The sequence below is a fragment of the Bubalus kerabau genome, chromosome X (assembly GCF_029407905.1).
Source record: "Bubalus kerabau isolate K-KA32 ecotype Philippines breed swamp buffalo chromosome X, PCC_UOA_SB_1v2, whole genome shotgun sequence".
NCBI classification, from domain to species: domain Eukaryota; kingdom Metazoa; phylum Chordata; class Mammalia; order Artiodactyla; family Bovidae; genus Bubalus; species Bubalus kerabau.
Window position 1 is genome coordinate 147,575,418 of NC_073647.1, and position 144,179 is coordinate 147,719,596.

At 43.4% G+C, this 144,179-nt stretch overlaps 4 protein-coding genes and 1 long non-coding RNA gene across 15 annotated transcripts in view; all 5 read left to right on the top strand.

Moving 5' to 3' along the window:
* The window catches only part of PRPS2 (phosphoribosyl pyrophosphate synthetase 2), a 24,220-nt gene extending 5,560 nt beyond the window's left edge, over positions 1 to 18,660 (top strand). For 3 of the 5 annotated variants that reach the window (XM_055563107.1, XM_055563105.1, XM_055563106.1), the window contains exons 2-7: positions 1 to 77; positions 6,161 to 6,259; positions 7,283 to 7,407; positions 13,024 to 13,197; positions 14,105 to 14,264; positions 16,101 to 18,660. The exon at positions 1 to 77 is cut by the window's left edge and continues 107 nt beyond it. In XM_055563107.1, the coding sequence (XP_055419082.1) occupies positions 1 to 77; positions 6,161 to 6,259; positions 7,283 to 7,407; positions 13,024 to 13,197; positions 14,105 to 14,264; positions 16,101 to 16,193 (728 nt within the window). In that variant the 3' untranslated portion in view covers positions 16,194 to 18,660. Of the gene's footprint in view, positions 78 to 6,160; positions 6,260 to 7,282; positions 7,408 to 13,023; positions 13,198 to 14,104; positions 14,265 to 15,087; positions 15,364 to 15,753; positions 16,037 to 16,100 lie in introns of those variants that run through there. The other 2 variants (XM_055563104.1, XM_055563103.1) reach the window with 2 other exon arrangements.
* Positions 18,661 to 23,977: 5,317 nt separating this feature from the next.
* LOC129639657 (uncharacterized) lies at positions 23,978 to 25,406 on the top strand. Its single transcript, XR_008708532.1, has 3 exons — positions 23,978 to 24,148; positions 24,229 to 24,382; positions 24,620 to 25,406. It is a non-coding gene; the product is annotated as an uncharacterized LOC129639657 (long non-coding RNA).
* Positions 25,407 to 45,080: 19,674 nt separating this feature from the next.
* Positions 45,081 to 63,237, top strand: TLR7 (toll like receptor 7). Of its 3 annotated transcripts, XM_055563264.1 has the most exons (3): positions 45,081 to 45,275; positions 45,656 to 45,756; positions 58,724 to 63,237. In XM_055563264.1, the coding sequence occupies exons 2-3, from the start codon at positions 45,754 to 45,756 to the stop codon at positions 61,871 to 61,873; spliced, it is 3,153 nt and encodes a 1,050-aa protein (XP_055419239.1). In that variant the 5' UTR covers positions 45,081 to 45,275; positions 45,656 to 45,753; the 3' UTR covers positions 61,874 to 63,237. The 3 variants fall into 3 exon arrangements, with proteins under 3 accessions (XP_055419239.1, XP_055419240.1, XP_055419237.1); XM_055563265.1 differs by lacking the exons at positions 45,081 to 45,275; positions 45,656 to 45,756 and adding an exon at positions 45,352 to 45,625; XM_055563262.1 differs by lacking the exons at positions 45,081 to 45,275; positions 45,656 to 45,756 and adding an exon at positions 58,436 to 58,526.
* Positions 63,238 to 75,626: 12,389 nt separating this feature from the next.
* TLR8 (toll like receptor 8) lies at positions 75,627 to 101,743 on the top strand. 5 transcript variants are annotated; one of them, XR_008707966.1, is made up of 3 exons: positions 75,627 to 76,285; positions 94,790 to 100,863; positions 101,659 to 101,743. XR_008707966.1 is itself a non-coding variant. In XM_055563257.1 (3 exons), the coding sequence occupies exon 3, from the start codon at positions 94,796 to 94,798 to the stop codon at positions 97,895 to 97,897; it is 3,102 nt and encodes a 1,033-aa protein (XP_055419232.1). In that variant the 5' UTR covers positions 75,627 to 76,285; positions 90,538 to 90,604; positions 94,790 to 94,795; the 3' UTR covers positions 97,898 to 101,743. The 5 variants fall into 5 exon arrangements, 4 of the variants coding, with proteins under 4 accessions (XP_055419232.1, XP_055419231.1, XP_055419233.1 ...); XM_055563257.1 differs by adding an exon at positions 90,538 to 90,604 and having other exon boundaries at positions 94,790 to 101,743; XM_055563258.1 differs by lacking the exon at positions 75,627 to 76,285 and adding exons at positions 76,313 to 76,701; positions 90,538 to 90,604 and having other exon boundaries at positions 94,790 to 101,743.
* Positions 101,744 to 125,994: 24,251 nt separating this feature from the next.
* On the top strand, positions 125,995 to 128,167 carry TMSB4X (thymosin beta 4 X-linked). Its single transcript, XM_055564247.1, has 3 exons — positions 125,995 to 126,151; positions 127,191 to 127,304; positions 127,726 to 128,167. Exons 2-3 carry the CDS (start codon positions 127,205 to 127,207, stop codon positions 127,758 to 127,760), a joined length of 135 nt encoding a protein of 44 aa, XP_055420222.1. The 5' UTR covers positions 125,995 to 126,151; positions 127,191 to 127,204; the 3' UTR covers positions 127,761 to 128,167.
* Positions 128,168 to 144,179: the final 16,012 nt, after the last annotated feature.

The following is a 144,179-nucleotide window of genomic DNA, read 5'->3' on the forward strand; positions in this document are numbered from 1 at the left end:
GCAAGATTGCGTCGTCCTCCAGGGTGACCGCTGTGATCCCGTGCTTCCCTTACGCCCGGCAAGACAAGAAGGACAAGGTATGCGTGCAGGGCAGCTGCTGGAGGAACTGGCTCTGGCTTGATGGCTGCGTTTATTTTCTCACTTTATACCTCCGACTCCTTGGGAAATGTTGGCCTTCTACTGTCGTGATGGAGTAAACATGCTTTCTTGCCCTTATCTAAGGTTTATCTTTGAATCAGCCGTCATGTTTGTAGATACAGAAACAGGTAAAGAGTATTTTTGCAGGTCTGAAAATACTCTTACTATAGTCCTTGTGATGAAACTGGTGTGTGTCTTTGTGGTGGGGAGTAGAACTAAACACATACACACACACACACTGTTGAGTGTAAAACGCTGATGAAGTCCCAGGCAGACCCCTGGATTGTATCCATGTCAGCATCCTGGTTGTGATTTCCTCCTTAGGGCTGCAAAATGTCACCATGAAAAACTGGGGTAAGGATGCACCATCTCAGCTGTGTGTGAGTCTACAGTTCTCTCAGGATACCAAGTTAACTTTACACCAGTATCCCTTTTTTAACCCCCCCACAGGAATGAAGTTGGTATTGTTGAATTATCCTTTTTGCAACACTGGCATTGTAGGAGGCCCTGTGAGGTTGTAGAAGAAACTGAAGAAGATATGGTCTCTGCCCTCAAGAAAAATCAGGGAAGGTGGAGGGGAACTTGCAAAGGGATCGTATTACTCTGCTCGGGCTGCGGAAGCAAATGACCATAAACTGGAAGGCTTAGAATGACGGAAATGTGCACCCTCGTTGTCCTAGAGGCCAGATGTCAGGGGTCAAGGTGCCAGCAGGCTGCACTCCCTCTGGAGACGCCAGGGGGAGCCTTCTTTGCCTCTTCCGTTTCTGCGGGCTCCTGACCTTCCTAGGCCTCTGGTAGCGTCATTGCCATCTCGACTCGTCTTCACATGGCTACCTTCCTGTGTCTGTGTGTCCTTTCCCCTTTTATAAAAGGGTAGTCGTTGGATTTAGGGAGCCCCCTGATCTAGAATGATCTCATCTTGATCACCGTCTTGCTTTGAAATCAAATTGCAAAGACTTGATTTCCCAATGGGGTCACAGTCTGAGCTTCTGGGTGAACATGAGTTTTGGGGTTACCATTCAACCCTCTATGGGAGCAACACTTAAGCTGTTGCCCTCTTTGTGTTTTATGAATAGATGGTCAGTTCCAAGTGAATCCTTTTAGTTCAGCAGCCACACTGTTGCCCTGTGATTGGATAACTAGTTACGAGAGAAACTTTCTCCAGTGCACCTCCATTTGTTTCCAGAATTGATTTTCTGAAACAATGCAAATCTCTCAACAGTACATAAGATTCCCCTCATGTGAAAAAAGTTGTTTATAAATATGGATTCCTGTAGCAAGGTCCCCGTAAATTTTAATGTCAACTCCTTCAGGTGTGGTTTCCAGACTCTGCTAAAGACACCTAGTCAGTGAATTGCCCACTAAAAATTTGATCTCCAGAACTCCATTCTGCACTTGAAATGTGACTCATTATATATGTTAGAAAGGGTCAGCAAGGTTTTCCTGTGAAGGTCTGCATGGTCTCTGTGGTAACTACCAAGCTCTAATTGTATGACAGAGACAAATGTAAATGAATGGGCATGGCTATATGTCCATAAAACATTTGTTTATGGATATTGAATAGCAGGTAATTGCCATTGCCATGAAATATTGGAGTGTGTGTAGTATGTGGGGAGGTGTGTGTGTGTCTTTCACTTTGTAACTTGGCTTTAGTTTATGTGTAGGTCCCATCTGCTCCGGTGAGGCATATGACCTCCCACGTATCATTTGTCAAGCTGCTTTTATTCCAGACTTGATTTGCAAGTTTTATGTGCGTTTTTAGCTGCTAAATTTAAATTTATTTCTTTTGTTCCCTCAGTGTAATCTGTCGTCCTAGCTCTTCCTCCCATTTGTGCGTTTCCATGGGATTATTCAGCATCTTCATTCTTGTCTATGTACTAGAGAAGCTAATATTCTGCTACCATCTCTCTTCTACATAACAGGAGGTTTAGTAAATTCTGTATTCTGCCATTTGTCATCAGATTTTCCTTTTATTTCTAGTAGCCTTTGCACTTGGCACTAAGACATTTGATACATTACTGCTTTCTCAGTAAATTACTACTTTTATTATTACTTGGCCATCTCCCACTGTGTTAACAGTTTGGAACCCTAGCTGGTTTTTTGGGTTTTGGTTGTCTTTTTTTATCCTAACTTTCTTTTTAACTGATACAAATACTGAGACACCTGCATTTTTTTGTTTGCAAGTATCTGATTGGAACTTACCTGTTGTTCCAAGATTGTATTTTCAAACTTTGTTTCTTCCATTTGATCATCATGATATAGAGACACCAGCCGGGTCTATGTGGCTGATCTCCTGCTCCCACAGGGGATGTGAGGTCACTCCTGGCCTCTGGCCTCTACTTGCCATCTTGCTGGCAAAGAGCCCTCCAGAGCCCCCAGTGGGCTTAACTATCCCCTGAATCTGCTTTGTCCGACTATCTCTTTATCCAGCTTCCATTATTGGACATTTAGATAGGTTTTCTTGTGGAGACCATTTTGAACACCAGTTTCTTTCCTTTGTTTCACTGTTACTTAGTCACTTTGCTGTCGGAACATTTCTTGGAAACAATACGGTGGGCACTTTTCTCTTTTACCTCAATCAGACAATCCCACGACTTTCTGAACTTAACCACTGGTAGAAGAGACAAGGTGAGCACTGTCAGCAACACAGAAGCAAGGCCACGATAGCAGTTGAGAGTTGGCACCAGTAGTAGTAGAAGGAACCCAGAATTCAGAAATGGTACGCCGTATTGTTGGAGAATAACTGATAGCAAAAAAGGAATCACAGAGGGCTGTTTTTCAAAATTTTCAAAGTTAAGACCTATTTTCAATGATCACATTGTTTCTTTTGATTTCTTAACTGGAAAAATTGAGGACAGTTGTGCTGACACAAATTTCTATAATCTCCATTTTTAAAGCTTGTGAAGTTTACGCTTTTTTTTTAAAATTTTATTTTATTTTTAAACTTTACATAATTGTATTAGTTTTGCCAAATATCAAAATGAATCCGCCACAGGTATACATGTGTTCCCCATCCTGAACCCTCCTCCCTCCTCCCTCCCCATTCCATCCCTCTGGGTCGTCCCAGTGCACCAGCCCCAAGCATCCAGTATCGTGCATCGAACCTGGACTGGCAACTCGTTTCATACATGATATTTTACATGTTTCAATGCCATTCTCCCAAATCTTCCCACCCTCTCCCTCTCTCACAGAGTCCATAAGACTGTTCTATACATGTGTCTCTTTTGCTGTCTCGTACACAGGGTTATTGTTACCATCTTTCTAAATTCCATATATATGCGTTAGTATACTGTATTGGTGTTTTTCTTTCTGGCTTACTTCACTCTGTATAATAGGCTCCAGTTTCATCCACCTCATTAGAACTGATTCAAAGTTTACGGTTTTTATCAGGGCAGCAGCTAATATGCTGAATGAAATCTGGACTCTCTGGAGAATCTTTGTCCAGACTGGTCTGGCTCACAAAATATTTGATTTTTAACCATTTTTCATTAGGGGAGTCAACCGTTTTATTTGCAGTTGCTGTACCTTGACTACCTTTGTTGAAATGCCATACTAATTTTTTCTCTTTCTTAACCATAAAGTCAGTTAAAACCTGTAAATCATTTTTCTTGCAAGATGCAGTTGGGTGTTAAGGCAAATCATGAAAGATGGTCTGAAAATTAACTTCTAAAACAGAGTTTGAAGGAGAGAAGAAAGTATGGATTTAGAAATTGCTCCTGTGCTCTAGCTCTCAGAAGTAAGAATGGCTTGATGCCGTGGAGAGACAGAGGAATCTTTTTGCAGGTTATCAACTTAGAGGAAGTTGATCAGCATAGTGAATCACATTCCCAGCGATGGATTTGTTCTTTTAATTACCCTGGAATTTTGTTAGACTAAGTAACTCTCCCAGTCAGTGGGGTGAATGACTAAGCCTTGGAAACTCAGTGTTCTAGAAATCCTGTTATGAAATATTCACTGAAGAACTGTCATATGCAAGGTACAGAGCTGGGGTTGCAGGTGATGCAGACATCTCCAAAACCAGTCCTTTGCGCTTGAGGGACACACAGTCTAGTTGTGAAGTATGCATTCTACGCAAACGATCTTCTGATGTCCATCTTTAAGCAGGTGGCTTACGGTGGTCCCTCATGGTGGGGGCCAAATGCTGTGTCCCTTTATAACGGACAGATCATTCCCCTCTGGAATTCTCCAAGTGCCTAAAGTTTGGAGATTGGAACCAGATCTGGAGGATCAGACATACAGGGTCTGCAGAGGTAGGGGCAGATTAAGGGTAAGGTGGGAGTGTGGGTGTAGACGGCAAGGCTTACAGTGTTCTCCAGAAGAGGGAGAGAGGGGGCCCAGAGCCCGCTCTGGGGAGGACTCCTCCTTGAAGCTGAGGGTGCAGGGCAGACCACTTCTAAGTAGCTAGAGCCACACTGGCAGGAGGGCTTTTTATCTCAAGGACAACATGGAACAGAGCAGGGGAGTTACATGATGAAAAAACCTGAGTTAGTTGAGCAGGTCGAATGATTCACAAAAAATTAGAAAACTATTTCCCCATCATCTCACTTTCTGGAAACATTTATTGTTAACATTTGGGATATTTCCTCTCATTCTTTGTGTGTGAAAAAAAAAAGTGTGTGTGTGGGGGGGTGTGAATTATCGTAAAATATAATTTCTTTTTTTTAGAAAAGAATGATACTAGAGAAAATAAAAATAATCGGTTCACATTTTGATTTAATTCCTGTGTGTGTCTTTACAGGAATATACTGTATGCGTGTCTGTGTATTTAACAGAGATCATTTATTACTATTTTGAATGAAATCTTTGTTTTCCGCTTTGAGATATAATTGAAACTTACATAACATTGTAAGTTTGAATAAAATCTTCTATTAAGCTTACATTTTCTTTTTTGTTGTATGTAAGAATGCTTGGTTTATAGCAAAGTGCTGAACTCTTTCCATAGGCCCAATCATGCCTGTATAGTCCCTTGGATTGTTTTGACGTGGGCAGAGTTCATGTCCACTTATGGTGTAGAAGCTAAAGCTATGAAGAACTTAGGTACCTTCAAGAAGATACAGTGTCACACTGCGGTCTGTTTCTCTAAATATCAGCTGATCCATCACCTTAAGCTGTTCTTTCTTCCTTCTGGTTGTTGTTGAATTCGTAACAGCCTTTGCTTCTAGCTGTAGTGCAGAAACTCAGCTTTAAGGACTGGCCTTTGGGGCTCTGAAGATGTAGCCCTGCCTCCCTTCAGATATCCCCTTGTGCTGCATCCTGGACCACCAGGTAGCCACACTAGGCTCTGTCCGTCCTTGGATGTGAGTGACCTCCCAGCCTCCATGATGTCACATGGGCTCTTTCTGCACCACTAGTCTCTGCCTCTGCTGGCCTCGCCTTAAGAAGCACTTTCCTGTACACCTGTGGCAGATTCATGTTGATGTATGGCAAAACCAATACAACATTGTAAAGTAATTAGCCTCCAATTAAAATAAATAAATTTATATTAAAAAAAATTTTTTTTAAATTGCTCAGTTGTGAACTTAAAAAAAAAAAGAAGAAGCACTTTCCTTAGAGGGGCCTCTGACAACTAATGTCTTTTAACTTCTTGTCTTTCATGCTGTTGTCTATCTGTGTCTCTCTCTGTCTCCCTCTCACTTTCTCTCTCAGTACCTTTTATTCTACCTAGTTGTCACAATTGGAATTACATAAATTGTGATATTATGTGTATTTATCTTTAATTTTTGCTTCTTTGATATTTGTTTTCTGTATCCAGTGTCAGGCACACTGTCTCCCAATAATAAATAATTAGTATTTGGTGAATAAAACTGGGATGAGTCTCTTTTGCTGTTATAACCTATAGCTTTCTTTATTAATTAATTTAAATTACTAAATTCAAATTATTGAGGGATTAAATTATTAATGTTACTTCTTTTTACATGTAATAACACATCTGTGATTCATCTTTCTCCTGTAGATCTCAGTGGGAGAAATCTGGATGTCGCCATCTCTCCCTTATTATAAAAGTTGTGCCTTTGTATTTTAGAGTCGTGCTCCGATTTCAGCAAAGCTTGTGGCCAATATGCTGTCTGTCGCTGGAGCGGATCACATCATCACCATGGACCTGCATGCCTCTCAGATACAGGTTCCAGCATTTGCTTTATTGTTCTTGGTTATAATGAGGGCTTAATGCAAGTGGTTAAATCCTAACTCTCTGTTAGGTTAGTTTTCAAAGGAGGTAACACTACTTGTGTTTTTAAGTTTGTATATGGTGACTCTCTGGGATTTTCGTCTTTTTTACCAAACTTAGATAATTTAACATTGATATCGCCCATCTCCACCACCACCTTGCCTCCACTCAATTTTGGAGGAGCAGGAATGGCTTCTTGGTAGTAAACTCTGTAATTCTACCTCAACTTCTGCCAATAATTAGAATGGGAGAGTTAAGTTTTTAAATACTCTTCATAACTTAGTTCCTTCATCTATAAAACAGGCCGAATTACAGTATGCCTGCCCTGCAGTACAGTAAACTGTGAATTATTTGGCTTACAATAAGATGCTTAAGATTAGCTTTAAGCAAATCTTTCCCCCACTTATCTACAAAGCCAGTCTCCTTTTCTTAGAATAGCGGTGATCATAAGGTAATAGACCATGTCCCCAAAGATACCAGCTAAACCAAAATCTGCTTCTGGAACATATCTGTCTTTTGATTTAATTCCGTTTGAATTAAGAAAAGGGAGTCTGTACAGACATAGAAAAGAAACTTATAGTTACCAAAGGGAAAATGTGGGGGGAAGGATAAAATATAAAATAAATATACAACAAGAACCCACTGTATAGCACAGGGAACTATATTCAGCATCTTGTAGTAAGGTATAACAGAAGAGAATCTTAAAAAGAATATATATATATATATATATCTGAATCACTTGGCTGTATACCTGAAACTAACATAGCATTGTCAATCAACTATACTTCAGTTACAAAAACATTTTTTAAAAAAGAAATACAATGTATACTTTAATTGAAAAAATATTTTTAAAAAGAAGTAAAAGGGGAATCTGTTTAAAAGGCTTCTTTTGACTAAAAAATTCTAATTTTATTTCATTGCAGAGAAGATCTTTTTTAAAAAGCCCTGTTATAACATGACACCCACTTCTCCCCTTAGGGCTTCTTTGATATCCCCGTGGATAACTTGTATGCAGAGCCTGCGGTCCTGCAGTGGATTCGGGAGAACATCACTGACTGGAAAAATTGTATCATTGTTTCACCTGATGCTGGGGGCGCCAAAAGGTATTGCGCAGGCTCAGGTGACACGAGACAGGTTTCTGGGTTTGCTAACTGCTTTTTCCTTGCTGTATGTGTTAGGTAAGGAAGCATGTCTTAAATGACTTACCAGTTTATTTTGCAGATGACCAAGTAAGTAGCCAACAGGCTTCACCTCCAGAGCAGAGAGCTGTCATCTTTAATATTTCATCACTCACGAAAGAAAAAAAAAAATACACATAGACATTTATTTTCAGCAAAGAATGTTCTGAGTTTTTAAAAAGCTTTTATTTCTGGTGATAGAAGCCATGAGCCTAATTGGAAAATAAGGCTTTCACTTCACAACACAACTGACCAAGCTTGGCCTTCTTACTACAAACACTTAGCAATGGAAGCCAAAATAGAACAGTTTTAAAATCCCTGTCGACAGAGCACCCCAAGAGAAAGGGAGATGAGTGAGTGTGTGAGTGAGTGAAAGTCGCTCAGTCGTGTCTGACTGTTTGCAACCCCATGGACTATACAGTCCATGGAATTCTCCAGTCTAGAATACTGGAGTGGGTAGCCCTTCCCTTCTTAACTCAGGGATCAAACCCAGGTCTCCAACATGGCAGGCAGATTCTTTACCAGCTGAGCCACAAGGGAAGCCCAAGAATACTGGAGTGGGTAGCCTATCCCTTCTCTAGCGGATCTTCCTGACCCAGGATTCAAACCGGTGTCTCCTGCATTGCAGGTGGATTCTTTACCAACTGAACTGCCAGGGAAAGGGAGATAACTGTGGCCAAGAAATAAAAAAGGCTGAGAGCTGCGCTCAGGGTGACCTGGGTGATGGGTCGGATCCAGGAAGAGACGAGTGGCTTGGCAGAGGCTAGTGCCCACAGGGGAGCCTCCGGAGAGAAGGGAGAGGGCAGGGAGAAAGGCGCCACCTGTGAGAGCGCCAGCTCAGGGTCTATGCTACGGCTGGATGTGTGGTGGGATTTGCACTTGCACCCTGATGTGGCGGTCCCAGTGCTGGGAAAATGGACCCCAGGCTGCAGAACGGCAGAGGGAGAATTCCACAAGCCCAGCTGTTCAGGAAATACTCCCCGCCGAAGACCACCTCATGCGATGAAGACCACCTGATGATCCAAGTTAGGAAAGCGAGAGGGTGCAGCCCCCGGAGAGCCCCCGCTTGCAGATGACTGGGCGGCGGGCAGCCCACCTCGTGGGGCCACAGAACAGTGCTAGGCTGGAAAAGGAGGATGCTGGCCAGAAACTGGCTTGGCACTAAAAGCAACAGAGCGCAGGCACACTGAATGGCCTCAGGAAGTGTACTGAGCAGTCAGTAGAGACAGTTGAGGATCAGGGTGAAGGCGGTGGAACGCCGATTCGATAGAGTGCTGTACTGCACGCCGAGACTCCGGACTCGGTCCCTGGGTAGAAGCGCACAGCTGCTTCTCTGGTGGGGAGAGGGCTCTCCGTTAGGAAGGGCGACGTGAAGAGAGCTCCGTCCACAAACTTGTGTGGCCTTGTCTTTTCCCATCCCAGCCCCCTCCCGTTTTTTTTTGTTGTTTTTTTTTTTTGTTTTTTTTGGATGAGGTGATGTGTCCCACCTCTTTCTTGAGAGGCCTCTATTCTTTCCAGTCTTTCCAATAGCATTTGGAAATGCTATTGAAACATGTATCTCCCTTTTTATTTCACACAGATGATAATATGCTGCACATACTTCTCTGTGTTTTTTAAAAGTGTGTTCCACCTTAGCAAGCGTTCCACAGCTGTGCAGGAGCGCGGCTTTCTTGGTTTTGGCGGCTGGGTAATAGGCCCTTGTGTGTAGGCGTAGGGATTCCTTTAGCCAGTCTCTCATTCCTCTTGAGTTGGTCCTGTTGTTGGTGTTCTTAGGCATGTTCCTGCAGCAGGACACTCACTTTCACGTTTCCTATACATGTGCAAGTAGTGGAAGTACAAGTGTTCCTAGAACTACTGTCACCAAGTCCAAGAGCATGAGCTATTTCGGTTTTGATGGACGGGGGCAAAATTGGGTCTTTCAAAGAAGATAAAACATTGGGATCAGCAGATAAAACTACTGTGTATAAAATAGACAAGCGAGAACCTACTGTATAGCATAGGGAAGTATATGCAATATCTTAAACCATAATAGAAAAGAATCTGAAAAGTATACACACACACACACACACACACACACACATATGTATAACTGAATCACTTTGCTATACACCTGAAACTAACACACCATTGTAAATCAAGTATACTTCAGTTAAGAAGGAAAAGACCAGTTGACATTCCCGACTGTGCATGCCAGTGACTTCATACACAGGCTCATTTGCTCAGCACTTGATCAAACTTCTTTTTACTTTACAGATCAGCTGAGTGGTACAGGGCATGTCTTCCTGTTAATTCCAGTTGCTGTGCATAAGGTTGAGCGCTCTTTCCAGCATGTTTATTTTTTGTTCCTACCTTTTGCTTCTTCTATCAGCTGGACGCCTCTTCCTCTGGTTTGTTAGAAGTTCTATGCAGGCAGGAAGTGACATCTTTGCTTCTCTGTGTAGCAAATAATTCTCCAAGTTTTTCACTTCTTGTTGTGTTTTTCTTCTCTGCAAGACTCTTAAAACATTCTTATGTAGTCATATTTATCTCTTTTTCAAATTATGGCTTCTGGGTTTATGAAAGATTCACCCTTAACATTTTTCCTCTCCTCTGATTTTAAGTATTTTAAGGGTTGCTTTTTTCCTTTTTAATATTTTGATTTTTCTTCAATCTGAAACTTGTTTTGGAATAAACAGTGAATGAAGAATCCAAGTTCCACTGTCCCCAGCTATCTAGATTGTCCCCAAACTGTTAAGTAATCAATTCTTTTCCCTTTGACTTGAAGTACCATCTTTTATTATATGCCAAGTTCCCTCATGCACTTGCTAACCCCTGCTAAAAAATAATAATAATAATAACAGAATCAGCTAGCTCGGCCAGCAGCAAGATGTTGTTTTTGTTCAGAGCCCCTTCAGATAAGTTCCACTCAGACTACCCTGCTGCTCCCTCTCTGCTGGGAAAGGCAAACTTTTTAAGGGTGTGCATTTCAGAATTCTTGTCACCTCTGTTTCTTTTCCCTTAAATTTTTGCTACACATCTCGCATATCCTAGAGTAAGCTATTCCCCAACCAACAAAATAGCCTCGCAAGTAACACATGGTACATGCAGTTGACATTATCTGTGACTTCTTTGCTTGATGTGATAAGTTGTTTTTCACACACACAGACAAAAATAGGTGTCTGAGAAATTGGGACTTGTTGCTGTAGAAAAAACTTTGAAGCTTAATTTGTTCCAGGTAAAACTTAATATCACCACAAGAGGTCACTCGTGGGTAGTCTTTGAAGCTGAGAAAAAAGTAGACCTTAGGAAGGAAGCACGCCACTGTTGAGATGGTCAATATTCACATAAAACTGGTTCGGGAAGTTGGTGCAACTATTTCAGATTTTCCTTTTCTTTTTCTTCTGTAAAGACTGTAATGGTGTATCCAGAAGAAATAGAAGTTGAACTATGTATTTTTGTTGTTGTTCTAGCTTTTTCCGCCTGAGATTTCTGTATAATACCCTGTATCAACAACTGTATGTTAGGAATAGGCAGTAAGTCACAGTTGTACACCTGGAAGAGAAGCGTTGGAACCTGTGGAGAAATAGGGATATTGTCGCAACCCTGGAGCTTTTTTGCAGGAATAGTTTCCCTGATTTTTTGCTTCTGACGTTGCCATTGGGTACCTGAAGTGCCTGGGGCTCCCCACTCATGTTCCATGCCTTCCTCTATCCCCCTGACCCCCACCCTACCCACCAAACTGCATAGCTCAGCTTCCTTCCCACTCGGGCCGCTGCGCCCCCTGCTGGTGTGTTTATTCGCAGACTCAGGAGAGCAGATCACCTGGCAGACATGTGAACACAGGCGATGCCACCTTCACCCCACGTGGTGGTGCGTCCCTGTGTGAGGCTGTGGACCTTGGCCCTGCCCTACCGAGGTCTTCCTGATCCTTACATAGAAACAAAATTTTTATATGCTCATATGAAAGGTGTTCAAGAGGCTTTTCTTGGCAAAATCTGTCTTATGTTCTGAGAAACTAGCTTTCCTTAATTGGAGTTTAAAGAGCATATCTTTTATGAAATTGGCATAAATAGAGTAGTATATGTTTTAAGGCGATTATGGGGCAAAATTTTTGTCAGTGTTCAAATTCTATTAGGTATACATACATACCTCTATGTATATAATATGTATAACTTTGTCTACCACAGTTACAAATGATACCAGTTGTTGAATGTTCTCAGAAACAAGCAGGAGTAACCCATGGTACACAGTCCCCTTCCTGCTGCCCTCTTGGCCCCAGAAAGTGGGTTCTCCTCAATGATTGGGCCGGGCTCTACTTGATCACCATTTGAGGAGGACACAGTGAGTGGTGCCAGGACTTAAGCATCCAGAGGTTGTATCCTCTAGTGACTGCATACAAAATTGGGTTGTGTCTGAGTCTGTGTTTTGGTCCTTCAAAAATTTTTTTCAGCTGCATTGCATAATAAGAGGCTGTCATTTTAAGAAGTGAAACAGGATATTTCATGTTCCCTTATGTCAGTGGGATTATTTTATTGCTAAGTTTCATCATTGAAGTCTGTTCTTCACAGGAAAAATGTAGAATGCCCTGGGCTCAGCAGCAAGCCTAGCCTGCCAACTTCTCCTTTAGCCAGTTCAGGCCTTTCAGGGCTGATAACTTTGAGCATTTGCTGTAGATGGGCAGAGGCCTGGACTGTGATTACAATCTCAGAGGCCTCAAGTGCAGTCAAACCCTTTGTCATAAGCCTGCAGCTTACATGGCTTCGCTAAACAGGACTTTGTCCCTCATGGCTGCTCCCCAAACTGAGCAGTTAGTACTTTCTAAATCATTTACTTTCATTTGGGCCTCTGACTTTACAAGATGCCCGTAAACACCAGCCTGTTGACTGTCAGGAGTTTTAGACCATGGTCAAGGCGCCCTGGCTTTCTTCCCCAGCTGCCCCAGGCGCAAAGCCATGTCCTGGCACATTCCTCCGTGTTGGTTGCTTAGCACATACCCCACACCAGGCCCAGCTTTTCAGGCGAGGCCTGATTCCTGCATTATCTTGAGTGGGGCTGGTTACAATAGTCCTAAAATACAGCTGTGAGGAGCACAGTCTTTTTTTGTTTTGACAATATTTGACACATCTGTCTATTTTTTTTTTTTCTTATTTTGTAAACCGAGAGTTTTCTAATGTAATTTTGGGAATATGTTTTCAGACTTCAGCTGTAATTCTTTTCCTTCTTTTCCCTATGTATCTTTTTAACTTTTAATTTTATATTGGAGTATAGTTGGCTAACAGTGTTGTGTTAGTTTCAGGTGTACAGGAAAGTGATTCAGTTATTTATTTACATGTTTCTATTCTTTCTCAAATTCTCTTCCCATTTAGTTTGTTGCATAATATTGAGCAGAGTTCCCTATGCTATACAGTAGATCCTTGTTGGTTATTCATTTTAAATACACCAGTGTATACACGTCCACCCCAAACTTCCTAACTATCCCTTCTTCCCAGCCTCCTCCCCACCCCCTGCAATAACCAGAAGTCTGTGTTCACTAAATCTGTGTTTGTATATGTCTTTGAGCAGGGTCACGTCAATCGCGGACAGGTTGAACGTGGAGTTTGCACTGATTCACAAGGAGAGGAAGAAGGCGAATGAAGTGGACCGGATGGTCCTGGTGGGCGACGTGAAGGACCGCGTGGCTATCCTTGTGGATGACATGGCCGACACCTGTGGCACCATCTGCCATGCTGCAGACAAGTATGAGGGTGCTTCCGGACCCTTCAGGAAAGTGCTAGGCCATCTCATGAAGAAAGGAGAAGCGTCAGCTGCTAAAAACCGAGCTCCATCCTCCTAATTATTACTGATTGCTTAGTAGTGGATTTTCAGACCAAAGTCAGTTTCTACACCCATTTCTTTTTGTCTTGGTAGGGAAAAAACCGTGGTCCTTTATGGCGTGGTGTTCGTTTTCAAGGTTTTACTTGCAGTGTATTTTTTTAAAAGTTCAGAGAAGAAGCTTCTGAAACTGAGCACAGAGGGGAAAAGACAGTCTTTCGGCCTCTTCAGGCCCTCCCTTCCTTTGCTCGCTTTCACTCCAGCTTTCTCAGCTGTGGCCTTCCAGGGGCTTAGAGCTGGGCTATCCTGCCTAGGAGCCACTGCCCACCTGTGCATGGCTGCAGCATGCATGTACTGAGATGTGCTGGGAGGGTCCAGTGCACAGAAGGTTTCAAAGACAGAGCAAAACTAAGAGTGTAGAATAGCTCACCTTTTTGTATTGATTGTATGTCAACATGGGACGTTTTGGCTTTGCTCTTTTAAACCTGGGCAGTTTTGTTTCCTGGGAGACATTTGACAATGTCGGGAGACATTTTTGGTTGTGACAACTGAGGGGAGGGGTGTTGCTATTGGGTAGAGGCCAGGGATGTGTGCTGCACAACAAAGAAGTGTCCGGGCCCAAAGCCAAGGGTGATACTCCCTGATGTAAGGAAATACAAAGTGTTTGGTCAGCACATAGCTTAAAAGATCATGTTTTAGACTAATAAATGTGAGTGAAATTGGTTTCATGTTTTCCTGTATGGAGCACACTATTGCTTCTAAATTCACACAAAGGGGAGAATGTTTCAAGAATATTTGTGCGCACTTAACTTTTTTGTCTTTTGTTTTATAGACTACTCTCGGCTGGAGCCACCAAAGTGTATGCTATCCTTACCCATGGGATCTTCTCTGGGCCAGCTATTTCCAGAATAAATAATGCTGCCTTTGAGGCTGTTGTTGTGACAAATACTATTCCCCAAGAGGACAAGATGAAGCACTGCTCCAAGATTCAGGTACTGGCTACACTGCTGGCAGAGCCATGCAGTGAGACACTTAGCTCACATCCCAAAAAATAGCATTGCATCTTGCATGTGTGACCCCTTGCTAAGGCAGATGTTGGCAGAGGTTGTAGCTTCCTGTAATGGGAAGGTCTGATACATGTTAGTATCTGGGAAAAGCTGGGGTCAACAGAGGTCAAAGTTATAAAGAGTAAGTGAATAAAGCCACAGTAAAGACCATTAAGAAACAGACTGTGCTAAAGCTAAACAGAATTACCGTATGATCCACCAGGTCCACCTCTAGGATTATTCCCCTGAATCTGATAACGGGTGTTCAACAAAACCTTGTACACAAACATTCATAGTAGGCCCTAGTCGCAATAAAAAGGTGGAAATGACCAAACTGTCCACCGCCAGTTGAATGGGTAACCAAAGTGTGGTCTCTTCATACAGTGAAATATTCCTTGGTCTTAAAAAGGAAGGAAATTCTGACACATCCAGTAACATGGATGAATCTTGAAAATGGTATGCTAAATGAAAGAAGCCAATCACAAAAGGACAAATGCTGTGTGATATTTAAACTAGATTCCACTTAACCTGAGGGCCCTAGAGTAGTCAGACGCATAGAAAGGGGAAGTAGAGTGGTGGTTGCCAGGAGCGGCGTTAGGGAGTTAGTGTTTAATGGGTGCAAGGTTTCTGTTTGAAATGATAAGGCTATACCAAGGGTTTACTCCTATCCCTCCTGACTTGGGGGCCCCCAGAGAGGTGGCAATGATTGCTGTACACCAGTTGACCTGAAATAAGTCAAACGGTTTGAATTCTTGTTTGGCCTCTGTAGCTTGGTGAACCTTGGCAAGTCCTTTCATTGCTGGAAGCCTCCGTTCCCATCATTAGAGCATGAAGATGGATCAGAGTGATCCGCCTTGTGATTTCTCATCTATCAGGGAGCAACGCAGTTCATTTGGCCCCAGGAGATTTGTTTGAAAATGGTCAAAATAGCTTTGCCTTAGATTTTCATGTCTGATTCTCAGTAGTTGAGAGTCAGTAAATTAAGGCCTGCAGGCCCAATCCAGCCCACCATCTGCTTTTGTAAATAAAGTTTTATTGTAACACAGCCATGCCTATGCATTTATGCATTGTCTGCTGCTGCTGCTGCTGCTAAGTCTCTTCAGTCATGTCTGGCTCTGTGCGACCCCATAGACAGCAGCCCACCAGGCTCCCCAGTCCCTGGGATTCTCCAGGCAAGAACACTGGAGTGGGTTGCCATTTCCTTCTCTAATGCATGAAAGTGAAAAGTGAAAGTGAATTCGTTCAGTCATGTCCGACTCTTAGCAACCCCATGGACTGCAGCCTACCAGGCTCCTCCGTCCATGGGATTTTCCAGGCAAGAGTACTGGAGTCGGGTGCCATTGCCTTCTCCATTGTGTATGGCTGTTCTAATGCTGACCTTGGAGTTAGGTGATTACAGCTGTATCGTTAGATGCTATGGTATCTGTGTTTTCAGAAACCGAGAGACAAAAATCCTCTATGCAATGATTGAGTAAAAATAATTTAAAAACAACAAACACCCGAAGAAAAGGATGTCTCTGGTTAACAGCAGCCCTGAACAGCCTTTGAAGTATCTACACTGAAAAATCTCACTTCCAGGATCCCTCACCCAGGATTGTACTCTGAAGACAGGCACAAACTGTCCTCTCAGAAGAAGTGGATGTGGGCTGGGGGTTTACTAGTAGCATATCTTATGTGCTGGAGAAAGCTTTTCTAGGCTTTCTGGCTTCTACGTTTCTAATTAAACATCACTGAGATGTCCCACTTTCCTCTCCCCTTTTCTGTCTTTTCATTGGTGTTTAGGTTATTGACATTTCGATGATCTTGGCTGAGGCGATCCGAAGGACCCACAACGGTGAATCTGTGTCTTACCTGTTCAGCCACGTCCCACTGTAAAGATGTGAGGTGTGGAGCAAGCCTGGTCTGGCTTCTAACTTGCGTGCATTTGTCTGATTTTTTTAGCTTTGGGACTGAGCAGTTATGTTAATGTGAAAGCATCAGGTCTATGTATACTCCAAGGCCACTGTTTTCCCCCTCTTAAAGATCTCAACCATTTATTTTCACTTTAGTGAGGAGGGCAGTGGTTATTTGATCTTTTAAGTGAACAGTCTTAAAGGAGAAATGTTTTTGTTACCTTGACTTGTTCTGATAAGTGACCTTTCCCCCCGCCCTTTGTTCTGTCAGTACTTTGAGGCCACAACTTTCAAGTTTATAATTTCTTTGTGGAAGTTCATAGTTTAAGAATTTCGGGGCTACCAAAGGTCACTTCAGATTAAAGCCTTTTTGTAAATATAAAATGATAATGTCTATGGACATTTGGGTGAAACCCTGTAGAGAATTAGTCTTTCACTTTTGAGTGAACCTTAGAGAATTAATAATACCCTGAATTTTGAATATTTGTTTTTAGTGGTCAGGTTTCCAGGATACCATTTTTATCATTATGCTTAATTAGGATGAAATGCATCAATAGCTGAAGATGGCCACTGGCACGTTTATTTTTGGTAAACAATAGACACCCCAGAAGCAGTGTATTTTTTATTGCCCCTTCTGAAAAGCATAACTGTCACTTTTCGTGAAATACACTGTTTTAAAATTCCAAAAGTTTGTTCAGCAATAGATCTGATTGAGAAACTCTTTTGAGATAATCTCCAGGTTCGGGGTCACGTTCAAGCTCTGTCCATCCAGATGCACCTCATGTCCTGCCATCTTGTTTTTTTAACATCCTGTTTTTAGCTCTAGCTTTTACTCTGCCTTTTTCCTCAAGAGTTTTATGTTGTGGCTCTCCACTGCAACAAGGACTTCTTCCCTAAGTCCTCTTAGTTTTACTAGTCCCATCTCTATTTTGCTTTTGACATGATAAAAGGGTACATTTTTGGTGGGTGCCTCCAAATACACGTTTAAACGTTATCTCCTTAGTGGTGGGTGACCTCGTGGTTTTTGGTCTTTTGTAATCACAAGTAGCAGACCTTCTAGGCAATAGATTATTTTAGCTAAAGCTGTTACATAGGTGAGAAGGGCCTACCAAATAAAGGACAAATAGGTAAGCATTAGTTGCTCCATGAAGTGAATGTTCAGTGGTGGCCCAAGGAGTGATGGTGGAGGGAAGAGAGCTTTATTCACAGGTGACCTTTGACGGCTCCTGAGTGAGGTGCCCCCTCCTCGGTGGCAGGCAGCAAGCAGCAACTCTGAATTGTACTAAGGGCACGTTGGTGGACAACCAGCTGAGTGCTTCCACCCACAAAAAAGAAAACGTGCCTCCATAGACAAAGCCCAGGAAAAAGAAAGAAAAGTCTCCTCCTCCTGCTGGATCTCAAAACTCAGAGCAAAGTCTCGGATCTAAATTCAGTGGGTGGAAAAATGAGGTCTCTTTAAATTATTAACAAACCTGAATAGCAATCTTTAAGATTTCAAACTTCATCACAGCAGAGGTTAAATCAAAGTTTAAAGGATTGTTTTAATCATTGCAGAAACTAGCATTTTGCTGTACCTTAAAATGGCTAAAGTCACCTATGCAATACAATGGACTCTATCTAGACAGAGTTGATTTGAGATATATAGTCTATTGAGATGTATGTAATTATTCTTTTTGAAAAATGAGTGATAATCTGTATTTCTTCAATTTCTGTGGAGTGAAAATGTAGTTATGAATGCACGCAGCTAGACATCTTGGCATCCCAGCATAGACACATTAACAGTGACTAAAACCAGTTGATTTAAAGCAGTGATTTCATTGAAGATTTAGTCCAACACATAGATCTAAATGTGTTACAGAGCTGACATATAATTTTAAAATTCATTTTCAAAAATGATATTCAGATAAAGATATTAAGAAAGTGATATTGTCATTCTCTGAATTAAGAGCTGATTGTTTCCACGGTTATTTAGCTTCATTTTGTATTTTAAAGTACTTCTGGTACATCTGTCAACTAACTAGACTTGACTTAGCCCTACGCAGTGGCATTTGATGGTCCAGTTCAAAGAAAGATGATGAAGATGGCCTTGAGAGCTGCTTAATTTGAGCTCATGCAATCCCTTGCTGCTCGTGCGGAAACATTTCAATGACCATCAAACATACTGGTTCTATCCAACTCTGCTGAATGGCAATTGACTTGGTGTACATCTAGCCAAAAAGGGGATCCAGAGAAATACAAATATACCAAAGTTGCTCCATTTTCAACTTAAATTACATCCATCAACTTCAAGAGATTTGTATGATAACTTTCCTGTGGTAGAGATGATGTCAACTAGATTCAGGAACTACATCATTTGCAGTGCTTGTATTGCTTTAGAATATAGGATTCGAAGATCTTCCAACACTGTACTAAAAGATTTCAATAAAATCATGCTCCTTCTTTCTTTCCTACCTTGTATAATCATTATGGAGTAATATGTTTTGATGGAGTGACTTTTTTTATGGGGTACCTTGAAGTGTTTGCTATAGCATGGCTAGAGCCCAGCATATAAAATTATAGAAAAAGCAGAAGTTCATTGAAGTCAGCTCTTCTCCATTTTGAAGGTGTTTCTGAAGAACTGGTGAGCAGTTTCCTTGCCCCAAAGCATAGTATCTGGGCCACTTAAGAATTCTAGATGTCTCCTATAAAATTGAAGACTGCACTGTGTGTTTTCATATCAGAGTAGTTGTGTTCATAGTTGGAACTGATCAAACCTAAATGTCAGCCCCTTAAAAGTTTTTCACATGCTTTGATTTCAGAAGCACCAGGAAGAGTTTTGTTCTCCCATAAAACAACTACCTGTTCTGTGATGCTCTAAGTTACTCTTGTGGGGACAAAGTAAGTTTCTAATTATGGTTCTCCCAGGAGAGTTCAGCTTTAATGTGTGGCTAATGTTGAGAGTGGCACCATTCTGTCTTAAATGGTGCCAGTGAAATACATTCCCAGTTAAATATAAAGAACTAAAACTAAGCCGACTGCAGAAGATCACAGTTTAAGACAGAACAGGATAGAATGTACTAGAAGGGAGGAAGAAAATTGAGAGATGGAAATATCAAAATCACTTCAACTTGCCAGTTTCATTAATGCTGTCACACTTCTTCAGAAGTGTTTGATTTCATGTGGTAGGTCCTATCCAACCCACTGGCTGAGTTCCTGGGTGCACGGGCTAAAAGTCAAAGGGGAAGATGCGATACTAAGGGGTTCAGAGGATCGAGTGAGGCTGGGGAGCTGAGAAGGAACTTTGTGAAGGGACTGTTACCAATGGTACATCATGGTGGGATTCTCCAGAACCAGTGGCTGTACTCCAGCATGGACTGATGCAGGACAGCATAAGGTGTTTGGTACTTACTATGGTTAAGTGAGGATAGCCAATGAAGATGGAGGTCGGGCCGAAGCACTACGTTATCCTTTGTGTGTGCTGCACGCAGAAGTCGACAGTTGCTCCTTTTCACTGCAGATCATCACCATATTGGTTTATCTCCTGCACCCCAGGAACACAGCCCTCCACCTTTCCCCTTGCGTTCCAGAGTCCACGTTCTGGATTGGTTTGCTCTCCTGAGCTCTTGTTTTCTCCTCTGAAAGAGCGTGAGGCTCAGAACCCTCCACTGCTTACTAGAGTTAAAACAACGACAACAACAGAACCTTTCAGGGCTGGCTAATTACCCTTTTATGCCTCAGTTCCCTTGTATTTGAAACAGGATAATGGTAACTCAGAGGAAGTGATGAGGATTAAATAAGTTGATACCTGTAAAGTACTTAAAACTGATTGTTTTCTACATTAACCTCAACTTTTTAGAACAGGCATCTTATGTCTTCCCCCTGAAAGAATCTAAGGTATGAAGAAGCAAGATTTTCATGCACTTTGTAGATGCTAATCTGTGTGCCCGTGAGCTAGTCACAAACCAGCTGGTCACCCAGGGGTACATCGTCCTGGCATGTGACCATCTCCACCAAGGGTGGCATCTTGTGATGACTAGTGGTTGCGTGCTGAAGATTTTTCACTGGGCTGTAAAATGACAGGAATGGATGCCATGTAGTAATGTGAATGGCCAGTTGAGGCCAGTTATAGCCTCCTGATGCCATTCACTATCCCAACATGAAAAAAAAAAAAAAAAGTGTTGCCCAATATAAACAGCAATTTTCACTATTTTAAAAGCCAAGTCCTAAAGAAAACTCAGATGAACTCATTCTACAAGAGTGATAAGAGCAAAGCAAAAAATGTGATGCAGTGGAAAGTGCCCTAAATTGGGAGTGTTGCGTTCCAGGATCTGGTTCCTGATATACCAGCAAGCTGTGTGACCCGGGGAAAAGGTCGACAACCACTCTGAGTCTGGTATCTTTGTCAAAATGAGGAGATAGATGATTGGTCAAGTCCCAGCAGTTTTAATAGGCTGTGACTTCATGCTAGGTTTAGCTGGACTGTTTCTACTAATTGAAGCCTGTGGTTCTAATGTGGCAAAGATGGTTCCTTCCCCATCAGGTGAATATCATGTTTGGGCTTTCAGGGGACTTGCTCAGTGTTAGCTCTGGAAGTCCTACATCCCAGGAAATCCTGCAGTCCTGGGCATGCCAGGTTGGTCACTCGAATTCTCTTTCTTCTAACATGGATGGTTCTGGATTACCAGCATCAGCTTGGCTAAAGGATCCCATGCTCGTGGCTCTGAACTGGCTTTGTGCCATTTGCAACAAAAAGGAGGCTATATGACAAGCCTAACAACGTGCCAGTGACCTGTGGCATCACAGTTTTTTAAAAAATCCATTGTCAATTACCTGTAGAAGCTGAAGGCTTTAGTTAGAAGTAAAAGAGGGAAAAAGGGGTACTCTTAGGAAAAATATTCAAGGTCTGACTTGACTGCCAGTCCTTTGGTAGAGCTGCCTTTAAAGCTGTAAGTGACCTTTAGAGACCCCAGGGAACAGTCCAGGTAGAAGGCAGAGAATCCCAAATGTTCACTGACGGACATTACCCTCCTCTGCTTTGAAGGGAGTATTCAATGTAGTATCTTCCTGCCTCAACACCAAGACTGACCATGAATTACAGAAAAATTGTGAGGCCTTACACTGAATTTCGGAGAAGGCAATGGCACCCCACTCCAGTACTCTTGCCTGGAAAATCCCATGAACGGAGGAGCCTGGTGGGCTGTAGTCCATGGGGTCGCTAAGAGTCGGACATGACTGAGCAACTTCACTTTCACTTTTCACTTTCCTGCATTGGAGAAGGAAATGGCAACCCACTCCAGTGTTCTTGCCTGGAGAATCCCAGGGATGGGGGAGCCTGGTGGGCTGCCATCTATGGGGTCGCACAGTCAGACACGACTGAAGTGACTTAGCAGCAACATTGAATTTGTGTCAGATCATCAGAGTGATCCTTTGGGGGCACATTTTCACTTATGTTTGCTATAGAATGAACTCATGGGAACTTCCCTGGTGATCCAGTGGTCAAGACTTCACCTTCCAATGCAGGGGGTGCAGGTCTGATCCCTGCTTGGGGAGTTAAGATCCCACGTGCCTTGTGGCGAAAAAAACAACATCAACAACAGAAGCAATATTGTAACAAATTCAATAAACGCTGTAAAAAAAAAATGGTCCGCACTAAACAAAAAAGAACTCAGAAAGTGCCACTGAAACTCATCCAAGGAACCAAGGAAGGGTCCCAAATTTCTTGAAGTCTCAGAATATCCTGTTTTTAGGACCAGGTCTGTGGAGCAGCCTCCTAAAGTACTGAAAGGGACAGACCCCACTCTGCAGTAACTGTGCACTCATTTCCCCACTGATGGTTTTCATAGCCTACAAAGAGCAGCGCGTCCATGAAGACACAATTCATGGACAATGTCCTGTGGATAAAAGAGCACATGGGGGACAACCAGTTAGCAAAGAAGGCTGGTGTTTTCAGTCAGTAATTCCTTACTGGTTTGCGTTGGTGCAGCCATAAATGGAGTCTCAACCTTTGTCACTGGAGATGGTGCAAGTTATAGGAACTATAATCCATTAGAAGTATGTCTTCTCTGTATTTTGACTCTTAGGAACATTTTGTTTCAGACAGATGTCAAATGGAAGATTTGTATCTGGAGTCTTCCGGCCTGCCTTGATGGTTTCTTCCACCGGCAAAGTGAAGAAGGGGGTCTCACACTTACTCACCCATTCATTCTTGGTGGAGCAATTGCTAGAAGATCACTGTGTTAGGATGGGCTTCTGATGAAAAGTACCAGATAAATGGAACACGTCATGGATTGTTTCATACGTAGGTGTGTGATGTGGGCAACATGGAAGGATGATCGCCCCACCCTGGTAGACACAATCCTTCATTTGGAGCAAGGGCAGTGCTGTGGGGTGTTTTTGTGTTTGTTTTTAATATTGTTGGTGTATTTTTCTTTCAGTATTGTAAAAAAACAAATCTGCAATCAGAATTGTTTATGTTGAGCCTACCAAGACGCTCATACCCAGCATTACATGTAAATAGAACAAAGGCAAGCTTGTTTCAAAGGTGCATGACTACATCTCTACCAGGTTAAATACCTGCTTTAAGATACTCTGTTGTTTTCATAGCCATTTCTGGTGTGCTTCGGCTGCTAATCATTTTTTCCCTGTGTTTATTAGCTTCTTATGTTTAGTACGTATTTTCCTCAGAACCAATTTTACCTTCAATCAATGTCCCTGATGGAAGCATTTCAAGATGGGGTGGGGGAAGGAAGCCAGATGTACAAAGGAGCACAGCCTTTCTCTGGGGTCAGACACCTCCCCTCAGGGACAGAGTCCCTCTGCTCCTGCCCCTCTTCATCCCTCTGGCCATTTCCTTTTGCCTCCAGAAAATCTATTTCTTCTCTTTTTTTGAGGGGGGGTGGGTGAATTGCACATATTTATTAATTTAAAATTATTTTTACTGGAGTATGGTTGATTTACAATGTGTTAGTTTCAGGTGTACAGCAAAGTGAATCAGCTGTACATATATACATACATGTACATATATATATACACTGTACATATATATATATACACACACACACATATGTGCTTCTCTGGTGGCTCAGTGGTGAAGAATCTGCCTGCCAATGTAGGAGAGATGAGTTCGATCCTTGGGTTGGGAAGATCCCCTGTAGCAGGAAATAGCAACCCACTCCAGTATTCTTGCCTGGGAAATCCCATGAGAAGAGCCTGGTGGGCTATAGTGCATGAAATTACAGAGTTGGACACGACTAAGCAGCTGAGCATGCACATCTATGTACATATATATATATATATATATATATATATATCCACACACACACATATACACACACACACACACATATACCCACTCTTTCTCATATAGTCCATTACAGAGTATTGAGTAGAATTCCCTGTGCTGTTTATTTAAGGGTTTCTCAACCTCAGTGCTATTGCCATTTTGGACTAAAGAATTCCTTGTTGCAGTGCTGTCCTTCCCATCATGGGATGTTCAGCAGCATCCCTGGGCTTCTACTGTCTAGAAGCCGGTGGCAGCCTGCCTCCTTCCTTTGGGGCCAAGACACACATTTTTGACAACCCAAAAAATGTCACCAGATATTGCCATGTATTCCCTGGGGGCAAAATTGCTCCTTACTGAGAACCATAGATTTATTTTAACCAGGACCTTCTTTGTTAATCCTCTGTCCTGACATTAAGGTCAGAATTCCAGAGGAGCTCCATCCTTCTGCTGGTTCAGTCTCAAGTAGAAAAGCATTTTAAAACAAAGTGGATAAGACAATGGTAGTCATAAGTCACACTTTTGAAATGTCTTTATGAATTTGTTATAATATTGCTTCGGTTTTGGTTTTTGGCCACAAGGCATATGGATCCTAGCTCCCCAACCAGAGATTGAATACACGCCCCCTGCATGGCAAAGTTAAGTCTTCACCACTGGACCACCAGGGAAGTCCCCATAAGGTACTTTAAATATATTAACACCAGTACTTGCTACAATGTGAAATTTACACCAAAATAATTGCATTATCCTTTTGACACAGGGCTTCAAACAGTGATCCCTACGTCGACCATGAATTATGGTGAGATTTTAATAAATCATGAAGTGCTTTCTTGCTCCCTCCACTTCCTCTCAGAATGGTTTCAGCTTTAGAATGGATCACAAGATGTGTTTTTTGAGTCAAGAAACTGATTAAGGTAAGCTTTAAAGAGGTGGCTGGATTTTAGTCTGACTTCAGTGACATCCAGAAAGCAGAGATCCCTCTGCACTGCCCAGGTGATGGGAGTCCTGGGCCTTCAGTGACTGAACTCTTATGTGACAGGTGGCCAGAGTCTTCCATGGTCACGTCCTAGAGCCCATCACCTCTTTTGTCAAATGTCATGGAATTGATAAGATTTCGGAATTAGATAAAACATTCTAGACTCATTTTTCAGATGAAGAAACTAAGGCCCAAGGATGAAGTGACCAGCTCAGTTAAGGCCACTGTTCTTAGAAGAAATGCTGTAGTTGGTCAATGGGCCTCGTGCTCTTCCACTGGAGGCCCTTCCTCTCATCCAGGTGTTTCCTCCAACATTCCCTTCACAAAGTGACAGGTAAGAAGTGCATTGATTTATTTGGAAAGAAACACACTCCACAGACAGTGTGGGCCGTCTCAGAAAGCGAGTGTGTGTCAGTTGCTGGAAATATGTGGGCTGGGTGATGAGTGGGAGGATTATTCCTGCTGTTTTGGGGAAGGGGTGGAGATTTCCAAGTATTGGGCCACTGCTTACTATTGGGTCTTTGATGGTCCTTAAAGGAGTTTATCATTAAGTCTCAGGGCAGTAAAAAAAGAAAAGCACAAAATAGGGTGTGGTACTTCCATCAGCCTGGGATTCTTGCTTCTGCAGAGTTGGTTGTTCACTTTCCTTCCAAAAAAAAAAAAAAAAGTCTTCGTTGCACACATGGCATTTGCCTGGTCCTTTCTCAGAGTCATGCTAATGTGGGGAGATTTGAAATAACCACCCTGGGGCACGGATGTTTTTAACATAACCATAATTCTGTAGGGAGTGGGTCTCAAAGTGTGGCCCTGGACTAGTGACATCTGTATTGCCAGGGAGCTTAGGAGAAATGCAGATTCTTGGGTCCCTCCCCAGACCTATTGGATCAGAAACAGGTGTGGCAGGCATGGGGTTCCATACAATAAAGTTTGAGAGCTATACTGCAAGGCTAAGTCCTGTAGTTTAGTAGTTGGCAACTTGGTTGCATATGGGGCCCCCAAGGAGCTTAAAACACCAATACAGTATACTAACGCATATATATGGAATTTAGAAAGATGGTAACAGTAACCTTGTATACGAGACAGCAAAAGAGACACTGATGTATAGAACAGTCTTTTGGACTCTGTGGGAGAGGGAGAGGGTGGGATGATTTGGGAGAATGGCATTGAAATATGTATAATATCATATATGAAATGAGTCGCCAGTCCAGGTTCAATGCACGATACTGGATGCTTGGGGCTGGTGCACTGGGACGACCCAGAGGGATGGTACCGGGAGGGAGGAGGGAGGAGGGCTCAGGATGGGGAACATGTGTATACCTGTGGCGGATTCATGTTGATATATGGCAAAACCAATACAATATTGTAAAGTTAAATAAAATAAAATTAAAATAGTCCTGCTGGGTGATACTATTGTTTTGTACATAAAAGCAGATGAAGGAAATGTGGGCAATTATATAAATAGAGATGATGCTGGCAATAAATTCAAAAATGTACTCACAAAAGTTATTTTCCCTTGTTGAAAGTAAAGAAAAAAAATAAATAAAATATTGTTTAAAATGAAATTAGGGGGGAGGAGCCAAGATGGCAGAGGAGTAGGACGGGGAGAACACTTTCTCCCCCACAAATTCATCAAAAGAGCATCTAAACGTTGAGTAAATTCCACAAAACAACTTCTGAATGCCGGCAGAGGACATCAGGCACCCAGAAAAGCAACCCAACTCTTCGAAAGGAGGTAGGAAAAAATATAAAAGACAAAAAAAGAGACAAAAGAGGGAGGGACGGAGTTCCGTCCCAGGAAGGGAGTCTTAAAAAGAGAGAAGTTTCCGAACACCAGGAAACCTTCTCACTGCTGAATCTGTGCCGAGCTTTGGAAGAACAGAGGGCAACATAAAAGGGAGAAAAAAGAATAAATAAACAATTAAAAATCGCAGATTGTGAGCCCTACGGTAACTCCCCCAGCGGAGAAGCAGCGCAGACGCCTGCACACGGCACTAGCAAGCGGGGGCTGGGCAGGGAAGCACGGCGCGGGCTGTGTCCCTTAGAGTAAGAATCGGGCCCGAATGTCCTGAGCGCTATCTGAGCGAAATAATTTGGGCTAGCAAACCAGACTGTGGGATATCTACCACGCGAAAAGCCAGCCCTAACCTAAGACACGGCCAGGCCCGCGCACAGAACAAAGGACTGAACAGAGATAGCCGGCTGCAGACCTTCCCCCTCCGGTGACAGGCAGCCAGAGCTGTAAGGGGGCAATCGCAGCCCAAGAGAGACACTATCTATAAAACTGTAAGCAGGCTTCTTTGCTAACTAAGACTTCTTGGGGGTCTGGACGGTCAACATCTGCCTGAGAAGGTGCGCCGGTTTTACACCCAGATAACCGAGTGGCGGGGAGGCGATAAGTCGCAGCATTGGCGCCCGCCAAACACCTCATCACCTGAGCTGCTCGGATCTGGGAAGAGCACAAAACGCAGGCCCAACCAAGTCTGCGCCTCTGAGGACTACCCGAGTGCCTGAACCTGAGCGGCTTGGACCTGGGAGCTCAGCCCAGGGCCGGCCTCTGATTGTTCCCGGCGGAACAACCTAGAGCCCGAGCAGTGTGGGCAGGGAGGCTACACGCGCCGTGAGCGGGGGCAGACCCAGTGTGGCTGAGGCACTGCGAGTGCACGCCAGTGTTTTCTGTTTGCAGCATCCCTCCCTCCCTCCCCACAGCGCGGCTGAACAAGTGAGCCTAAATAAAATAAAAAAAAATAGTGTCCTCCACCGTCCCCTTTGTGTCAGGGCGGGAACCAGACACTGAAGAGACCAGCAAACAGAAGAAGCTAGACAGAGGGAAACGCCTTGGAAGCTACAGGCCATAGATTAAAACCCTGTGGTTACTACAGACTACATAGGAAGGGGCCTATAGATCTTGAGAAATATAAGTCAGACCAAGGAACTAGCCAAAAATGAACTGAACCCACAATACTCACAACAAAACCAGAGAAAGACCTAGATATATTTTTACTATTTTTACGATCAATCTTTCTTTCTTTTTTTTTCTTTTTTTAATTAAAAAAAAAATTTAAGTCCTCTATTGTCCTTTAATTTTCACTTTTATAACTATTACTTTGCAAAAAAAAAAGACCCTTTTTTTTTCTTCTTCAGCAAACTTCATATATATATTTTATAATTTTTTGACCGTGTTTTGTTTTGTTTTGCTTTTTTCTTTTTCTTCTTTTCTTTAACATTGTATTTTTGAAATTCCAAACTCTACTCTAGATTTTTAATTTTAGCCTTTTGGTATATGTTATCAATTTTGTACCTATAGTTTTTTTCATAATTTCTGTGACTTTTTTTTTTCCTCTGTTTCTTTCTCTTCTTCTTTTGTATAACATCGTATATCTGCAATTCCAAACTCTACTCAAGATTTTTAATTTATGCTTTTTGGTATTTGATATCAATTTTGTACCTGTATTTTCTTTATAATTTTTGCGACATTGTTTTTGTTGGTTTGTTTGTTTTCTCTCTTTATTTTTCTTCTTCTTTTTTTTAACATTGTATTTTTGAATTTCCAAACTACTCTAGATTTTTAACTTTTGCTTTTTGGTATTAGTTATCAATTTTGTACCTGTAGTTTCTTTATAATTTTCGCAACCTTGTTTGTTTTTCTTTGTTCGTTTTTTCTCTCTTTCTTTTCCTTCTTCTTTTCATTAACATCACATTTTTGAAATCCCAAACTCTACTCTAGATTTTTAATTTTTGCTTTTATGTATTTGTTACCAATTTTGTACCTTTAAGAACCCAATCTTCAGGACCCATTTTTTCACTAGGGAACAAGATTACTGGCTTGACTGCTCTCTCTCCCTTTGGACTCTCCATTTTCTCCACCAGGTCGCCTGTATCTCCTCCCTAACCCCTCTCTACTCGACCCAACTCTGTGAATTTCTGTGTGTTCCAGACGGTGGAGAACACTTAGGGAACTGATTACTGGCTGGATCTGTCTCCCTCCTTTTCATTTCCCCCTTTTATCCTTCTGGCCACCTCTGTCTCCTGCCTCCTTCTTCTCTTCTCTGTATAACTCCCTGAACATCTCTGAGCAGTCCAGTTGTGGAGTGCACATAAGGAAGTGACTACTGGCTAGCCCACTCTCTCCACTATTGATTCCACCTCATCTCATTTGGGTCACCTCTATCTCCCTCCTCCCACTTCTCTTCTCCATGTAACGCTGTGAACCTCTCTGAGTGACCCTCACAGTAGAGAAACTTTTCATCTTTAATGTAGATGTTTTATCAATGGTGCTGTATAGAAGGAGAAGTTTTGAAACTACTGTAAAAATAAGACTGATAACTGGAAGTAGGAGGCTTAAGTCCAAACCCTGACTCCAGGGAACTCCTGACTCCAAGGAACATTAATTGACAGGAGCTCATCAAATGCCTCCATACCAACACTGAAACCAAGCACCACACAAGGGCCAACAAGTTCCAGGGCAAGACATACCAAGCAAATTCTCCAGCAACAAAGGAACACAGCCCTGAGCTTCAAGATACAGGCTGCCAAAAGTCACCCCAAAACCATAGACATCTCATAACTCATTACTGGGCATTTCATTACACACCAGAGAGAAGAAATACAGCTCCATCCACCAGAACATCGACACAAGCTTCCCTAACCAGGAAACCTTGACAAGCCATCTGTACAAACCCACACACAGTGAGGAAACGCCACAATAAAGAGAACTCCACAAACTGCCAGAATACAGAAAGGACACCCCAAACTCAGCAATTTAAACAAGATGAAGAGACAGAGGAATAGCCAGCAGATAAAGGAACAGGATAAATGCCCACCAAACCAAACAAAAGAGGAAGAGATAGGGAATCTACTGATAAAGAATTCCGAATAATGATAGTGAAATTGATCCAAAATCTTGAAATTAAAATGGAATCACAGATAAATAGCCTGGAGGCAAGGATTGAGAAGATGCAAGAAAGGTTTAACAAGGACTTAGAAGAAATAAAAAAGAGTCAATATATAATGAATAATGCAATAAGTGAAATTAAAAACACTCTGGAGGCAACAAATAGTAGAATAACAGAGGCAGAAGATAGGATTAGTGAATTAGAAGATAGAATGGTAGAAATAAATGAATCAGAGAGGATAAAAGAAAAACAAATTAAAAGAAATGAGGACAATCTCAGAGACCTCCAGGACAATATTAAATGCTACAACATTCGAATCATAGGGGTCCCAGAAGAAGAAGACAAAAAGAAAGACCATGAGAAAATACTTGAGGAGATAATAGTTGAAAACTTCCCTAAAATGGGGAAGGAAATAATCACCCAAGTCCAAGAAACCCAGAGAGTCCCAAACAGGATAAACCCAAGGCAAAACACCCCAAGACACATATTAATCAAATTAACAAAGATCAAACACAAAGAACAAATATTAAAAGCAGCAAGGGAAAAACAACAAATAACATACAAGGGAATACCCATAAGGATAACAGCTGATCTTTCAATAGAAACTCTTCAAGCCAGGAGGGAATGGCAAGACATACTTAAAATGATGAAAGAAAATAACCTACAGCCCAGATTATTGTACCCAGCAAGGATCTCATTCAAGTATGAAGGAGAAATCAAAAGCTTTTCAGACAAGCAAAAGCTGAGAGAATTCTGCACCACCAAACCAGCTCTCCAACAAATACTAAAGGATATTCTCTAGACAGGAAACACAAAAATGGTGTATAAATTCGAACCCAAAACAATAAAGTAAATGGCAACGGGATCATACTTATCAGTAATCACCTTAAACGTAAATGGGTTGAATGCCCCAACCAAAAGACAAAGACTGGCTGAATGGATACAAAAACAAGACCCCTACATATGTTGTCTACAAGAGACCCACCTCAAAACAGGGGACACATACAGACTGAAAGTGAAGGGCTGGAAAAAGATTTTCCATGCAAATAGGGACCAAAAGAAAGCAGGAGTAACAATACTCATATCAGATAAAATAGACTTTAAAACAAAGACTGTGAAAAGAGACAAAGATGGTCACTACATAATGATCAAAGGATCAATCCAAGAAGAAGCTATAACAATTATATATGCACCCAACACGGGAGCACCGCAGTATGTAAGACAAATGCTAATAAGTATGAAAGGAGAAATTAACAACAACACAATAATAGTGGGAGACTTTAATACCCCACTCACACCTATGGATAGATCAACTAAACAGAAAATTAACAAGGAAACACAAACTTTAAACAATACAATAGACCAGTTAGACCTAATTGATATCTATAGGACATTTCATCCCAAAACAATGAATTTCACCTTTTTCTCAAGCGCACATGGAACCTTCTCCAGGATAGATCACATCCTGGGCCATAAAGCTAGCCTTGGTAAATTCAAAAAAGTAGAAATCATTCCAAGCATCTTTTCTGACCACAATGCAGTAAGATTAGATCTCAATTACAAGAGAAAAACTATTAAAAATTCCAACATATGGAGGCTGAACAACACACTGCTGAATAACCAACAAATCACAGAAGAAATCAAAAAAGAAATCAAAATTTGCATAGAAACGAATGAAAATGAAAACACAACAACCCAAAACCTGTGGGACACGGTAAAAGCAGTCCTAAGGGGAAAGTTCATAGTAATACAGGCACACCTCAAGAAACAAGAAAAAAGTCAAATAAATAACCTAAATCTACACCTAAAGCAACTAGAAAAGGAAGAAATGAAGAACCCCAGGGTTAGTAGAAGGAAAGAAATCTTAAAACTTAGAGCAGAAATAAATGCAAAAGAAACAAAAGAGATCATAGCAAAAATCAACAAAACCAAAAGCTGGTTTTTTGAAAGGATAAATAAAATTGACAGACCATTAGCCAGACTCATCAAGAAACAAAGGGAGAAAAATCAAATCAATAAAATTAGAAATGAAAATGGAGAGATCACAACAGACAACACAGAAATACAAAGGATCATAAGAGAGTACTATCAACAATTATATGCCAATAAAATGGACAACGTGGAAGAAATGGACAAATTCTTAGAAAAGTACAACTTTCCAAAACTCGATCAGGAAGAAATAGAAAATCTTAACAGACCCATCACAAGCACTGAAATTGAAACTGTAATCAAAAATCTTCCAGCAAACAAAAGCCCAGGTCCAGACGGCTTCACAGCTGAATTCTACCAAAAATTTAGAGAAGAGCTAACACCTATCCTGCTGAAACTCTTCCAGAAAATTGCAGAGGATGGTAAACTTCCAAACTCATTCTATGAGGCCACCATCACCCTAATACCAAAACCTGACAAAGATCCCACAAAAAAAGAAAACTACAGGCCAATATCACTGATGAACATAGATGCAAAAATCCTTAACAAAATTCTAGCAATCAGAATCCAACAACACATTAAAAAGATCATACACCATGACCAAGTGGGCTTTATCCCAGGGATGCAAGGATTCTTCAATATCCACAAATCAATCAATGTAATACACCACATTAACAAATTGAAAAAGAAAAACCATATGATTATCTCAATAGATGCGGAGAAAGCCTTTGACAAAATTCAACATCCATTTATGATAAAAACTCTCCAGAAAGCAGGAATAGAAGGAACATACCTCAACATAATAAAAGCTATATATGACAAACCCACAGCAAACATTATCCTCAATGGTGAAAAATTGAAAGCATTTCCTCTAAAGTCAGGAACAAGACAAGGGTGCCCACTTTCACCATTACTATTCAACATAGTTTTGGAAGTTTTGGCCACAGCAATCAGAGCAGAAAAAGAAATAAAAGGAATCCAAATTGGAAAAGAAGAAGTAAAGCTCTCACTGTTTGCAGATGACATGATCCTCTACATAGAAAACCCTAAAGACTCCACCAGAAAATTACTAGAACTAATCAATGACTATAGTAAAGTTGCAGGATATAAAATCAACACACAGAAATCCCTTGCATTCCTATACACTAATAATGAGAAAACAGAAAGAGAAATTAAGGAAACAATTCCATTTACCATTGCAACGGAAAGAATAAAATACTTAGGAATATATCTACCTAAAGAAACTAAAGACCTATATATAGAAAACTATAAAACACTGGTGAAAGAAGTCAAAGAGGACACTAACAGATGGAGAAATATACCATGTTCATGGATTGGAAGAATCAATGTAGTGAAAATGAGTATACTACCCAAAGCAATCTATAGATTCAATGCAATCCCTATCAAGCTACCAACAGCATTCTTCACAGAGCTAGAACAAATAATTTCACAATTTGTATGGAAATACAAAAAACCTCGAATAGCCAAAGCGATCTTGAGAAAGAAGAATGGAACTGGAGGAATCAACCTACCTGACTTCAGGCTCTACTACAAAGCCACAGTTATCAAGACAGTATGGTACTGGCACAAAGACAGAAATATAGATCAATGGAACAAAATAGAAAGCCCAGAGATAAATCCATGCACATATGGACACCTTATCTTTGACAAAGGAGGCAAAAATAAACAGTGGAGAAAAGACAATCTCTTTAACAAGTGGTGCTGGGAAAACTGGTCAACCACTTGTAAAAGAATGAAACTAGAACACTTTCTAACACCATACACAAAAATAAACTCAAAATGGATTAAAGATCTAAACGTAAGACCAGAAACTCTAAAACTCCTAGAGGAGAACATAGGCAAAACACTCTCTGACATACATCACAGCAGGATCCTCTATGACCCACCTCCCAGAATATTGGAAATAAAAGCAAAAATAAACAAATGGGACCTAATTAACCTTAAAAGCTTCTGCACGTCAAAGGAAACTATTAGCAAGGTGAAAAGACAGCCTTCAGAATGGGAGAAGATAATAGCAAATGAAGCAACTGACAAACAACTAATCTCGAGAATATACAAGCAACTCCTGCAGCTCAACTCCAGAAAAATAAATGACCCAATCAAAAAATGGGCCAAAGAACTAAATAGACATTTCTCCCAAGAAGACATACAGATGGCTAACAAACACATGAAAAGATGCTCAACATCACTCATTATCAGAGAAATGCAAATCAAAACCACTATGAGGTACCATTTCACACCAGTCAGAATGGCTGCTATCCAAATGTGTACAAGTAATAAATGCTGGAGAGGGTGTGGAGAAAAGGGAACCCTCTTACACTGTTGGTGGGAATGCAAACTAGTACAGCCACTATGGAGAGCAGTGTGGAGATTCCTTAAAAAACTGGAAATAGAACTGCCTTATGATCCAGCAATCCCTCTGCTGGGCATACACACTGAGGAAACCAGAAGGGAAAGAGACACGTGTACCCCAATGTTCATCGCAGCACTGTTTATAATAGCCAGGACATGGAAGCAAGCTAGATGTCCATCAGCAGATGAATGGATAAGAAAGCAGTGGTACATATACACAATGGAGTATTACTCAGCCATTAAAAAGAATACATTTGAATCAGTTCCAATGAGGTGGATGAAACTGGAGCCTATTATACAGAGTGAAGTAAGCCAGAAAGAAAAACACCAATACAATATACGAACGCATATATATGGAATTTAGAAAGATGGTAACAATAACCCTGTGTACGAGACAGCAAAAGAGACACTGATGTATAGAACAGTCTTATGGACTCTGTGAGAGAGGGAGAGGGTGGGAAGATTTGGGAGAATGGCATTGAAACATGTAAAATATCATGCATGAAATGAGTTGCCAGTCCAGGTTCGATGCACGATACTGGATGCTCGGGGCTGGTGCACTGGGACGACCCAGAGGGATGGAATGGGGAGGGAGGAGGGAGGAGGGTTCAGGATGGGGAACACATGTATACCTGTGGTGGATTCATTTTGATATTTGGCAAAACTAATACAATTATGTAAAGTTTAAAAATAAAATAAAATTAAAAAAAAACCAACTGTAAACAACTACAAAAAAAATAAAATGAAATTAATTTTAAAAATGTGTAGCTCTGTGTGGTGATGGATGTTGACTACACTTACAGTGGTGATCATTTGACAACATATACAAGTATTGAATCATCAGATTGTATAGCCAAAACTGATAATTCTGTATGTCAGTTACACCTCAGTAAAAAAAAAAAAAAAAGAAAGAAAGAAATTGATGCCTGGGCCTTGCCCCTGGAGAGTCTGACTTAACTGACCCATGAAGCATCCAGATATTAGGATTATTAAAGACCTCCAGTGACTCGATTCCACTATGCAGCCAAGCTTGAATCATCCCTGATGACTGAGTTCACGCATTGCGTAGAAGATCCTTTCCTTCTTAAAGAAGACTCTAGTAAGTTACAATCAATTTAATTATACTTAATCATAATTCATATATTCAGCTGAAAAGTTATGCCTACTCTGGACATTTATGCCTACTTATGGACATTTGGAAAGAATAGAAGCTTTCAATTTATCTGAAGATTCACATGTACCTAGATTAGAAGTTTTTGATACTTGTTTCCACTTACCTCCAAACTATAATTGTCAGGTACTTAGTAGCTTGGAATATTTGAATTATTGTTAATACTTTGGTTTTATGGATGGAAAACAGCAAAGCTTATTTTCTAGAAACACAAAGTACAAGATTCCATTTGCAAAAATAGTTATTACCAAAAAATGTTAAAAAATTAGCAGTACTTAATCATTTGTAATAATGGGTTCAACACACACTTCTTAATGTCTAAGGAATTTCCAATGGTTTTATTAATATGGGAATCTCTTTTACAGGAGTATCTTTAGAAAGGAAGCTGGAACCAAGAGAAAAATAATAGAAGCAGTTTTATTTAATACTATTTTTTTCAATACTGTTAGTCAGTTAAACAACAACAACCAAAAGTCAATTAACTCAAGGATTATTTATTTTTTTATTGAAATGTAGTTGTTTTGCAGTGTGTTGTGTTAGTTTCTGGTATAGGGCAAAGTGGTTCAGTTTTATAGATTTGTGTGTATATACATATATTTTCAGATTCTATTCTATTATAGCTTATTATAATGATATTGAATATAGTTCCTGTCCTCTACAGTAGATAAAGTAGTGTGTATCTGTTAGCCCCAAACTCTTAATTTATCCCTCCCCCACCATTTCCCTTTGGTAACCATAAGTTTGTTTTCTATGTCTGTGAGTTTCTTTCTGTTTTATAAGTTCATTTGCAGCATTTTTTTAGATCCCACATATAAGTGATATCATGTGATATTTCTCTTTGTCTGTCTGACTGACTTCACTTAGTATGATAATCTAGGTCCATCCATGTTGCTGTAAATAGCACTATTTCATTCTTTTTTATTGCTGAGTAGTATTCCTTTGTATATATGCACCACATCTTCTTTATCCATTCAGCTGTTGATGGACTTTTAGGTTGCTTCCATGTCTTTGTGATTGTAAATACTGCTGCAGTGAACACTGGGGTGCATACATCTTTTCAAATTATAGTTTTGTCTGGATATATGCCCAGGAGTGGGATTGCAGGATCATACGGCAACTCTTGCTTTTAAAGGAACCTCCCTACTATTCTCCATAGGGGCTGCAATTTACATTCCCACCAACAGTGTAGGAGGGTTCCCTTTTCTCCACACCCAAGGCAAGGACTCTTATTTTTTTTTTATGTTATTTTTAACTTTACAATATTGTATTGGTTTTGCCATGTATCAAAATGAATCCGCCACTGGTATACATGTGTTCCCCATCCTGAACCCTCCTCCCTCCTCCCTCCCCAAGGACTCTTATTAAAAAAGGATTCATGTCAATGTATGGCAAAACCAATACAATATTATAAAGTAATTAACCTCCAATTAAAATAAATAAATTTATATTTAAAAAAAGGATCTATATATGACTTAAATATTGTGTTTTAACTTGAATTATATAAATGGACTTATTTGGGGATACAGTTCTCCAGAGGTCTCTTGCAGTTCTCTACATCTCATTAGCAGAGGCATTGAGAGCATTGGTTCGGATCATCTTGTCAAGGATGTTTGTATAGCAAGCAGAAGATAGTGGCTAGTTTTGGAAGACAGACATAGCCTCCCTTTCTGAGGCAGATGGCAGGTTTGTTTGCTGTCTGGTCTAATAAAGACAGCATTTCCCCCTGGGCAAAGTTCAGCTAGGTTTGCTTGCAGCCCATCATGAATGTTAGGGTTCTCTATACTCAGGGTCCCTCAGCTGTGTTGCAAACCCACTTCGTGTATAGCATACACCCGGGGCCAGTCTGTGGCATTGGTGGGATAAAGGGAATCAGTGCCTGCTGTGCTCTGAGTACTAAAGTCCTTGTGCCTGACCTCGAGTCTCTTTTATTCCCTCAGCATCCAGGAACCTGTGGCAGATGAACTTGTTAGCTGGCAAGTACAGCACTACCTGCAAGCTTTCAGAGTGCCTGGCGGTTATATTCACCAGTTGTCTTCAGGTACAGCCAAGACCCCTTGAGTACAGGTCCGTGATTACCTGTCTTCCACAAACTGCCTGGAATACCTTTATTTTTTAAAATTTTGCCTGGAGTGAGAACTTAAATACATGTGTACAACAGTCTGAGTACAGAATCTTTTCAGATACTTTCCCCTTTTCATTTATCTCACCCACATCTCACCGGACAGCTTTTAGTCAGGATTCTTTGGAGACTGAACCAATAAGATAAATAGATACAGATATGAATTTGCTGTAAGGTGTTGGGTCAGATGATTGTGGGGGCTTGCGAATCTGAAATTTTCCGGGCAGGTGGCAGGCTGGAAACTCAGGCAGGATTTCTGTGTGACAGTCTTAATGCAAAATTCCTTCTCCTCTGGAAACATTCGATTTTTGCTCTGAAGCCAATTCAGATTATCTGGGGTAATCTCTTACTTCAAATCAACTGATTGTAAAGCTTAATTGCACCTACAGAGTACCTTCACAGCAAGATATAGACTAATGTTTGACCAAACAATGGATCACTGAAGCCTGGCCAACCTGACACAGAAAATGATCCATCATGAAAATAAGTTTTTAAGAAGAGAAGAAAAAATGAACCATTGTGGTTTTCTTTTCTAAGCAGCTTGCTTTGGCTGCCGGTCAAAAACATTTAACTCTGTCTCTGCTTATACTCATATTTATTTAAAAACATGTAACTGGCATAAAAAGATTTAGAAACCAATACAATTGAATCTTGGAAATCAACTCAACTGGTGGACACAGAAGGGCATACATACTAGTAGCCGACTGACTTGAAATGTTAAATAGGTCCTGGAGATGAGTCAACATTTTTTTTAATAGAAGGGAGAATGCAAGTCAACCAATCATATGTTAAACAAAGGTCAATCAAGAGAATTACTATGCCTGTTGGTCTCAACCTTGTCTGTCAATTGGAAATGAATCGGGCAGCTTGGAAAACTCTGGGTAACCTAAGCCTCACCCAGGAGTAGTGAAATCCGAATCTTTGGGTGCCAGACATCAGTCACTTTGTACTGATCCCTTTCCAGTGTGTAGCTGAGGTTAAGAACCTCAGCTGGTTTAATGTCACAGCCACAAAGAAACTCTCAAGTTTGGCTGGCTCTTCCTAACATGTGAGTGTATCAGCATTTATACATTTAGAAAATATAAAGAGCAGCAGAGAGTATATAAAAGAACAAAGCACCACCATTAATGCCACAAATCAGTACAAGCTAGCTCGTACATTTTGGAGAATTTAAAAATATTTTATCCTTGTTATAATTCCTATGAATAGAATTGCTCCATCAAACCAATTCCTGTTCTAAATTATAATATATTTTATGCATTTGTAGTAATAAGTCAAATTTTTTCCTAAGTCCTACAAAGTTAGCTTAGATACCCAACTGCTTAGATACCCAACTAACACAATTGGCTATATAGTACTGTACTGTTATAAGTTTATAATACTTTTCACACAAATAATACATAAAAAAACAGAAACACAATAAAACATTTTTAATCTTAAAGTATAGCACCTTGAAAAGTACAGTAGTACAGTACAACAGCTGGCATACAGGAGCTGGCATCAAGTGAACAGGCAAGAAGAAGTACTGACTGGGGGAGGAAGAGGAGGTGGGAGATGGTAGAGCTGCAGTGTCACTTACACTTGATGTTGATGGCACAGGTTCTGACTCTACTGGATTCAATTCTATCTACCCTCTTGAAAAAACTGATCCAGTGATTTCTGGGTGGTGGTGGTGGTGGTGTCTAGTCACTAAGTCATAAGACCCCGTGGACTATAGACTGCCAGGCTCCTCTGTCCGTGGGATTCTCCAGGCAAGAAGACTGGAGTGGGTAGCTATTTCCTTCTCCAGGGGATCTTCCAGGCCCAGGAATCGAACCAGGGTCTCCTACATTGCAGGCAGATTCTTTACCGACAGCTATGAGGGAAGTAACTCCTTTTCTCTAGTCATAGATGACACAGTAGCACTGGACTGCGTTCTAAACAGCTGCTGTAGCCTTTGTGTACTGTTCTACATTTGGCTCCTGTGCCTCAAAAACTAACAGTGCCTCTTCAAGTAAAGAAACTCCCCTAGTTGTGAATCTCTTTGGTTCTTCAGTTACTCCTTCCTCTAGTCTGTCTTCGTCCTTGGATGTTTAGGCATCCAATCCCATCAAGTCTTCATTAGTAAGCTCCATGTTTTGCATTTTTGAAAGTTCGCAACTTGAAGGTTTGTATCTAGGGGACTTACTGTAAATAAAATATTAGGAAGGATGATGCAAACAAGGCTCAGTGCTTGCGTATTAGGGCTTATGTATATTGAAATGCTTATTCTTAGGACCTAATACTTTAGCCACCTGATGGGAAGAGCTGACTCATTGGAAAAGACCCTGATGCTAGGAAAGATTGAAGGGAAAAGGAGAAGAGGGTGGCAGAGGATGAGATGGTTAGATAGCATCACTGACTCAATGGACATGAACTTGAGCAAACTCTGGAAGATGGTGGAGGGAAGCCTGGTGTGCTACAGTCCATGGGATCATAAAAAGTTGGACACGACTTAGCAGCTGAACAACAGCAACAGGACCCAAACACCATGAGAAGAAGCCCAAGCTAGCCACATAGAAAGTAAAAGAGCAAAAGGTCACAGCCTCCCAACTGTCCCCACTGGGGCACCAAACTTGTGAACAAAGCCATCTGACTGCATCTGCATGAGAGACCTCAATTGAGACAAACAGAAGAACAGCCCAGCAGAGCCCCAGCCAAACGACAGAAGGGTAAACAAATATAATGGTCGCTGTTTTAAGCTGAACATTTTGGAGTGGTGTGTTACACAGCAATAGATCATTGAAAGATGACCACTTATATGAATAGTTACATCACATATGGAAAATAAACTCAAAAATCATACTTTTTGTTCTTATCTGGTTAAATTGCTGAGGTCTTCACTGTTTAGATGACTTTCAGAAAGAACATGGGCAATGGAGTCGGGAAAACATGAATTACAACTGGTTTTGCATATTAGATATATGATTTCTTGGAGTATCAACTTCCTTATGGGCAAACCAGGTTTTAACAATAGCTGTCTCTCAGGTGTTTTATTCTTAGACTTTTCGAGTGATGGTGCTTCTGACTCAAACATGAAGAAATGTATAGGTGTGAGGTCACATATTTACTACAAAGCTATGTCTCTCGAATCCCAAGCAAGTGTTCTTGTCACTATACCTCACTACTAATGAATCCACTTATGAATCTACGCAAACCAGATGGTGAGAGGGATTATCTGTGATGCCCACCTGGCAAAACTGCTTCTGATTTTCCAAGGCAGCAGGCAGAACTGCTTAGCGACCACTACCTCCATAAATAGCCTTTCTCTTTCTAAGTCTTGCCCTCCAGTATCTGCATCAGGGCCTTCTTTCAAAGCACCTGACCCTTTGGACTCATCTGGTAAACTAATATTTACATGGGACCAGTCCTCAACATGAAAGAAGGTTTTTGTTGTATGAATTTGCATATCCTGTCAAGGACTTTTTCAGAACACTTTCATTTCAAGATAAAATGAAACTTACAGGACTAAGCAGAGAACTGCCTCACATTTCAGTTTAAAGGAGGAGGGGGGATGAAACAAAAGACAAGTTTAATTATGACACTGGGACTTTACAGTGCTAAAAATATACTATATACGAAGGAACTATGGAGGCTGTGTTCTGTTTCCATGTGTCCTTTATAAAGAGCACATTCATGGCATCTGCAAATTCCTAATAAAGTTTTTTATTTGAAAGACATTCATGGCTGTATCTAACTGAAAGGGTTAAAATTTTAGCCTTGTTATAAAAGTACTATGACGCTTGTCGTTAAAGTTCTTTCTCTTTTTGCTCAAGCGAGCCCTGGCTTTAAGTATGCAAGAGTGGAAACAGGCAACAGAAATTGGGGAAGCACTGGGGTCTATCACTCCCATCCTCGCCCAAATAAAGAAATGTTAAGACGTTCTACTTCTCCATGCTAGGACCACAGCCTTAGGTGGACTAGAGCAATTGATTTAGGGATTTATTTAGGTTCTCATCAGCTTTAGGAAAGTATGCATGTTGTTAAGTTTCCACCCAACCTCTTTGATGTCTACGTCTATCAAATGGCAGTGCTGGGGCTCAAACCTTGGGTTTCTGTCCCCAGCTGTATACCTGTTCACTGAGCACTCTGGATCCTGCAGAAGTCTGGCCTGCCTTTTCATTTCAGAAACTTAATCATCAGTGTTTAATTCTCTAGATGAAAGTATGACACAAAGCTTGGACTGCCAAGTAAGATACAGGACACCCAATTAAAGTTGAACTTCAGACAAACAACAAACACTCTTTTAATACCACATGTTGCAGTTTGCTACATTTACCAACCTTTTGTGGCTCAGCTGGTAAAGAATCTGCCTGCAATGCAGGAGACCTGGGATCCATCCCTGGGTTGGGAAGCTCCCTGGAGAAGGGAAAGGCTACCCACTCTAGTATTCTTTGGCTTCCCTTGTGGCTCAGCTAGTAAAGAATCTGCCTGCAATGTGGGAGACTTTGGAATGATCCCTGGGTTGGGAAGATCCCCTGGAGAAGGGAAAGGCTACCCACTCCAGTATTCTGGCCTGGAGAATTCCATGGACTGTATAGTCCATGGGTCACAAAGAGTTGGACACAACTGAACAACTTTCACTTTACCCTAAACCTTAACTACCCACCAAGGGCAGTTCCATCTTCTTTTATTTTCATCTGAAAGGAAAAAGTAGATTTTTTCCTTTCAGATGTAAAAGGGGCTTCCCAGATGATGCAGTGGTAAAGAATCCACCTGCCAATGTAGGAGACGCAAGAGAAGTGGGTTCAGTCCTTGGGTAGGAAGATCCCTTGGAGGAGGAAATGGCAGCCCACTCCAGTATTCTTGCCTGGGAAATCCCATGGACAGAGGAGCCTGGTGGGCTACAGTCCATAGGGTTACAAAGAGTCAGACACGACTGAGCATCCAAAAGGAAAAAACAAATGTGTTGAGACTTAGAAAACCAAGTAAGCAGTGTCCCAGCCAACGAGAAGCCTGTTCTTGCAAGATAAATAGAAGCACTCTATCCTCTTCATCCACAAAGAATCAGACACGATTGGAGTGACTTAGCATGCACAGCACATCCTCGTCATCCAATCGTTTCTCTTGAGCCAACTAACCTGCGGCAGCCTGGGCCCACGATGTCACCCAAATGTGGGTAGCTCATGGGGGCCACCCTGACTCCTCTCAAAATTGACTTAAGAGATTGAATTATGTGGGTTTTCATGATCACTTTCATTTTATCATCATGAAAATGATTTGTAAGTACCAATTATGGATAAGATGCTGGGGACAACACTTTCTTGACTCAAGGGGTCTGCAATATCACTGGGGACCTAGCAGACAGAATCAAAGATGAATAACAATACAAGAACACAGAATTGTATCATAATCTCTCAAGATCTTAGAGTATAAAACATGAATGCATGCCCTTACTGATCACATGGCCTCATCCCTCACTTTATAGATTAGTAAGCAGATATATTTTTTGTAGCTAAATTTTTTGATGTTTTCTTTCAGACTCTGGTGTTGTTGCTGTTGAGTTTTTGTTTGTTCTTGTTGTGCTTAGAATGGCTTTACCATATCAAGATTATATAAACATTTATCCATGGTTTCTTCTAGTATTTTTAATATTCAGTGTCTTGTTCAGTCACTTAGTCATGTCTGACCTTTGCGACCCCATGGACTGCAGCACACCAGGCTTCCCTGTCCATCGCCAACTCTCGGAGTTTGCTCAAACTTATGTCCATTAAGTCAGTGATGCCATCCAACCGTCTCGTCCTCTGTCATCCCCTTCTCCTGCCCTCAATCTTTCCCAGCATTAGGGTCTTAACATTTAAATTTTTGAGCCATATGCAATTAATTTTGATGTAAGATACAAGGTAAGACTACAGCTTAATTTTTTTCCAAACTTTAAGCCAGTTGCCCAATGTTATCTTAATATTTCCTTTTGCCATTGATGTGACTTTAATACCCCAGATGTGCATTTAAACATTTTTTTATTTATCTATTTGGCCACATGGGGTCTTAGCTGCAGCATGCGGGATATTTTGTTCTGGTGTGTTGGCTTAGATGTCCCGTGGCGTGTGGGATCTTAGTTCCTTGATCAGGGATTGAACCCATGTCCCTGGCTTTGGACGGTGGATTCTTTACCTCTGGACCACCAGGGTTGTCTCCCCATATATGCTTTTACTAAAATTTGCTGTCTCATCCCTTTCACTGATGTGCCGACACTATGCCACTGAAGCATTTAGAGATCAAGAAAAAAAATCCTCCCCTTGTTACTTTTTCTTTCTGGCTGTTCTCACTGGGGATCTTAACCCAGTCAGATCCAGTGGCTCATTTTTATAAGAGCTATCTGGTCATGTACCCTTTACTATCCAGAGGAGATAACATTTATGGATAGCATAACCCTAATCTTTGTGATAAACCAAAAATGCCTTGCTGTGACCTCTAGCCCTAATAACGATCTATTTCTCTTTATCTTTTTACATCTTCTCTGTGTCTTCCAGGTTCCTGACAAGAAAAACATGTGGCACACTCAGAATAAGAAACTGATGAATTGGGAAAAGTCACTATTCTTGATAGTGTGCACAGAATATAGGGAAATCAGAAACAAGGGTTCAGCATTTCAAGGGTTGAATCTTTACAACCCCAGGCCTAAAATGGTGAGGTGAGGAAACAGTAGAATTCACAAAGAGTGGCCCTGGAGCATCACCTGATGAGAGCCTCATTGGAGGGTTGTAGCCAACCCACAGCCTTAGAGAGGAAGGGAGCCCAGGGGTGCTCTGACCTCTCTCTGCCTTGGCCGAACTCAACCAGAAGTGTGCCAGCTAGTGATGAAGTTCATACAACTCAGCCTGCCCAGACACATAGCTGGGTAGGAAGGCATGGAGAGCGGATTCGGAGGGGCAAATAAATGGATAGGAAGCAGCCTGCGAGGTAAGGCGTCATTGACCTCTGCCCATCTACCACCCTCTTCGTTCCCAAGCGTTTCATGACAATTTTCTTCCCAAATATTTCATATTTTTTTGTTGCTCTTTTACATGGAAGTTCTATTATGCATCTGGATTAGTTACTGTCTATATGTGAGAAGGAAATGTTTATTTGGAGAAGGAAATGGCAACCCACTCCAGTATTCTTGCCTGGGAAATCCCATGGACAGAGGAGCCTGGCAGGCTACAGTCCATGGGGTCTCAAAGAGTCAGACACATCTTAGCAACCAAACAACAAAATATGTGAGAAAGCTATTAATTTTTATGTATTATTTGCATGGCAAAATGGTTTGATAAGAAGGCATTTAATTTTTGCTTGTGTGAATATCATTTACATGGTATGTGACCTGAGGAGAGTCCAGTATCTTTTCTGCATTAATTCCATTATTTGTAAAAAAAAAAAAAAAAATTTTTTTTAAGGTTAAGAAGATATTTCTTCATTCTTTTTAGTAGTCAATGAAATAATACATATTAGGCAGTTAGAACAGTCCGGTTCAAAATAAACTCCCAGTAAAGATCATTTATTATTGTATCTAGTAGTTTTTCAGCTGATCTAGGGCACTGCTCGCTTTTCAATCCAGTAGATATCACTGATGGTTAGCAACTGGTTTTCCTGTGGCACTCTTGGCAATTTTCAAATTCTCTCTGGATCGACTAGGTGGACTTTTAAACATAACCACCGATATTTTGACTCTACCCCCTAAAAGGCCCAGTAATCACTTCAGAAGGGAATGAGTCTACCAGAAACCCCACTTTGAGAAACGGTTTTACCTGACTCTGGACTGCGAGTATAGCTGCCCTCATTTCACTCAAGTGAGAGAACCAAGTCTGCCCCTGCTCAGAAACCAGAGTCCCTTTCAGCTGAGCCTAAGAGAGAACAAGGGAAATGTAGACATGTCTCAAAGATACCTGTAGAATGACGGTTCTCAGTCAGGGGCAGGGGCTATGTTACAATGTCTAGAGACATCTGTGATTGTCGAGGGGCAGTGTGGCTGGCATCTCGTGGGCTGAGGTCAGGGTTGCTGCTCTGCATCTTAAAATGCCACAAAGATGTAGCTCACCAGAAATGGCAGGAGTGCGCCAGTTGAGAAACTTCTAGAAAAAAACATCAGCCAGCCAAGTTGCTTGAATTTAGACATGAGGTTGCCCTGACTGTGGTGGTAGAAATAAAAGGAACCTGCTGCTTCTGCAAACCTCATGTCTGTGATGGCATAAATAGTCACACTCCTCCCCCTACCCCTTAACCAGTCTTTGCACTTAGAAGGTTCACGACTGGCAGCCTGGAGTCTCCATGACTTAGGTAGGTTTTCCACAGCTCATCTCTTCACCTCAGAAGACTCCAGACCTGGACTCACTCCATGCAGCAAAGAAAGGTATTTTAAACATTGGGAAAAACTCAGATCATTTAAGCACCTAGATCTGTGAGCCATTCTCAGAGAGAAGGGGAGAGAGGGGAAGGGACCCAAATAATATGCAAAAAAATTTTTTTTTAGAATCTGAAGAAGAGTTTTGGTAGTCTCAAATGTCACTTCTTTGAAGATAAAGTCAGATTTTTACAATAATGCTGGAAATGGTTTTATGGAGTGTGTCTCTCGTCTGTATATTTGGGCTTGATACTTGGACTTGAGGAAGTAAATACTATTAATAGGTGTTTTCAACAGCGTATATTAAAGCAGCCTTTCCAGCACGTTTTGAAGCATCAATCCTTTGCTGTCTTTGCAAGGTAAAGTTTGGTGTTTTCTCTTTATCTTAGTTGATGCTACTGGGTCCATCTCAGGCTGATCTTGACACCTCTCATGTTCTGCTCTCTTCAACCAGACTTCTCTGTTTCATTTTGGAAGAAGACTGAAAATGGTAAGGACAGCTAAGAGATCCCTAAAAAGTGTTATTTGTCCTTTTTTGTGGAAGAACTGAAACTGGCTAGCAAGAGAGATGTTTAAGTTATCTGTACTTCAGTTATTTACTGAGGAAAACTTTCATGATCTTTCATAACCAAGATTAATCAGGGGGGTATTGTGTAATTTCAATTAATTAAGATTAATCAATACTTGCTGTGTTCTTCTTCCTATGGACTTCCCTGGTGGCTCAGACGGTAGTAATTTCAATTAATTAAGATTAATTAAGATTAATCAATACTTGCTGTGTTCTCCTTCCTATAAGAATTAATGCATCCTGCCCTGAGGAGGAGCAAATGTTTGAATTGGGGAAATAGCTTCTATGGGTCTAACTTTTTTCACCCCACGTTTTTGGTTTTGAAAGTTAGTCGTACAGTCGTGTCCAACTCTTTGTGGTCCCATGGACTGTAGCCTGCCGGGCTCCTCCATCCTTGGAATTCTTCAGGCAAGAGTACTAGAGTGGGTTGCCATTTCCTTCTCCAGGGGGTCTTCCTGACCCAGGGATTGAACCCAGGTCTCCTGCATTGCAGACAGATTCTTTACCAACTGAGCCACTAGGGAAGCCCTCGTTTTGGGCTTTATTACCATACAAATTACTGAGGTTCCTTCGTGTTTTTCTAGCATTTGGTGGTGTCTAAACGAGTATGCAGGGGAGGGAGTGGGCAGGATGCATAGGACTAGGAATACAGGGAGCCTGGGCTCCCATGCAGTCCAAGAAAACCAGAACCGGACAGTAGATAAAGCTGTAAAAGCAGATTTTGTTCAGGAACTGTTGCAATCGGGGAAATGAGACTGCAGTATAGGACTGGGATCAGTTCCAAATAGTGCAGAGGCATGTGGGATTTATAGTCCAGGAGTGGAGTGAAGGTCAGCGGGTGGAAAATTACTAAGAGGAAACATCAGCGGTGGCAGGGCGTGGGGTGGTTCTGACTCGACCCACCTGACAGGGTTCTTGCTGAAAGCAGGCCAGGAAGATGGGGAGTGGTAGAGATGGGGTATTTGATCAGATAGCAAGGATAATGAAACTGTGGTGAGGGGCTCTTCCTAAACCAACCTAACAGGATCCTTGTGAAAAATGGCCACATGAAGACAAAAGCCCAAATATCGAGGCTGAGTCAGAGGAGCTTGACTAAAGTTTAGTCACAGAGAGACTCTGTTGTGTTCACTATCCCAGTTACTAGTGAGTGATCCTTAGGTTTATCACTTAAGCCCCCTGAAACTCAGCTTTTTTTTTATACTATAAAATGAACATTACTATGGCTCTCTAGTTGCCTTGCTGGGCCATTGTGGAGGCTCAAATAACAGATTGTATATTCAGATCCTTTGCATGTGGTGTGAGTTATTAGGCATGCCACAAAATTCATCAGAAAAAGACATCAGTGACTTCTTGCTGAAATTATTTTGTCACCCCAACTAGACACAATGGAGTACTTGTACCAGGAACCCACTCTGACTTCTAGATTGGAAGGTGGGCTCCCAGGCTCATTTCATGTCTAAGGTCTAATGAAGACTTAACCACAGGACACTGTGTGAAGAGACAGAGAAGCAACAGTGTAGAGTTTCATTTCCTAGAAACTCAGATGTCTGTTTATAGGCAAACCCAGGCCCACATCTGCCTGTGCCCCTTGAGGGATGGCGTGATAGGATTGATGGTAGTAAAGAGAGCTCACATTTATTGACTGCTTACTACAGTGAGCATTGTGCTTAGGGCTGGACGTCTCTGTTTCGATTTCACCCTCTAAGCAGCCTTGTAAGTCATAGATGAGGGAGCCGGGGCTTCAAGAGTCTAAGAGCTTGTGGTTTTGGCTGGGCAGCTCAACCCTGGAAGCCGTGCTGGAGACCCCTCTGTTCTACCTAGACCAAGCCCAGCACACACTCCTACTCAGGGCTTCAATGTGGGCTTCAAGTGCGATAATGTAGTCCTTAAGAAAAAAATTGGGATACCTTTTATAAGAAAAAACATGAAAACAGTTTTTAAAAAAAACAGAAAAGGTCAAAAAGCATAGGGAAATTATTCGATCTTATTAATAGTTATAGTTCAGACCCTTTGATATGGAAACTCCACTTCTAGAAGCTCTTCTTAAAGAAATGATCAGGGATGTCGCAAGCAATTTATGAAGGTAGTCGGTGCAGCATAGCAAAGAGAACATCTCATGTCCAGTGTTGGGAAAGGGTTCATTAACTGTGGTCCTCCAGAGACATTACTTTGCCAACAAAGGTCCGTCTAGTCAAGGCTATGGTTTTTCCAGTAGTCATGTATGGATTTGAGAGTTGGACTGTGAAGAAAGCTGAGCACTGAAGAATTGATGCTTTTGAACTGTGGTGTTGGAGAAGACTCTTGAGAGTCCCTTGGACTGCAAGGAGATCCAACCAGTCCATTCTAAAGGAGATCAGTCCTGGGTGTTCTTTGGAAGGAATGATGCTAAAGCTGAAACTCCAGTACTTTGGCTACCTCATGCGAGGATTTGACTCATTGGAAAAGAAAGACTCTGATGCTGGAAAGGATTTGGGGCAGGAGGAAAACGGGACGACAGAGGATGAGATGGCTGGATGGCATCACCGACTCAATGGACATGAGTTTGAGTGAACTCCCGGAGTTGGTGATGGACAGGGAGGCCTGGCGTGCTGTAATTCATGGGGTCACAAAGAGTCGGACATGACTGAGCAACTGAACTGACTGACTGACTGACATTAAGTAGCATGTTATATAACCATCAGATCATCTGTTTATTTATTTGTTTAATTTTGGTTTTTTGGGCTGTGCTGGTTGACATACAGGATCTTAGTGCCCCAACCAGGAATTAAACCTGTGACCCTGCATTGAGAGCCTGGAGTCTTAACCACTGGACTGCCAGGGAAGTCTCATATTTTTTAAAAGAATACTGAATGACATAAGAAAGTACTCATGATAAAATGGTAAATGGAAAAAGCAATCTAGTAGTGAAGTATTGTTTATTCCTGATGTTTTTAATGCACATACTAGATGCTTGCTAAATGGTGGTTCATCTGGAATGACAGTTTGCATGAATAGTTTTTCTCAATAGTTTCTCAATAGTTTTCTCAATAGTTTCACAAAAAAGCCCTGTATTCAAACCATTTTATAGTTGAGAAATCAGAGGCTCATGAGGGAAAGTGATTCACTAATGTCAGAGACAGCTTAGATGACAGAATAAGAACTTAAAATCAAAACTTTACTAGATGAAGCACCTGGCAGTATTGAAGTGCTTCTCACTATTTGAAATAGATACAGGAAGGGGGAGATGAGTGTTAGAGGCAACATGCCAAGATATAACAGTAGTTAAGCGATTTTACAAATAAAAACATTATTCTGCTCTTAGTTATAGCACACTCCTTCATGGCCAAACAAAGCAGTCCATTAACTAAACTAATCAAAACTGATTATTTAAAAATAGGGGAAATCATACTAAAATTAAAAGCAATCATTACAGATCAACCAACGAACCAGCATCTTTGCACCCCAAGAATAGATCATTTGTATATCTCAGAAGTCCCTCAAAGTTTAGGTTGCAATGGCAAATAATGGGTGTGGGTCATAGCCAGCCTGCCACCTGTTTTTGTATAGCCCACAAGCTAAGAGGTTTTTTTAATCTCTTTAAATGATTGAAAAAGTCAAAGGAAGTATACTGCTTTGTGACCCTTGAGTTATATTAAATTCAAATTTTTGTGCCCACAATTAGCTTTAGTATTTGCATATTTGTTTATATATTGTCTATAACTGCTTTTGCACTGCAGTGGCAAATTTGAGTAGCTGTGATACAGACCGTATGGCCTGCAAAACAAAATATTTACTGACTGGCTCTTTACTGAAAAAGTCTGCCAAGTTGACAGTTTTCCTTTATGGCAAAAAGAGGGTAGGGTATGAGGTCAAGTAAGATGTAATTTCTTCTGGTCTTTGGTGCCTGTTATGATGCAAAGTAGCTGTTGAATTTCTAATTTATATAAGACTCCTTTATATCATTTGACTCTTTTATTTTGAAAACTAGGTCTGTTGGGCTAAAATGGGAGAAAGGAAATGATAAAAAGTCTATTTTTTAAGTAAATGGGTTATGTCCTTGTACTTAATCTTTTGGTTGTTATATAATGAAACTTTGATGTCTATGGTAATTACACTTTTCAGGGGTTAGCCTATAATTAGAAATATTTCAAAAATTTGCAAAAAGGGGATATTTGGTCATTGTAAGTCTAGTAGGGAAATTCCCAGTGGAGTCTGGCCTATAAAACAATATCACATCTGTTAAGTTCCATTATTCGCAGACCTTGGTTAGCCCCTAGGGTGATATATACAATGCTTATTTAGTTATCAAACAATTCAGTGTCACGGCAACATGACAAAAGTTTACTGAATTCGAATTCAAGGATTTCCCACAATTGAGCCCCACTCCTTGTCTCTTCCTGGTCCCTGTCTCATGATTCTGCAGCCTGCCATCACTTCTGCTTTAACCCAGCCCGTCCATGTGGGGGATCCCCACTGCGCCATGGTCTGCTTTGCTTTAGTAGCTTGGCTTCAGTGACTCCCTGCACTGGAAATGCATATTCCAACACTTCCTTTTCAACTCAAGCAATGTGGCCTTTTTTTTTCTCCTGCTGTCTCATCTTGAAAATAATGGGAGGAGTATCTGAGGGCACTGACCTGTGGTCCCCTGAAGGCTGGCATGTCACAGCCCACAGAGGATGCCCAGTATGCTGGCCTTTCAGACAGTCTGTTGGGTAGATGAGCGAAGGAGGGAGCAGATCTTCTCTTAACTGAGTGTAACCGTGAGTGTTCCCTGACCTCACTCGTTCTCACCTTGAGGTCAATTTCCTTCTGTGAAGAATTTTTCTGTAGGCCTTTCATCCAACCAGATCAGGGGCTATGGAAAATTACATAATAAAGACTGCGAGGGGAATGCAGATGAAATACCGAATGGTGAAGGGTTTTTCCCTGCCACCAGGTAATCACACCTGACTTCCTCTGCCTAGAGGACTCTCTCCACCTTCCCCTCTCCCTCGCCCCACCAGCCCCTCCTGCCGGCTGCTCACCGTCTCCCCGAGAGCATCACAGCAATTGGAAGAGATTACCCACCTGCTCCTCCCCACTTATGTGCCCACCTACAGCTTCTACACCTGCCTGTCCTGCTTGACTTATGGTCTGGTTACCCACCACAGTGGAGCAGATCACCCCCAAACCCACTGGCTCGAAACAACCACTGTCCTCAAGTGTTAGGAGTGGCGGGCCCACAGGTTGACTGGGCTCAGCAAGGTGGCTCTGGCGCTGGTGTGTGTTCCCCCTCGACTTGCAGTCGATGTCAGGGGCTGGGCTCCGCCCTCACAGGTCTGGTGCCCAGATGGGCAAGCTCCGCAGCTGCAGGCTGCCCCTGTCTCTGGGTGGTCTCCCCAGCATGGCAGCTGTGCTGTCCCTGGGCTTCTTCCAAGGCTGGTGGCTTAGGACTCCAGTTCAGGTGGAGAGAGAGACAGGGAAAGATGGAGCACCGGGTGCCGTGCAAGTCTCCCACCTTGTCTGTCCCTGCCTTGGAAGTTGTGCAGTCCTACTTTGCTGCTGTCCTCCAGACAGTCCCAAAAGCCTGCCCAGCTTCTAAGGAGGTTGGAGATAGTTGAACAGTTTGCAGACTCTTATACTAAGGATGGAATTGTTAGGCTCCTTGCTAAAGCCAAATCTCTCCACTAGTGCACTGAGTCACCTCCCTGCTTCCCTCCCTGGGCTCCACACACCAGCATTCTCCCATCTCTCCTGCATTGTCATTGGTACTATTATTAATGATGGGGTTTTTGGAAAAAAGTTTTTTTCCCTCTCACCATCATTACAATGTGCCGTTATTCCTCCCATCCTCAAATAAATCCTCTTGACCCTCTTGGCCGTGGGAACTACTGCCAGCATCTTTGTTCCCCTTTGCAGGAAGCTTCTCAGAAATGCTGGCTGCCTCCAACCCCTCTTCTCATTTTCTTCCAAGAACTTGAAAGTCCTATTTGATTTGGCTTCACCTTCCAAATCTATCCAAGTATCTGGCTAGTTCTCACCACCTCTACCCCAGCCAGCTGGGGCTTTTGCTTGAATTACCATCATAGCCTTTTGACTGGTCTCCACACTTCCAACCTCACCCCTTGTTGTCTCTTTCAAGGCAGTAACCAGCATGATCTTTGTAACATGGAAGTCAGACCATGGCACTCTTTGACTTAAAAATTTGCAATGGATCGATCTTCCATTCCTTGTTGGGATGGTTGACAAGGCCCTGTAGGAACCCTCAATGTGGGACTACAGCTCCTCCCTCTTTGAATTCATCTCCTTTTACTCTCTATTCCTCCTTTGTTGCCATTTTTGTGGTGATTCCAGCATGTTTGCATCTGGGGGCCTTGGCATATATGTCTTTATTAGGAAGCTAAAGCTCAGTCTGCCTTTAAATTTATAAATCCATGAACTATGCTAGCATAGCATTACTGGATATGAATGCACACCTAAGAACTATATGATCTGAAAAGTCTCTTTTTTTCCCTCGAGTTGGTCCCACTCAAATCATAAATACCTTTTCATAATATTTGGACATTTTTATTATGAAAACTCCAAATAGCACAATATCAAAACCTTAGATGACCAAAAATCCTTTAACTGAAAAGGAAATTAACCAAGATGCATGTATATAGCATACCAAGTGCATTTGTTGGAACAATATGAAATAACTGGAAGATGATTGGTTAAAACGGAGTTTGAATCTTGGTTTGAAACTGCCTTTCTGATCCCTGTTTTCTCATCAGCAAAATGGGAATATTTGTCTTTTAAACTTCATTGTCAGGGCTCAGTGATGTAATATAAACAAAGCATCTTCTTTGGCATCTAAGAACATAATAAATACCTGGTAATTGACCATTATAAAAAAAACACACACACACACACAAATGACTGTCTGATGACTAGTCAATGTGAATTCTACATTTTCCATTTTAACAAAAAGGTGATTTACTGAGAGAACAGAACACCTGTGAGTACAAAAGCAAACAGTCCCATTTTTACCATAATTAGCTTGCTAATTGAGCATCCAAATTTACCCAGTATATTTACATGTGTAATCAGCTATGATTCATGACTAAAGCCAGGCCTATTATGGTGAATTATGTTATTTTACAAATCAAATTCCTGAAAGATGTATGTCTTTGGCAATTATTGCAAAAAAAAAATGTGGGTTATTTGTATGAAATGAAAAAACAGACCTCATATCATGCTGAATGAACACTTACATTTAAAAATAGCCTTTATTTGAAGCGAAGGTCCTAGCTTAATTCTGAAGCCATGTAGTTCCCCATGGTTTGAAAGGGGAAGTTTCCATACTTTGGGAAATTTGGGAATAAAGGACTATTTCACATTTTACAATCATCTTCTCAAACATACCTTTTCTGTTTGGAAGCCTGAAAGGTATTATTTCTCATTAACACATTTAAAAGGCTTTGTTCATTGACTCAGTTTTCTTCCTCTCCTGCTTGATCAGAACCCATCTGTGAGTTCCAGGCAGCTGGCACAGAGAGCCACGAGAAGGCTTGTCTGGCATCCAGCTTGCCTGGGCTGGGACTCAGCGACTGAATACAAGTCAGGGACAGTCCCATCCTGGCTGTGCTTGTTCCCAGGAGAGACAAATGAGTTCTGTGCTCCCACTCAGGTTTCAGGTTCCAGGGGGAAGAACTTCTGAGAAAACAGATTGCATAGGAGTCCTTCTGTAGGTCTGCTCCCCAGGGCCTCCCTTGGATACCATCCCCTTTTCTTCTGTGGCTCTTTTCCGATTTCAGACTTTGCTGGTGGCTCAGATGGTAAAGTGTCTGCCTACAATGCGGGAGACCCAGGTTCAATCCCTGGGTCAGAAAGATCTCCTGGAGAAGGAAATGGCAACCCACTCCAGTATTCTTGCCTGGGAAATCCCATGGACAGAGGATCCTGGTAGACTACAGTCCATGGGGTCACAAAGTGAAAGTGAAGTGAAGTCGCTCAGTCTTGTCTGACTCTTTGTGACCCCGTGGACTGTAGCCCACCAGGCTCCTCCTTCCATGGGATTCTCCAGGCAAGAATACTGGAGTAGGTTGACATTTCCTTCTCCAGGGGATCTTCCTGACTCAGAGATTGAACTTAGGTCTCCTGCATTGCAGGCAGATGCTTTAACCTCTGAGCCACTAGGCAAGCCCTAGTGGACAGAGGATCCTGGTAGACTACAGTCCATGGGATCACAAAGAGTCAGACACAACTAAGCGACTTCACCTTCTTCCTTCCTTCCTTCCTTCCTTGAGAAGCCCCCAGCCCTCCTGGTCCCTCCTCACCACCTTATCAAAAATCTGATCTTTGGAAAGACTTTACTGTTTGTGATCATTGAATGTGAGCCTTCCACGGGATTTTAAGAACGTTCAAAGCCTTGGTTTACTTGCCCGATATTTGTCTTGTGCTCACTAGGTGGCAGGCATCATCAGAAATGGTCAAGACAGATAAGGCCACAGCCCCTAGAGTGTTTTACCTCCTAGAGGGAGAGATGGGTGAATTGATACCTAGACTTCTGGGAAGGTAAGCCAGGAGAATTGCTGAGGGCCAGCACTGCATGCCAGATCTCCTGGCAGGCAAGTTCTATAGTTTCTGCATCTCAGTGTCCTCATTGTCAGTGAACCTATTTCTTGGGGTGAGGATGAAATAATTGGCTAAAAGCTATTGGTTGAAATTAGTGGCCCATGAGGCAACTTAGAGGTTTATAGGTGATATGATTTCTTCTCATATTTGGCAGACTTGAACTGAATTTGCTTTGAGGTAATTCCATGTGCAAGTGGAAGTTTTTGCCCAGACCGGGGCCCTGAAAACTACGACCCATGGGCCAAATCTGTCCTGTTACCTGTTTTGTGAGCTGAGAATTATTTTTTACCACCTTGATTCATTATGCTCTAAGTGGTTATTTAAGTACCCACATTAATAGCTTCAATTATGCTGGGAAAGATTGAGGGCAGAAGGAGAAGGGGACGACAGAGGATGAGATGGTTGGATGGCATCACCAACTCAATAAATTTGAGTTTGGGTAAGCTCTGGGAGTTGGTGATGGACAGGGAGGCCTGGCATGCTATAGTTCATGGGGTCGCAAAGAGTCAGATACGACTGAGCAACTGAACTGAACTGAGTCTAAAATATTGACTGTCTGGCCCTTTAGAGAAGAAGTTTGCCAACCTCTAGTCTAGACCAGCTCTGTCTACTAGAACTTTGCACAGTGGTGGAAAATGTTCCGTATCTGTGTGCTTGAATACAGTAACCACGAACCTGAGGTGACTTTGAGTGCTTGAAATATGGTTAGTGTGACTGAGAGACTGAATTTGAAAATTGCACTTCATTTTAATTCATTTAAATTGAAACAGCTACACGTGACCAGTGGCTATCACATTGGCCAGAGCAGCTTTAGACCACTTAAGTCTGAAGATTCTGTATTCCCTCAGTGTTTTTGTCTCTCAATTTAATCAACTTCCCAGAGGCTGTCTGAGTCAAGAAGAAGGCAGCACTCCTAATCAGATTTTGGGGGCCCTGGGCTGGCTTTCACTGTCTTCTAGAAAATGCTTAATGGAAAGTGCTACAAAAATGTGTGTGAACATACACTTACTTCCTCTTAAAGCTGTATCCATGACATCTGCTGTTGTTTGGGGTAAGGCAGTTGGCTTTTTCAAACCCAGAAGGCCCCAAATTAAGGAAGTCTTAATCATCTTTAGAATTCAGGCTGCAGGCAGTGAAAACCTCACTTAGCGAAGCTATGTTTCCTTCCATCCCTGCTTATAGAACTAAAACTAAAGTTAGCTTTCCAGGGCACCCAAAGCTGGTGCTCTGGGACAACCCAGAGGGATAGGATGGGGAGGAAGGTGGGAGGGGGGTTCAAGTTGAAGGGGGACACATGTACACCTGTGGCAGATTCATGTTGATGTATGGCAAAAACCATCACAATATTGTAAAGTGATTATCCTCCAATTAAAAAAAAATAAAGTTAGCTTCCCATCCCCCCTAGGCTAACTTCAGTCCTAAGGCATTTCTTTCATAAAATTGCCTGGAACAGTTAGGAGTTAATCATCACATGTCATCATTAGGAATATTGTCAAGCAATTTCCCTTTAGAGTAAAACTGCAGTTGGCCTTCTGGGAATGTCATGTAAGTATGGTGTATTGCGTATTTCAAAGTTGCTAAGACAGTAGATCTTAAAAGTTCTCATCAGAAGAAAAAAAAAAAACTTGGAACTATGTGTGGTAACTAAACTTACTGTGGTGATCATTTTGCAATATCTCAAATCATTATGTTGTACACCTAACCTACTCCAAGGAGGATTTCTTTTAACTATTTTACTGTATTTCACTGTTCATTCATTTATGCATTTATTCTTTCATTCATGTATTTTGCAAACATAATCAGCATTAAGTGCAAGACATTGTTTTACATGAGGGCAAAACCCTGCTCTCTCGAAGCTAACATTTTCATGCAAAATATATATAAAACAAATAAGCACATAAACCAGAAGCACATAAATGATCCACAGGATTATTTCTGATTGTGCTAAAGACTATGAAAGAAATAAAGCACAGTAGTCTAATACAGAGTACATATACCTCTCTCTGCCACAGTTGACTTATCTGTAAAATGGGGATAATAATAGAGGTCTACAATTCCAGAATCCCTAAACTGAAAGCTTTGTCCTAACTCAGCTGACGGTAAGCACAACTTAATCTGAACTCATTTGGAGATGAATCTTAGACCAGAACCAGATGATCTAGTGTTTGTTGTTTTTGTTCTTCTTTTTTAAATCCCACTTAGAGTGGACAATCCTGTGCTTTATTGCACAAATTTTTATGTGTTTGATTATGAGATGCTGCCCCAGATTCCAGTTGGAGTGTTACATAATATGAGGTACATGCATCACATTGCCTTCTAAAATCTGAAAAATTCTGAGTTCCAAAACACATCTAGTTGCAAAGGTTGTGGATAAGGGATCAAAGACCTGTAATGCTGCCCTCATGCGGTTAATATGAAGATAAAATGAGTGAGTTAATATATGTAAAGCACTGCAAACTTTGCCCAGCATATGCTAAATGCTATCTAAGTTAATTACTGCTCCTGTCTTTATCACTGTTATTACATGGGAGGGTGTTTAGACAAGTTGCTCAGAGATGGCCTCTCTGGGGATGTGTCATTTAAGCAGACACCCAGGGGATGAGAATGACCTGGCTGTGGGAAGAGGAGAAAGATCATTTCAGGAAGCGGGAACAGCAAGTGCCAAGACTGACTCAAATGCAGAACAGAAAACAGGCCGGATATCTGCCATGTGGTCAAAGAAGGGGGAAAGTGGTTCAAGGTCAGTGTGGTAGGCTAGAGTCAGAACATGCATGATGTAAACAATGGCAAAGACTTTGGACTTCATTCAAAACATAATGAGTGATCATTGTGGTTGATCTGATTCATGTTTATAAAGACTGCTCTGATGCTCTTGATGGATAAATTATAGAGGAGAATGGGAGTCAAGGAGACCAGGTTTGAGTCCAGTGTGATGATAGTCCAGGGGAAACCTCCTGGCAAAGTGGAGTAGGGGGTGGGAGTAGACAAGGAGAAAAGTGGACAGGTGCAAGAAAACATGTAGAAATGGGAGGAAAAGACTTAATAAAATGATAATAAATTAACAAGTGTGCAAAGATGTGTGAAGAAGCTCTTTGAACTCCTTCTTTAACCATCTTGCAGTAGAGAAAATGCTGAGGGAAAATTTTGCTTATTTATCCCCTATTAAAGGAATTAAGGGAAGTAGGCAGTAGATTTATTAGATATGAGCATGACTGGTTGATTCAGTCAGTTGAGGGGATGAAAGCATTAATTGAGCTGGAAAGCTGTTGTAGAGACCCAGGCTAGATCATCCCATGGATGAACACAGGCGAAATGAAAACCAGTGTTCTGGAGGAAAATATTGAAAGAAATTCTGAAACTTGAGAGCGAGTCTATGGTTAAACTACCCCCTATGCAAGGCAAGCTCGAGTTAATAGGGTGGTTAGTAAAACTCTTCATTATGTCCCATATTCCCTCTTAAGGTCTTTTTTGCCCAGAGTCCAGGTGTTTCTGATACTAAACATAGATGCCCAAGAATTACCCATAAGAGTAGGTTCCCACATGTCCCAGTTTGTCTGAGAGAGTCTTTGTGCCTGTAGTCTTGGCATAAATTATTAAAGCCCCTCCCCTTTCATTCCCATGAGTATCCTGTTTGATCAATTGGGGATCACCCAGGCGGTACCCTACTATATTATCCCCTTTCCTAATCTGTGTAACGTAAACCCAATGTGTAGGGAAAATGTTCATCCCCAAGTCATCTTGGAGATGATTTCCAAAAATAGTCCAAGAGGAAAATGGGCTTATAGATAGCAGTGCCAAAATATCAGGAGTTGGGTGACCATAAACAGATCAGTTAATATCGCTGAGCTGTGTCTCAGTCTGTAAAGTGTTTCCCTACTTAGCATATTAAGAAGCTCAGATGTGGGAAAGGACTCTTGTAATGTGTACCAGAGTGGGCTTAACAAGCAAATGTTAATTGCACTAAAGGTTTTCTTACCAGATGTAGTTGCATTTCAGACTTTGGCAGCATATTGACGGCTCTTCCATTGTAACATTATAAGTAACAGGGAATAGGAAAATGCTGCTTCCCCTATCTGAAAAGCGATATAACAAAAGCTAAGATGCTGAAAGCGAAATATGTAAGTTTTTATGAACCTCAGTAATTGACAACTACAGTCATGGGGTGGGGGCAGGGATGCTATTTAGACAGTTGAGAACGATAAACCTGAGCTGTTGATTTTTCAAATGGAGCAAGAGAGAGGCAGCAAACGGGAGTTTTAAATTCTGGATCTTGGTGTATTTTAAACGGGTGATTTATTCTTTCTTATACTTTCAGGTGTTTCCAATGTGGACATTGAAGAGACAGTTTCCTATCCTTTTTAACATGATCCTAATTTCTGAACTCCTTGGGGCTAGATGGTTTCCTAAAACTCTGCCCTGTGATGTCACTCTGGATGCCCCAAATGCCCATGTGATTGTGGACTGCACAGACAAGCATTTGACAGAAATTCCTGGAGGTATTCCTGCCAATGCCACCAACCTTACCCTCACCATTAACCACATAGCAGGCATCTCTCCAGCCTCCTTCCACCGGCTGGACCATCTGGTGGAGATCGATTTCAGATGCAACTGCATACCTGTTCGACTGGGGCCAAAAGACAACGTGTGCACCAAAAGGCTACAGATTAAACCCAACAGCTTTAGCAAACTCACGTATTTAAAATCTCTTTACCTGGATGGAAACCAGCTTCTAGAAATACCTCAGGATCTTCCTCCCAGCTTACAGCTGCTGAGTCTGGAGGCCAACAACATCTTTTTGATCATGAAGGAGAATCTAACAGAACTGGCCAACCTAGAAATACTCTACCTGGGCCAAAACTGTTACTATCGTAACCCTTGTAATGTTTCATTTACTATCGAAAAAGATGCTTTCCTAAATATGAGAAATTTAAAATTGCTCTCCCTAAAAGATAACAATATCTCAGCTGTCCCCACTGTTTTGCCATCTAGTTTGACAGAACTCTATCTTTACAATAACATCATTACAAAAATCCAAGAAGATGATTTTAATAACCTCAGTCAACTACAAGTTCTTGATCTGAGTGGAAATTGCCCTCGTTGTTATAATGTTCCATTTCCTTGCACACCCTGTGAAAATAATTCTCCCCTACAGATTGATCCAAATGCTTTTGATGCATTGACAGAATTGCAAGTCTTACGTCTACACAGTAACTCTCTACAGCACGTGCCCCAAAGATGGTTTAAAAACATTAACAAACTTAAAGAACTAGATCTTTCCCAAAACTTCTTGGCCAAAGAAATTGGGGATGCCAAATTTTTACATCTTCTTCATAACCTTGTCAACTTGGATCTGTCTTTCAATTATGATCTTCAGGTCTACCATGCAGTTATAAATCTATCAGATGCATTTTCTTCACTGAAAAAATTGAAAGTTTTGCGAATCAAAGGCTATGTCTTTAAAGAGCTGAATAGTTTAAACCTCTTCCCATTACATAATCTTCCCAATCTTGAAGTTCTTGATCTTGGCACTAACTTTATAAAAATTGCTAACCTCAGCATTTTTAACCAATTTAAAACATTGAAATTCATAGATCTTTCAGTGAATAAAATATCACCTTCGGGAGATTCACCTGAAGGTGGTTTCTGCTCTAACATGAGAACTTCTGTAGCAGGCCATGGGCCTCAGGTCCTTGAAACATTGCATTATTTCAGATATGATGAGTATGCAAGGAGTTGCCGGTCCAAGAGCAAAGAGCCTCCTTCTTTCTTACCTCTTAATGAAGATTGTTATATGTATGGGCAGACCTTGGACCTTAGTAGAAATAATATATTTTTTATCAAGCCTTCTGATTTCCAGCATCTTTCTTTCCTCAAATGCCTAAACTTATCAGGAAATAGCATTAGCCAGACGCTCAATGGAAGTGAATTTCAGCCTTTAGTGGAGTTGAAATATTTGGACTTCTCTAACAATCGGCTTGATTTACTCTACTCAACTGCATTTGAGGAGCTACACAACCTGGAAGTCCTAGATATAAGTAGTAACAGCCATTATTTTCAATCAGAAGGAATTACTCACATGCTAAATTTTACCAAGAACCTCAAGGTTCTGAAGAAACTGATGATGAACTATAATGATATTGCTACCTCCACCAGCAGGACCATGGAGAGTGAATCTCTTCAAATCCTGGAGTTCAGAGGCAACCATTTGGATATTTTATGGAGAGATGGTGATAACAGATACTTAAAATTCTTTAAGAATCTGCTAAACTTAGAAGAGCTAGACATCTCTGAAAATTCTCTGAGTTTCTTACCTTTGGGAGTTTTTGATAGTATGCCTCCAAATCTAAAGACTCTCTCCTTAGCCAAAAATGGGCTCAAGTCTTTCAGTTGGGAAAAACTACAGAGTCTGAAGAATCTAGAAACTTTGGACCTCAGCTTCAACCAGCTGAAGACTGTCCCTGAGAGATTATCCAACTGTTCCCGCAGCCTCAAGAAACTCATACTTAAGAATAATCAAATCAGGTGCCTGACGAAGTATTTTCTCCAAGGTGCTTTCCAGTTGCGACATCTGGACCTCAGTTCAAATAAAATTCAGGTTATCCAAAAGACGAGTTTTCCAGAAAACGTCCTCAACAATCTGAACATTTTGTTTTTGCATCACAATCGATTTCTGTGCAACTGTGATGCTGTGTGGTTTGTCTGGTGGGTTAACCATACTGAGGTGACTATTCCTTACTTGGCCACAGATGTGACTTGCATGGGACCAGGAGCACACAAGGGCCAGAGTGTAGTCTCTCTGGATCTATATACCTGTGAGTTAGATCTGACTAACTTCATCCTGCTCTCACTTTCCATATCAGCAGTTCTCTCTCTGATGATGATCACAACAGCAAACCATCTCTATTTCTGGGATGTGTGGTATAGTTATCATTTCTGTAAAGCCAAAATAAAAGGGTATCGACGTCTGATATCACCCAATTCTTGCTATGATGCTTTCATTGTATATGACACTAAAGACCCAGCAGTGACAGAGTGGGTTTTGGACGAGCTGGTGGCCAAATTGGAAGACCCGAGAGAGAAGTGTTTTAATTTATGTCTTGAGGAAAGGGACTGGTTACCAGGGCAGCCTGTTCTGGAAAATCTTTCCCAGAGCATACAGCTTAGCAAAAAGACAGTGTTTGTGATGACAGACAAGTACGCAAAGACTGAAAATTTTAAGATAGCATTTTACTTATCCCATCAGAGGCTCATGGATGAAAAAGTGGATGTAATCATCTTGATATTCCTTGAGAAGCCCCTTCAGAAGTCCAAGTTTCTCCAACTCCGGAAGAGGCTCTGTGGCAGTTCTGTCCTTGAGTGGCCAACAAACCCACAGGCTCACCCGTATTTCTGGCAGTGTCTGAAAAACGCTCTGGCCACAGACAATCACGTGACCTACAGTCAGGTGTTCAAAGAGACGGCCTAGCCCTTCTTTGCCGAATGTGACTGCTACCAAGGAGAAGCGTGGCTGCCTTGATCGGCTCACCCATGTGTTGCCAGAAGAGCATTTTAAGATTCTTCAAGCCCTGGGATTGCCCATATTGGAGAGGAGTCATCAATACATGACAAAGGAAGTGGAAAAATGGGATTTATATAAGCATCAAGTCATCTTTCTCAGCTCTCTCTGTCTCCATTTGCACTTGAGTCTTTGTCTTCTGCCCTTGCATAAAATACTGTTGGGAGAAGAGTGGCAAGTAGAGGATGTGGGACTTTGATTCTCATGTAATTGTGATTATTTCACATACACACAGTCACCAAGAACTGCACTTCTACCCTTAAGAGGCACTGGTATGTATAGAAACAGGGTTAAAAAAAGGCTCAGAGCTGCTTATATGGCATTAAAATGTACCAGTTAATTAGTGGTAAAAATAAAGACACAGTTAACTCTTCAGCCAATTGACTCAACCATCTAGTGCCCCGTTCTGTGCAGACCAAGTGTTGGCCCCCAGCAGGTGGTTGCAGCTCAAGTGCTCCTTGCTCTTTCTCTCCTGGGCCTGTTATTGGGTTCTTTGGGGAAACAAAAACATCTTTGTCATCAATGGACATAGTCTACTTACAAGTGGGAGAAGAATAAAGCGCTCTGTATGCGAAGTCATGCTCTTTACTTTTGATGATAATTTACCTGCTTAAATATGGCTCTGGACTAAATGTTTCTCTCCCCCCAGGTTCGTACGTTGAAACCCTAATATCCCAATGTGATGGTGTTGGGAGGTGGGGTTTTTAAGAACTGGTTAGGTCATGAGACTGGAGCCCTCGTGATGGGATTACTGCCTTAGAGGAAGCAGTCAGGGGACTAACTTGCTGTGTTCCCACTGTGTGAGGGTATGGAGAGAGGCTGCCAGTCTATAACACAGAAGAGGACCCTCAGCAGAACCAGATCACGTTGGCATTCTGATCTCCTCCAGACTGGCTTCCATGCTTCAGACTTGTTAGAAATAAATGTTTGTTCTTTAAGCCATGCAGTTTGTGATGTTTTGTTACAGCAGCTGAGCTAAGACAGATTTTTTTTATCTGCATGGAAAAGTACTGTTTCCAAAGAAAAGTTGCCTCATCCAATGATCTTTCAAACTGCTTTATTAACTAATACTGCATACTTGTAATTATCTGAAAACTTGATCCATCAACATCAGACAGCTTTGATGATAAACTCTAAAGGAGAACCCCAAGAGAATATATTTATTTAGAGTTAGCAAGCAGGGATGACAGTCACATGGATTCCTTTAAATTTGGAGGCTGGGGGAGGAACAGAGGTTTACCACCATTAACACTGAGAAAGCTTCAGTCTTGAGCTTTGGCTTCAGTACTCAAAAAAAAAAAAAAATAAAATAAACCACCAGAAAGAACCAAGATGTTCTGAAGACACACATACTTTCTAAGTGTGTATAAATTTGCATGAGTCCAAAGTCTGAAATGTGACCTGTTTGTTTTTATTTCATGAAATAAGTTATCTACAGAGGTGTCTGTGCCCTTTGGAAGATAGCTTCAAATCCCAGACTTCAAATTATCTGGGAGATAACTGTGTTTTCTTCATATATGGAAAAGACAAAGGTTTTACTCTGAGGATGGCTATATGTATTATTTCCAAAGGACATGTAATCAATAAGGGTCACAAACTCCCAAATTAATCTCTGGAATCCACAGAGCCAATGATCTGACAGCCTCAGTAAGCTAGATTGTACTTCATAGGTACCTACATGAAAACAAAGATAACGTCATAAAAATTGGCTGTTGGCATCATAAATTTCTTCTATTAAAACACATAACTATACAAGGTTTAAGTTATTTTGGTGACTTATAAACCATGAAGCACTTGAAGACAACTTAAACATCTTCTGAAATGAATCAAGAGGAAGGGAAACTGACAACAAAACTCAGAAACCACAGCATATTTCAACATGGGGTTGTGCACCGTGGTTTGTTGTAGGAAATGACCCAAAGCACAGTAACAGATGGTTTTCATTTTAATTCCTTTGTATCTTGACAAGTCACTCTTTTAATCTCCTGAGGGTCCTCTGTGGAGTCCTGTACCATTAGAGCCATTCATAGATGGCTCGGATCAAAAGCCACCAACTCAGGCCACCAGGAAAACATGACTGCTAGGTCCCCTGCTAAGCTCTGAGTGTGGAAGAGACTCCGGATTGTCCATGAATCCCATGCTACCATGAAGGGGTTCCCAACCTCTTCCAGCCCTGAACCTGTCCTTCCTCCTCAGATAGACACTGTACCTTAGCACGACTTGGGCATTTGTAGGATCCAAGCCAAGAGAGGCATTGGGCAGGTAAGTGTTATGGCTGCGAAAAAGGCGAAACACACAGCTGCAGTTCATAGAGCAGAGAAAGGCTGAGTCTGACTGCAACCCCATGGCTGAGTCAGGGTCTCTTAAGGTCTCTTGGGCCATCCTCACGTCTGCTCCCAGCTCTGTCCAAACAGTCTTAGGTCCAGCTGATCTCTTACATGTAGTCAGGGAATACAGAGTACATGAGAGGGGCTGCAGTGATGTAACAGTCTGGGCATCTTGTCTTGTTCCCGAGGAAGCTGACGGGGACAGCAAGGATGCACACGCCTCTTTTTCAGGAGGCTGTCCCTGCCCCCCCCCCCATAAAACACGCTTTTTGTTGACCTCTCATGGTCCTCACCAAGGGGACCCAGCTTGCATCTCCTGTAAGGTATTTATGACCCCATTTTACAGTGGGGGGTGGGGACAAGGTTTGGTTTGTCCTCCACCTCTTCTGCACACACTCAAGTGGGCAGAGAACCCTGGCCAGGGGGCAGATTGACCAGCTGGGTGGTGGGATGCCGGACCTCAGGAGCAGTTGCTAGTGGGAGACGAGGCCCCTCTGCTGGAAGTCTGAACCCTTGAGCCTGAGAAGCACTGGGAATTCCTTGTCTCTCCGGAAATACAAATATCAGTGTGGGAGGAAAATGACCAAAGAATGTGATTGAAGGTGACTCCAAAGGAGATGTTCTCTGGAGAACACGAGGCCTGAAAATGAATCCATGTCACTGAGTTAATGTAACGGAGGCAAACATGAGACGCACCAGCCGACCAACATAGTGAGGGGGGAGGGCCACAAAGAGCGAGAAAGCCCCAAACTCGTGAGGAGCTTGTGTGGCGGAAGGCCTAGTGACATGGGGGCCATCCACGCTGGTGACGGGGAGATAACAGCAGGGCACTTGCACCCTGTTTGAGGGTTTTATATCTCTTCTTTTGTCTCCCCCTCCCTCTCAGTTCCCTTTTCGGCTTTAGGGCCCCCGGCAAGCCTCGTGTCCTGCACAAGAATGAAGAGAAGGAGCCACTGTTGCAGGTGGATTCTTTTGTGGGGAAGCACTGGTTTGGTGTGTCATCCTGGTTTAACACTGGTCTCTTTCCCACACACACAGAGTCAATCCCCACCTGCTTCACTGAGCCTGAGCTTCTGAATTGGCATGGTGAAACTTTCCCTGGCTGACATGGGCCAGACTCTCTGTCACATTCAAATTCATATTCTTTCAACTTATCTCGATTTTCAAGCATGTGGGCTAAGAAACTGGATGAGATCTGGTGCTCTGCCTTCAAGATTACCCTGCTCTTGGGTTGTAAGTATTGACAGTTTCTAACATGTTTGCCATGACATTTCATTGGTTTTATTTCTTTGTATAAGCATCCCATCTCCCTCTTGGTGATTTATATTAACAGTTTTGAAAGAGCCCAGACTAATTGAGGAGGTTTGAGTCCCAGTGTCTCACAAGCACCCTCCAGAAACAGTCTGTTAGTTTCTGGAGGGTAAGAGGAAGTCCCTGTGGCCTTGTGGCAATTTTCAGACATCCCTTAGAGCCCACCAGTGGTCACGGTGAGATGGGCAGATGCTTCTGACACAAGAAAATGGTTCTCAGGATCCTGGCTGGTGGCGCCCCTGAAGCAAAGGCCAGAGACAGACAACTAGGACACCATCTTTGTCTTGTATGGTACACATGACTGCTTCACCCGTCACTGGCCAAGGAGATGCAGCAGGTCAGACAGCCCAGAGGCTTTTGCAATAGTGAATTGCATGAGCCATAGAACTTGGTAGGAACATCTCCATGAACCCATATCTGAGGCCCTTTGTCCACGGGGACTGTGCTGCTAAGAAAACTGGCAGGGAGTGGGACGGGGGTGGACTTTTTTGGCAGTTAGAACCAGCCTGCTGTCCTGAAATCACCTTGAAACAGTGGGTAATACTCCTGGGGCAGGTCCAAGTGGTGGTCCACCAAGCAGGACCTTGTAATCAGGTGGTATGCATTAAGTGGGCTTCCCTGGTGGTTCAGTGGCTCAGTCTCATAAAGAGTCCACCTCCCAAGCAGCAGACATGGGTTCAATCCCTGATCCTGGAAGATTCCCTGCAGGAGGAAATGGCAACCCACTGGAGTATACTTGCCCAGGAAATGCTATGTATAGAGGAGCCTGGTGGGCTACAGTCCCTGGGGTTTCAAAAGAGTCAGACGTGACTTAGCAACTAAACAACAAGAAATGCATTAAATAACAATCTTTTATAGTGCTCATCTCTCTCCCCTGGGTCCTCATTTCCCACCATTTAGTTGCCCTTCGATGAAAGTGGAATGGGAAGAATGAACTGTAAAATAATCACCAATTTGCTCTTCCTCTTGAGGGTAGGTCCCCAAGAGAATGACAGGTGAGGAGAGAGCAAGAAGGATCTTGCGAAGAAGGGCATAAGATGAAGTCACTGGTACCTGGACAGCGTTATCTAGTGGGGTCTGGAGAGGGAAGTGGAGGGGATTTATAAAGCAGCAAATGCCAAGCAGCTCCCTGAAGGTGGTATTAGGGGCTCCACCTTAAAGAGGATGGATTAACTCAGAGATGAAGGTGTGATCAGATGTGTTAAGTCAACTGCCAAGGTCCATGAGGCTGGAAATGGCCCTACCCCAAACTGACCCAGCTCTGTCCACTCAGACCAGTTGGTTCTCCCAATTTTACAGGGGTGACTTCACTTTCACTTTTCACTTTCATGCATTGGTGAAGGCAATGGCTACCCACTCCAGTGTTCTTGCCTGGAGAATCCCAGGGATGGGGGAGCCTGGTGGGCTGCCATCTATGGGGTCACACAGAGTCGGACATGACTGAAGCGATTTAGCAGCAGCAGCAGCAGACTCACCCAAGGAGCTTAGATAGCATGTGGATTCCAGTCCTTCATGCCAGAGATCCTGATCTCTGGTACTCAGGACATTTTGGAAACTCCCTAAGTGCTTCTGAAGCACCTGGTTTGCAGAGCCCGTGCAGGAAGCACCACATCTTCCTTTGGGATACCAGGGAGAGTCAACACGGGGATCCTTTCAGCAAGGAAAGCCTGAGCCCCCAGATATGCTCAATTTCTCTTTCTCCTGCGTCCAGACCTCGGTGCTCTTAACCCACTGCCCTTCAACTCAAATTGCTTCCCTCTCGGTGCTTGTTTTCAGGAGGGACATAGTCTAACCATATAAGATTGGCAGTTCTGTTCAGGACTAAAATGTGAAGACAGTTTGGGCAGGCACAAACGGAACAGATTTGAGAAGTGACAGAGACAGGTGGCGAAGTGATTCAAAGTCCTGAGGATCCTGACCAGTAGAGTTGCTGCTTGTGTTCACGGTTTCAAGGATGTCTTGACTCAGTTTCCTAGTGTCTGACTGAATTAGATGCTGACTGTGGTTGTACATATGCGGTGCAGAGCGCCACCTAGTGGAACTTAATGTGTGTTGCTGGTCTGCTACTGAGACCCTTGCTGCTAAGTCACTTCAGTCGTGTCCGACGCTGTGTGACCCCATAGACTGCAGCCCACCAGGCTCCCCCATCCCTGGGATTCTCCAGGCAAGAATACTGGAGTGGGTTGCCATTTCCTTCTCCAATGCATGAAAGTGAAAAGTGAAAGTGAAGTCACTCAGTCGTGTCCGACTCTTCCCGACCCCATGGACTGCAGCCTACCAGGCTCCTCCGTCCATGGGATTTTCTAGGCAAGAGTACTGGAGTGGGGTGCTAGGTCCCAAAGTGGGGTGCGGACAGAGAATATAATAGATATAATCATCTTTTAGAAAGTGTGTCTGTGGCTATTTTATCATATGTCCAGTGTGTTAACACAGAAATATGTAGGGCTGTATGTTCAATGTTGTTTATTAATGAGAGGGCAATATAAAAATATTGTGGACCATAGACTATTAACTCTTTGTTTCAACCACTTATTTCCATTGCTTGGCTTGTTGTCTCAAGAAGGGGCTGGCCATGCATTGCCATTTGCACATGTGGGTGTAGATGAAAAACCTGAGTTAACTGGGTGAGTGGCTTTCTTTTCCCTATGACACATCTCCTCTTTCCATATAACATGGCCGCCATGTTGAACTGTGGTTTAGGTAGTAGTGACACCCTTTAGTCGCTCTCTTGACTCCAGTCTCACTCACTAAGCACTCTCTCTCTGTCTCCTATTTCTGACTAATCTACCTGTTCTCCTCCTCCACCTCCTCATCACCCCCCTCAGCCCATGAATGGCATCTTTAAAGCCTGCTGTAATTTAATAGTTTGAGGATTAGCAGTCTTTCCCATCCTACTTAACTGTGAGTTGATGAAAACTGTCTCTGGGTGGGCATGATGCTTGGGGGTTTCATGACCACTTCCCACAGGTAGCATTAAACAAGTCAAAGATGATGGCATGCTCACTTGCTCTTATATATATAGAACATTCCTCATATTCACTAATTCATTCCTCATATTCACTAATATTTTTAGTCTTTGGCTCTTAGTGTACAGTATCTGGAAATTTCCTTCTTCTGGCCTTTTCTGCTGTATAAAATTTATGTATTTCATGTATTATATTCATATAATTAAATTTTTTTATGCAAAGGGTGATATTTCATTTGTTAGTGCTTCCATGCATTACATAGTCTCACTCAGTGTTTGGTCTCCTCTTGCTTTCTTTGAATTGAAGTCCATGAGACTTTCCAGAAATGTCTCAGATACCCAGAGCTCATTTTTTAGGCCTTTTTTGTAAGTATAAGTTTTCATTTTCCATAATCTTCGTACCATGAGAATGCTGACCACTTCCTGCTCAAAACTTATCAGAGGAAAGTCCCTTTTCGTTGATCCAATTTCCCATATGTCACCAGTTCTGCTTTTTCCTATGATCCTACAAGAAGATGAAGAAAATCCACAAGTCTGAAGGAGCTCCGTGTTCATCTGCATAGAAGCCTGTGTGCTTCTTTACTGTCAAAAATCAGGATGCAGTTTTTCCTGTTCTTCCCCTTCCCCACCATCTCCTGGTATTTTCACTGACTCTGAATATAATGGGGTTTTTCCATTGTCACATGTGAGTTTACAATTTTCCTGATATCTCCTGTTTTCCAAAAACTTCTTTTAAAAAGCCCTGTGGAGAGAGACCGTATCAAGGTTTACATACAAAAGTACAAAGTGCTCTCTTCTGAGAATGTGATGGGCACAGTTGATCTCTCCCTAAGAGGTGCTGGATACCAAACCTGCATCAAGTCCCACCTTGGTGAGGTTCACTTGGACATTTAGGATTCCATTTAGAACGTGAAGTTTGCAGAATTGTTGGGGTCTGGGGGAGTCAAGTTCCTTACTCTTCTCTCCTGCTGAGCTATACATTCTGGTGTCAGGTGGGGTTAAGACCCAGCATTTGCTAAATTTGATGCCCATGGCATAGACTTGTCATTTGACACCTCTCCAACCCCCCAACTCCATGGAGTTGGCCCACCCAGCTACAGGCAGAAAAGAAGAAACTTCAATCCAGAGTGAAGGTGCCCTGTTATACAGGGCTTACCTCAGGGTGGTAGAAGCAAGGGTGTTGGGGGTGTGCCCTTCTATTGGCAGGCTGTTCTGAGAGAACAAGAGCCAGGGGACTGAGACGGGCAGGAGCAGTTACCATTTTCCAACTATCATCAATCAGCCCATAGCAGACCACATACCCCACTTTAGGACTTGATGTCACTGAGTGAAGAGATCTTGTTGGTTATCTATTTTGTATATAGTAGTGCTATACACCTGAAACTGTAGAGCTCCCAAGAATAGCAAGGAGAGATAAGAAAGCCTTCCTCAGCGACCAATGCAAAGAAATAGAATGAAAAAGACTAGAGATCTCTTCAAGAAAATGAGAGGTACCAAGGGAATATTTCATTCAAAGATGGGCACAATACAGGACAGAAATGGTATGGACCTAACAGAAGCAGAAGATATTAAGAAGAGGTGGCAAGAATACACAGAAGAACTGTACAAAAAAGATCTTCACTACCCAGATAATCACGATGGTGTGATCACTCACCTAGAGCCAGACATCCTGGAATGAGAAGTCAAGTGGGCCTCAGGAAGCATCACTATGAACAAAGCTAGTGGACGTGATGGAGTTCCAGTGGAGCTATTTCAAATCCTAAAAGATGATGCTATGAAAGTGCTGCACTCAATTTGCCAGCAAATTTGGAAAACCCAGCAGTGGCCACATGAGTGGAAAAGATCGGTTTTCATTCCAATCCCTAAGAAGGGCAATGCCAAAGAATGTTCAAACTACAACACAACTGCACTCATCTCACACGCTAGCAAAGTAATGGTCAAAATTCTCTAAGCCAGACTTCAACAGTACACGAACCGTGAACTTCCAGATGTTCAAGCTGGATTTAGAAAAGGCAGAGGAACCAGAGATCAAATTGCCAGCATCTGTTGTATCATGGAATAAGCAAGAGAATTCCAGAAAAACACATACTTCTGCTTTATTGATTACGCCAAAGCCTTTGACTGTGTGTATCACAACAAACTGTGGAAAATTCTGAAAGAGATGGGAATACAAGACCACCTTACCTGCCTCCTGAGAAATCTGTATGCAGGTCAAGAAGCAACAGTTAGAACCAGACATGGAACAACAGACTGGTTCCAAATCGGGAAAGGAGTACGTCAAGGCTGTATATTGTCACCCTGCTTATTTAGCTTATATGCAGAGTACATCATGAAAAATGCCAGGCTGGATGAAGCACAAGCTGGAATCAAGATTGCCAAGAGAAGTATCAATAACCTCAGATATACAGATGACACCACCCTTATGGCAGAAAGTGAAGAGGAACTAAAAAGCCTCTTAAAGTGAAAGAGGAAAGTGAAAAAGCTGGCTTAAAACTCAGCATTCAAAAAACAAAGATCATGGCATCCGGTCCCATCACTTCATGGCAAATAGATGGGGAAACAATGGAAACAGTGACAGACTTTATTTTCTTGGGCTCCAAAATCACTGCAGATGGTGATTGCAGCCATGAAATTAAAAGGTACTTGCTCCTTGGAAGAAAAGCTATGACCAACCTAGACAGCATATTAAAAAGCAGAGACATTACTTTGTCAACAAAGTTCTGTCTAGTCAAAGCTATGGTTTTTCCAGTGGTCATGTATGGATGTGAGAGTTGGACTATAAAGAAAGCTGAGTGCCAAAGAATTGATGCTTTTGAACTGTGGTGTTGGAGAAGACTCTTGCGAGTCCCTTGGACTGCAAGGAGATCCAACCAGTCAATCCTAAAGGAAATCAATCCTGAATGTTCATTGGAAGGACTGATGCTGAAGCTGAAACTCCAATACTTTGGCCACCTGATGCAAAGAACTAAATCATTGATAAAGACCCTGATGCTGGGAAAGATTGAGGGCAGGAGGAGAAGGGGATGCAGAGGATGAGATGGTTGGATGGCATCACCAACTCGATGGACATGAGTTTGAGCAAGCTCTGGGAGTTGGTGATGGACAGGGAGGCCCGGCGTGCTGCAGCCCATGGGGTCACAAGGAGTCAGACATGACTGAGCAACTGAACTAAACTGAACACCTGAAACTAGCACAACGTTGTAAATCAACTATATTCAATTAAAGAAATTTTTAGTGTAAGTAGAAGAGGAAACTCCCTCCAGAGTATCATTCTGAATCAATAAGACATGAATAAAATCTCAATTAAATGTACTATATTAATAAATTAGCTTCTACAACATCAGGCCATGCTTGGACTCATGAAATGAAGAAGACTCTTCTTTTTAGAGTCTCAGACCAAAACTTAAAGGTTTCTCATCCTTTCAGGAGACAGACAGAGTCATTACCTTCAAGGGCACTAAAGATATCATTTCTAAGATTCCTTATTATTGATTCAATTCAGTTCAGTTGCTCAGTTGTGTATTATTGATTGGGTGCCATAATTTCCTTTTAAGCATTTATGAAATAGTGCTGAATAAGTTATTTAGAATTTGTATTCTGCATTATATTGATGTATTTAGAAGCTGTCAATTATATTCACTCACTCACTCATTCATTTATTCATTTTATTCAGGTAGTCAATAAATATTAGTATGGACCAGGCATCATTCTAGGGCCCAAGGAGATGCTGATCAGCAAAAATAGAAATATTTCATTTCTTCAGAGCTTATGCAGAAACTCATTACTCAGATAGTCATATTGGGGGAGAGTCAAGTACTTTGAAGGAAAGGAAGAATGTTCTAGAAGATTATATAATTCTCACATTACAGGTCAGAGTACTGAGTCAGATTGGGGAACTGGAGGAGCAGGCAGCCTAAGGAAGACCACCAGAGCTGAGATGTGAAAATGAGTTGACTGAACGAGACAGCATTGAAAGAGGACAGCATTTGGAGGTAGGAGATCACAAGTGTGGCTTAATAATATTGATTTGGGGAGGTTTCCAATACCCACATTGGAGATGCTGAGTCAGTAGTTGACCATCATCTATGGAGCTCAAGAAAGAGCTGTGAACTAGAGACACGTAGTTCAGGTCTCCTGTGGTAAGGACAGTGATGGACGCCTTGCATAGAAATGATATAGTTTAGAGCCTTTCTATCCAATCTGTGGTCCCTGGACCAGCCACATTGGCACCTCCTGGAAGCTCCTTAGAAAAGCCCGCTTTGTACCTGCTAAATCAGAATCTGAATTCAACAACAGACCCAGGCGGTTGCCAGGCATGCTACAGTGTGAGAAGCACTGCCCTAGGGTAGAGCTTATTAACCTCAGCATTACCGACAAAGAGGCCTTTGTTGGGATGAAGTGTGTCGGGGGAATGCTTTTGAGGGGAGAGCTGTCCTGTGCATTGTAGGGTGTTTAGCAGCATCCCCAGCCTCTACCCACTAGATACCATGAGCACCTCTCCTCCCCTCAAGCTGTGAAAACCATCCATCCCTGCCAAATGTCCTTTGGGGGACAAAATACACCTCAGTGGAGAACCACTGACCTAAGGGCAATGTTTGGAGTAGATGGAAAGATGATGGGAATTGAGCTTTGAAGAATTCTAATTGTTCACAGCTGGCAGAAGATGAGCCTGGAAAGGACAGTGAAGAGGAGGAGACAGAGAAGAAAAATCAGGAGAGCAGTGTCCAAGAAATCAAGGAAGCGAGGGTGATGAGGATGATGTCACATGATGCTGAGATGAAGTGGAAGATGAGGACTACGGAGTGCCCATTTAATTGAGAGACAGAGAGATGGAAGTGACCCTCTGGGATTTGTTAGAAATACAGAGTCTCAGGTCCCAACCCAGACCTCCTGAATCAGGTCCCCAGGTGATTCCTGCACATTAAAATCGACTAACAGGCAAGTCTTCAGTCTGATAGTCAAAGAGAAGAAAAAGACATTGTGCAATTTTATCTACAACCGGTGTGCTACACATGACTGCCTTAAATATACTTACCGTCTATAAATAGATTTAAAGGAACCACATATGGTTGAACATGGCACATGTTTAAACAGGAACATATGCAATTTCCAAACCCATAAATCAGAGCTCTGGTTGTACTCCTATTTTCAAGATAGTTGGTGGCTTCAAAATTTTATGATTTTAAGTCTCAAGTACAGTTGTTACTTTATGCAGGCAATTAGTGCCCGATAAAAAATGAACATGTGTTTTGCACCTAATTGACTTTTTTAAACAAAGACTATTTAGTATAGTTTGGTGTAAACAGAATCTTAATGTTTTTACTAATTGCATTCGTATCAGTGGATGTGCAGTTGACGTGTATTACTCTAGACTGGTGGGTTTTTTTTTCTTCCTTTTTCTTTTTCTCCCTGATTTTATTGAGACAGAATTGGCAAATAAAAATTGTATATATTGAAGGTCTGCAATGTGGTGGTTTAATATATGCACATAGAGTGAAATGATCACCACATATCCACCACCTGACATAGTTACCACTTTGTGGGGGCAGGTGTGGTGAGAACATTTAACATCTACTCTCTTAGCAAATTTCCAGTGTAAAATACAGTATTAGTAATGTAATAATCATGCCTTGCATTTGATCCTCAGCTTATTCATCTTATAACTGGAAGTTTGTACCCTTTGACCAACGTCTCCCCATTTGCTCCAGCCACCTTATTCTAGCCCCTGGTAAGCACCATTCTACTCCCTGAGTCTATGAGTTTGACTATTTAATTTTTATATTAAAAATAAAAATTTAAAAATTATTTTTTAATTAGTCAAAATTTTTAATAGTCAAAAATTAATTGACTATTTTCTTTTTATAACTTATTTATGTATTTTGTGGCTGCGCTGACTATTGCTGCTCGCGGGCGTTCTCTAGTCACGCTGTGAGCTTCTCTCCACACTGGCTCCTCTTGTTATGGAGCACAGGTTCTAGGCATGTGGGCTTCAGTAGTTATGGCACATGGGTTTAGTTGCCCTTCAGCATGTGGGATCTTGGTTCCTAGACCAGGGATCAAATCCACGTCCCCTGCATTGGTAGGCAGACTCTCTCTTTCTCTCTTTTTTTAAAATATAAAATGTCTCTAATAACTTTATACTGTCATACATTTTTACATAATATTTTTGAGACACTGGGTTAGCCTGTGGTTGTGTTAGTCACTAAGTTGTGTCCAACTCTTTGTGACCTGGTTGACTGTAGCCCACTAGGCTCCTCTGTCCATGGGATTTCTCAGGCAAGAATACAGGAGTGGGTTGCCATTTCCTTCTCTAGGGGATCTTCCCAGTCTGGGGATCAAACCCACATCTTCTGCATTGCAGGTTAATTCTTTATTGCTGTGCCACCAGGGAAGCCCATATTGGGTTATATATGTTATTTTAATGAATTGTACCTGTTTCCTTTTACATTTTAATTGTGGCTGCTAGAAAATTTAAATTACATATGTGACTCATTTTTGTTGGACATTGCAGCTGTAAAAGCTGAAGAGCCAATGGGTATTTGCTTCTGCACAGCAAAGAAACACATCAACAAAATGATGTAGTCCTACTTGCTGATTCTTGCTTCTGTGGTTTGTGCTTCTGGTCTCATATCTAAAAAGCCATTGCCAAGATCAGTGTTAAGGAGGTGTTTCCTGTTTTCCTCGAGGAGTTTTATGGTGTTAGGTCCTACATTTAAGTCTTTAATCCATGCAAACACACAGGTGTAAGGTGACCCTATTACATCCATAATAAGGACTGCAGAGAGTCTCAGGCTGGGGACAATACCAGGCTATCCCAGCAGGGAGGGTTCATTTATTCTAAGACAGTCCTGGTGATGCCTCAGTTTCCCCACTTCCTAAAAGTGGTTCTTAACCTTGGCTGCCCTTGAAATTATGTGAAAGTCACTCAGTTGTGTCCGACTCTTTGCGACCCCATGGACTATACAGTTCATGGAGTTCTCCAGGCCAGAATACTGGAGTGGGTAGCAGTTCATGAAGTTCGCCAGGGGATCTTCCCAACCCAGGGATCAAACCCAGGGATCAAACCCAGGTCTCCCACATTGCAGGCAGATTCCTTACCAGCTGAGTCACAAGGGAAGTCCTGAAATTACGTGAGGTTCTTTAAAAATCTCCACCCATGAATATGCTGATTTAATTGGTCTGGGATAGAGCGTTTGGATTTAAAAGCTTGCAGGTGATTCCAATTTGCAGGCAACAGTACGAACCATTGCTTTAGAATCTTTGCTCTATTGCAGGTAGTTCTGAGACCTGAGCATGTGCAGAGTCAGCTGAGGAGGATTGTTAAACTTCAGGTGGCTGGGTCCCACTTCAGTTTCTGATTCAGTAGGTCTCGAGTTGGAGCCTGAAAACTTGGATCTTCTAACAAGCTGGGCTGGGGGCTCCAAAGCTGCTCGGCTAAGAATCACACTTGGAGAACTCCTGCTCTATTGAGTAGTTCTCAAACTTCGTTGGCCCCAGAGCTCCTGAGTTTTTTGAGTCCTGACATTTTAAATAAAAAACAGCTGATTCTACGCACGTGCTGTAGAGAGAAACCTTTGCAAAACCCTGCCCTGGATGCTAAGATGGCACTGGGAGGCAGAGTCATCTTTAAGAATGACATCTGTCTTCTTCCCTTTTCCTTCATTCCGATTCAAGTTGGCCTTAAGCTCTGTGCCCACTGCCTTGGGGGGCTTGTGTGGGGTGAGTATGTTATTTATTTATTGGGCACACCGGGTCTTAGTTGTGGTGTTTGGGACCTTTAGTCTCAGCTGGTGGGATCGAGTTCAAGCCCGTGCCGCCTGCCTTGGGAGCCTGGAATCTTAAACCCTGGGCTACAAGGGAAGTCCCTCAAACCTTTTTTTTTTTTTTCTTTTTTTGGGAGAGAGAAGCCAAGAGGGAAGGGAATTGGAGGGCTGAGAAGTCCGGTTGATTCCGAGAAAAGAGAGGACCTGCCAACTTTCTGTGGAAAATGCTTAAGAAATGGATTGTGCATTCTCTCACATGCATCCCCCACCCCCGGGTGTTACTATATTAGACTCAGAAGCTGTGTACAAGTCCTGGAAGGCAAGGCTCCTCCAGTCCCCTGAAGGTCTGAGTTGACCTTCGGGAGACCTCAGGTAGGATGAAAGCTCAGCAACAGATTCTTTACGATCCCATGGGCTTCCCCATCCTTCACTATCTCCTGGAGTGTCCGAGCTTTATTTCATTCAGTTTCTTTTTTTTTTTTTTTTTAAGTGTTGTCATTTGGCTGTACTGGGTCTTAGTTCTTCATTGTAGCATGCAGGATCTTTTAGCTGCAGCTTTTGAACTCTTGGCTATGGCACGTGGAATCTAGTTCCTTTGACCAGGGATCTGAACCCAGCCCCCTGCATTGGGAGTGCAGAGTCTTAAGCCAGTGGACCAGCAGGGAAATCCACATACACTTTCTTCATTTATGAAATTGACCCTTCTGTAGATCATTGTTTAGTTAAAAGTCTATCTGTTCCCAGATGGAGGGGCAAAAGCTTATTGCTTCATGGTGTTTGTTTTCCTTGAATATTAAACCTTTGAGACCCATAGGGCAAATTGTGCATAAACATTGTTTTTATTTGGAAACTCGAGTTGCTTTAACTGAAATGGCCCCACATGAGGAATAAGCCTTTTATACATGTGTAGATTTTAGTAACCTTTGCAGTAAAATTTTATACTCATTTTATCCCTTACACATCACACAAAGGAGAAGGCAATGGCACCCCACTCCAGTACTCTTGCCTGGCAAATCCCATGGATGGAGGAGCCTGGTAGGCTGCAGTCCATGGGGTCGCTAAGAGTCGGGCATGACTGAGCGACTTCACTTTCACTTTTCACTTGCCTGCATTGGAGAAGGAAATGGCAACCCACTCCAGTGTTCTTGCCTGGAGAATCCCAGGGACAGGGGAGCCTGGTGGGCTGCTGTCTCTGGGGTCGCACAGAGTCAGACATGACTGAAGTGACTTAGTAGCAGCATCACACAAAAAGGACCCCTCTGCCTTTAGTCAGAAGTCCAAAATACTGGGTGGGGAGCGCCACCTGGTGGCAGGATGGTTATTAGCTCCTTTGCCATGGGCTGGATCTTCCAGAAGTAATTTCTGACCCTGGAGGAGTACTGAAGTCCTTTGTGGGGCTGGGAGGGGAGTGTGGAGTGCAGACCCAGAAAAGAAGAAACCAAAATGGTTTTCTACAACACTAGAAGCACCACGTTGAGAGAGGTAACGATTGGGAAAAGAGAATTAGAAGGCAAGAGGAAAGAAGACAAGTTGGGGTGAAGAGAGAGAAGAAGGAGTTCTGAGGATTGTGGGAAATCCATTGATGACCTGGAGTCTTCCTTTCTGCACCCAGCCCAGGGCCTCAAACCTAAGAGCATGTTCTCATGTGTTCAGTGTGCCCTCATCTGCGTGAATTACGTGGCTGTCCCCCGAGTCTTCTCACATGTTCTCAGCCTCTAGTACTGACACGTGCCCCTCTACCAGCTGCGCTCTCTCCTGGTAACCAACCTCACCTCCTATATCCATCACAGAGAAATTGGAGGCCCCGACATGCACTTCTTCAAATCTCCCCTCAACATCAAAATATGTTTTACATGACTGTCCTCCACACCAGCTCACAAAACGAAGATCCTTTCCCCAAAGAGCCCATCCTGTTTGCAAGGAGTGGTGGTCCCTCTTTAGGTGGCCCTTCCTAAGTTACAGCTCCACCCACCTCTGTCCTGGTTCACTCCTTTTGGCCTACTTGCTGTATCAGATATGCTTCATCATCCCTCTTGTCCATCCTGCTGGCACTTCCCCTCACTTGAACATAGTTCTTCTAAAATGACCTTCCCTCCAAAGGTGTTTATTGTGGCATTGTTTGTAATGTTAAAAAATCAGGACAATACTTCATTCTTTTTTATGGCAGAGTAATATTACATTGTGTGTATATACACATATGCATATGCATACAATGGAACATGTGTGTGTGTGTGTGTGTGTGTGTGTGTGTGTGTGTATACACCACATCTTCTTAAGCCAGTCATCTGTTGATGGGCGCTTGGGTTACCTTCTTGTCTTGGCTATTTTAAATCAACCACCTGAAGCTAACAGTATTGTAAGTCATCAATACTTACAGCTCAGGGAAAAGAAATGATTAGGACACCCAAGAGTCAATCAATAGGAGATTCATTAAATAACCTGTTATGTCCATACAGTGTATACAGCATAGCCATTAAGAAACAAAACCTGGAACTTCCCTGGTAGTCCAGTGGTTAGGACTCCATGCTTTCACTGCTGAGGGCGTGGGTTCAGTCACTGGTTGGGGAACTAAGATCCCACAAACCACACAGCACAGCCGAAAAACAAAAACCCAAAAACCCAGCCCTTGGGTTCAGAAGGTTTACTGTCTGATAGAGGAGGTAAAATGGACCTACCAAAATACAATGCAAGACAGAACGTGACAAGTTCTACACAGCTTTCAGTTCATTGGGGCGAATTACTGGAGCTTTGCAAGCATGCTTCTGTCTCTAAAAGTGGAGATTTTACCAATCACCAAAGCACAGTGTGAAATGTACATGGCTAGAGCCTCAGTACTCTTGCCTGGAAAATCCCATGGATGGAGGAGCCTGGTAGGCTGTGGTCCATGGGGTCACTGGGAGTCGGACACGACTGAGCGATTCCCTTTCACTTTTCACTTTCCTGCATTGGAGAAGGAAATGGCAACCCACTCCAGTGTTCTTGCCTGGAGAATCCCAGGGATGGGGGAGCCTGGTGGGCTGCCGTCTCTAGGGTCACACAGAGTCAGACATGACTGAAGTGACTTAGCAGCAGCAGCAGAGCCTCAGGTGGGTGCCTGGGATGGAGGAGATTAAATGCCACCAGAGGCAGGGAGGGGCCTGGGAACTGAACACAGGGCACACGTCTGCTGGGCGGGCCTGGCCACGTGGGTGCTGGCTGAGACGAGCAGGCTGCTGACAGCTGTGCCTCCAACGCCTCTGGCTAGGAGGCACACGTCCCAGGAGGTGGGGGCCAGCGCAGAGCTCACCATGAAGCAGGAAGAAGGCTGCAGAGGCGAGCAGGGTGTGCGGCCTTCTCAAGCAGTGAGGGGCGGTCATGTCAACCTGAGGAGGAGAACTGGGGTCCAAGGCTACGGAGAGGGAGCATTGGGAAAGACTGGATCAAGATTGCAGAGAAATTTGCTTCTCAGCTCAGGGGTTCCACCTCCACCATGATGGGGATCATCGGTGTGCTCCTTCTGGAATGTTCCTCTGGCGTGCTGGGGTTGGGGCTGGAAGGTGACCATGTTTGTTGTCATCCCTCACTACTTGTTTAGCCCTTTAGAACCCAGCGTTTGATTCTACCACATTGGAAGCTACTTTGTTGAGTGTCACCAGCAATCTTCTCTTTGCCAAATGAGATGGCTTTTATGAGTCTCTGGGATCCTGTGCATGGTTAGAATATTGGATAGTGGGTAAGAGCACAATTCTGGAGCCAGAGGAACATGACTTTGTTTTTCTCACTGTTCTGGGTCTTCGTCGCTTTGTGTGGGCTTTCCCGAGTTGTGACGAGCAGGTGCTTCTTGTTGCAGTGGCTTCTCTTGTTGGAGAGCATGGGCTCTAGAACACCAGCTTCAATAACTGAGGCACACACGCTTAGTCACTCTGTGACATGTGGAATCTTCCTGGAGCAGGGATCGAACCTGTAACCCTATACATTGGCAGGTGGATTCTTACGCACTGGACCACCAGGGAAGTCCAGAATACAACACTTTTCTTAACCTCTTTGTGCTTCAGTTTCTTCATAGGAAGATTGGAAATTGTCACAGTCCCTCCATCATGGGGTTTCTGGGCAAGGTAAAGACATTAATCAAGGAAAAATTCCAGGCCCATAGTAAGCCCTGCCTAAGTCAGCTATGGCTGTGAAGCACATCCTTTCTTAGGAGGTTAACAAAGGGAGAAGTTGAAAGAACACAGGAGCAGAAGTGGAGCCGCAAGAGTTCTCTCCAGCACTGTTGCACTCTTGACCTTTGGCTTCGGTTTCCTCATCCATGAAATAAGGGGCCCTTCCAGCTGTAGGGTGCTATGGGTTTTTCTGATGTCTTGGCCAATTATATGGGGGACACTGACTTTAGGAAAGACAGGAAGAGGTTTCAACTGATGGAAAGACTGAGATTGTCAGGTAATTGGGCTGCATGCAACCTGTGCCTGACTCAAGAAGGGAATTTGCCAAAAACAACAGAGACCTTCCCTTGTCCCCATTCTTGGTCAGTCAGGTGTGCTGTTGAGGGGAGATGGTCCCATTCAGTATGATGCAATGAGTTGCATTTAGCTGGGCCGCCATGTAAACTTTGCATAGGTTGTCCACTGCTCAAGGGTAATTGGCCATATGGCCAAGCAAGCCTTGAATCCAGCCCTCCCTCCTCTTACCCAGCTCTGCGCCCTGATGTCAGGTACATCAGCCCACAGGAAGCGTGCTCTCAGCAAACTTTGGTAACTGTGGCACACAGGCTCAGTTGCTCCACGACACATAGAATCTTCCTGGACCAGGGATCGAACCCATAACCACTACATTGGCAGATGGCTTCTTGTGCTGTCATTTTCTAATTGGCACTGAGGAGTTATCTAGACTAGTTTTAAGCTTTCATGGCCAGACCTGGAGTGGTCCTCCGGGCCTACTTCAGGCAGCAGTCAGAGGCGAGTGAAGTCCATGACAGTGAGAGAAGTAATAATCTGCTCCACTTGTGGAGTGCTTACTCAGTGTTAGGGACTGTTCTGAGGGTTCTGTAAGCATGATTTAATCCTCACAGCCCCCGTTCAAGGATACTGTTATTCTTCTCCCCATTTGACAGATGAGAACACTGAGGCTCAGAGAGGCTCATGTGCCCTGGAGGGGGGTTTGTGTATCTGGAATATGCGGGCTGCCTGGTGGGTTTTCCTGGTGGGAGCACTTGATCGCCTCCATTGCCAAATAAAGATCCGAGTCTGCATGCATGGTGAGGGGAAGAGCAAGGGAAGAGCTGCCTGAAGCTCTGGGCTCTCCCAGGGTGGGGATAGCGGACCTGGGCCCTGAAAGCTGGTTTCTGGGCTCGGGCAGAGGGCTGGGTCCTTAAGGCCACTTTCCACGTGGGATCACCTTCTGGCTCATGGTAACTGTTTTGACCTGGTGTTGATTCCATTTGAAGGCTCATCTTTTTTGGTTACTGGCTGTGTGGAAAAACCTGTGATGGCTCATTTGATTTGAATAAGTAGCTCATTTTTCTGATCTGCCTGGCATGGGCACTGGAGTGTTGGCAAGTATAATGCGAGTGTGTGCCATGCTTTGTGTGATCCCAGCTGCCTGGTGGGTGATTTCTGTAGCCTGGGGCCAGGCCACATGTGTCTGGCTTTTTCTCAAAAGGCTGAGCATGCTCCACTGCTCTACTACTGGCAGTCACACTGACTGACTTTCTTAAACTTTATTTCTAAGCAAACGTTTTAAGGGAAACCAAAAGACTGGGTGGGGCTTCCCTGGTGGCTCAGTGGTAAAGAACCCACCTGCAATGCAGGAGACACGGGTTCGATCCCTGAGTCAGGAAGATCCCCTGGAGGAGGAAATGGCAACCCACTTCAGTATTCTTGCCTGGGAAATCCCATGGACAGAGGAACTTGGTGGGTGTACAGTCCATGGGATTGCAAAGAGCCGGACACGGCTGAGTGCACACACACTCACACACACACGCAAGAGGACTGGGTGGTGGGCAGATGAGGCCTTCATGTTGATTATAACACAGAGTTTTGGTGATTCTGTGAAGCCACAGGTCGTGTTCTCTGATATCATAGGAATATCTATAATATCTTTCTCACGCCATGTGTCAGGCCATGAATCACCTGAGAGACCAGTGGAGGGCAGTTCAAGAGTTGCTGCCAAGCCTGCATGTTCTGAAAGGTATGCCTTTGTAACGAGGTTGTCATCTGGAGGTCATGCCCAAGAGGCAGACCATGGGCCTGAGGGAAAATAATAATGGTGAAGTGTGTGTGTGTGTGTGTGTGTGCGCGAAAATGTAACCCCCTACCCACTCTGCCCCCTAAGTGGCTCCCTCCAATTCAAGGAGAGTCAGGGAAATGTGAACCACATTATATCCCTTTTGAGACTATTCTTTTGGCCAGGGGTCAGCAGATATTTTCTGTAAAGTAAATATTTTAGGCTTTGCAGGACAATAGGCCAATTGAGGGCATTACGTAGGTTCTTCAGAGAAGGCAATGGCAACCCACTGCAGTACTCTTGCCTGGAAAATCCCATGGACGGAGGAGCCTGGTAGGCTACAGTCCATGAGGTCGCTAAGAGTCGGACACAGCTGAGCGACTTCACTTTCACTTTTCACTTTCATGCATTGGAGAAGGAAATGGCAACCCACTGCAGTGTTCTTGCCTGGAGAGGGACAGGGGAGCCTGGTGGGCTGCTGTCTATGGGGTCGCACAGGGTCCGACACAACTAAAGCAACTTAGCAGCAGCAGCAGCAGCAGCATGTAGGTTCTTTAAGAAAAGAGATAGGAATTTTATAAATATTAATCAAATGCAGGGGTTTTTTTTATAAGTCTATTAATAAGAATGGAATTCTCTGGAATTCTTTTGCCTCATGGGAGTTTATAGATAGTGTTCTTTCTCAACCAGTCAATGGCAAAGGTTCATCCGTGAAAATCGTTCTCTACTCCCTGCCCAGGTTTGGCCCACATGCTGGAGTTGGCTGACTCCTGCTCTTGGTAAACCTTCTACAGCCTTCTCTCTGAGACCTTAAGAAGCAATCCACTTATCAGCAGATCAGGAAGTAAAATTTTCCTGCCTCATGCTCCTGCTCATCCCTTCAGTCATTCACCAAAGGTGTATTGAGTTATGCTACATGCCAGGGACTGTTTGGGGTGCAGGGACACCCAGGAGGAAGATGGTGGGGGGACCCGTGCCCACCACACCAAGGGCAGTCCCAGAGATGGGCAGAACAAAGATGAAGCCAAATGTTATTTAACTGCATCCATGAATTCCATGAGCAAAACGAGTTTGTGCAACGGTAAATCAAGTATACATTTGTGGTAAAGTTGGGAAAAAACACCCTAAATTTTTTTTAAGGAAAAATTTCCCTATTTCTCCCTCCTTTCCCCCCTCATCCTGCTCCCCAGAGCTCACTGCTTTTAACATTTCGCTGGGGATCCTTGCAGCAACCGCCCACCAACCCACCTGGACAAACAAACGAACCCAAACTCACAAAGATGCGCCAGGTTGATCTGGCTTGGGTTATATTTAGATCATTTTATAAATGCCTTTTTTCCACCCCCTCCACTTCAGTTTTGAAATTGTACAGCCTAGTCAATAAATGATTTGGCAACAGTTAAGAAATCACGAGTTCCCTTCTTCCCATATAAGCTTCTGCAAACTGTAGGCGAGGCTCTGCTGCTGGTAAAGCGGCCAGTTTTAGGAAGTTGGTTAGTTTCTTTGTGCGCATTCACCCAACAGCACAGAGGTTGCCACTCGGCAGCACCGCAGGTTCTAGAATGAGCAGTTAGGACACCAGAGGCACGGTAAGCCCCTTCTATTCTTTTAACAAAGCTTTCCAGCAAAATAGAGGATTTCTGGCCATGAAACAGGGTTTGGTGGCAAATAACTGTGACCAAAGAAGTGGTGAACGGGCAGATGAGCATGAAAAGGCGAAAGTCTTGGAGCAGCTCTAAGTGTAGGTGGAGTGGTCTGGTGTGCAGGAAGTGTCAGAAATCCAATGCCGTGGTCTTAGCATTTTCAAGAGGAAAAGAAGCGAATTCCAAGTTAGGAATTTGATCCGGTCCTGCCAGAAATAGTATTCTCATCTAGAGCCAAGAGGCTGGAGGGGAGGTGTTTGTTCTTTGCTATTTCTACAGAAAAGGACAAGCTGTCTTTGTTCACTCAGGCTGCTTGCTGGTGCCTGGGCAGAACCCGAACTTCATCTCCTACCAGGAGCTTCAGGTGCATTCAGTATTTCCAGGTTTTCTTGTTCCGAGTGTTTAAGTGAAGATGTTACTGTTGCTATAATTATCTTGGGTAGTGTTTAGACATAGAAGGTGGTAAGTTTTTGTTACTGTCAAGAACTGTCAGGTTGAAAAACTTAATGATTTTTAAAAAATCATGTATTTTCTCGAAAATTGAATGCGATTTAAGCACCATTGCAAAGACTGATTTCCGGAGAATCTCATCCAATGTTTACTTTAGTATATTTTTTCCATGATCATTTAGTGCCTATTAAAGTTCTTGGAGTTTTTTTTTTTACCACTATTTAACATATGTACGTTCTTGAAGTTCATTTTTTTATATCCAGTGACTGCCCATTATAGATCTTGAAAGTAAATTAAGTCTGCCCTGAAATTCTCTGATGCTTTGCAGAATGACTGCAAAGGCTCAGAAGGAATTAGGCCAGCAGGGCCAATGATATATAGGGAATTGCATTTAAACTTATCCCATTTCTACTTGATATTTGCAAACTGTTCTGATAGCCAGTATAATTGCATTATAAGAAAATGATACTAGAACAAAATCAAACTCAACTTGGAAAAATGTCCTGCCTCCCTGTCATTGGTGGTGGGTGGAAGGCAAGGACCTTGCTGACTCCTGGTCTCAAGAGTACAGGTTCTTAGGCTTGACTATATGTCAGAACCACAGAGTGAACTTTAAAAAATCCTCCTGTCCAGACTGAACCACAGACTAATAGAATCAGCATCTCTGGAGTGGGCCTGGGCATTGGTAACTTTTCAACTTCCCAAGTATCTCTGCGAGCAGCCAGAGTCAAGGACCACCGCCTTAGAGAAACATCTGAATATCCCATTTGGTCTTATCTACAAGGAGCACAGACTTTTGGGAGTGGGACTGACAAAGCCTCCAGGAAGACCTGAAGCTTATTCATTAGCCTCTCAGCTTGATTCCAGAAAGCAAAATAAAAGTTCCACATGTACCTTATCCAAAAAGCTGAGGCTGTGGATCAGGGCAGGGACACTTGATGTTGTCCACTCTTCTTTCTGCTTCTCATTCTTTCATGTAATAATCCTAAAAAGTGCACAGGAATTGATGAGAGAGAAGTCAGTCCTGTGGAAACCCAGACTGACAGAGTATCAGGGTATGTCTGACATGGGAGGGTGTCACGACCCAGGGTCAGCCTTGGAAACTCAGTTGGATATTATTTGTAAGTGCGTCTCAGCATCACCTCTGGGGTCTATTGAGGGGGATGTCATTCCAGGGAAATATGCTTTGAGTTCAGCTGACCTATTGAACAGTGCTGAGGGATTTGTTGTTTTTTAAATTATTACTCCCAATTTATAACTCTTCAGGGCTATAGAGACAGTACATGTAAATGCATAACCCATGGTTCTGGGTCAACGTTACCTAGCACAGACTGGGTTGACTTTTCAGCTGATTGTTAATAGCCACTCATTGGCTAATATGTCTAGAATCAATGGATTTCCAGTTGTTCTATGGAATTACAGAGCACCTGTAAGTGATCTGTGGCATCAGTGGAAAGGCAAGGTGGGTAATACTCCCAGCCATTTAAGTCCAGAAGGTTCCATGTATGGCTGTGGTGTTTCTGCTGATAACTGAAACCAGATCATCGCTTGGTACCACCTTGTTACCTATGTGGGTACCTTTAGACTCAGTTTCCGTTCTGCCACCTACCATCAGATTGACTTTGGGTAAATGAGCCTCTGAGTCTCAGGCTCCATGTCTGTAAAATGAGGGCTTATGACAGCACCCACCTCACTGATTTTTATGAAGATCAGACAAGAAAATACATGATTTGTGCTCCCAGTGTTTGCCTCGTGATAAAGCACTCAACAAACGTGTGCTACCATATTTGCTAGATTTCAAATAGCATAATTTTTCATATTTTTATGTGTATGAAATCAGGCTCCACCTCTTCATTGATACGTGCATTTAATGTGGTAGTGGTTTCTTTGGTCTTCCAAAGGTGTTAGTGAATCCATCAAATGTGGAATGGATCAAGTCAAGTAGCTAGTATTTACTGTAAATTTCATCTCAGGTGACAAATTCTCTCTGCCACTTCTTTATCAATTTACTTTCATAATGTATCAGTGGTTAACATAGTCAACTATGAAGACATCAGAACCCATGCAAAATTAGAAAATGTTTCCAGTTTGGCAAGCATTTAGTTCCAGTGGAATCCTGCATCATGGCCATCAGCTCAGTGATTCAGTTGGGCGGATTCATCTTTAACAATCCATAGGTTCCTTTGACACTTTCCTGTCAGGGGGCATCAGCAGGATCCATTCTGAGAAAGCAGTGCAGCTCAGGAGATGGCATGAGGCAGATCACATCTTAGCAAAGGAGGCTTTCAGAGAGAGAGGTGAAGTAGTCCTACTCTTTGTGACTTTATGGACTGTAGCCTGCCAGGCTCCTCTATCCATGGGATTCTCCAGGCAAGAACACTGGAGTGGCTTGCCATTTCCTTCTCCAGGGGATCTTCCCAACCCAGAAATTGAACCCAGGTCTCCTGAACTGCAGGCAGATTCTTTACCGACTGAGCTATGAGGGAAAAAGAGGACTGGATTATACACCGGGGACCCAGCCAGAGAACTGATTTGCTGTGGAAACCAGGAAAACAGTTGTGAAATGACTGCCTCATAGTGAGCAATTTTTTGAAATTTATTCAGCATGGAGCAGGACATGAGGCAAATTTCTTTTGTTGTAAAATCACTACAGATGGTGACTGCAGTAATGAAATTAAAAGACGCTTACTCCTTGGAAGGAAACTTATGACCAACCTAGATAGCATATTCAAAAGCAGAGACATTACTTTGCCAACAAAGGTTCGTCTAGTCAAGGCTATGGTTTTTCCTGTGGTCATGTATGGATGTGAGAGTTGGACTGTGAAGAAGGCTGAGCGCCAAAGAATTGATGCTTTTGAACTGTGGTGTTGGAGAAGACTCTTGAGAGTCCCTTGGACTGCAAGGAGATCCAACCAGGCCATTCTGAAGGAGATCAGCCCTGGGATTTCTTTGGAAGGAATGATGCTAAAGCTGAAACTCCAGTATTTTTGGCCACCTCATGTGAAGAGTCGACTCATTGGAAAAGACTCTGATGCTGGGAGGGATTGGGGGCAGGAGGAGAAGGGGACGACAGGATGAGATGGCTGGATGTCATCACTGACTCGATGGACATGAGTCTGAGTGAACTCCGGGAGTTGGTGATGGACAGGGTGGCCTGGCGTGCTGAGATTCATGGGGTAGCAAAGAGTCGGACACGACTGAGCGACTGATCTGATCTGATTCATATGCTTCTTTAAAGAAATGGGTTCTTGATTTTTTTTCCCATTGGGTATTCCAAAGCAACACGCAGGGAGACCATGTAGACTGGACCATCGTTGGCAGGGTGTGCTATGCAGAGAGCTCACTGCGATGGCCAAAGAGCTGTATCTAGCAGATCGAACTTGGCTCAGCCATGGGGTCCACTGGTCAGTTCTTATTCCCCTGCTCTCTGCTCTTCCTCTCTGTTTCCTGGGGCTGCCACCAACTGGGTGACTCAAAACAACAGAAATGTATCCTCTACCAATTGCAGAGACCAAAAGTCTGAAATCCCGGTGTTATCAACAAGGTTGCTTCCTTCTTGGAGGCTGTGAGGGACAGTCTGGGCTGTGCCTTTTTCCCCGGTGTCTGGTGGTGCCTGGCAATCCTTGATGTTCCTTGGCCTGTAGACATATCACTCCAGTCTCTGTCTCCATCTCCACATGGCTCTCTTCCCTTGTCTGTGTCCACATTTCTCTCTTCTTATCAGAATAGCAGTCACTGGGTGAGGGCCCATTTGAGTCTAGTATGGGGCTTCCCTGGTGGCTCAGTGGTAGAGTCTGCCTGCCAGTGCAGGATACATGATTTCGATCCCTGGGTGGGGAAGATCCCCTGGAGAAGGAAATGGTAACCCAGTCCAGTATCCTTGCCTGGGAAATACCATGGGCAGAGGAGCCTGGCAGGGTACAGTTTATAAGGTCGAAAAAGAGTCGGATACAGCTTAGCAACTGAACAAGTCTAAGTATGACCTCACCTTAGCTTGATTCCAACTTCAGAGACCCTATTTCCAAACATAGTCACATTCACATGGAGAAGCTCAAATGTCAACATATCATTTTGGGGGGACACGATTCAACCTGCAACACTGTCCTTTTCTGGTCCTCTATTTTGCCACTTCCACTCAAGCCTAGGCCTCCCCTTCAGCCTCTCCCAACCTAATACTTACCTTACTTTTAAGCAAGTATCTCCTATTTATCTTGACTACTTTCCGGGGACCTGGTCTGAGCCCCAGGATACCATCATTGACAACCAGCGCCAGTCTCTCTTTGGTCAGAAAAGACACAAGGCCTTGGGCCCATGACACTTTAAGCAAAGACTTTAGTTGTTTTTAAAATCTGCAGAAGAGTGAATATATTCCAGTCTGGGTTATATTTGTCTTTATGCCAACGTGGTCATAACATATAATTTTTTACTAATTTTTTTTTTTTTAATGGAGGAAGAGGCCAGTAAAGGCCAAAGCATCTCAGGCCCATGAAGTCATAACTCAGTGCTATTGACAACCACGTTCTCTTTTCTGATCTGACATATGCCAAGCACAGTTCAGGAACTGCTAATAGGTTTCCAGTGAAGGAGATTTAATTATTGAATCACAATCCATTGCCTGCAACCTGTAGGCTAGAATTGTGTCAAAGTTCAGAATTTGCACTATATCGAGAGAAGATAGTTTTGTTGTTCAGTTGCTAAGTCGTGTCTGGCTCTTTGCGACCCCATGGACTGCAGCACTCCAAACTTCCCTGTCCTTCACCATCTCCCAGAGCTTGCTCAAACTCATGTCCATTGAGTTGGTGATGCCATCATAGTACATAGAGGATTTATTATAAAACACTTTGGATGGGTCCACAGCAGCCCTGATGATCACACACGTGGTAATTTCCGCTCTGAAACCAGAGAGCTCCCATAAGTGGATAAATAAAAATTATAGTAGCCTTAGCTCAGTTCAGATCAGCTGTTGCTGTCAAATAAGTTAGGAAAAAAAAACCAAATCTTCTGGTGCTCAGATTTTTAAGGATTTCAGAACTGCAGAGAGATTATTGAGCACCGGTATAAGACAGGACCTGCATTCAGAATATAAACCATCAGCCACTGTCCTGGTGACCAGAAGACCTGATTCTACCAATTCCTATGTCTGTGATTTTCCTTTTTTTTTTTTTTTTGCCTATGTGCATCTCTCTTTGATGCTGGGTAAATGCCAGGTGACTGGTACTGACTGTTACTTCATACTGAAGTGTGGAACCCCAAACAGCTGATGAGAAGTTTCAGTTGCAAGGACAGGCCTTCCAAATGATGGGTCCCAGCCTAGGATGGGAGCAAACCTCTGGGCTGGGTGCACCACTGTGATCACAGGTCTCTTTTGTGGTGCAGGGTCAGGGCTAGGGTGAGGGGAGTGAGGTCCTAGCTTTGGGTGCAGAATTGCAGGCAGGTAAGGTACCCAACAGCTTGGCAGTCAGGACACATAATATTTTAGTGTTTTATTTTTAAAAGTCATAGTGAGGAACTCTGGCCCACAGGCTGGGGGCCTATTTTGGTAAAGTAAGTTTTTTTGGAAACAGAGCCGGGATGGAGGAAGGCAGGGGACTTATTGCATGGCACGTGCAGGGTCCGATTCTGTCATTATTTCATAGTGATATATGGTCCATCAGGAACGTTCATTTTTTTGTAAGCTATTTTCATCTTGATGACTACCTTTTGGGGCAACCTCTTAATTTTTGCTACTGTGGCCCTGCTACTGTGCCTTTCTATTTTCCCAATGAGGTGCTCCTGTCTCCTGCTTGGGAGGTGGAGTGGAGCATTTATGAACCAGGTGGATGTCAGGGGCCCCAGGGCCAGAGGAGGGAAGAGAACGGGGATCTGCGCTCCAGAGACACATGGGGCTTTAACCCTCCTGTTTGCTTTGTGACAGTTCACCCCTGCCTTCACTTGGTGCCTGAATTCCTGAACCAAGGCTCTGGATTCAACCTTTCAAGGCAGTAAGTCTCAGGGAGGGCCTCAGGTGGGGTCTAACTTCTCCTGCAGACTTCCAGCCCGTCCTTTGTGCAGCCCCACCCGGCACTCCACTGGTGACTCCGCTGTGACTGCTGTCTGCAGCTCCCGAGTCTTTTGTGGGCTTGTCTGCTATGAATTGACCTCGCTCTCGTCAGCTTTAGCCCTTCTCCACTCTGCTGTACCACCTACCACTCATCCATCTGCTTTCTGTCTTTCTCGAGTTCATACACAGTCCGTGTCTGCTGTGCTTTCCTCTTAACGCCCTTTCTCACCTTGTAGAATCCTAACCCTTTGCTCTCACTTGAATGGGTACCTTCAGCTATTAGCCTCAAACAACAGAAGTGTCTCTCTGTCTCTCCCTCTCTCTCTCAGATTTATTTGCATAGTTTGGCTTTCTATCCTATTTGCATAATTGACCCTTTCCCTTCTATTTTCAGAGTTGCTATTTCTCTTTTTTTTTCTTCTTCCACGTAGTTGCCATTTCTCTATTTTATTTGCAGAGTTGCCATTTTTCTTCTGCCAGGCTGAATGGTGTTTTTTTTTTCATTATTTATTATTCATTTATTCACTAAGGGAGTAAATTCTCTGGAGTACCCTTCTTAGTTCTCTGGGATCTGGTTCCCTTTGAGGTCCTTTTGGAGCCAAGACTTTTGGAAGCCAGAGGCATGGGTATGACTAAGAGGAAGAACTTGGCTACCGAGGTGGGGCTTTTGCTGCCCAGGGCTTTAGGCTCTGCTGTCTCACCTCAGAGGCCAGTGGATGTTGTGAGCTAGGGTTTGTGCTATGGATGATGAGCATTTGCAGTCTGTTTTGCCTCTCTGAGGCCCTGAGGTAGGTGGAGAGGCTTGAACTTTCTCTTTAAGATCTTTGTTAGATCCCTACTTCCCACCTCCCACTCTTTCCATCCATGTACTTCTCTTCAAATTGAAGTTATTTGGAATTTGTCAAGTCCTGTTTTTACCTCAGGACACTCTTTTGGGAGGCAGGAGTTAGGAACCTCAAGCTCTTCACTTAGAAATCCTCTCTGCAATATTCTGCTTATTTCCATGGCCTAGCCCCTAAGTTGCCTCAGATTCTCTGGGAGGCCATGGTGGTGGCGTTCAGTCGCTCATTTGTGTCTGAGTCTTTGTGACCCCGTGGACTGCAGCACGCCAGTCTTCCCTGTCCATCACCATCTCTCGGAGTTTCCTCAAACTTATGTCCATTGAATCTGTGACGCCATCGAAACATCTCTTCCTCTGTCGTCCCCTTCTTCTCTTGCCCTCAGTCTTTCCCAGCATCAGGGTCTTTTCCAACGAGTCGGCTCTTTGCATCAGGTGGCCAAAATAGTGAAGCTTCAATATTCAGGCAAGTGTCAAAGGGCTCTTCTTGTGGTCTCCAGCGCCACCTAGAGGCTTTTCTCCTCAATTGCTCAGTGTTGTGTGATAATTGAGTTTGGAATCAAATGTTGAGGAGTTAACTTGAGGCTAGGGAGGCGGCACTGGAAAAGGCAATGGCACCCCACTCCGGTACTCATACCTGAAAAATCCCATGGATGGAGGAGCCTGGTAGGCTGCAGTCCATGGGGTCGCTACGAGTCAGACATGACTGAGCGACTTCACTTTCACTTTTCACTTTCACGCATTTGAGAAGGAAATGGCAACCCACTCCAGTGTTCTTGCCTGGAGAATCCCAGGGTCGGGGAAGCCTGGTGCGCTGCCATCAGTGGGGTTGCACAGAGTCGGACACGACTGAAGTGACTTAGCAGCAGCAGCAGCAGAAACAATCTAAATGTCCAAGATCTAATGAATGAATAAACAAAAGATGGTACTTCCCTACAAGGGAATATTACTTTGGGTTGTCAAATCAGGGCCCCCATTTCCTTGCTGTCAACAGGGAGCCACTCTCAGCTTTCACAGGACGCCTACATTCCTTGCCAGGGACCCACCCCTCCAGCTTCAAGTCTGCAATGATGTGTCCATTTTTTCTCTGGCTTCTCATCCCTCTGATGCTTCCCTTGGCCACTAGCCAGGGAAAACGCTCTGCTTTTAAAGGCATAGTGGCACTAGTAGTAACAAACCCACCTGCCAATGCAGGAGACATAAAGAGACCTGGGTTTGATCCCTGAGTCAGGAAGATCTCCTGGAGAAGGAAATGACAACCCACTCCAGTATTCTTGCCTGCAGAATCCCTTGGACAGAGGAGCCTGACAGGCTACAGTCCATGGGGTCGCAAAGAATTGGACATGACTGAAGCGGCTTTGGCATGCACATATGATTAGATTAGGCCCATCTAGATAATCTTTTTGCCACATAATGTAATTACAGGAGTAATACCAGGGGGCAAAGGTCATAGGGATCACCTTAAAATTCTGCCTACCCCATGTAAAGCCAGGCTTTCTTTCAGTAAAAGCTAAACATTAAACAGTGGTACCTTGATGGTGCTGTATTTGGGAGTAACTAGAGGTAACTGAAAATGGCTGCAAGTTCTGTTCCACTTTAACTTCAATCTCATAAGGAGCTGGCTTTTCCTTGGCTCTTATGAATGGGCAATAATTATTGATCCTCAGAATTCTCAACATCCATATGAAAGTTTTTTATATTGTAGTAAGGGTACAGTAGTGACTGTTGGGAGAAGGCAATGGCACCCCACTCCAGTACTGTTCCCCAGAAAATCCCATAGATGGAGGAGCCTGGTAGGCTGCAGTCCGTGTGGTTGCGAAGAGTCGGACACGACTGAGCGACTTCACTTTCACTTTCCACTTTCATGCATTGGAGAAGGAAATGGCAACCCACTCCAGTGTTCTTGCCTGGAGAATCCCATGGACGGAGAAGCCTGGTAGGCTGCAGTCCATGGGGTCACACACAGTCGGACACGACTGAAACAACTTAGCAGCAGCAGCAGCAGCAGTGACTGTTAGTTCACTAACCCTAAATTTTAGGAGAATTTAAAAAGAGAGCACGTACTTGGTATAAACTCACACTAAGGAGATGAGTTGGATTTTAGTGAAAAATACAGTTTAGTAAAGATTGGTCTCCACACCCAGTGAAATACGATTTTGAGAGGTTTTTTTTTTTTTTTTACTATAACCCTTGATCACACCATCACATTAATCTTTTCATTGCTTTGTATAATTACCAAAATAATATTTTCAGCCCCTTGTTAAGGAAGAATCGCAGAAAGTGAGACAGTCTACTAAACATTATAGAGTACGTACAAAAACATTAAATGTCATGCCCACAAAAGTTTACAAAAGCAAAAGAATGGCTATTAATACCAGTGTTTGTATGATAGGAGATATATAAGTGGTAGCCTCCCTACAAAAAACTTTTTGAGTGTTGTCTACATTTGAAGATATATTCTAATATAAAGATTTCAAAATGAGATTGTGTAGCATGATGGTTAGTGGTTAAAAGCACCATGTTGGAATCTGATGGACTCATCTCACCTCTGCAGTGTATTATCCTTCTGAAAATTAGTTACGTCTCTGAGTTTGAGTCTCACTTACAACCTATGGATAATAATGGAACCTATTGCATTGTAGGGAGCATAAACATGGGTGAGAAAATGTTCATGTTTAGCATAACACGTGACACTTTGCTATTATTATAAACCGAAAGTGTCCACTTTCCTGTCATGCTAGGACATGAGAGAATTTGATACATACCATCATAGAGGTATAGACAGATTGTGGGAAATATCAATAAAATATATGGTTGTGTAGATAAGGTAGAGAGACTCTGGCTTGGAAATCTTGAAGGACGGCCTAGTAGAAGCTGGATCTGGACTCTCCTTGGGGCTGGCCAGCGTTTCCTTGAGTTATGCTAATAGACTGAAGCAACAGACATATACCTTGCTCTGCTATAGGTCTGGCATGAACCATAGCCAGGATCCAACATTAGGCCCCCTGTGACGGTGGGGCATCTTGCTGTGTGCTTCTGCCAAAGCTTTCCATGTTTTCTTGTCATCACATCTCAGATAGCTTCATCTTTTGCTTCTTTGAACATCAAGAAACTGAACAGGGTGAAAAACTAAAACCATTCTGAACTTACTGCAAGTTCTTTAACCGTTCAGAGAACTCCTACTTCAGAACTCATTCAAAATATGGTCAAAGCACTGTGAATTTCATCCTGAAATGCCTAGAAAATACTGCCAGTCTAACATTGTGACTCTACTTTGATTTTCCTTAGGAAAACATGACCCTTCGCTTTTTGCTTCTGACCTCCCTTTTCCTGCTCATCTCTGATTCCTGTGAGTTCTTCACCGAAGCCAGTTATCCGCGAAGCTATCCTTGCGATGTGAAAAACGAAAATGGCTCTTTTATTGCAGAATGTAACAGTCGTCGATTACAGGAAGTACCCCAAACAGTGGACAAAGATGTGACAGAAGTAGACCTGTCTGATAATTTCATCACACAGATAACGAATGAATCCTTTCAAGGGCTGCAAAATCTGACTAAAATCAACCTGAACCATAATGCCAAGTCCCAGAGTGGAAATCCTGCTGTAAAGAAAGCTATGACTATTACAGACGGGGCATTTCTCAACCTCAAACACCTAAGGGAGTTGCTGCTGGAAGACAACCAGTTACAACAAATACCAGCTGGTTTGCCAGAATCTTTAAAAAAACTTAGTCTAATTCAAAACAACATAATTACGTTAACGAAAAAGAACACTTCTGGACTTGGGAACCTGGAAAGTCTCTATTTGGGCTGGAACTGTTATTTTGCTTGTGATAAAAAATTTACCATAGAAAATGGAGCATTCCAAAACCTTACCAAGTTGAAGGTGCTGTCGTTATCTTTTAATCCCCTTCACAGCGTGCCACCAAGTCTGCCAAGCTCGCTAACAGAACTCTACCTTAGTAATACCCATATTGGAAACGTCAGTGAAGAAGACTTCAAGGAGCTGAGCAATTTAAGAGTACTAGATTTAAGTGGAAACTGCCCGAGATGTTTTAACGCTCCATTTCCCTGTGTACCTTGCCAAGGAGGTGCTTCAATTCAGATACACCCTCTTGCTTTTCAAACCCTGACCCAACTTCGCTACCTAAACCTCTCTAGCACTTCGCTCCGGAAGGTTCCTGCCAGCTGGTTTGACAACATGCACAATCTGAAGGTATTGGATCTTGAATTCAACTATTTAATGGACGAAATAGCCTCGGGGGAATTTTTGACAAAATTGCCCTCCTTAGAAATACTTGATTTATCTTACAACTACGAACTAAAAAAATATCCTCAGTACATTAACATTTCCAAAAATTTCTCGAAGCTTATATCTCTCCAGATGTTGCATTTAAGAGGTTATGTGTTCCAGGAACTTAGAAAGAAAGATTTCAATCCCCTGCGGCACCTCTCAAATTTAACGACTATCAACTTGGGCGTTAACTTTATTAAGCAGATTGATTTTAGCATTTTCCCCTGGTTCCCCAACCTGAAAATCATTTACTTGTCAGAAAACAGAATATCACCCTTGGTCAGTGATACTGAGCAACATGATGCAAATGGGACCTCTTTCCAAAGTCACATCCTGAAGCGACGCTCAGCCGATATTCAATTTGACCCACATTCGAATTTTTATCATAACACCCGTCCTTTAATAAAGACAGAATGTTCACGTCTTGGCAATGCCTTAGATTTAAGCTTGAACAGTATTTTCTTTATTGGGGTAAACCAGTTTCAAGATTTTGGCAACATTTCCTGTTTAAATCTGTCTTCAAATGGCAATGGCCAGGTGTTAAATGGAACGGAATTTTCACGCTTGTCTGGTATCAAGTATTTGGATTTGACAAACAATAGACTAGACTTTGATGACGATGCTGCTTTCAGTGAATTGCCATTATTAGAAGTTCTTGATCTCAGCTACAATGCACACTATTTCCGAATAGCAGGGGTAACGCACCGTCTAGGATTTATTGAACATTTAACTAACCTGAGAGTTTTAAACTTGAGCAACAATGACATTTTTACTTTAACAGAAACACAACTGAAAAGCGCGTCCCTGGGAGAATTAGTTTTCAGTGGGAACCGCCTTGACCTTCTGTGGAATGCTCAAGATGTCAGGTACTGGCAAATTTTTCAAAATCTCACCAATCTGACCCGGCTTGACTTAGCCCGTAATAACCTTCGGCATATCTCCAGTCAGGCCTTCCTTAACTTGCCCAGGACTCTCACTGACCTATATATAAATGATAACATGTTAAATTTCTTTAACTGGTCATTACTGGAATACTTCCCTTACCTCAGATTGCTTGACTTAAGTGGAAACCAGCTGTTCTTTTTAACCAATAGCCTATCTACATTTGCATCTTCTCTTGAGACGCTACTGCTGAGTGGAAACAGAATTTCCCACCTACCGTCTGATTTTCTTTCTGGAGCCAGCAGCCTGATACACCTCGATTTGAGCTCCAACCAGCTCAAGATGCTCAACAGATCCACATTTGAAACGAAGACCGCCACCAAGTTAACCGTTTTGGAACTAGGGAGTAACCCTTTTGACTGTACCTGTGACTTTGGAGATTTTCGAGAATGGATGGACGGAAATCTGAACGTCAGGATTCCCAGACTGACCGATGTCATTTGTGCCAGTCCTGGGGATCAAGAAGGCAAGAGCATTGTGAGTCTAGACCTCACCACTTGTGTTTCAGATACCATTGCAGCCATATTCTGTTTCTTAACCTTTTCTGTCACCATCTCAGTGATGCTGGCTGCCCTGGCCCACCACTGGTTTTACTGGGATGCTTGGTTTATCTACCATGTGTGCTTAGCTAAGGTCAAAGGCTACAGGTCTCTGTCCACATCCCAGACTTTCTATGATGCTTACATTTCTTATGACACCAAAGACGCTTCTGTCACGGACTGGGTGATCAATGAATTGCGCTTCCACCTGGAAGAGAGTGAGGACAAGAACGTGCTCCTGTGTTTAGAGGAAAGGGATTGGGACCCGGGTCTAGCCGTCATTGACAACCTCATGCAGAGCATCAACCAAAGCAAGAAAACAATATTTGTTTTAACCAAAAAATATGCCAAAAACTGGAATTTTAAAACGGCATTCTACTTGGCCTTGCAGAGGCTAATGGAGGAGAATATGGACGTGATTGTCTTTATTCTGCTGGAGCCAGTGCTGCAGCATTCGCAGTATTTGAGGCTGCGGCAGAGGATCTGCAAGAGTTCCATCCTCCAGTGGCCTGATAACCCCAAGGCGGAAGGCTTGTTTTGGCAGAGTCTGAAAAATGTCGTCCTAACAGCCAACGATTCACGGTATAACAACTTGTATGTCAATTCCATTAAGCAATACTAACTGATGTTAAGCCAGGGGTCACAGGCATAGTCAAAATGCACAGCAATGCTCCTTTTGTTCTTAGCTGTCACTTGCTGTATAACAGAGTACTCCAAACTTAATGGCTTAAAATGATACGCTTTGTTGTGTCATCGTCTCTGTGGACCAGGAGTCCGGGCTTGAGTTCTGGCTCAGGGCCCCTCAAAGGCAGTAATCTCTCTCTAAGCCAGGGCCACAGGCATCTGCTACGGTTAGCATCCACTTCAGCGCCTACATTTGTGTGGTGGTTTTCAGGACTGAGTTCTCCCTGGGCTGCTGGCCCAAGGCTACCCTCAGTTCGTGGCCACATGGACGGACCCTTGCCTGTGGCAGCTCGCTTCAGCAAAGCCAGCAAGAGAGACAGGTTGCTGACACAATGGAAGTCGCCATCTTTGTAATCCAATCAGGGAAGTGATAACCCCTCACTCTGGCCATATTCTGATTGTTAGAAGTAAATCAGCGGCCCTGCCAGCTCCATGGGAGTGATCACCTCAGTCCCGGGAAAGTAGTCTATGACCAAGGTGGGCAGTCATGGTAAGCTCGCTCAGCCTGCCATCTCGGTTGTAAATGGTGAACACCAGGAGCAGGGATCACTGTGGCCATCCTGACAGTTGGCCTGCTCTGCCTTCTTTTCAGGATCTCAGAACTTTTGTGACTGTAATAGTTCTGATGTTAAGTTGCTGTTTAGATTTATCATATATCCATGGCTATTTGGTTATATTATGTTATGGTTGCATTAGTCCTTTTATAATTACTTTTTATAAATACTGGCTATAATATTTTACTTCTGAGATTTAGATACCATTTAAAAGCTAAGATGGATGGTAGTTAAGTTTTTTTGTTTGTTTGTTTGCTTCTTAACCATTTTTTTAAGTGTGCAGCTAAATTAGAAGCATTTGGAGTTATCTGTCAATCACCATTGCTGTAAATCATGAAGTTAATTATTAAAATGCGTCATTTCACATCATGAGCATATAATAAATACACAGGGAAGTAAATCTGTAATAAAGTAAATTACCTGAATGTCCATTGACAGATGAATGGATAAAGAAGAGGCAGTACATATATACAATGGACTCAGCTATAAAAAAAGAATGAAATAATGCTACTTGCAGCAACATGGATGGACCTAGAATATTGTACTGAGATATCACTTATATGTGGAATCTGAAATATGACCCAAAGGGATCCATCTGTGGAGCAGAACCAGACTCATTGACATCGAGAACAGACTTGTGTTTGCCAAGGAGGGTGGGGGGAGATGGACTGGGAGTTTCGGGTTAGCAGATGCAAACTATTACATCTAGAATAGATGGACAACAAAGTCCTTCTGTAAGGCACAGGGAACTATATTCAGTGTCCTGGGATAAACCATAATGGAAAAGAATATGAAGAAGAGTGTACATATGTATATAACTGTCACTTTGCTGTATACAGAAATTAACATGACATTGTAAATCAACTATAGTTCAGTTTTAAAAATAAGTAAAACCTCAGTTCAGTTCAGTCACTCAGTCGTGTCCGACTCTTTTCGACCCCATGAATCACAGCATGCCAGGCCTCCCTGTCCATCACCAACTCCCAGAGTTTACCCAAACTCATGTCCATCGAGTCAGTGATGCCATCCAGCCATCTCATCCTCTGTTGTCCCCTTCTCCTCCTGCCCCCAATCCCTCCCAACATCAGAGTCTTTTCCAATGAGTCAACTCTTCGCATGAGGTGGCCAAAGTATTGGAGTTTCAGCTTTAGCATCAGTCCTTCCAATGAACACCCAGGACTGATCTCCCTTAGGATGGACTGGTTGGATCTCCTTGCAATCCAAGGGACTCTCAATAGTCTTCTCCAACACCACAGTTCAAAAGCATCAATTCTTCAGCGCTCAGCTTTCTTCACAGTCCAACTCTCACATCCATACATGACCACTGGAAAAACCATAGCCTTGACTAGACAAACTGACGTCTTCCAGTCCTGTGGCCACTGCTGAGTTTTCCAGATTTGCTGGCACCAAAGTAAAACCTAAGGGGATTAAAAGATAAAATTACCACCAACACTGGGTTTTTGGAGAATCCTTACAGAAAAAGAAAACCTTTAATAGATATCAAAGGTGGAAAAGTTTTCATGAAATGTGTACAGTTTTTAACAGAGAAATTAATTCTATCTTTACTTCCTATTCTATGGGGATTGGACTTCCCTGGTAGCTCAGATGGTAAAGCGTCTGCCTGCAATGCAGGAGACCTGGTTCTATCCCTGGATCAGGAAGATCCCCGGGGAAGGAAATGGCAACCCACTCCAGTACTCTTTCCTGGAAAATCCTATGGATGGAGGAACCTGGTAGGCTACAGTCCATGGAGTCCCAAAGAGTCAGACACGACAGCGATTTCACTTTCACTTACTTCCTATTCAGAAGACATAAAATCAGGATGCGTACGTATCGGTACCCTTTATGTAGTTCTCCTAAGTGAGACAGTGATGTCCCTCCCTACCACCTCTGCTAGCCCTTTGTTCCTCTGCATCTGTCCATAGGATCTTCTGTCCATTGCAGTATGAATCTTGAAGAGGTGCCTTATGAAATTGACCTGAAAATAACTGGAGATCATTAGAGCATAAGAAAATAAAATCCCTTTATCTCATCTATCTTCTTCAATTCACAATTTCTACTTAATGGACAGATGCTTTTTGAACAACCAATATGTACTGAGTCCTAAGGTGGGTTCCGAAATGCCCAATATCTATCAGCTGTTGAATGGATAAATAAAATGGGCTATCGCCATACACTGGAGTATTATTCAGCCTTAGAGAGGAATGGAGTACTGACACACAGGACAACATGGATGTGCCTTAGAAACCAGATGCTCAGTGAAAGATGCCAGTCACAAGAAACCACATGTTGTCTGATGCCATTTATAGGAAATGTCCAGAATAAGCAAATCCATAGAGACAGAAATTGGGTAAGTGGTTCCCCCGGGGCTGGGGGAGCCAAGAGAAGGTGGGAAGTGAGTGCATGTGGTCACAGGATGTCTTGTTAGAGTGAGGCCACATTCTCAGATTCATGATAGTGATGGCTGCACAACTCTGTGAATCTCCTGACACCTTATTTCTCTTCTTTGCCATTTTTTTGGTGGCTTTTCCAGCATGGCCTCACCATGTCTGAAGCTCCTGGCATTTCTGTTCTACTCCTGAAGTCGTCTCTATCAGCTCAGTTTGGTCTTCCTCTTTTGGGGGGTAGCTGGTCAAGATTTGCCAAATCCCTGTTTGGCACTGATCTCTGGTGGTTGACCTCTGTAAAGAACCCTGAACCACAGGAATTAGAATGCCCAGGTCTGATCATAGCAAATCACTCTGTGTTTCTTTTTTTTCCTTTTTCAAAAAATTTATTTGGCTGTACTGGTCTTAGTTGTGACATGTGGGATCTAGTTCCCTGACCCCCTGGTCAAACCCGGGCCCCCTGCATTGGGAGCACCGAGTCTTAACCACTGGACCCCCAGGGAAGTTCCCGTTCCACCTTTCTGAGCACGATTCCTCCTGTCTAGAATGAACTACGTGATCTCTATGTGATTTTCCAATATTACAACTGTATTCGTTTCCTAGCATCACCAAAACAAAGTACCCCAAACTGGGTGGCTTAAAACAATCAAAGTTTATTGTCTCACAGTTCTGAGGGCTAGAAGTCTGAAATCTGGGTGTCTACGGGACCATGGTTCCTCTGAAACTTGTAGCCAAGGGTCCTTCTTTGCCTTTTCTAGCTCCTGATGTTGCTGGCAGTCCTCAGAGTTCCTTGGCCTGTTGCTGCACCACTCTGGTCTCTGCCTCCATTGTTGCATGGCCACCTTCCCTCCCTGTCTCTCTGCTCTCAGAAGGACATTAGTCCTATTGGGGTCAGGGTCCACCCCTCCTCCAACATGGCTGTGTTTTAACCGATAACATCTGCAGCAGCTCTGTTTCCAAATGAGGTCATAGTCTTCCTTTTTTGGAAGGAAGTAGTGTTTTTTTTTTTTAATATTTACTTTTCTTATTTATTTTATTTGACTGCATTCTTAGTTGTGGCATGTGGGATCTGGTTCCCTGACCAAGGATCAAACGCCAGCCCCCTGCATTGGGAACGTGGGGTCTTAACTACTGGACCACCAGGGAAGTCCCTCCAAATGAGGTCATACTCTGAGGTACTGGGAGTTACGACTTCAACATAAAATTTGGGAAGGACACAGTACAACTCGTAACAACAACTGTGGCTTTGCTTCTTTAGAAATTACTCAGAACTCCGAGAAAGTTGAAAATGCCCTTGTGAAAGGGAAAGTCATTTATGAATATTGGAAGAATAAAGGCAATTCCCCTCTCAGCCATTAATAAAGCTATAATAGTGATATGGTCAGGTTTCCACCCTCATTATCCTTGAACTTAAAGCCATAATGGTATCCATTATTTCCCGTGAGCACAAAAGAAGGTCGCACAGTCGTGTTCTCTTTCTGCCCTTGAATGGGAGAATTGGCCAATCCATGTCTCACTCAGCAATCACAATGTAGTCTTGGAGGAACAAGGTGAGGGATAACTGGGTTTTGAACCAGAAGGGGCCATCACGGGACATCCTCTGCCAATGACCCCAAAGAGAAAATGGTCTTTATAAATGTCCTTTCAGTGTGCGAAGAGATGAGAGGTACAAAGAGAAAAACAAAAACCCCACTTATGATAGCAGAATATTGCCATGGGGAAGCTCTTTATTTTTTTGAGCATTTTCATTTCTAGTGAGTTGCATTTCTAGGAGAGAAAAGAAGACCCCTCTGTTTTCCCAGTCTTCCTCTCCTTTGACATTATACCTGGCCTATTTTAAGTATAACTCTATCTCAGTAATGATGATGCCAGAAACTCAGAGCTAATCAAGAGTGATTGATGTCTGGATTTGTAGGAGAAGCTCAGAGGCAGTTCCCCAAGGCAGACACCTGAGGCTCACTGTCGACTACTCCATCTTACTCCCATACCCAACCATTCGTCTAGCAGGTTTATTTTTTTCCCCTTGGCTGTGCCGGGTCTTAGGTATGGCACGTGGGATCTAGTCCCCTGAGCAGGGATCGAACCCAGGGCCCCTGCATTGGGAGCAGGGTCTTAACCACTGGACCACCAGAGAAGTCCCCATCTAGCAGTCTTGACCTCTTAAATTTCTCTCCGATCCATCCTCAGTCTCTGTCTCCATCATCACCGTGCCTTATCCAAGCTATGAGCATCTCTTATTGGCTTGCTGGTATCTACTCTGATCCCTCCAGTTCAGTTCCAACAGCCAGTGATTCGTGTAAAAGGTGAAACTACTGAATTAAATTTAAAATCTTAATCCTAAACAAGGCACACAGGACTCTCTGTAATCTCCCATTGGCCTGCCCCTCCAGCCTCCTCTCTGTGCATCCCCGTCACTAGCCTTTGGTTCATGCTGAGAACACACCGAACCCTCTTGCCTCAGTACCTCCACACATGCTACTGCCCTGAGGTCCCTCCTCCTCCAGGCTTCAATTTCCTAACTCCTGCTCATCCTACAGGGAGAGGTTCACTTGGAGAGGCTGTTCCCTAACCTCCAAATCTCGCCTAGACTATCATCTTAGCATTGATCACAAGTTTTATTGCGAAGACAACAGAGAAATGGATAGAGTGCTTTTAACACATGGGTCTTCCGTTAGACTGTGGCCTCTAGAGATGAGAGAAGGTTCCTTTCTGTCCATCATTGTGTCCCCAACATTTATTACCGTGCCTGACACACAGAGATTCTCAGGAAATACTTCTCAAGTGAGTGAATGAATGGATGCATGAATGAAAGTTCAGATAGATATGGGCAGGAGGGCCCACTGTCATATGTCACACCACAGCACCTATGGGGGAGCTCCTTAACCCTCTATTTCCCCCTTTCCCACTCACAGTGGCAAGCATGCCAGTTGTCCTTTGGGTCCTAGATAGCACCAACCATCTTGGATGCTGTGATGCTGAGTCCATGAGGCTCTGCGCCTGGACAGAAATCACTTGCTGCCTTCTTTGAAGGCGGGGCTGTGGTTCAGAGCAAGTGCAGCACAGACTAAGAAGAAGGCAAAGGGAGAACATTTATCAGTTCACTTGCCAGAATTTTCCAGAATTCCACTCTACATTTATTAAATGCTCTAAGATTCTCTGTGCTTGGCACTCAGGAGGATACAGGTGTGAGTATGCTGTGGTATAAACGTGGAACAAACCTCTTTTTTTTTTCCTCCCCAGTTTAAGGACAAAAGTGGCAACTTTTTATAATCTATAGCCAATGGATAGAGACTTGGACTCTAGGAATTATTATGTTTTTTCCTTGATAGGTGTAGCATATAAACTGTAGGAGAGGGTGTGGTGGCATGTAGTAAGTAGAGATCAGGCTTGCTGCTAAACATCCTACGATGCAGAGGACACCCCTCCCCCAACAAAGAATTGTCAAAAATACTGGCAGTGCCAAGGTTGAGAAGCCCTGCCTCACACCTGTATTCCCCCAAGTGCTAAGCACGGGGTTTCTTAGAGCAGTCGTTTAAGACAGGCAGAATGAAATTCTAGAAAGTGATCTGATAAATATGTTTATTACATAAATAATGCACACATTAGCCTTTCCAGAGATTTCCATGGTTTGTTTCCTGTTGGCAGTATCTTAAATGAATGTGTCCTAATGATGTTCATTTGAGCAATGTTGAGAGGATATAGTTTGAGCGAACACCTACCGACTGAACCACCCAAGCTGTGACAGTTTGGCTTCTTCTGGTCTCCCTGCTCCTCCAGTTTCTCAGGATGGGTTTTTCACACCTTCCCAGCTTCCAGTGGTCAAAAGTATCATGTTTGGCCCTAATCTGAACACACAATCATGATTTTCTGATCATGGAACATGAATAATTACAAAAAGAAGGCTCATTTAAGTTGCAAGTGAACATGATCCAAAGCTCATGTGCTTTGATGCATGTGTCTCCCTATCTGCATTACCCTATCTTATATGTTTAAGGAAAAGTTCTTTCTGCCTGCAGCACTGCCGGTACATATGGAGCAACGAGGTGAGATGACTGCAGCTAGGATTGACCTCCACCAAGGGGTGTGATGCTTTCACGGGAGTCAATTACCAATTACTGCCACCAGGTGGCAGCCACGATCTACCAAAAATCTCTCTCACAAGGATCTTGGGGTGTGGAATTCTTATTGTTTACTCTGAGACCTGGCTTCTCACCTGCCTGGGAAACAAATCCTCCTCCACCCACAGCCTCAGAACAAATGTGTTGAGACTAAGCAAGCTGATAGACGGCTGGATCAGTGCACATCAGAGAATAGGCTCTCCTAAAAAGAGCAGTTGGGGGCGTCAGGGGAGCATAACCCTACATGGTTTGTCCAGTCAGTTCTCGGTTTAATCAGTTTAGACAGAAACCAGTCAACTCAAGTGCAAGTTTTTCATTGGCTCCTGGTGATGTCAGATGAGGCTGGGAGAACTGGTTTTCTAGGTGTGGGGCCGCTTTCTTCCCTGAAACATCTAGAAAGTGCTGAGGCCTTTCACCTCCTGCCCAGCCAGGGCCTCCAGCTGTAACTGGATACTAAGCTTTTCTCAAACAGACACTTTATGAACAACAGGAAACCCCAGAAATTGAATGGAAAGTGGGAGTGAGAAAAATAAACTCAGCACCAGGGAGCCTCTCAGCTGAGGGTCTCCGTGGACACGTATGGCTCCAGGGTCCCATCCCAGAGCTTCTGATGAACTACTCTGGATGTAATATGGGCAGCTGGAGCTTTCAAAGATCCCCAGGTGATCCTAGTATTCCTCCAAGACAGAACCACTGTTAGATGTGAGCCTTTGCTCCTGTGTTAATGAAATCCACTAACTAGATTCCTCATGCCTTGAGCTCGTTTGAAATAGAAGCCCAAGCTTAGGAAGGAATACTTAGCGCAGGGTCAGAGACATGGGAACCTGATTTAAATGGAACATAAAGGAAAGTCAGGTTTTTTTCTCTCTCCAATTGCCTCCATTAACTGCTCCCCCCAAATACCAGCCTGCTATTTACTTTATCCATCTGTGAATGAAGGGATTGTATTCATATTGGCTGACCTTCAAATACTTCCAGATTGTCTAAGAGGAAGCCATGCGGCACTTGGACTTTTGAGTGACCTGGCAGCTTGTTGGTGCCACATCTCCTTGAACCTTTGTGTTGGCAGGTGATGTCACCATTTCCATATGTTGCCGAAACTCTGGAGCTGAAGGCTCCAGGCACAATTTAGGTCAAGTCTGTTTAAAGATTATTACACGGGGCCACCACTGGAGGCGGTGATCTGGGTGAGCCCCAGGACACATCACTTTCACAGCCAAAAAAAAATGGTCGTCTAGCACCTTATGTTGATGGTTACATTTTTAAGCATGCAGTAAGGTCCCATGACTCTTTTGGATAGTCAGACTAACTGCCCTCTAGTCTAACTGCAGAACTGGGGGGCTGTAACAGGGTGTGCTGGACGGGCTAGATCCTTGGAGTATGTGACAAGCTGGCCTCACCTCCCTCTCACCAGGAGTGTGATCTTACGCAGGTTTATCACTGGCTTCAGGCTTCACCTTGCTCTTCTGTCTTCTAAAGCAGGGGCCCCCAACTTCCGGGATCTAATGCCTGATTATCTGAGGAGGAGCTGATGTAATAATAATAGAAATACAGTGTGTAATAAATGTTATGCGCTTGAATCATCCCCAAATCATCCTTCTACCTCGGTCTGTGGAAAAACTGTCTTGTGCGAAACTGGTCCCTGGGGCCAGAAAGGTTGGGGACCCCCTCCTCCAAGGTAATGATAATCATGTCAGATGGTTTCTCTTAAAGAAATGGGATAAAGCTGTGATGTGCTGGGAATATTTAAACACGAGTGGGGGCCGGGAGGGGCATGGGAAGCACCCTGATTGGTAGTGTTTGCCTATTTCCATGATGTAAATGCTCCCACCATGGCTGATTTCCAGATACCAGTGGGACGTCACTGAATGTGCAATTGGGAAGAGATGTGTACCACCTAGGAGAAACCATCTTGTGGTGCCTTCCTAGAATGTCACAGATATTCACAAGAGGTTATGTCCTTGTCATCCCACCACCCCATCCCTGACCATACAAACACATATGCTGCCATGCCCTCAGTCACTCTGTGCGACCCCATGGACTGCAGCCCGCCAGGATCCTCTGCTAAGGGATTCTCCAGGCAAGAGTCCTGGAGTGGGTCCCCATGTCCTCCTCCAGGGGATCTTCCCGACCCAGGGATCAAACCCGGGTCTCCTGTGTCTCCTGCATTGACAGGTGAATTCTTTACCACTGAGCCACCCCATATAGCAACATAGGGCTTTAGTATTTTTTCTGGTACTTTCACATACACTCTCTCATTAAATTCTCAGGACAACATTGTGAGACGGGCAGGGTGGGTGTGATTTCTACTGTTTACAGATGTTATTTATAGGCTCAGAGAGTCTAGAACAAACTGCTCAAGGCCACACTGTAATCTATGAAATGGGCGCAGCAGGCAGAATAGTGGCCCGCAAAGCTGTTCGAAGCCCACTGCCTGGAGCCTGGGACTGTGAAGGTCATGTGCCAGAAGGGAATTGACGTTGCAGCTGGAATGAAGGTTGCTAGTCAGCTGACCTGAAAATAGGGACTCCTGAATTACCCAGATGAAAGCAATGTAATCACAAGCGTCCTTACAAGTGGAAGAGGGAGGGAGAAGCAGAGGGAATGTAGCTAAAGGAAAAGGGCCAAAGAGAGGCTGCGTTGCTAGAGTTTTTTGCCTTTTTTTTCGTTTTAATTACCATATTTATTTTTGGTTGTGCTGGGTCTTCGTTGCTGCGCAGGCTTTTCTCTAGTTGCAGCGATTGGGGGGCGTGGGGGGGGGGGCGCTCAGAAACGCTGTTCTTTGTTGCAGGTGTACAGGCTTCTAATTTCATTGGCTTCTCTTGTTGCTTGCTGAGCACTGGCTCTAGGCTCCTGGGCTTCAGGAGTTGCGGCACGTGGGCGCCGGGACTTAGTTCCGGGTTAGTTGCCCCCGCGGCGTGTGGGAGCTTCCCAGACCAGGGATGGAACCGGTGGCGACTGCATTGGCCAGTGGATTCTCAACCCCTGGGCCACCAGGGAAGTCCCTACCTTCCTGTTTTTGCAGATGGAGGAAGGAGCTGCAAGCCAAAGAGTGCGGATGCCTTGTAGAAGCTGCAAAAGGTAAGAAAGCAGATTATTCTCTAGCGTCTTCAGACAGAAACACAGCCCTCCAGCACCTTGACTGTGGCCCCATGAGACCTATGAGGCACTTCTGATGTCCAGAGCCGTAAGAATACATTTGTGGTGTTTAAGCCGCGGAAGTCATGTCATTTGTTACAGCAGCTGTCGGAAGGGAATACAGTGGACTGGCTTCCACAGTCTGGGAGAGGCTTTTGGTTTTTTTTCCCTCTCACTCTTTCTATACCTTTGCTTTTACCCCTGAGTTTCCCGTAATACCTGGTTTTTAGCGTTTATGTAGGTCCGCAACCTTTTTGGCACCAGGGACCGGTTTCATGGAAGACAGTTTTCTGACTGGAAAGCGGGCGGGATGGTTTCCGGATGATTCAGGCACATTAGGTTTATCGTGCTTTGCTTCTAATCCAATGCTGCAGCTCATCTGACAGGTGGTACTGGTCTGTGAGCTTGGGGCCCTCTGGTTTACTATATGGTTATTAATTCTTGGCCTCCCTGTCCGTCTTCTCCCTAATCCCTGACAGCAAGATAGTTTGCTCCTCACTTTTGCATCACTTTCTGCCAGCGTGCTACTTTCCCCAAGACCAGAGCATAGTAACTCGATTCAGAATGAATTAATGTGTGAATGAATGCTAGACTCTGACATTAGCAATATTGCTGCACCTCATCATCACCAAGAATCACAGGGCTGGGCTGTCACAGCTTCATGACAGTTAAAAGCATCTCTTGGTAGCGTCTGGAGCTGCCTCCCTCCCACCCCCCACTTCCCTCAGTGCAGTCTGGGAGCTGCAAGAAAGATCGAGACTACCTACCCATTGGCCCCAGAAGTAGCCTTTCCCCCAGACCAGTGTGTGTCCTGTTGGGCAATCTGCAGAGAGGAAGGAAGGTTCTGGTTCCAGACAGCGTGATGAATGAGTTATAGGTCCCCAGACTCTGATGTCGCCATCTTTGTCTCAGCAAAGCTGATAATTGGATTTGAGCCTTTAGGCTAGTCACTTATTTACTCTGCCCTCATTTATCAAATGTGAGAAATGCCAGCTCTGTGTTTGGCTTACTTTCAAGGCTTTATAAAAAGGAGTAAAAGAGGTATGAACAGGTCTTGGCTACTGTCACACAGTTAATGCACTGAGAGCAGATGTGATCACGTGCTGAGAAAAGTCAGGGCTACGTAGGAAAGTTCACAGAGAAGTGAAAGTGAATTGCGTCACTTTCTGTCACGTGACACCCATGGGCCGCTGATGAACTCACTGAGGCTGTGTTTCCTCCTGTGTGAGACGGAGAGAAAAGATGTTTCATTTATTGCTCACTCCCAGTGTTGCCCACCCTGTTCTATGCCCTTCACAGTTATTTTTATTTTATAGTTACATGGCTTGTCAGTGTCAGAGTCAGGACAATTACAGGTTGGAAGTAAGCATGCATTTTTTTTTTTCAGGCTAATTGCTTTCCAATGCTGTGGTGCTCTCTGCTGCACATCAAGGGGAATCCGTCAGAATCCTATCTATGTCCCCTCCCTCTTGAGCCTTCCTCCCCCGCCCCCAACCCACCCCACCCCCCAGACTCGTGCATTCTTAGCAGCGGGAATGGTGTATGCAGTGGTCTGGAAGTGGAGGCAATGGAGAGGAATATGCATGAGGGATGAGGTACCCTTGTGGCTGCAGGTCTGGGGACTTGCAGGAAGCAGAAGCATGCTGGTAAATAGCATACGTTCGAAACATACTGGAAGGTTTAGACACAGGAGGTGATGTAGACACAGGTCAGAGAACTCTCCTGAGGGGCTGTGTGGAACAGGGCAGGCCTGGGCACGAGCACGACCTGGAGGAAGCTGTTCTGATGACACCCTAGGAGCACAATGATGAGGGGCTCTGGGAGCAGAGGCAGGGAAATGGGGAGAAATGGATAACTTCTGTGTGTGTGTGTGTGTGCGCGCGCGCACGCACATGCAAAGTCGTTTCAGTTGTGTCTGACTCTTTGTGACCCTATAGGTTGTAGCCCGCCCGGCTCCTCTGTCCATGGGATTTCCCAGGAAGAATACTGGAATGGTTTGCCATGCACTCCTCCAGGGGATCTTTCCAAGCCCAGGCAAGTCAAAATGATGAGTTTGGGTTACCATCTGCATATGGGGGGGAAAAGGAAAAGCTGCTGAGGCCTGATGACCTGGCCTTTCATTTTGGGGACCTCAGGCCTGTCTTGGGGTATCATCACCTACACACACTTAGCCTTTGAGCCCTCAGTGAACAGGATACATTTCTTCAGGAAGAATAAATTCTTTGAGGAGATAAAAATTGATTTGACTTCCCGAAAAGAACAGCCGTCACTGGCTATACATTCACTTATTTCTCAATTTGGATTTTTCCCCCTGAATATTCCAGTTTCCAGAGGTATTATCAGTTCTTTGATTGTGTTCCTTGTATGTAATTATATCATATGACAATAATTGTCAATTTCAGAGGAAAGAAACTATGCAGTTAAAACAAAATCAGAAAAAAAAAAAAAAGGAGTGTTCTTCCGAATCTCTCCCAGAGTCTTCTCTTACAGTTGGGAGGGGCCTGGGTAGTGGCCCACCTCAAGCCCGAATGCCTGGATTGAGATCCCAGCTCCCACTTTTTAGCCATGGAATTTGGACAAGTTAGGTGGCTCCTTTCTATAAAGGGTGTGGGGGGGCGGTTAACAATGCTAGTTCTTACCTCATGCCTACCACATTACCTTGTTCTAAAGATGAAATGAGCATTGCTTGAATTGGTCCCTGGCATGCTTGATAAGCAGCCCATAAATGTCAGTTATCATATTCTTCAGACTTTCTACAATGATCGTGAATGACACTGAAGATCAGAAGCATCTATATAAGTTATATCATCTTTATTATTACTTCTCTGTTGTCAGTGGGAATGAAGTTACCATCAGCTGACACTATGGTCACGAGGGTGGATTAAGCCTTTTGCTTGTCCTGGAAAGAAGGACTCATGGGCTGGTCCTCCCACATGGGGTTGTTGACTGAAAAAAAAAGAGAGAGAGAGAAAGAGAGGGAAAGCACAACCTAAAAGTTGAGAATTAGGTTTTATTCGGCGGACAAACTGAGGACTTAGACCCAGATCACAGCCTCTCACATCACTCTGCAGAAGTGCTCTCAAGAGGTAAGGGAGGAGCCAGGAAATATAGGAGTTTATGCAAAAATGCCAAGTCGTCAGCACGTTAAAAGATTACTGATAAAGAAAACCAGACATCTCTAGTTAATGAATGTGGTGCTTTCCTAAGTATGAGAAGATGAAGAGTCTGGGCTCACTGAAATCATCCCTTCGATGCGCACCTCAGGGCCAGTATCCTGCTTGTCTCAAGCCTGAATCCCCTCAGTTGCACAGCTTGGGGCGGGTGCAGGGGCTTCGGGCTTGATGCTCGAAACTTCTTTTGTTTACTGATACAGGCTCCTGATGAACAGAGACCGATAAAAGATCAGAAATCTGCGTTGAGCCAGGCCACAGGGGAGAGGGGAAGACGACTGGATCTTTACCTGCCTTGGAAGAGAAACTCTCTGGATTCATCATCTTCCTACTTTCAGGGTTCGACTCTGCCCCGGAAGCATTCAGCAAACCTTATTCCCTCAGGGCTGATAGGTGTCTGTGTCCCAGAGATACAAACAGAAAAAACCTAGGCCCGCCCCAAGAAAACAGGCCTGACAGGGAGCAAGCAGACAGATGGCAACAAGGGGAGCAATCGTAACAACAGAAGATTTTCCCGAGGCAGGGGGTGTGGGGAAACTGTCTTCTGCTTCAGGAAGTCAAAGCTTCATCCAGGAGGGGGCCATTTAAAGCCAAGTCTCTCAAATGGCCGAGAGGCAAGGAACTTTCTAGGGCCACAGAAATATGTTGTATCTCCAGCACCTGGGATGATGGAGACACTGGCACACATGGTCATCCACATCCACGGACGGAAACTTAAAACGAATGTGCTTTATTTGATGTAAATTCACTGTCCATCGAGTCGATTAGGAAGAGAAGTCTGCAAGGGCAGGCGCCCTGAGGTAGTGTGAGCATGCTGCCTGGCGCATGGTGGCCTCTCCAAGCCGTTCTCTGCCCCACGAGAGCTGGAAGGCGCCGAGGGGTGAGAGGACAGAAACTTTCTGTGTCCCCAGGAGCCGGCTCTCCCTGGCTGCCCGTTCTCAATCCTGCTTTTGTGTGGCCACCAGAAGCCGGGGCTGGGGCCAGCCTCTGCGGGAGGAGGAGCCTCGGCTCAATGCACAGATCCCTCCGGGCCTTAGGCAGTGCAGGGAAGTCTTTTGGCTCATTTGTCTTGACACACAGGAGCTGTGGATCTGATCGCGGGCATGATTGGTGGACCAGCTCCAAGCCTTGCAGGCCTGTTTGTGCTGTTGGTGGCTCCCATCTGCTGGGCTGTCTGCAGCCTCCTCTGGGCTGCTGCCCCTGATGTCAGAGTTCTCTTTCCCGCTCCTCTCCTTCCCCTCCCCCTCCCTCCTCTTTCAGAGGACCCGGTGGGGCAGGGCTGGCAGGAGGCCCTGGGGGAGAACTGAGAGGCCTGAGACTTACTAAAGGCTCTGTGTGTGTGTGTGTGTGTGTGTGTGTGTGTGTGTCTGTCAGTCAGTCTGTCAGTCTGCCTGCCTGTGTTTGGGTGGATCTGGGTGGACAGACAGCTCTTCAGCTGTCTGGTGGACAGGTCTAAGTGTCCCCTCTCAGGGTATGATTGCCAGATCAACTCTCTGATGCCCCATTAAACTGGACTTTCAGATACACGAGGAATCACCTTTAAATTTAAATGTCTCGAAAACTGCATGAGATAACTTAGAGTCCAAAAGCTATCTGTTATTTATCTGAAAGTCCAGTCTTGGAACACCCTGCTTTTTTAACCCACTAAATGGAGCATCCGTGCTGGGGTGTGGTGGGAAACAGTGGGGAAAAGGAGAAGATGGGTTTCCTTTAAGGCTACACAGGACATGGTCTTCACCAGGGTGTCAGAATCCTGTCAGTATCGGCAGTGATCATGGCAACTGTACGGCAGGTGTGGGCAGCTTCTCTGCTGGGCTTCCATGGAGGTGAACATCCTGCCGGGAAAGCCACAGTTGGCTGATGTCAGAAGTAAAGAGCTGTGAAGATGCTCCATTCTGTCTCCCACCCTGTACCTCCTCCTCTGTGCCACCCTTTTTCGTCTCCCAGGCCCTGAAGCCCACAAGGTCACCAAATGGGAGTCACTGGGGATTGTGGGCATGGATGAGAGGCAGAGAAGGAAGGTTCGATGCCGCCTGCACCAGCCTCACCTGTTTTCCCAGGCTCTCCCCTCATCCACTACCCACGTGGAGCCCGCCCTGGTTAGAACTCCCACGGCCACACTTCATTGGCACTTAACCCTTGAGGCAGGCACAGGAGAAGTCAGTGGAAAGTTACTTGCACATAAACGGACAGACGGATGATGAAACCCCAGGAAACCACGGCTCCTCCCCTGCGGGGGCACTGGGCTGGAGGCCAACTTGCTAGGCTTGGGATCTGCTTGTGGGCTCGCTACACACCCAGAGACCTTGGGCAAGTCTCTGGGTATCTGTCCCATTCCTTCCCTTCTAAGTGGGATGCTGGCTGCCCTGTCACACACTTGCTGGGCTGTCAGGAGGGCAGGAATGAGTGAGCAGATGTAGAAATAATAGCAGCAGCTAAACACGAAGCCTCTGCACCCGTGTAAGCTTTTATCATGGGCCAGCCTGGCCCCTGGGGCCTCCACTTAGAGAAACCCAACACGTGGATAACAGACACGCACATACACCATTACATGAATCCAGGGGCGGAATGTCCTGAAAATATAGTTCAGTCCACCGAACTGAAATGTGGTGCTCACACCTTACAAGGGAACCTCCAATATAGAACTGCTCTCCAGAAGGATGGCTCTGAACTGCACCTGCGCAGGGCTGGATAACTCAACTGTACTTGAGTTGCCTTCTAGAATGGAAGTCCGCTGGGGACCTGTCTACAGCCAGTTTGATTTTGGATTGTAAGAGCCATGGTTTGGAGAAAACTGTCCTCCTGCCCCTTTAAGAACTCAAGTTCCTTCAAGTGCAGCTAAGCAGGAAGTGCCCCTACACCTTCCTGATGGCCTGTTTCACTTCCTTTCAAAGGTGTTTTCTTACTAAAGAAACCCCAAGTCCAAGGTCACATTTGATTTTTTTCAAATGCATACTCAGCTCCCATTTGTGTTTTATGAAGTTTTGGGGGGCAGGAAAGGGTACAAATAATATATATAGCTCTTTATATTTTTCAGTAGGCTTTATTTTTGAGAGCAGTTTTAGGTTCACAGAGAAACTGGGTGAAAGGCATGGAGATTTCCCATATACCCCCTGCCCTAACACACAGTAATACATAGTGTCCCCCACCATCCCCATAAAGAATATTTTTAAAATCTATAAAAGATGAAAGGAAAACATAAAATGATTTAAAATATTTTAAAATAGAAAGGTATAGTATATGCTTCTGGGAAAAATGTAAATAATAGAGGATTGTCCATTTTCCTTCCCCAGAGGTAACCTCTATTCACGGTTCTTAAAACTCCCTTTTGGCAATTGTCTCAATACATCTCACTTTTTTATTGCACGGAGGAGATCATACACTATTTCTGAGGTTCTCTTTTATTCATGTAAGTATATTTTGGACATTCTTTCAGGGCATTGTGAATAAATCTGCCCCAATCTTTTTCTAACAGCCGCATCATTTTCCATTGGGTATTCTATCCTGTATTTAAGTGATCTAATTAATATACACTTAGGTTGATTGCAGGTTTTCCTCTTAGTAACAGTGCTATGGGGAAAAGGTTATTAATATATATGTATATGGATGTAGATCTCTCTCTCTGCATGTGTCCAAATACAGCCATTGAAAATAATTTTAACAGTGGAATCGCTAGATCACATTAGAAATGCTGGGAAAGCCATTGGTACCTCTGAAAAGTTGAATTTATACTTCCCACCAGGGCCTGGGAGAACTGCTTCCCACTCTCCTTCCTTTGCATTCTGACCAACCTCAGGTCAGGAGGTTTACCCCACCTTCTCACTTTGCCAGTCTGAAAGGGACACACGAGGGTTCCTTATTTGATTTGCATCTGAAAGCTTCCTATGGAGGGGGCAGGGATCTCCTCACATCAATTCTGGCTCAGTGAAAGGGGCTTCAAGACCAGACTGTGGAACCAGATGAGCCGTTTGCCAAACTCCACAGCTTCAGTTTTTCCATCTGTGAAATGAGCATCCTAAGACCAAGTTCTTGGGGTTATTAAGAGGATCCAACAGAGAGTATTTAGAACTACAAATGTTAGTGTGTTCCCATCAAAGCAAAACAGACAACAAAATACACCCCAAAATACAAAGCTGATGTCAATTGACCTAGTCAAAACAACTTTTGCAGTATCTGAGGCCTCACCTTCTCCTTACTTGCTGCCCCTGTTTGAGGGAGGAAAATGCAAATCAGACACTGAAAAAGAAAACTGAAACTGTCGCATTAAATGGTTGGTTTCCCTCACCAAGCATCCTTGGGCATGTTACATCTCTGGGCCTCAGTTTCTTCCACTGTAAGATGGATGTTTTGGGTGTTTGCTCTGCCTACCCAGCCAGGTCATTAGGGGAATGCTGGAACACGTGGGACAGTCCTCTGGGGATGAGCCTTGTATTGTTACTCTCAGCCACGAGTCCCCCCAGAGGCTCAGTCCACGTCCCCCAGCAGGGCAGGTGGACAGCAGGCTCCCCTCAACTAACATGATTCTCAAACACCTATTCAATGCCAGGCTAGTCGAAGGCCCTCTGAGACTCTAAACACTGCATAGGGCACTGATGGAAGGGAGTCCTTCAACTTTCTGGTCTGCCTTTTGAGATCAAATTATATCCTATGAGGTTCAACAAGCAGCCCCCATTACCCCATACCCTAGCATCTAATAAGAAAAGACCTTCATGAGTCTACTTCATGAAAATATATTTGCCATGTTTTATCTTTTTAAATGTTCTCCTTTGGAAATGGCACACATTTTGAATACTGCGGTACTGCTCAAGTGACAGCCAAGTTACCTGTAAGCGGGGATGGTGCGAACACAGTTTCTCCAGATCCTTCAATGTATAGAATCTCAGCTGGGTTTGTGTGTGGTGGGGAGAGTAATTCACCTGCTTGGAGGATACAGTTAATCCCACCATGAGTGATTGGTATGGTCTGAACGTGTCCTCTCCAAAATTCTTGTGTTGAAATACTATCCCTCAATGTGATGGTATCAAGAGGTGAGGCCTTCATGAATGTTATTAGTGCCCTTATAACAGAGGACCCCCCCCCATACACACACACACAGAGCTCCCTAGCCTTTTTGCCACTTAAGGCTACAATGAGAACTCTGTGGCCCTGAAGAGGGCCTTCACCCAATGATGCTGGCACTCTGATCTCAACATCCAGCCTGCAGAACTGTAGGATGTAAATTTCTGTTGTTTGTAATCCACCAAGTCTGTGGTATTACTTGGCTAAGAGTTCTTTTCGAGGACCGCTAAAAGAGCCACACCATGTAAGGAACAGAGATACAATCAAAAGCACGTCTCATAGCATAATGGCTTCTCCATGGAGGAATCTGGCAGAGAACACCTTAGTCAAGTGATCAACATTAACATCCCCAACAATGGAACAAACCAGTACCACGTGCCTCCTGATGGGAGACACTGAAAAGGCCACAGCATCCCTTGTGTAGTATTCCTGCCAAAAAGGCAAAGCCCCAATCTAATCACGAGGAAACATCAGGCAAACCTAATTCATGGGAAATTCCACAAAACAACTGGCTTGTCATCTTCAAAAATATTCGTGTCATGGAACACCAAGAGAGACTGAGGAAGTTCTAAATTAAAATACACTAATGGGACATCACAACTAAATGTGATACATGCTCCTGGATTGAAACCTGGATCAGAAAAAAAATGTTATAAGGATTGTCTCGGGCTAATTGATAGAAAGTGAATTAGGTGTGTAGCTAAGATAACAGTGTTGGAGCAATGTGAAATTTCCTAGTACTGATAATTGTCCAGTGGCTATGCTGGAGAAGGTCCTTGCTCTTAGTAAATGCACACCAATTATTTGGGGGTAAAAAGTGTCATATTTGCAAAGGGTTTAGGAGATAGATGACAGATAAAGAGTGAGAGAGTTAGAGAATGATAAAGCAAAATATTACCAATTGGTGAATCTGGATGATGAGTAAACAGGAACTCTTCATTGTTTCTTCATTGTGTTTTTGCAGCTTTTCTGTACGTCACCTTATTATCATAAACAAGTGGGACTGGTCCAAGGGGCCCATCAGGAATAATAAAGACACCCCAAACACTTGGGAAATGCCAAAAGTTTCGAGGTTCCCTCCCGGGAACCAGGGACCAAGGCCAGCTACATTCTTTCATATGCAAAACCAGATCAAGTATTTTAGCTAAAAAAGTAAGGCATTTCTGCAAACATAGCCATAGAGTACAAAATAGAAAACTCAGACATTAAAATACCTCCTCCTGGCCCAAACTAAAATTATGTCCCTGTCTGGATGTAGACAGAAAAAGAGACTGAAGTCCAAATGTACGCTTACTCTCTGTGCCAAGGCCCATAAATAGTAAAAAAAAGAGTGGGGGGAGAACATGTGTATAAGTATGTTGGGTGAGCCACTTTCATGAATGAGGAATTCCCCATGGACTATACAATCCGTGGAATTCTCCAGGCCAGAATATTGGAGTGAGTAGCCTTTCCCTTCTCCAGGGGATCTTCCCAACCCAGGGATCGAACCCAGGTCTCCCACATTGCAGGTGGATTCTTTACCAGCTGAGCCACAGGGGAAGTGCCATCCTACAGTTAGTTATATTAATAATACTGCCCATAGATGACTGTGTTTCACAAGTGACTGAATTTGGCTCCTTGTCATCCTAGATCTCAAATCTTTCTCCTGAAGTATGCATTGTCTGAGCTCTAGACACCTAAAACCATGCCTAGAGGACTGGGGCCTACAGTTTCAAGTCAGGAGTTAGTTTGTGGTCTTGGCTCAGCTAACCAGCTGAATACCCTTGGGCAGGTCACAAAAACTCTCTGTGCTGAGTTTCATCCTCTGGGAAAGATTGATTCCAGCACCTCATTCCTTTATCTGCATAAGGGTGCTTGAAGGATAAAATGACGCCAAAACGAGAAAATGCATTGATAAAGTGTAGAAACATCAGATAAATGTGAGTTGTATTACATAAGAATTACCGCAGCCCAGAATGTAAGGTGACACCTGTAAGCTGTTAGCCAGTCGTGTTAGTTTAATTTTTTTCCCAACTGTTGTCCAATATGCTGGTTCCCCTGAGCTAGTGCCTAAACCTTTTTAGGTAATCTGTTCTCGACTGTGGAATTTAGGCCATGCAGACAGCATGCAGGGGAAGGAGTAGATTAAATTTCCACAGCAGAGTTCTTCAGTGGTTTATCTGATATGTGTGTGCATGCGCGCTAAGTCTCTTCAGTCGTGTGTGACTCTTTGTGACTCCATGGACTGTAGCCCGCCAGGATCCTCAGTCCATGGTATTCTCCAGGCAAGAATACCAGAGTGGGTAGCCATGCCCTTCTCCAGAGGATCTTCTGGACTCAGGAATGGAAGCTGGGTCTCCTGCATTGTAAGCGGATTCTTAACCGTCTGAGCCACCAGGGAAGCCCAGATATATTGGTAGCCATCTCTTCCTTTCTGTCTCAGAAACTCTGCTGGGGACTTTCTCTAATTCAAGAGACATCTCTTTTAGATAGACTCGGGTCCACAGACATTCAAGTGATCTCTGGAGAGAATCCATGAACTTAGACAAAAATCACATCTTTATTTGCATCAACCTCTAACCGAGTGTTAGCATTTCCTTCAAGGGTAGGTGGAGGCACATCTCTTAGCTTCAACAACAGACATTTTTTTTAATGTTTATTTATTTGGCTGTGGCGGGTCTTAGTTGTGGTATGTGGGATCTAGTTCCCTGACCAAGGATTGAACTCAGGCCTCCTGTACTGGAAGCATGGAGTGTTAGCCCCCAGACCACCAGGGAAGTCCAACAAAAGACATTTATTTCTCACAGTTTGGGAGGCTGGGGAGTCCACAGTCAAGGTGCTGGCAAATTCAGTGTCTGGTGAGAGCCCGCTTCCTGGCTTATAGACACCTGCCTTCGTTCAAACATTCTGTCCGTAACAGCAAGGAACCCGTTATCAGCAGTTCCTGAGATTGTGGCAACAACAGAAATCACAGGTATTTTTATACATGTCCACGTTCGCAGATTATCTACACACTCATCTCCAGTTTGAATTATGCTGGGTATGTGACCTCCTCCTAAATTGTGTTATTTAATGCAGAAAGAAGCATGTGTATCACTACATCACAATGCTTACAACCCTTGCACTAACTGTATAGAAATGGAACTGCTTTCATTCGTGGTCCCAGCTTTTTTGTTTTCTGCATTTATATAATTCTGAGAGTCTAGAGGTTTCCTTAGTTCGCCCTGGCACAAAAAGAGTTAAGAACCCCTGAAGCTTACTCCACCCTGACTCCCCTCCCATTTCCTCAGAACCAGACGCTGGGGAGTGAGGAAATGGGACTAGATTCACTTTTCTTCTTTTTTTTTTTTTTCATTTTAAAACTTGAGTTACAATTCACATAATATTAACCATTTAAAAGTGAACAATTCAGTGGCATTTAGCACATTCGCAGCCTGGTGCAATCACTGCCTCTAATTAGTTCCCAAACATTTTCATCACCCTAAAAGGAAACCTTGGACCTCTTAAGTCACCACACCCTTTTCCTCCTTCCCCATTTCCTTGGCAACCTCTAATCTCCTTTCTCTTTCCATAGAGTTGTCTCTTCTGGATGGTTCACATAAATGGAATCATATAATACATGGTCTTCTGTATCTGGCTTCTTAGCAGGTTTTTAGGGGCCTTCCATGTGGCAGCATGCATCAGTGCTCCATTCCTTTTTATGGCTAAATAATATTCCACCATATGGCTAGACCACATTTTATTTATCCATTCATCCACTGAGGGACATTTGGACTGTTCCCACTTTTTGGCAATTGGAATAGTGCTGCTGTGAACCAGTGTACAAGTATTTGAGTACATGCTTTCAGTTCTTTGGGGCACTGTTATCAGCAATTGAACAGGGATTCAATTCTAAAAGTAGAATTACTGGGTCGTATGAACATTAACTATTTACCTCTGTGAAGAATATGATTAACTTTTAAATATTTAGTTAAATCTATTGCTAAAGTGAGATTTGGTCATTGTGGTGTCTGGGAATTCCAATTGTCCATATCATCTTGACCCTCTCAGACAGTTCATTCCTGTCTAAAAATGGCATGGCATAAAGCTGGAACTCAGTTCTCTCTTTCCTGGTGCTTTCATTTGCTCCATGTGTTGCCTTTGGGTGAAAAGATGACATCCTCCTCCTCATCTTCTTGCTTTGATGGAAATGATGCCTATGAGGTTCTTTCCCTGGGAAGGCTCCAGGGAGACTTGGGGAAGTGTGGGTGGAGATGCTGGGAAAGGCTTGTTCCTTCATTGGCCTTGGTATGTGCCAGTCAGTTCTGATGCGCAAGTAGGCCGATCACTGCAGGCATCCCTCGAACAGGAAAAATAACATGGAAGAAAAGAAGGGAAGAGAGCTGGCATATGCATCAGGCATAGCTCCTTGAAAAAAGGCAGTGACTACCCCAGGCTACCACCTCCAAGTGCAACTTTGAAGCTTAGCAGAGGAGGGAGAGGCTGAACCATCTCATGTATACACTCAAACCTTTCCACACCTGGGCAGCTGAGTGGTCAAGATGAGAGAGGGCAATCCAGGCAGATGAGTCAGTGGACCCTAGGAAAAGCCAGGGGCATTGGGAGCACAGAGGGAATGAGAACGAGAGGGGTAGGACTGGCTTCATAACTTGGGGACACAGTGCAGAATGAAAACATGGGGCCCTTGGTTCAAAATTATTAAGACTTTCAAGATGGCGGTGGCAGAGCGTTAAGCGAAGCACAGTGCCTCTGTGAGTGTGGGGCCTCGTGCAACAGCACACATCACAGGCCCCAAAGATCCAACCTAGGGGAGGAGCAATGGTCAGTCATCCAAGAAGCCTGATTAGGGCCCATGTGAGGTGTCCCCCCAAATTTGGGCCACCTGTCCATTGCCCACCTCAGCTTCATTTCTCTCACCGTAAAGCCATTAGCCACCTTCTGCTGATGATGTGGGAACTATATTCTATAAAAAAAGCTTTGGTGTCCTTCAAAGAAGCACATTAAAATACATGAACACTTCCTACTTGCTAATGATAATTCGACTTCACAGTGGAATAAAAAGTTTCATTTTTAACACAGAAGGCCATGGGCTGTACGTAATGCCTCCCCTTTCAATATGTTATTTGACCTACTAATTTTTTTTTAACCACCATAATATGAACAACTGGGGGGAAAAATATTAAAGTAGTGAAAAGCTGTGTGAAACTGTCAGTGTTCATGATAAAGAATCATTACCGCGACTGTGTCAGGCTGTGTCAGAGGAGGCAAAAAGCAGATTGGGTTACTGTAACAAAATCATTTGAAAATTGGAGCAGGCAAATTTTTAATTGATATGATCTATGACTATGATATGTATGCTTCAATGTTTTAGTGCTGGAAACCCTGGATGGTTTCTTGCGATGGAACAGAACTCTACCCTGAAGCGGCCTACAGAACAACGAAAGGCCTTAGGGTAGGTTTTTAGAAAAGTGTTGTGTTTCAATGAGGCAGTTTCTGAGCCAGCTAGTCTGAGTTCATACGTTGCCTCAGGCTCACTGTGTGGTTTGGAGTAAGTTATCTGATTTCTCCAAGACTCTTTCATTGGCAAAATGGGGAACCTTAGGGTGCCTCTGTCAGATGTGTGCAAGGATTTGGGGTGGTACATGGAAAGCTCCCCTGTTTATGGCGAGCCCTCAAAAGACTCTTGGCTATTATTATGGGCATGACTACTGTTGCCGTTGGTTTTGTTGTGCCAGTTCTGGTTGTTGTTTTTGTTGTTGTTATACCCTCTGGCCCCTGCCTGCTTTACAACTTTATTTCCTTTCAGTTTTTCCCATTCAATGCAATCCTGGGCAAAAATCTTTGTCCCCTGCGCATATTGGAAAATTCTCTGCCTTCTTATTGTTGCCCTTGCTGTGAGGAGGCCAAGTAACCACTTGGAGGGGATGTTGTAGAGGCGAATTCAAGCCACAGAAGGGAACTGGGCGGAATGAGATCCCCTGGAAAGTTCCCCTCGGCTCTAAGTTTCCATCAGATCAACAAAGTGGACAGGGAAGTTAGCAGCCCCCAGGCCGACCTTCTCGAGAGTGTTCTCTGACTCTCCTCTGCTCTCCTGGCAGCATCTCCTCCTTTTCAGCCCCTCGCTGGGGGCACCTTTGGTTCCCTGGCACTGAGTGCAACGTGGAGCCGCCCATGCTGGGGACTCCGGTAGAGATAGGCCTCCGTGGGATGTAGACATGGTAGACAGACCTTGAGAGATAATCTCCAGCAAATTACTTAGATTCCCTGAGCCTCAGCTTCTTCAGCAGTAAAATGGGCATATTAGTAGCCCCTGCTCAGGGTGAGAATTAAATCAGATGTTATACACAAAGGGCTTTTAACCAAGGATCCAAAATACATAGCGAGACCACTAAATATCACCTCCCTGTCATCACGGTGGGGTGGGGGTGGGGGCTCGGGCTGTGTCTTTAAGGGGATTTGGATGAACAGATGCAGCTTGCGGGGCCACAGGGGAAGGTGAATCAAGGCAGGTAGGGGCAGATGGCAGGAGGCCCAAAAGCACGGACCAAGCCACCTGGGCCTCAGAAAGCAAAGAGTTGGGAGCCCCGCTTCATCTCCATTCCTTTTCCTCTTCTCTGGTCAGTGCTGTACGCAAAATCACTTAAAAATAATAGGATGAATTTTCCTGAACTCAACAGACCTCAAGGCCTGTTTCTCCAGCTTTGGAAATAGCTCCAAATCTGTGTCCGGCCCACCCCGGAAAGCAACATGAAACACAGCGTGCCCTGACACCGCTTCCTGGTTCCACTGGGCACGGACTTGGAGCTGGCCACCTTCCAGGGCAGGCTCTCTCTCGACACAGTCTGCACGGGGTCTGTGGCCCCCAGGATGAGGAAGGCAGGGCTGGGGCCGGGTGCGCTGTCTCCTCAGCTTTTGCTGGAGAGTGGCCGAGCACACCCTGCTTGCTGTTCTTTGGTCCCTCCAAACCGCGAGCCTTTTCTTGGGCTTGAGACCTCCCACCTCAAGTGGTGGCCCAGCACATGCTAACCCAGTTATGGACGGCAGCCTCTAGGAGGCAGGAATGACTCCCTGACGTCTAAAACATCAATACTGAAAGGACTGAAGTGAAGAAAGCATGGTGGCCTGAGTCACAGGGGCAGAGTGGAGTTGAGTCAGGCACAAGGGCCTTCTGCACTGAAGCCAGTTAGTCCCAGGTCGTCCTTCACCATTAACTGAGCAACTACTACATAACCAGGCATTGTGGGAAACAAGACAGCTTGCCCCACACTCTTCCTGCTGGGTCTCAGGTGCAGACTTGGGGTCTGGGGCTGAAGAATTTTCTCAGCATGTACCACAGAGTTGCTACTGGCTGAGTTTTCACAGCCCTGGATATCTAAGCCTCAGTTTCCCCACCTGTAAATCTCTCCTCATGGAAAGGCCCTGGGCAGGAAAGGTGAAAACACATGTAAAGCCCCTACTACAATGCCTGCCTGGAATTATTTTTTATTGGCTGAAAAATTAGCAAAAGATCTCACGAAAATCTCAGTCAACTGGTCCTTTATAAGACAAAGAACTAATATAAAATGTGCAGTCAATTCCAAACACTAAGCATTTTTTTTCCTCAACCTTCCATCCTAAATAATAATAATACAAAGCAAAACAATAGCAATAGTGTCACACACTGTCTGAAGCATTTTGGTCTCCCAGCAACCCTGCGAGTTTAAGGACTGACCAAGCCCATTTTGCAGACGAGAAAACACCGAAAAATTCATTCACAGGCCAGGGTCACACAACTCTGAGGAATATTCCTTGAGTTCACATTTGCTTCCATCTGCCTCCTGCTGCCCCCTCCATTCTTTCTAGCACCCCAGGCAAGTCAGGACGTCAGGGCCAACACTCAGGCCTCTCTTCCTTTTAGAGAGCCGCCTCCCCCACTTTCCCTTCCTTTCTATCGGTATCTAAACAGACAAGCAGCAGGAAAGCTGCCATTACCTAACTGGAAAAATGCTCCAGGCTTCTGCAGACTTCTACTCCTGCATTGCCTCGGCAAGGCCTATCCCTCTCTGAGGAAAAGGTCTCAGGGAGGAGCGGGGAGCCTTAGTGGCGTCCCCTTGTGATCCGGAGACTGAGGAGGAAAGAAGTGATTTTTGACAGCGGCTGGGTGAGGGGAACTGGACTCTCCAGACCCCAGAGAAATGGTGTTGGCACGAAGCAGCTGCCGCTGAAAAGGGCCCCAAATCCACCCTGAGTTTCCACGATGAAGTGGACTCACCGACCAGTCAACTAGGGGAAGGTCAGAGGGACGTGGAACCAGAGAGGTGACATCCTGTGCCTGCCTGAAGGCTCAGTGCCCCCAGTTCGGGAGCAGAATGGCTGCCCGCCAGCAGAGCAGGAACTGGGGAACCAGACGGTCACCTGCTCCCCACCACGAAGAAGGAAGTCTAGTGGACGAAGAAATGGGGAAGTCGGAGGTGCTCCTGCTGTTAAGAGTCTATACAACAATTGATTTTAATCCCCAGTGAGACAAAAGCCTCTGCCATAAATGAGATTAGCAAGAGGTTTCTAGAAACATTTTCTGAGGGAGAAGGAGTAGGGGAGCATTGCACTGCCAACTGCTTTATCTGAAAACCTTCGCAACCTGGCTTTTTTCCCCTTCACCGGCCTCGGGCAGCCCCACCCCCATGGTATTTGTAACTTGTTTCAGCCGCAAGGGGCGGGGGTCCCTCGTGTTCACAGAGGTGCCATTTTGAAAACTGCTCCACTCTACCTCGAGCTCCCATGTTTCCGGATGTAACTCAGATACGCACTTTAAAATGGAATCCTGCTCAAATGGAATCCTGCTCAAAACAGTCCCTTTGAAATACAGAGTTCGCCTTTTCAATTTAATATTCAGGTTTTAGACATAATGGGACCGCAGCCTTTGGCCTTGTACCAGGGCCTCCTTAGCAATCACTTTTATAATTTAGGGAAATAAGTAAAGGAACTTCCCCCTTGTCCGGCAGCAAGTCAGTAGCAGAGCTTGAACTTGAGACTTAATTTTTCTAAGAGGGAGGCGACGTACTCAATAAATCCCTGAAAAATTAACCACCAACTAGCAAATATTCCGGTTATTTGGTTTGGATGCCCATCACAATTACAGCATTGAAAAAAAAAATAGGCGTGTTTCAGTGAGAAATTTTTCTTTTAAAAAATCACTTAAGGGTGCTTTACTTCCCAGTCAAGTCTAGGAGAATGCTAGCGAGGAGACAAAGAGGGCTAGGGTGGGGCATAGGGCTTCCACTGGTCTGAAAGCTGAGTCACAAGAATCGCAGCCCTGCAAGTGGGCGAGGCCGCGGGGCGAGGCATACTGCACCCCGGCTGGGGGATGTCTGCCACGGACAAAGGCAGTTCCACAGTAAAGGAATGCCTGTCCCGCTAGGTACCACCCAGGCCCTTAGTTATCACGCTCGGATCCCCAAGGGCCGGTTTTCACGGCCGCTGCAAAAATCCACGCATCTAGAACCGACATAAAGGGGAGGGGGATGCGTTACGAAAGAAGTGCGGCGGGGATGGGACGCTTTACGCGCTTTATTTTGCCGCCCTCGTCGTGGCTTGGTGCATGGGTGGACGCGGAGCCCCCCCCAAACGCCATGCAGGCCCCGGACGCCGTTCCGGAGACGAAACCCGGCGCAAAGGAGTTAAGCGGGCGGGCGGGTGACGTCACCTCATTTGCATAGGAGCGCGCATATAGCTGCGCCCGCCGCGCCCCGCTCGGCACTCGGCGGCGGCCACAGCGCAGATTCGACTTCACTCGCTCGCAGTTCGCTCCGGTGAGCCCCGGGGCCCTCTACCTCCTGCCCTCCGCTCCCCTTCCCGCCCCGCGCTCACCCCCTCGCCGCCCGCAACCCAGCGCGAGGGGTCGTCCTGGGAAAATGCTGCTCCTGGGGAGCATGGGGAATGCTAGACCGTTCAGATGGGTAATGGGGTCGGGAATTCGGTGATTTTTAAATATGTTTTAAAACTGGCTTTTTGCTATTGCCGTTTGGAAGAGAACAGTTTTTTCTCTTTCCTACTCTCAAAGGCATTCTGCGTAGTCTCTTAGGCGTTGATGAATCAGGAATAGAAAGATCCTTTGTTCCAACTCACACCCACCCAAGCCCGGAGCTTCAGACTCACAGTTAATTTCTTTCGCCTCCGGTGGCTTCGTGGGCTGTATGTGTTAGGTTTAGGGCTGCGGGGCTATATTATGAAATCTTGAAAACGTCCTTCTTGCAGGGGGACGTGTGCAGAGCTGCCGAATTGCTCCTAAATGGAGATCCTAATCGATACAGCTTTGTGTGCGGCTGGCTGCATTGTTGGCGAGAGGGAGGAAGCGGGGAGGGCGGTGGTCGGTGGCGCCCGGCCGCAGCTGCCGCCTTTGTGAGAAGAAAAGAAAGCCGCATGGCTCGCGTCTTTGGGGAAGAGGCCAAGTATAGAAAAAAAGAAATATTTTGTGCAGCCTTGGCTTCATTTTCAGAAATCTTACTCGATTTTCTTCCCCTTAAACTTGAAATGACTTCACTTTTATGTTGAAACGCCGCCATTAATCGGCGGTGATTAATTTCACGCTTGCGAGAGATTCCGCCTCCTAACGTGGGTGGTCTTCCCAATTTGGCCCCTCGCGTTTTGAAATCCTAAAGACAGCGGGAAAGCGCTCTTCTTTTTTTTTTCCCCCTGTAGAAAGAGGAAGATGTTTAGCCTTGAATGAAAGTGGTAGGAGTTAAAAGTGCGTCTTCAGGCAGGAGACAGGAAGGCAGAACGCGTTTTCTGAGCCCAGACAGACGAGGGGGTAGGTGGCTCACCCTCAACCTCTTGGCTTTGTACCTGCAGCGCCCTCTGCAACCATGTCTGACAAACCCGATATGGCTGAGATTGAGAAGTTCGATAAGTCGAAATTGAAGAAAACGGAAACGCAAGAGAAAAATCCACTGCCTTCGAAAGAAAGTAAGCCACCCCCCTTCTTTCGAAAACGCTGAGCGGGAGTGGCCGGGTGGGTAGGAGAGGATGGGAGGGGCTGGGAGAAGAATTGGGGTGGGGGCAGGGAGTGTGGGAGGAGCCAACAGCTTTTTGATTCTGGTGGCTTGCAAAGGTTAATTTAAAACTGCAGCCAACAAACAATGGGGTTTAATAATTTAATGCAATGTTTAATATTCCATATTAATAGGCAGATGCTGGTAGCCTTTTATCTGTACAAATGTTCTGTTTTGTATAAGCATTTCATGATGGAATGCCTATTGGTACTTGATAGAATTTGTATGATAAGGAGAGATGTTTTTCAAAAGAAAGGACTGTAATCCTATGTTACTCTATACTGAATTCGCATCTTCACCCGCTCCATCTTTTTTCTTTTTCTTTCCCGTCACAGCGATTGAACAGGAGAAGCAAGCAGGCGAGTCGTAATGAAGTGTGCGCCGCCAGTATGCACTGTACATTCCACAAGCATTGCCTTCTTATTTTACTTCTTTTAGCTGTTTAACTTTGTAAGATGCAAAGAGGTTGGATCGAGTTTAAATGACTGTGCTACCCCTTTTCACATCAAAGAATGGAGAACTACTGACAACGTAGGCCGCGCCTGCCTCTCCCATCTGCCTGTGTGGCTGGCAGGGAAGGAAAAGAACTTGCATGTTGGTGAAGGAGGAAGCTGGGTGGGACGACAGTGAAATCTAGAGTAAAAAGCTGGTCCAAGGTGTTCTGCGGGCTGTAAAATGCAGTTTAATCAGAGTGCCATCTTTTTTTGTTGTTCAAATGATTTTAATTATTGGAATGCACAATTTTTTTAATATGCAAATAAAAAGTTTTAAAACCTGGCTGGTGTGACGCTTTGGTCTCTGAAAGGAGTGGCTTACTCAGATGAAATCTTGGTAAAAGGGTCCAAAATGGGTGACCTGGGGAGTGATAGATGACAAACATCTAGCAATTTGGGTAAAAGACCAAAATGGGTTTCATCCAGGTATGTGAAATACTTCGTCTACACTGGGTAATTGGGAAATGGTTCATTTTCTTAGGCTGATTGAATTCCTGGTATCCGGAGTTGAGTGAAAACTGATAAAAATATTTGCAGTCCTTTACTTTTAAAGGGTTTGTTAAGCCTACATTGAACCTCTCATCTGATCAAGAAACTGAAGGTGGTATAATTCACAGCACACTACTTAAGGTGTCAAACTTGGCATATTTAGCCAGTTACCAGTCTTGTCATATACGGAAAAACGACATTTTATTTAACAGCTGCTTTATAAAGGGTTGAAGACGTGCTTCTTTCTTTGTCTAATGGGTGATTCCAATTCGAATTTAATATAAGTGCATTTAGGATTAATAAATACGACTTAAAATTCTCAATCTAGATAATGAAAGAAAATCTTCAAATTTAAAGGACAGCAGCTGGGCAAGGATGAAATTGTGCTGTGTAAGTCCAATAGGATTTAATGGGCTCACCCTCCGGAGCTTTACCTTTTTTGAGTCCTTGATAACTTCTCAATTACTTGAATACCTATATTAATCCATGGGTAAAAAAACTCCCAAGTCCTTGTTCAAGAGGCATATAAGGTGCAGAAAGGGAAATAAGATAGCAGGGTTTTAAAGGAGAAGGGATGTCTTAAACGTCAACGGATTCCTCCTTTATATAAGGAAGTGCGCAAATATTTTTTAAAATACGAATTTTAAGTGGAAACAGCATTTAATGATAATTGATTTAATAGTTCAGCAAAGCTGAGATTCACAATGCAAATGTCCAAGACATAAACTATACCCCCACCAAAAAAAAAACTGACAGGAAAATACACATTTTTAAGGAGAGGGGCTGGAGGGCACATTGTTGATGATTAAATTGGTTGATTTCGTTTCCTTTTGCTCAACACTTATTTTGAGAAAGGCACAGGAAACCATTTACCTGTGGTTTATAGACAACCAGATCATCACCAAGAAGCCTTTATTTGCTTCACAAGGGCAGGGATAGGTGCAAAATCGGCGGCTGCAAAACCTGGAGGGCTTCGCCCTGCTGGATAGATCAAGAACCAAGCAGCGAGCACAAAAGTCCGGGAGCCTTCTCAAGATGGAGTCCGCCCCCTCCTCCCCAGCCCTGCGTGTTCTCTTCCTGCCTGTAAGGAAGGGTGTGGGCAAAATGAAAATGTCCAAGGAACAAAGATAAAACCAAGCTCAGGTGTTTACTGACTGCATTTTTCAAACAATGCCAAGATGAAATCAGATGGTAAGAAATGCACACAACTCCAGTCTTCCTCAGTTTTAAAATAAAAATGAGCATTTAAGGGGAAACGGGTGAGTCATGAAATCAAGTGATGGGAGAGAAGACCTTTCTCTCCCGGGACAACAAAGCTCAAAGGTAGCCAGAAAAAAAAAAAAAAGTAAAATGAGAAATCTGGTAAGGATTGAATTTTGCCTGCTTGGTGTGTGGGATGGCGAAATCCAAAAGCTTCTGCATGTATCTATCACATTGTACACTTGCTGCTGTACATGGAGGTGGGGGTGGGGGAGAGACGCTGCTTTTGTTTTGTTTTGTTTTTGCTGGGAAACGGAGAATTCTCTTCCCAAGAGAGGATCTTTGCAGAGGGTTGGGGTATTTATGAATCAGTTTGGGGATTTATACCCTCACTATTGCGTTTGGAGTGGACCGTGCTTTTCACAAAGGGGACCTGAGGGTCACCGTTAGAATGACGGTGAGAGTCTTAGACCCTCTCCCCGCCAAACCCCCAGAAACAATACAAGCCAAGGGAGCTTATGTAAAAGTTGAAGGTTGCACCGTCCAGTCTGGGCTGGGACTTCTGTAAACTTTGAATTGAGCAGGAAGAATAAAGCAAAAATAGAGGAAGTAAGAGGCTCACAGACAGAGGCTTGGGACAGAGTCTTATTCATTTCTAAATCTTACAAATGCCTCAACCATCACAGCCACCCTTTTCAGTCTTCAACGGATACAGTTTTCAGGCTACTTCAATCTTTCAGGAGAACAGCATAGTCTTGGGGCTGATGTTGGAGGATTGTATATATGGGGGAGCTGGGGGGGATGTGTGCAAACTTACCAAACGTGGAGCTCCCTCCGCCCCCAGGGCCTCTTCCATGCCTGATAATCATTGCATCCTCCTCACGGGCCTTGTGAATTAAACAGCGTCTCCTTGAAATGTACCGGGAAGATTTATTTCCCTAAAGAAGAGTCTTTAACTCCTCAAGACACCAAAATAATTTTCTATCCTTTCTAAAAATGTATGGGGCCAATTTTGTGCTTGCTTGAAAAAACAGTGCATTTTGCAAACAACATTATGGCCAAAAAATAAAAATCTTGATCTCCTTTTAGTTCAATCATGTAAATTGAAAACATTGTTTCATAGCTTGAAAAGCGCTTCACGCTTATTTACGCTGGTAGCATTCACTGGCCTGGCAAGAGAATAAGATAATTACCCTCCCCAGTCCCTCACCCCAATTTCTCACTTTTTAGAGCGGCTTACACACCAATCTAAGAGAATGAAATACACCAGTTTGAAGTTCAACTATATTTTATTTGCATGTAAAGAGAAGGGATTGAATTACAAATTGAAGATACAGATGTTCCATGAAGTAAGCTAAGAATAAAATATGTCTGTGACCTCTATTTACCTGGCTTATTTTGATCTTGGATACGTGTATGTTTTTTCATCCCTCTAGTCACACACTCATGCTGGTACCAGCCCAGCTCTTTTGTGAGCAGGGTCCATGTAGTCTGTGTTCCCATTTGTGTATTTTTTCTTCTATGTCCAATAGCGTGCCTTGTGTAGTGGTGGACAAATGCTAGGGCTTCAGCAAACCCTTTTCCTCTATTAACTGATGGCGATCTCATTTAACATGTTTTTGAACATACTTTTGAGTATATGAATAGCATGCTCAAAACATAATTTTAATATATATATTTTAATATATATGCAATTTTATATACAATAATAGGTATACAATTAAAAAAAAATATATATATATAGTCTTGCCTGGAAAATTCCATGAATGGGGGAGCCTGGAGTGCTATAGTCCATAGGGTTGCAGAGAGTCGAACACAACTGAGCTACTGAACATATATATACACACATATATATATATGTTTGCTTAGTCGCTCAGTCATGTCCAACTCCTTGCTATCTCATGGGCCATAATCTACCAGGCTCCTCTGGCCACGGGATTCTCCAGGCAAGAATACGGAGTGGGTTGCCATTTCCTATTCCAATATATATGTATATGTATATGGTAGTGGTGGTTTAGTAGCTAAGTCATGTACAACTCTTTGCAGCCCCATGGACTGCAGCTCGCGAGGCTCCTCTGTCCATGGGATTTTCCAGGCAAGAATACTAGAATGGGTTGCCATTTCCTTCTCCAGAGGATATTCCTGACCCAGGGATCGGACCCATGTCTCCATGTCTCCTGTCTTACAGGAGGATTCTTTACCTCTGGGCCACAAGGGAAGCCCTGTGTGTGTGTGTGTGTGAGTGTGTGTGTGTGTGTGTCTGTAAAGTTAAGTTGTTAGTCGCTACATTGTGTCCAACTCTGCAAACCCATGGACTGGGGCCTGCTAGGCTCCTCTGTCCATGGAATTCTCCAGGCAATAATACTGGAATGGGTTGCTATTTCCTTCTCCAGGGGATCTTCCTGACCCAGGGATTGTACTCCAGTCTCCTGCGCTGCAGGCAGATTCTTTACTGTCTGAGCCACCAAGGACACTACATATATTAATGTCTCCTTATTAATCAAGGAGACTATACAGGGACATTCTTCTCAATACTTATTGCTAATACACACCTAAATATAATGAAAGTAAATTCACAGGTAATGTGGAATCTCCATTCATGAAATTTAATACTTCTTTTACAAATATATTTAAAGAGCTTTGAATGCTAATTTGCCACCATCTGTTGTGAGCTGGTTTTCAATCAGTGCTTGTAACCAACTCCATAATATTAAGCCAGGGCACTGGATCATTCATTCACTCCACCCATGTTTATTGCTTGCCCAGTACATGCCAGGCATTTTATTTGCCACAGAGATTGTCATAAATAAAATGTAGCCTCTGCCCTTGTGTGTCTTCCCTTAGTTCAAGATATCCTTTTTATCTCAACCTGAGTAAAAAATGCTAAGAAAGTATTCTTCTCCATTTTTAGGGTGAATGTCGAACCCAAAGGCTTTGTATTTTTAAGTGTGTATGAAGATCTATTCTCTGCTTTGGTGTGGACTTTTCCCCAAATGTCTGTATAATGACTCCATTGAAATCCCTCCGAAAGCTCAAGGGTGAGTGATATTTGATGGAAACCACCTGATTCTTTGCATCACAATCAAATATTTTTCAGCATAGAAAGATTAGGCATAGTAACTCTTGCCTCTCATCTGACAGTCTTTTATGAGAAATGCCCAAGATTTAGGAATGGACTGGCTGGATGTTATTTTAAAATCAGTTCAACGATTTTATTATTTAGATGCTGAATTTCCAGAGGAAGACTTCTCTCTTTTTTTTAACTTTATTTTATTGAAGTATAGTTGATTTACAATGCTGTGTTACTTTGAGATGTACAGCAAACACACACACACATATATCTTTTTTTTTTCAGATTCTTTTCCCTCATAGGTTATTACAAAATAGTGAGTATAATTCCCTGTGCTATACAGTAAGTCTTTATTGGTTATCTATTTTATATATACTACTATGTGTATTTGTTAATGCCAAGCTCCTAATTTATCCCTTCCCTTCCCCTCAGCTTTCTCCTTTGGAAACCATAAGTTTGTTTTCTATGTATGTCCAGAGAAACACTTCTTATTGCTAAATTCTTACCCTTCCTCTGTCAACCTTCTTTCTCCAATTTGACCAAGACTGACAGGGGCAAAAACAATGATCGTTCAAATTTTGAAATCCCTCAGATGGTATAGCAAAATGGCGACCACATGAGGATATCTTTAAGCCTAGCACCTGGCTGATGGACAGCTGGGTCACTTCCATTTAGTAGGACCCCAGAACTTTGAGCCTCAACAGAGAGGGACAAGTTATGTTCATAATCTATTCAAAGCAGTTGAAGCTATTCTTGTCCCATTATTGTCAAACCACAGGAAATTATGCTTTTCTTCATCACCACACTGAATTTTGTAAGTGGCTGATACCTTTGGCTATGCATAGACTTTGTCATAGAGTTTTCCTAATCTAAGAACAAAAATATTTCATGAGGTTAAATATATACACTATATATACATAATATCATACACATATCGATGTCATCCTGTTATTGCGACCTGAAGTCATGGCTTGCATGAAGGGTAGGAAAAAAAAAGTTGTTCTGCAAACATATATTGAGCACTTCCTGTGTACCCAGCTCTTTCCTAGCTGCTGGGGATAGGAATCTGAATCCGAGCTGGGCCTGATGGGAGAGGCAGACCTGTGTACGTGAAAAGCCACATAGAGCGTGAGCCATAGATCGGTTCATTTACCCAACAATTTCACCGAGCTCCATGTTTGCCACGTAATACTTGGGTTGGGAGATACATGACAGCAGATGGTTAAGGGCCTGTCTGCTTCACTAAGGAGTTTTATAAACTCCTCTTTGGCAACTGGGGCTTTTCAGAAGTAAAATCACTTAGCCCACGTGAGGTAGTTTCTAGATTCTTCCTGTTTAAAATGAAGCTATATGGAGGATAGGGCAAAGAACGGACTGCCCATGCTTGCCATCAACAAAGCCAATTGTCATTAACAATTATTAATTGACATTAACCAAGCATGAGAAGGTAATACATCAGACTTTTATTGGTGTTTCTTAGTCTACATTTCAACAACACAGGCAGTCACATCTCCATACTAGAAACTCATTTCATGTTATTTGCTTCCAATTTTTATACTGGTGTGGACAGAGGTTAATATATTTGAAATATTTAAAATTATATTTACTTATTTATTTATTTCTGGTGGGCTCTGTATGGTTTGCAGTGCCTTATTCTAGGGTTTGCACACTAAAAGCTGGTCTTCAATCACGTATGACTCTCTCTGTGTCTTCTCCTCTTTTAAGGACACTCACTTGTCATTGGGGCTAAGGCCCACCCAGGCAATCCAGGATGGTCTCATTTCAAAATCCTTAAATCTGTAAAAGCTCCTTTTCCAAATAAGTCAACATTCATGAGTTCCAGGGATTTGACATGGGTAGAGCTGTTGGACAGAGGGGCGAGGCACCATCTAACCCACCAGGAATCATGACCCATAGATCCAGTTACACCTCGATGATTGAAGTAGTAAACTGGTGATCAGCTCTGTGGGCAGAGACAAATATTTTACTGAACAAATGGGTTTGTGGGAGGAGAGAGGATAATTGCAGTTTTTTGGGTTTTTTTGCATCCATCAGAAAGTTATTCCATGATATAAGAAGTCATAAGGAAAAACTTCTAGGAGCTGTGAATCAGCAGGAACCAAGGGGAATGGAGTGGAAGGAAAATCAAAGGCTTGGGATTGGTTGTAGATTTACTGTAATGACAGAGATGGGGAGCCCAGGTGGCCATAGGAAAAAACAATGGTGCTGCTGCAGTAATTGGAAATGTGCACAAGGCAAGTGCAGAATACCACGTGGGAAACAAACATTAATGACCTGGACTTCCTTGGCGGCTCAGTGGTAAAGAATTTGCCTGCCAGTGCAGGAGTTGCAGGTTCAATCCCTGGGTCAGGAAGATCCCCTGGAGGAGGAAATGGCAACCCACTCCAGTATTCTTGCCTGGGAAATCCCATGGACAGAGGAACCTGGCGGGCTATGGTCCATGGGGTCCCAGAGTCAAACACGACTGAGCGACTGAGCATGCACGCCCACAGCATGACAATAAATGACACTGCTTAATTAGGAAAGAAAATAAAGCTACTTCTCATTGATGTCCAAATAGCGTTTTCCTTTTTTTTTAATCCAAATGGCCAAGTAGACAAGATCTGTCCTCCGTCATCCTGGAAAATTTCATCTCTAGTCCACCTATCACTTTTTGGGTGGTGATTCTAGCGTCTCCCCTGGTCCTGAATTCTCCTGCTTCTCTTCACATATCTTTTTCTCTGGCTCTGCTTCACCTGCCCCTTAGGTATTGGTTTGTGCACAGAGCTAACCTTGACCTTATAGTCTTCCTCATCTATGCTCTTCCTTTCCCCATGGCTTCGCCTAGTAAGTTTCCTTAACCTGATGACTTTATGACTCCTTTGAACTCCATCTGGCTCTCTCTCAGGCTTCATTGCTTAAAGTCATCCTGTCTACAAAACTTGTCCTCCCAACTTGGTAAATGGCATCATTGTCGTTCAAGACACTTGAAAAAACGCCTGTATCTTGTGACTCGCCACTCACGTCCATCATTCACCAGCACTGGGAATTTAATGCAAACACTGGTCTACAAGCCTCCAGCTGTGTCCCTGAGTTCAAATTTTTCTTTCTGTCAAGTTCTCTCTTCCCTATTTGCCCCATCCTCATCCCAGTCATTTTCCAAGGCCCAGTTCCTTTCACATCCTCCAAGGAGTCTCCTTAGACCTTAGCTCAGATTGATTCTGCCCTTCCCCAAGGATGCCTGCTGCATTCTACTGGTACTCTCTATGAAGACTTTAGAATCTACACCTCACTGGAATAGGGTGATGACCTAAATCTCGGTTTCCCTTTCCAGATTGGAGGCTCCTGGGCTGGGGAGGAACAGAAGAGATCCTCGCGTGGAGCTCTGTGGAGTATATGCTTGAGAAATGTGAGTTGAACTGCTTTCTATTGAATTTACACACAACATATAGGAATCTTGCCAATAAAAGGTGAAAGATATAGTTAGTTTTCCCCACCCCTGGGGTCGGAAATTCATGTGTTTACAGGTGCCCAGCAGGTCACATAAATAACCAGAGAGGTCAAGCTCTGTAGAGAGAAATGAAGCAGCCCTTTCAGCTGCATAAGGAAACATGGACCCAGTGTTGCCAATTCTGATTTTTCAAGAGAAGGCAGAAATAGAGAACTTTAAATGTGCAGTCCCCCAGGTTTTAATTATTGGCAACTAAGTAGAGACACTTTAACCTTTTGTTGTAAAATTGAAAAAAGTAAAGAAAACTACAAAAAGAACACACAAACCTATAGTTTAATGTGTTATAAGGCAGATATCCAGCTCTTATAATGGAAACTCAGGTCGAGAAATAGAACTTGGTCACCCATCCCGGGAGCCCCACCTGAGTTCTGTTCCAGTCTCAACACCTCCATATGAACCCCTCCTCTGCATTTATACTAATAATCTGCTTTCATTTTCTTATGGTTTTATCATTTGTATGTGCACCCTGAGGTGCTATACTCTAATACAAATTTAGTTATTTTTGAAAATTTGTGTCTTTTCATCTACATCTTCCACCAACCCTTCCTTTACCTTACAAATTTTCTGTTGAAGTACCTAGGGTATTTGGAGAAGGAAATGGCAACCCACTCCAGTGTTCTTGCCTGGAGAATCCCACGGACAAAGGAGCCTGGTAGGCTACAGTCCATGGGATCACAAGAGTCGGGCACGACTTAGTGACTAAACCACCACCACCACCACCACCTGGGGTGCTGGACTTGTAAAGTTTCCCACAGTCTGGATTGTGCTGATGTTTACTGAGTGGTGCAGCTCATGATGTGATTTGCACTTCCTGTACTTTGGCATCAAGATCCAGAACTCATGTTCATTAATTGAAGCACTATTTTCAATTGTGAACATCATCTGTTGGCAGCAGCTTACCTCTGCGTCCTCTCCCTTGCTCTCTCTCCTTATTTGTTTCTCTCTCTACTTATTTTGCCCTGACAATGGGAAAGATTGAGGGTGGGAGGAGAAGGGGATGACAGAGGATGAGATGGTTGGATGGCATCACTGACTCCATGGACATGAGTTTGGGTGAACTCCGGGAGTTGGTGATGGACAGGGAGGCCTGACGTGCTGCAGTGCATGGGGATGCAAAGAGTCAGACACGACTGAGTGACTGAACTGAACTGAACTGATGAATAAATCAGTCAACTTCTTTGCCACTTTCCATGTGGAGAGGATGACGATGTATTCTCATCTAACAGAATCAAAGTCTTCCTAATGCTCACATGGCTTACCATAAACTTTTGGCATCATGGCTCCTTGGATCCTGTAATGTGGGCCACATAAGGATGTTTAAAGGGAGAAAACAGGCAACCTCCCAGAGACTCATTGGTTTCCTTTCTGTCAGATAGTTCACCAGGTGGGAGTCAGCCAAGATGCTTGTCTTTCCCCCACCAGATGACAGGATTTCCTCCGACCACAGCACATACTGGTTTAAAGGAGAAATCTAGAACCACTTCCTACATGGGGAAAGGAGGTAGGGAGATACAACTCTGACTATAGGTGCCAAAAGTCAGAAGAGTGCTAAAGACAAGGGAGCTGTGTCTTCCATGGGAGTAAAAGGAAACAGGATTTGCAGAGAGACCCCCAGGATTGAAAAGTTCTGGTGAAAAAAAAAATGTATTAAGAAATCTGCAAAATCCCCTGGAAAAATACATAAGAAATGGAGAACAGCAAAAACAACAAAATGAGAAAGAGGCAAAAAAAAAAAAAAGGAATCTAGACAATAGAACCAAGATGACCTGTTGTAGATCAGAAAACGTTTTCCCAATCAATGAAAGGGCCTGGTGAACAAAGCTAAAATTGTACATCCATGGTAGTACCTGTAATTGATTATAACCATTTAAATGACTTAATCATTTCAGTTAGACTCCATCCCTAGTGTTAGATTGCTGCCCAGATAAAGCCCTTTTTATTACAAGTCAGAGATGCATAGATTGGATGCATAAAGCACAATGGCTATTGATTAGCGGGCTAATAACCAGGCAAAAACCTGTCTCTAGATTCAGTGACTTGAAGAGTTAGTGACCTAGGAGGAATTTCCTCTTGCTGAATGGGCGAGTCTCTTGCTGAATGGTGGAGACTAACTCGTTATACCAGTGAGGGGCACTTCAGCTGGCCTGACCCTTTCTTCTCCTTTCCACCCTTGTCACACTTTTGCCCTACTCTTTCATTGTTATCCTACCTTGAGTCCACTGTTAATTAGACATTGAAATGTCTGATTTTACCCAGATGGAGAGGTGAAATTTTCCTAAAAGAATATAGCATCCAGTGTCTGGCAACAATTAACTTGCATTCAAACGGACTGTTGAGTTTCAAAAGACGTTTTCTCTAAATGAAAATTTGCCTGGTCACCATGCTTTGGGCATGAAAAGATAACATCATAGGGGAGAAAAGACACATCTTCCTTACAGAATAATTCCAAATGATGTATGAAGCTACTCTCTGTCCAAGAGGGAGAGATTAACCCCTCCGCACCTCCCAGCCATACTGGGCTAGATTTAGTAACTCCTTCCAAAACCAGAGTATGACAGGGGAGGAAAAAGCAACAATATTATAGTGGAGAAACCTGCCAGATAGCACCTTAACCAAGTGATGAAGGGTGACATCGTCAGCGATGTTATATAGATATTAGGTACCTTCCGATGTGTTGTCACGAGAAGGGAACTTTGCCACTTTCCAAAAATGCATAACCCCAGTCTAATGAGACAAACATCATGCACTCCCAGATCAAGGGACGTTCTATAAAATTCCTATCTGACTACTGAAAACTGCCAAGGTCATGAAAAAATATGGGAAGATGCAGAAGCTGTCAGTTCTGGGGAGACTAAGATGAGTACTAAATGCAATGTGGGATCCTGGATTGAGTTCTGTAACAGAAAGAGGAATGGAAATGTGGGTGAAACTGGAAAAAAATCTTCTGTTTAGTTAACAGTAACACAGGCTTGTTAATTTCTTAGCTGTGACAAACACTATAAAGTTTATTGAAAGAAAGTAAACAACAGAAGATAACATCTTTAAATTGGGTACCAAGTATTCAACCTAGATTTGTTTTTAATAATTTAATACTCTTCGTATCTCGTTAGTACACAGAGCATCTGTTAATGTAGTGAAGTCTTCTGTAACAGTTCATGGCAATCTGCTTGATGTATAAAGCAAGTAAAATCAAGGATCTAGATCTGACATGGCTGCATAGTTTTGTGTGATTCTTTAGCTGTAGTGTCAGTCCTAGTTTTGTCTAGAGAGATCTTGAGCAAATGTACACTGTTTGAATCGGGGTGGTTTAATACTCATTGTGGTCCCTTCTTCCCCACCCTAGAAAATAACTGAAAACACGTGGTCTGTTGAAGGTGAGCCAGTGGTGGTATCTTTCCATATGAAGAACTGCTTGATTATAATTAAAGCTTTCATTTGACTATTAAAATTAAAGAACAGCTATAAATTAAAGTAACAATATTAAAACCTCTGGGGAGTAAGTCTAAAGCTCCTCTTTAATTAGAGAGCTATGAAACTTAAGGCACACTAATTCTTTTCAGCATCAAGGTCTCATTTTGCACAGAAGCTGGTATTTTGTAAATCACAGTTCTTCCAGGGCTGAGGACAAATTTTGGTTCTCGCCTAGGATTATGGCCTGAAATATTTTAAGAACTAGGCTAAAAGTTGGAGGACACTAATTTCTTATCCTGATTGAACATATGAGAATCTAGGTGGTCTTGGTCATGTCATAATTTTTCTCGATTAAAGTTTCCTTAGTTCTATAGTTAGAAATTGGGTTATTAACCTTACTTGACTGTTATAGATGAAAAAGTTTGAAATTTTTGTTGTAATCATGAAATACCCGCCTCCCCATAAAGAATACAATCTCTCCGTAACAACAGAAGGCATTAGTTATGGGTAGTGGATTTGCTTATTAATTGCATATTCTTCTTTGTATTTTTCTTTATTTTTAGATGTATATACATATATAGTCATACAAACAGAAAGCTGTGTTTGAAAACATTATATGGACATATATTTGGTTGGCCAAAAAGTTTGTTCAGTTTAAATATACTAATAGATTTTTCATTAAGAGTTACTGAGTTTAACTAAGATATTGTGCTCAGGTGAGCCTTAATCCTTCACTATTATCAGTTTTGCCAGGACAATCTGAAAGTTGAACTTGGCTTTCAGTCCATCCCCCGACTGCCTATTTCCCCTTGCCAGTCTTAATATTTGTGCTTTCTCTTTATAGATCTTATTCTTTAGTTTTTATCTTTTTTTTTCCATTGGATTAAAACAAACAATGAGCTTTTAAAAGAACATTCCTCATGGTAGATATCTCCAGAGAGCTTATATTTACTTTAAACTGAGTTTTGCCAGACCACCCAAGTGGATCCTCCTCATTTTTCATTATCTGTCAAGATATTACACTGTAGAGGATACAATGGCATAAATTTGGGGTTGTTGTTGTTCAGTTGCTCAGTCGTGTCTGACTCTTTGCAACCCCATGGACTGCAGCATGCCAGGCTTCCCTGTCTTTCACTATCTCCTGGAGCTTGCTCAAACTCATGTCCATTGAGTTGGGAATGCCATCCAACCACCTCACTCTCCATCACCCCCTTCTCCTGCCCTCAGTCTTTCCAAGCACCAAGGTCTTTTTCAATGAGTTGGCTCTTCAGATCAGGTGGCCAAAGTAATGGAGCTTTAGCTTCAGCATTGATCCTTCCAATGAAGATTCAGGGTTGATTTCCTGTAGGATTGACTGGTTTGATCTCATTGCAGTCTAAAGGACTCTCAAGAGTCTTCTCCAGCACCACAGTTTGAAAGCATCAATTCTTTGGTGCTCAGCCTTCTTTATGGTCCAGCTTTCACATCCATACATGACCACTGGGTTAGTCCAGCAAAACTCTGATAACCCAACAGGACAAGACAAAATCATGAGAGTAGTTTTCTGTCTAGCTGTAGAAAAATGATTCATACTTTTCCTCCCTTTCTTCCTTCTTTCTTTCATTCCTTCTTCTTTTGAGGTTTGTAAAAAGACAAAATTATATATGTGTGTGTGTATATATATAGCATTTTAGTGCCAAAAAACTTGAATTTTGGAAAGTGGAATTGCCATTTGCCATGTTTCCCATCGGCTAAAGAAATGCTTTTTATAAGAATTTGCAAACTTTAGTCCAGTCTTTTACATCTATAACGTTATACTTGTTTGTTTTATAACATAATACCAGCATGACATTACAGTTAGCTGTATTTGAGACTAAAATTATATATTTCAGTGCAATGAATGAGGACATAGGGAAACTGGACATTTGGAGTTTGTCCATGATTATCTGAAGATGGCCGAGATCTGGGTTTGCTGAGTCACTTTGGTTTAGTTATCTTGGCTGATTGCCACCAATACCATTTAGGGATTCTGCCATCACCTGGTCCATTTTTAATACATAGTGACGTGTGTATGTCAACTAGTGCAAAGGACTGCATGGTAATTTTAACCTACTGCTTGGGTCTTTAGTTGTAAGAACCACAAACTACACCTGGGTTGACTGAGTTTCTTGTGTAGAATGAAATGCACAACAAGTACCCTTAGCAAAAATAAAATCAGCCTCCTCTATAAAGATCTGGCATGATTTATAAACCTGACCACTCTAAACACATCTTTGCTAATTTAATACGTGTGTATATACTTACTCCTGCTTTTTCATCTGTAAAAATATTTATTCCAAAAAAAGAGAAGAACCTTTTATAATGACTAATTCATTAACTCTGATAATGTCTCTCTATATATCAGAGTCATCAAGCTCTGGCCGGAGGGCCAGGTTTAGCCAGCTGCCTGTTTTGCTATAGCCTGAATGCTAAGGCTGGTGTTTATATTTGTAAATGACTGGAAAACAAATCAAAGGAATAGTATTTCTTGGCATATAAAAATTATATGACCGTCACATTTCAGTGTCCATAAAGTCTGATTGGTACCCTCATTCACATGTGGCTTGTTATGTTCAGTGGCAGAAGTGGGTAGCTCTGTCAGAGACTCTATGGCCTGCAAAACAGAAAATATTTACTATGTGGCCCACTTGAGAAAAAGTTTGCTGCTTCCTGTTCCAAATAAAGCTATTTTGGGAAGGAGAACTGAACCCCAGCATGAAGTGGGTAGACATAGAAAAATGATTGCAATGAAATGGCCTGGGACATAAACCAAGCTTCACATGTGATGTCATTTCTAGTGCAGCATCTTGCATAAGTGGGGGAAATTAAAATCTAGAGATAAAAGTAAAAAACAAAAATCTAAATTTTGCATTGTGGGGAAGTCTGGAGAATAGAGCCCAAGGATTGCGGGCATATTTTATCTATTGTCAAAATGTGCCTTTTCTGGACCAGCCTGCTTCCCTTTCTGGTTGCAGAGCTGTGCAGCACTAGGTCATTGCAAACCCTTGCTGACTGACTGCTGGATGAGGTCACTCACCTCTGACCTCGGTCAGTGTAGGCAGTGATCAGGGTGACCTTTGAATGTTTAGCGTGTGAAAGCACACATACTTCGGTGGTGGGCATGTAAAGGCTGAGTCTGTGTCTTCTGTAAATGGCCTCCGTAGAAGCGCTATAGTCAGGTTTTCAAAAACCCTGCCTCTTCCTTTTATTTTGGACAGATTTTCATCCATTTGTGAGGATATAATGAAGATTAGAATTTCAGTACTTCTATTAACCTTGGCCATGGTGGAGAATGGACCTGGCTAAGAACAATGATCATACTTTGTAATTTCTGGTTTGTGTGTGTATGTGGGTATCTCATGTTTTATTTGGGGATAATCTCCTATACTGGGGGCTTTCCTGGTGGCTCAGATGGTAAAGAATCCTCCTGCAATGCAGGAGACCTGGATTCTGTCCCTCGGTTGGGAAGATCCCCTGGAGGAGGGCATGGCAACCAACTCCAGTATTCTTGCCTGGAGAATCCCTATGGACAGAGGAGCCTAGCAGGCTACAGTCCATGGGGTCACAAAGAGTTGGACACGACTGAGGGACTAACCACAGCACACAGCAACCTCCTGTATGGGATTTCCCAGGTGGTGCTAGTGGTAAAGAACCCACTTGCCAATGCAGGAGACATAGGAGACATGGGTTCTATCCCTGGGTTGGGAAGACCCCCTGGAGGAAGGCATGGCAACCCACTCTAGTATTCTTGCCTTGAGAATCCCACGGACAGAGGAGCCTCCAGGGCTATAGTCTTTGGGGTCGCAAAGAGTCAGGCATGACTTAGCAACTGAGCACACAATCTCCAGAGAAGGCAATGGCACCCCACTCTAGTACTCTTGCCTGGAAAATCCCATGAGTGGAGTAGCCTGGTAGGCTGCAGTCCATGGGGTCGCGAAGAGTCGGACACGACTGAGTGACTTCACTTTCACTTTTCACTTTCATGCATTGGAGAAGGAAATGGCAACCCACTCCAGTGTTCTTGCCTGGAGAATCCCAGGGACGGGGGAGCCTGGTGGGCTGCCGTCTGTGGGGTCGCACAGAGCTGGACACGACTGAAATGACTTACCTTACCTTACGCAATCTCCTGTATATAATTTATAAATGCATAATACATTTTTTTACATACTTGTGTGCTCAAACTTTAAAAATTTTTTATTGAAATATAGCTGATTTACAATGTTGTGTTTCAAGTGTACAGCAAAGTGATTTAGTTATACATATGTGTGTGTATATATATATATTCTTTTTAAGATCCTTTTCCCTTATAGGTTATTAGAAGATATAAATATTTTTTGGCTTCACTGTACAGTGTACAGGATCTTAGTTTCCCAACCAGGGATGGAACCCATGCCCCCCGCAATGGAAGCACAGAGTCCTAAGCACTGAACCGCCAGGGAAGTCCCAAACTTTTAATTGATAGTTTTATTTGTTTTATCAAATTGTTCACATACTTACTGGCTTAATTTTCTACTGTTGCATAACAAATCACCACAAATTTAGTTGCTTACAGCAACACATTTATCATCTCACAGTTTTTGTCCATGAGGAGTCTGG

Coding starts and splice junctions, on each gene's coding strand:
- TLR8 (XM_055563256.1), top strand. CDS start 76,160: ATGCTAAGATGGCACTGGGAGGCAGAGTCATCTTTAAGAATGACATCT. Junction 76,286..94,789: donor CCTTGGGGGGCTTGTGTGGG/GTGAGTATGTTA, acceptor GATTTTCCTTAG/GAAAACATGACCCTTCGCTT.
- TMSB4X (XM_055564247.1), top strand. CDS start 127,205: ATGTCTGACAAACCCGATATGGCTGAGATTGAGAAGTTCGATAAGTCG. Junction 127,305..127,725: donor TCCACTGCCTTCGAAAGAAA/GTAAGCCACCCC, acceptor TTCCCGTCACAG/CGATTGAACAGGAGAAGCAA.